Genomic DNA, 121,896 nt, shown 5'->3' on the forward strand with positions numbered 1-121,896 from the left:
GGTTAGCGTGCAGTGAGTAGGAAGACAAATGAAAGATTGGAGTTTATTGCAAAGGGGATGAAATATAAAGTCTGGATGATTTGCTCCAGATGTACAGAGCACTGGTCAGACCACATCTGGAGCACCGTGTGCTTTTCTGGTCTCCTTACATTAAAAAAAAATTGTATTAGAAGCAGATCAGAAAAAAAATCACTTGATGATTCCTTGTGTCTCTCCAGGTTGTACAATCAATTGAAACCTTGTCGACTCACAGAACACGTGTACGGCTTTTCTCCGCTGTGAATGGTGTGTTGTTTTCTCAGGCTCCTCAACTGGTTAAAGCTCTTTCCACAGTCAGTGCACTGGAACACTCTCCCTCGCGCATGTCCCTCGGTGCTTTTTTCCAGTCACACTGACGTTTGAAATATTCTCCCACAGCCAGACAAACAAACATTCCTCCTTCCACATTCAAAGGTCATGTCGGGTTACGGGTTTAGCGGCACTGTTAACGGCACCTGTCATTCTCGCCTGCCAGGTACTCCACAAGCCCGGTAGTGATGGCGGCCCTGAGGGTGTGGGGACAGCGGGCGGCAGCACAGGGGGCTGGAGGAGGCCTCGGTTTGGGCACCGATATGTGACAATCATCAGTTTGTTCTGGGGCGGCTGGATGGCAGGTTTCGGAGCTGGCAGCGGGCGGGGATCGAGCGGTTTGGGGATTTGTTCATCATCGGCGGCTTTTTTTGCTTGGAAGAGTTGGAGGTGGAATTTGAGCTGCCCAGTGGGAATGGGTTCCGGTATGTGCAGGTGAGGGACTTGTGCGTAGGCAAGTATCAACCTTTCCGCACCTGCCCTGAGGAGAGTTAATGCACCATTGCACGCTAGGCTTAGCCTTTCTCAGTTTAAGGTGGGCCACAGGGCACATATGACTGTGGCCCTAATGAGCAGGATTTTTGAGGGAGAGGATAGATGTGGGCGGTGCGTGGGAGGGCCCGCGAATCATGGCCATATATTTTGGGCTTGTTCGAAGCTTGGGGGATTCTGGCAGGGGTTTGTCCATTCCCTCGCCAAAGACCCGGATGGAAAATCACAACCACAAGATGGCCGCCGCCAGTTGCCCAGGTCTGTCAGGAGAGAGGTAGCCCCCCGCCCACTCCCTCACCAAGATGGCCACCCCCCTGTGTCCAGCTCCTTGAACAAAGCCGCGCCCTCCTCTGCTAAGATGGCGGTCGGCGAGATCAGTCACAGTGCGCAGGTGCAGTGTGGGAGGGTGTGCTCTGAGCATGCTCAGTCGGGGGTACTGTGAGCACAGATGAGGGAATGGACACCGCGGCCAGACTGGGTACTTTCTCCCCTGCTGGGGTAGGCCTGAGGCCCCGAATAGGCCGTGTTTCCCCCGGGGGGAGTTGGAAAGCTTTTGTGGAGGCGATTCCCAGGCTGGGTTCCGTTTGGAGAGTCTTTAAACCCAGAGTCTGCTCTCAAATCCCAAATTGGGTTTGAAACATTTTTTATTTATTCTTTTTCTCCTGAGAAATATACTCATTTGTTTAAAAAAAAACATTTTACATCATCTGTGAAAAGACCTATCGAGATAACAATCACCATTTGTGATGAGAATTTAATATTACTGACTGACAAATCAACATAATATTTTGGGGAAGGATCAGTCCTACAGTTTTTTTTCAACATAAAGTTAAGAGCACCCAATTATTTTTTTTTCCCAATGTAGGGGCAATTTAGCTTGGCCAATCGAAATGAAATGAAATGGAAATCACTTATTGTCACAAGGAGACTTCAAATGAAGTTACTGTGAAAAGCCCCTAGTCGCCACATTCCGGCGCCTGTTCGGGGAGGCTGGTACGGGAATTGAACCGTGCTGCTGGCTGCCTTGGTCTGTTTTAAAAGCCAGCTATTTAGCCCTGTGCTAAACCAGCTCCTTATCCATCCATCTAACCAATCCATCTAACCAGCACATCTATGGGTTGTGGGGGTGAGGCCCTCACAGACATGGGGAGAATGTGCAAACTCCACATGGATAGTGACCCAGGGCCGGGATTCGAATCCGGCTCCTCAGCGCTGTGAGGCAGCAGGACTAACCACGTCGCCATGTGCCGTCCTGGATCAGTCCTTAAATGATCATATTTTAATTTATTCCCGAATATCAGATTTCAGTTTTATTTCAAAATTTAATTGTGATGGGAGCAAATGGTAAAATGAGGTATGAGACACCAGCTCCACTGAGAATCATTTCTCACTTTCTAATAATCGCTTATTGTCACACGTAGGCTTCAGAACATAGAACTTACAGTGCAGAAGAAGGCCATTCGGTCCATCGAGTCTGCACCAAACCACTTAAGCCCTCACTTCCACCCTTTCCCCGTAACCCAATAACCCCTCCTCACCTTTTTTGGTCACTAAGGGCAATTTATCATGGCCAATCCACCTAACCTGCACGTCTTTGGACTGTGGGAGGAAACCGGAGCACCCGGAGGAAACCCACGCAAATGGGGACAACGTGCAGACTCCGCACACGCGGTGACCCAGTGGAGAATCAAACCTGGGACCCTGGCGCTGTGCTAATCACTTGTGCTACCGTGCTGCCCATAAATGAAGTTACTGTGAAAAGCTTCCAGTCGCCAAATTCCGGTGTCTGTTCGGGGAGGCCGGTAGCTGGCTTTGCTGTGCATTACAAGCCAGCTATTTAGCCCACTGTGCTAAACCAGCCCCTGTGACAGTCTCTGCTTTTGTGCCTCTGCAGGAAGTATTCACTCTGGTATTGTGGCACAAATAAATGATGCTTTTCGTGGCACTAGGCCCATAGTAACAGTCACCATGGATGAGATTCTCTGCGAAACGGCGGGGCGGGCTACCGAGGCATGAGGTGAACCACTCCGACATTAGGCCGCCCCAAAGGTGCGGAATCCTCCGCACTTTCAGGGGCTAGGCCAGCGCTGGAGTGCTTCGCGCCGCGCCGGCTGGCACGGAAGGGCTTGGCGCCACGCCAACCAGCGCCGAAGGGTCTCCGCTGGCCGGCGCCAGTTGGCGCATGCGCGGGAGCGCCAGCATGTGCTGGCGTTATCCTAGCGCATGCGCAGGGGGCTCTTCACTGCACCGGCCATGGCGGAGGTTGACAACGGCCTGTGTGGAGGGAAAGAGTGCCCCCATGGCACAGGCCCACCGTGGGGCACCCCCGGGGCCTCTGCAGGCCGCCCATGGAGCCAGGTCCCGCCGGTAAGGACCGTTGCGATTTACGCCGGAAGGACCCGCCGAAAACGGGTGGCCACTCAGCCCATCGCGGGCCGGAGAATCGCTGGGGGGGGGGGGAGAATTCGGCAGCCGGCAGGGGCGGGATACACACCGCCCCCCCCCCCCCCCCCGCCCGGGCGATTCTCAGACCCGACGGGGGGGTCGGAGAATCCTGCCCATGTTGTTTCAACAGAGAACGGAGCAAGTGTGTGGTCACTGTGGGAATGGCACAGAGAGTGAGTGTGACAGAGTGGATGGAGTGAAAATTATTGACCTTAATTTTACTCTCACTCTGCTCACTGGATGGGGAACTGAATTCAGGGTGGCATGGCGGTGCAATGGTTAGCACTGTTGCCTCACGGCGCTGAGGACTCGGGTTCGATCCCGGCCCCGGGTCACTGTCTGTGTGCAGTTTACACATTCTCCCTGTGTCTGCGTGGGTCCCACCCACACAATCCAAAGATGTGCCGGTTAGGTGGATTAGCCACGCTAAATTGCCCCTTAATTGGAAAAAAAATTATGGGGTACTGTAAATTTACAAAATTAAAAAAACAAGAACTGAATTCAGCCCGAGTGGTGGGATTTGGGGAGCTGGGACTGTCGATCTAAAATTGTGTGATGTTTCAGTCCAGGGCAGAGGGAGAGTGTGCGTGATGAGGATTTACTGGGTAAACAAGAGGAAAAGAATGTTCCTCAGAACTTGTCTGTTCTGAATTGGTTTTGTGAACTCCTTTTCCAGGGCATTAGAAGTGGAGGATGTACAGACAGGAAACTTAAACCAAACGTCGCATCAACGTTTTAACAGTGTCACTCGATTCATCATGCCCTTTGGGCCTACAGTGGAAGGAGGAATGTTTCCCTGTCCTGTCTGCGGATGAAGATTTCAGAATTGAGTGTGACTGGAAAAGCACCAAGACCCGCACACACATACCGCAGTGAGAGTATTTCAATCTACTGACTGTGGAAAGAGCTCCAGCCAGTTATTCTTTAGAAAAAGAAATTAACAGTATTCAGAGTGTGGATAATACACAAATGTGTTCTGTCTGTGAATGAAGCCTCAATTGATCATCTAAACAGGAGAAAGTTAAGGACACCGACACCATGGAGAAACCGTGGAACTGTAGGAAGGGATTCTATTATTCATCCCAGCTGGAAAGCCATCGACACAGTCACACAAGGGAAAGGCCATTCATCTGCTCCATGTGTGGGAAGGGATTCACTCAGTCATTCTGCCTGCAGTCACACCAGCGAGCTCACACTGAGGAGAGACCATTCTGCTGCACTGTGGGAAGGGATCTACTCAGTCATTCTGCCTGCAATCACACCAGCGAATTCACACTGGGGAAAGGCCATTCATCTGCTCCATGTGTGGGAAGGGATTCACTCAGTCATTCTGCCTGCAGTCACACCAGCGAATTCACACTGGGGAAAGGCCATTCATCTGCTCCATGTGTGGGAAGGGATTCACTCAGTCCTCCCACCTGCAGACACACCAATGAATCCACACTGGAGAGCGGCCATTCACATGGTCTGTTTGTGGAAAAGCGTTCACTCAGTCACAACGTTTCCTGTCACACCAGCAAGTTCATAAGTGACAGCAGGGGTTGGATGCTGATGATATTGCTGCTGTTCGTGAAGTCCAGGATTGAGAGTTTAACTAAACTATAATTACTTTGTTCCTTCTAATCAGCGAGAGCACGCCCTCCACCCCAGAAGCCTCGGATGAACTTGTATCTGAGATCACCATTGCAGACGTCAGAGCAGCGTTCTCGAAGGTCAACCCACGGAAAGCCACTGGCCCGGATGGGGTACCCGGATGAGCACACAGGTCTTGTGCGGATCAGCTGGCGGGGGTATTCGCAGACATCTTCAACCTCTCTTTACAACAATCTGAGGTCCCTATCTGCTTCAAGAAGACGACCATCATCCCTGTACCAAAAAAAAGTCAAGCAGCATGCCTTAATGACTATCGTCCAGTGGCTCTGACATCCATCATCATGAAGGGCTTCGAAAGGTTAGTCATGGCACGAATCAACTCCAGCTTCCCGAATTGCCTTGATCCTCTATAGTTCGCTTACCACTGCAACAGGTCCACAGCAGACGCCATCTCCCTGGCCCTGCACTCAACCCTGGAACACTGAGATAACAAAGACATCTATGGCAGACTCCTAGTTATAGACTACAGCTCAGCTTTCAACACCATCATTCCTACGAAACGCATCTCAAAACTCTGTGGCCTGGGCCCTGGCTCCTCCCTCTTACCACTGGAGATGCTGAAAACCCAAAATAAAAACAGGAAAATCTCAGTGGGTCTGGCAACATGTGTGGAGTGAGTAAACGGAATTAACATTTCAAGTCGAATGTGGCACTTCTTCCTGATCCCTGGAGAATAGCACAAGGGCTCGATATGTTAACTCTTCCTCTCTCCACAGACACTGCCAGACTTGCTGGGTGTTTCCAGCGTTTCTGTTTGTATTTCGGATTTGCAGCATCGGCAGTACTTTTTTAAAACTTCACTGTCAAGTTGTCCTCTCTGATTGGAGACCTAGTGGGCGCGATTCTCCCCAAATGCGGAGAGTCGTAAAGGCTGCCGTGAAACTGGCCGTGTTTCACGGCAGCCTCCGCGTTGTGGGGCGGCTGTGGGGGGGGGGGTCGGGAAAAATGTCGAGAAGGCCCTCCCGCTATTCTCCGACCCGTCGTGGACAGCGGAGAATCGCGCCCTCTGTGTCTTCTCACTGCTGAAGAGTTTTAATCACACTAAATGTCTGACGAAATGTGAACTCACACTGTAAAGAAACCATTCTTCTGCACCGAATGTTGAAAGGGATTCACTCATTGGTCCAAATTGCTGACCACCCCCCCCCCCCCCCCCCCCCCCCACCGCGGGTTCCCGTCTGACTGTACTGATTGGGTTCTGTTGTTATCCTGGCCACTGTCTGAACCTGAACCAAACTCTTCATCGCCTCAGTGTGGCTTTAACCCTCAGCTGATTTCCTGACCCACATTTGCTCCATTCCCCAAGGCTGCGTCCTACTCGCATCTCCCAACTCTTTTTCCCAGGGTAGAGGGGTCGATCACTAAGGGGCATAGGTTTAAGGTGCGAGGGGCAAGGTTCAGAGCAGATGTGCAAGACAAGTTTTTTACAAAGAGGGTAGTGGGTGCCTGGAACTCGCTGCTGGAGGAGGTGGTGGAAGCAGGGACGATAGTGACGTTTAAGGGGCGTCTTGACAAATACATGAATAGGATGGGAATAGAGGGATACGGACCCAGGAAGTGTAGAAGATTTTAGTTTGGATGGGTAGCATGGTCGGCACGGGCTTGGAGGGCCGTAGAGGGGGGGGAGGGGGGGGGGGGGGGGAGAGAATGTTAGAGAGTTAAAGTTTGTATCCACTTGAGAATAAGAGGTGACTTGATCGAAGGCTTCATGATCATGAAGGGTATTGACAGAATGAGGTGAGGATATTTCCTCTTGTCAGAGTATCTAGAAGTAGGGGGGTCACTGTTTAAAACTAACGGGATGCTGAAGACAAAAGAAGATTTTTTTTCACTCAGCGGGTTGTGAGACTCCAGAACTCTCAAAAGTCAGTGAAAGCAGAATTTCTGAATATATGAAATGAAATGAAAATGAAATGAAAATCGCTTGTCACGAGTAGGCTTCAGTGAAGTTACTGTGAAAAGCCCCTAGTCGCCACATTCCGGGCCCTGTCCGGGGAGGCTGGTACGGGAATCGAACCGTGCTGCTGGCCTGCTTGGTCTGTTTTAAAAGCCGGCGATTTAGCCGAGTCAGCTAAACCAGCCCCTGGTAATAAACCAGATATTAAAGGCAGAGCTAGATTCTTCATTAACAAGGGCAGTGCAGCAGCACAGTGGTTAGCACAATTGCTTCACAGCTCCAGGGTCCCAGGTTCGATTCCCGGCTTGGGTCACTGTCTGTGCGGGGTCTGCATGTTCTCCCCGTGTCTGCGTGGGTTTCCTCCGGGTGCTCCGGTTTCCTCCCACAGCCCAAAGATGTGCAGGTTAGGTGGATTTGCCATGATAAATTTCCCTTAGTGTCCAAAACGGAAACCCACGGGGAGACCGTACAGACTCCTCACAGACAGTGACCCAGCGGGGAATCGAACCTGGGACCCTGGCGCTGTGAAGCCACAGTGCTATACACTTGTGCTACCGTGCTGAGTTTGGAGGCGTTTTAGGGGTTGTTCTTCAGCACCGGGTCAGCGGTCCTGCATGTGGACTGAGAGCCGAGCCGAGCCCCTGGGGGCCATATTCTGCTTATCCGACGTGCGGGAGTTGTGGATGGGAGCGGGGACAGATGTTTCAGCCTTCGCCCCGTTGATCGCTCGCAGGCAGGTCCTGTTGGGGTGGAGGTCAGCTTCTCCACCCTGTGCCTCTGTACGGCTGGGGAAATCTAATGGAATTCTTGCATTTGGAAAAGGTGAAATTAGCTCTGAGGGGGTGAGTGAGGGGTTCCACAAGAGATGCGGCCTGTTTGTGTTGCATTTCGGGGAGCTGGTTGCTGGGGGGAGGGGTGGGGGAACATTGGTTGGGGGGGGGGGGGGGGGGGGGGGGGGGGGGCGTCTGAGGGGTTTTGTGTTGGTTGTATTTTGCAAATCTCATGTTTTCTATGTGTTTAATTATTAAAATATAAATAAAAATAAATGTTATAAAAGTGGATTGATGAACAGATGGATTTTATGAGAAAACAACTCTGGGTTTAGTTTCATGGTCACCAATACTGAAACTAGCTCTCAATTACAGATTGGATTCATTGATTTTAAATTCCACACTGGGATTTGAACCCATGTCCCCAGTGTTAGCCTGGGCGTCTGGATTACTCATCCAGCTATATTACTACAGGGCCTCTGACTCCCCAAATCCCAACCTGCAGTGAGTCCCATTTAACTATTACTCAACACTGATTCCTGGTCTGTCATTGCCTCAATAATAAAGTTCTCAAGATTTGTTTGAGCAAATCCCTCCCTGGTCCCGCCCTTTCCCATCTTGATGACCACCTCCAGCCTGACATCCCTCCAAGATCTTACCATTCCTCCAATTCTGAACTCTTGCTCACCCCCAATTTCCATCACCCCACCGGTGCTGGAGGTGTAGTCAGCTACTGGGTACGAAACGGCTGGATTCTCTCCCCAGCCATCTCCACCTCGCTAACTCTCTCTCCTCACCTTTCATCATTGATGTCAAGAAGGAACCCATTCAGCCCATCAAGTTTTTCACCCACCCTTTAAAAGAGCACCCTACCTAGACCCACATCCCCGCCCTATCTCCACAACCCTAACCTTTTGCACACGAAGGCGCAATTTAGCACGGCCAATCTACCTAATCTGCACATCTTTGAACTAAGAGGCTCCTTAAAAACCTGCCTCTTTGACAGTGTTTGGTTGCCTTCACTAATCTCTCGTATTGCGTCTTGGTGTTGAGGTTTGTTCGATAGCACACCTCTGGATGTTTGACTATATTAAAGGCATTAAATTAATACCAGTTGTTGTTGTTGCTGATCCAGTTAATCACATTCAGGACTGAACCATCTTCATTCTGATAGTTTATTTTTGCTGATGTTAATCTCCAAATAACTGGGTTGGAGGTTAAAATTCTAGATTTATATCAGAAATCAGTTTTGTTTCACACACACTGGTGTCCTGTTACCACTGCTGATATTCAGGTCCTGATGAATCGAGTGACTTTGTCAGATCTCAATGTGACGTTTGGTTCAACCTCCCCTTCTAATATCCCCCCTGTCAATGGAGTTTACAAAAGTTATCACTGTCAGTACAGGATAGAAATTCAGAACAGACAACTTTAGTTTTTAATGGAACATTCTTTCCGCTCTCCCCAATCTGATCTCTGAGTCACACAGATTCAGAATGTTAACTCTGTTCCTCACTCCACTTATGCTACCAGACCCAGAATCTTTCAGCATTTTATGTTTTCACTTTCTCTTTGCGGAGTCTGTACGTTCTCCCCGTGTCTGTGTGGGATTCCTCCCACAACTCTCGAAAGACGTGTTGTTAGGTGATTTGCACATTCTGAATTCTCCCTCTGTGTACCCGAACAGGCGCCGGAATGTGGCGACGAGGGGCTTTTCACAGTAACTTCATTGCAGTGTTAATGTAAGCCTACTTGTGACAATAAAGATTATTATTATTATTAAAAGACAGCGAATGTAGAAAAGGTGAGACGACGGTGAGGAGGGGAGGGGGGAAATTGGGTCAGGTTAGAGAAGGAGTCGTGCGAGGCGATGAGCCTGAGGGCTCTTGTGACTGCCTCGCTGCCGTTCACCCCGAGGAAGTACACGAGCGGTCCGGTGGTGGAGTCGTCCATAAGAATTTGGAACCAGCCGAGGAGGTACTTTAAACTGGGGCACATGCATTCCCTCGGGTACCAGAAGATACGCTTTTGGAGAAAATATTGCTCCCGGGTGAATGGTAGGATTGGGGATATATATGGATGGTTGGGAGAGCAGGGCATGACTTTGGTGAAAAGGATCAAACGGAAGTGGGAGGAGGAGTTGGGAGGGGGATAGGATGGGGGCTTTGGTGAGAAATAATGCACCTAGTGAACTCAACCTCCTCCTGTGCGAGGATGAGTCTTATACAATTTGGGCAGCACGGTAGCATAGTAGATAGCACAGTTGCTTTCCATCTCCAAGGTCCCAGGTTCGATTCCTGGCTTGGGCCACTGTGTGGAGTTTGCACGTTCTCCCCATGTCTGCGTGGGTTTCCTCCGGGTGCTCTGGGTTCCTCCCACAGTCCAAAGATGTGCAGGTTAGGTGGATTGGGACCTTGGCGTGTTTGTCCAGAGATCTCTGAAGGCAGAAGGGCAGGTTAATAGGGTGGTGAAAAAGGCATATGGGACACTCACCTTTATCAATCGAAGCATAGATTACAAAAGCAGGGCGGTCATGTTGTGGTTGTACAGAACTTTGGTGAGGCCACAGCAATTCTGTGTGCAATTCTGGTCGCCACATTATAGAAAGCATGTAATGGCACTGGAGGGGTGCAGAGGCGATTGCCCAGAATGTTGCCTGGAATGGAACTTTAAGTTATGAAGAGAGATTGGATAGGCTTGGGGTGTTTACACTGGAGCAGAGATTGAGGGGTGAAAGCATAAAAGTCAATTACTGGAGTCTGGAATCTGAAACCAAAAGAGAAAATGCTGGAAAATCTCAACAGGTCCGGCAGCATCTGTAAGGAGAGAAAACACTAACGTTTTGAGTCCAGATGACCCTTTGTCAAATGTAAAAAACGGAGGAAGTGGGAGATATTTATACTGGAGGGTGAGGGAATGAAAAATAAGTCATAGCCACAGAAGCCAAGAGAACAGAGTGCTAATTGCAGTACCCAGAGAGAACAAAAGCTATGAAAGGCCAAATGGCAGAGAAACTAAAACCAGGCGGTAAGTTTAGCTGGTTTAGCTCACTGAGCTAAATTGCTGGCTTTTAAAGCAGGCCAGCAGCACGGTTCGATTCCCGTACCAGCCTCCCCGGACAGGCGCCGGAAAGTGGCGACTGGGGGCTTTTCACAGTAACTTCATTGAAGCCTACTTGTGACAATAAGCGATTTTCATTTCATTTCATTTTCAAGTTGCGACAGATGTAGATGTGGTGGGAGAAAGGTAAAATGAGAAAGGGGGGGGGGGGAAGGAGGAAGCAATGGGGAGAAAAGGTAAGGAAAGGGGGATAAGATAGGGAGATAAGATAGGGGGAAAGAGTGGGGGAAAATATATATAAAGAAAGATAAGAAATAAATAAAAGATAAAAGACAGTTCAAATGAAATGGAATTAAAACAAAGAGATTGGGGTGGGGTCGAGCTAATCATTTGAAGTTGTTGAATTCGATGTTGAGACCAAAAGGCTGTAGCGTGCCTAACCGGAAGATGAGATGTTGTTCCTCCAGTTTGCGTTCAGCTTCACTGGAACATTGCAGCAGGCCAAGGACAGACATGTTGGCGTGGGAGCAGAGTCTTGCGTTAAAATGGCAAGCAACAGGAAGGTCAGGGTACTGAATGCACACAGACCGACTGAGGCGTGACCTGATTGAGATGTACAAGATTATGAGGGAATGGACAGGGAGGATAGGAAGCAGCTGGCCCCTTCGTTGAAGGATCAGTTACAAGGGAACACAAGCTCAAGGTGAGGGGCAGAGGCTTTATGGGGGAATTAAGGAAAATCTTTTTACCCAGAGGAAGGTGATGGACTGGAATGCACTGCCTGGGAGGATGGTAGAGGCGGAATTCCCCACATCCTTGAAAAAGTACCTGGATGGGTACTTGGCATATCATAACATTCAAGGCTAAGGACCAAGTGCTGGCAGATTGGATTAGGTAGACAGGTCAGGTGTTTTTCATGCTTGATGCAGACTCATGGGCCGAATGGCCTCTTCTACACTGTATTATTCTGTGATTCTGTGTGACTAGCTGTGCAGCATTTTACAGGATTGTCCTGTTTCTGAAAGCTGTCCCAGACTTCATGGTTCCACAACAGTGTTTGTCCAATAAATGGGATTGTCCCGGTTGCACGGAACCCCCTCCCACACTGGTTCTGGGTCCAAGGGGCTGGTTTCGCTCACTGGGCTAAATCCCTGGCTTTTAAAGCAGACCAAGCAGGCCAGCATTTGTTGCCCAACAACACTCCCTCCCCTTCTCAACACCCCCCTCCCTCCCCGTCTCAACACCCACCCCCTCCCAACACCCACCCCCTCTCAACACCCCCTCTCTCCTCAACACCCCCTCCCTCAAAGCCCCCCTCACTCAAACCCCCCTCAACACCCCCTCCCCCAACACCCACCTCCTCCCTCTCAACACCCACCCCCTCTCAACACCCCCACCCTCCCCCCTCAACACCCCCATCCCCCCTCCCCCAACACCCCCACCCTCCCCCCTCAACACCCCCACCCTCCCTCCCCCCTCAACACCCCCACCCTCCCTCCCCCCTCAACACCCCCTCCCTCAACACCCCCCTCCCCAACACCCCCTCTCCCCAAATCAACAACCCCCTCCCCAACACCTCTCCCCCCCCGGGCTCAACACCCCCTCCCCCCAACACCCCCCTTCCCCCCAACACCCCCCCTTCCCCCCTCAACACCCCCTCCCCCCTCAACACCCCCTCCCCCCTCAACACCCCCCTCCTCAACACCCTCCCTCCCCACTCAACACCCCCCTCCCCACTCCTCAACACCCTCCCTCCTCAACACCCCCCTCCCCACTCAACACGCCCTCCCCCCAACACCCCCTCCCCACTCAACACCCCCCTCCCCACTCAACACCCCCCTCCCCACTCAACACCCCCCCTCCCACTCAACACCCCCTCCCCAACACCCCCACTCCTCAACACCCCCCCTCCCCACTCAACACCCCCCTCCCCAACACCCCCCTCCCCACTCCTCAGCATCCCCCTCACCACTCCTCAGCACCCCCTCCCCACTCAACACCCCCCTCCCCACCACCCCCTCAACCCCCCCTCCCCACCACCCCCCCTCCCCACTCCTCAACACCCCCCTCCCCACTCAACACCCCCCCCTCCCCACTCCTCAACACCCCCCTCCCCACTCAACACCCCTCTCCCCACTCCTCAACACCCCTCCCCCACCACCCCCCCATCCCACTCAACACCTCCCCTCCCCACCACCCCCTCCCCCTCACCCACCACCCCCCCCCCCACTCAACCCCCCCCTCCCCACCCAACACCCCCCTCCCCACTCACAACCCCCCCTCCCCACCCTCAACACCCCCCTCCCCCTCCCAACACCCCCCTCCCCACTCCTCAACACCCCCCTCCACACTCAACACCCCCCCTCCCCACTCCTCAACACCCCCCACTCCTCAACACCCCCCTCCCCACTCAACACCCCCCTCCCAACACCCCCAACCCCCACTCCTCAACACCCCCCTCCCCAACACCCCCCTCCCCACTCCTCACACCCCCCTCCCCACTCCTCAACATCCCCCCTCCCCCACTCCTCACACCCCCCCTCCCCACTCACAACACCCCCTCCCCACCACCCCCTCCCTCCCCACCACCCCCTCCCTCCCCACTCCTCACACCCCCCCTATCCCCACTCCTCAACACCCCCTCCCACTCCTCAACACCCCCCTCCCCAACACCCCCCCTTCCCACTCCTCAACACCCCTCTCCCCACTCCTCAACACCCCTCTCCCCACTCCTCAACACCCCCCTCCCCACTCCTCAACACCCCCCCTCCCCACTCCTCAACACCCCCCTCCCCACTCCTCAACACCCCCCTCCCCACCCCCCCTCCCCATTCCTCAACACCCCCCCCACTCCTCAACACCCCCGCCTCCCCACTCCTCAACACCCCCCCCTCCCCACCCCCCCTCCCCAACAACCCCCCCACTCCTCAACACCCCCCCACTCCTCACACCCCCTCCCCACTCCTCAACACCCCCCTCCCCACTCCTCAACATCCCCCCCTCCCCACTCCTCAACACCCCCCCCTCCCCACTCCTCAACACCCCCCCTCCCCACCCCCCCTTCCCACTCCTCAACACCCCCCCCTCCCCACCCCCCCTCCCCACCCCCCTCCCCACTCCTCAACACCCCCCCCTCCCCACTCCTCAAGAACACCCCCCCCTCCCCAACACCCCCCCCTCCCCACACCCCCCCTCCCCAACACCCCCCCTCCCCAACACCCCCCCCTCCCCAACACCCCCCCACTCCTCAACACCCCCCCCTCCTCAACACCCCCCCCTCCTCACACCCCCCCCTCCTCAACACCCCCCCCTCCTCAACAACCCCCCTCCTCAACACCCCCCCCCTCCCCAACACCCCCTCCCTCCCCACTCAACACCCCCCCCCCTCCCTCCCCACTCCTCACACCCCCCCTCCAACACCCCCCCACATCCTCAACACACCCCCCCCCACTCCTCAACACCCCCCCCCCACTCCTCAACACCCCCCCCCCACTCCTCACACCCCCCCCCCACTCCTCAACACCCCCCCCCACTCCTCAACACCCCCCCCCCCACTCCTCAACACCCCCCCCCACTCCTCAACACCCCCCCCCCCCTCCCCACCCCCCTCCTCAACACCCCCCTCCCCCCTCCTCAACACCCCCCCCCCCCCATCGGACGTCGGACGACTGAGTTCCCCGAATGCGCATGCGTCCAGCCTGACTGCCATTTGGGGAAAGTGGACCGTCCGCCGCCATTTCAAAGACGGAATCATTATCCGAATTCGGCCCACACCAGGCGCTTTGATGAACCACCGCACCCGACATTAATTTGCGACTGGGGGATTTTCAGACAAATATCATTAATTTGTTAACGGAAGCCGACGTGTGACACGAATAAAAATTATTATTATTTGCTTGTTTACTCCAACTCTTGCGCATGCTCCAGGTCACGCAGCCTGGCTGATTGACAGCAGTTCCAGAGCAACAGGAGAAGGGGCGGGGCTGGAGGACTCTGCGCCAGTGGATGGTCCTCCAAGCAATCGGAGAGAATGAGGGGCGGGGCCGGCTGATTGACAGCAAGCCCGAAGCAGCAGGAGAAAGGGCGGGTCTGGAGGACTCTGCGCCAGCGGATGGTCCTCCAAGCAATTGGAGTGAATGAGGGGCGGGGCCGGCTGATTGACAGCAACCCCGGAGCAGCAGGAAGAGGGGGCGGGACTGGAAGACTGAGCGCTAGCGGCAGGTTCTCCAGCTAATCGGAGTGAATGAGGCTCCAGACTGAGGCTCTGTTCGCCAATCCCATCATGGCAGCTGGTGCAATGTAATTACCATTCTGCTATTTCCAAATCTGGAATTGAGAGCTCCTCTCAGTACTGGTGCCAGGAAATTATTGTCAATTATCATAAAAATCCACATAGTTGACTGTTGCCCTTTAGGGAAGGAAATCTGCCATCCTTGCATAGTCTGATTCAAACTGCCCTGAAATGGCCCAGCTTAGTTCGAATACAAATGGCCAATTATGAAGCCACTCAATCATTATGAATGGGCAACAAATGCTGGCCTTCCATTGATGCCCACATTGCCAGAAGTATTTTTTTGTCATAAGAATAGAAGCATAGAATTTACAGTGCAGAAGGAGGCAATTCGGCCCATCGAGTCTGCACCGGCCCTTTGAAAGAGCACCCCACCCAAGCACACATCTCCACCCCATCCCCACAACCCAGTAACCCCACCCAACACTCAGGGCAATTTTGAACACTGAGGGCAATTTAGCATGGCCAATCCACCTAACTTGCACATCTTTGGACTGTTGGAGGAAACCAGAGCACCCGGAGGAAACCCACACAGACACAGGGAGAACATGCAGACTCCGCACAGACAGTGACCCAAGCCGGGAATCGAACCTGGGACCCTAGAGCTGTGAAGCAATTGTACTAACCACCATGCTACCGTGCTGTCCACATGGGGAGGCCACTTATTCTTTGGAATGTGCGAGTCTAGGTGGGCACCAGGACAAACGGGATCACGAAGTACAAATACACTAATCCAGGGGTGGGCGAACTTTTCCATGCAAGGGCCACATTCAGAAATTCACAATTTTAAAGGGCCGCATAGTATATTAATTAATAGTCCCGGTTGTAACCAATTAGCGTGCGGTATATACCTCAGCGCTTCCCCCGGCGGCATCCTGCCTTCAGCCCTCTTTTTCTCAACTTTTCAAAAATGGCACTTCACCCGGTTATGATTCTGGGCGCCTCATATAGAACATAGAACATAGAACAGTACAGCACAGAACAGGCCCTTCGGCCCTCGATGTTGTGCTGAGCAATGATCACCCTACTCAAGCCAACGTATCCACCCTATACCAGTAACCCAACAGCCCCCCCCCCCCCCCCCCATTAACCTTATTTAAAAAAAAATAATTATAAAAATTTTTTTTTTTTTGATGACTTGATCTTGGTGGGCCGTAGTTTGCCCACCCCTGCACTAATCACTATAAACCGTGTTAACAGGTTAGCAAGGCTGTAACAATCAAACCAAGCATGAGGTTTTCTTTCTCAAAGGATAGAATTGAAAAGTAGGTAAGTTATGTTCAACCTGCATCAAGCCTGAGTTAGAGTACCGTGTTCAGTTCTGGTCACTATTATAAAAAGGATAGAGATGTTGGAGAGTGTCAGAGAAGATTAACAATGATCATACCATAAAATCAGCAGGTGTACATATTCGGAAATGATAGATTTAGATTTAGAACAGTACAGCACAGAACAGGCCCTTCGGCCCTCGATGGTGTGCCGAGCAATAGAGTGAATATTAAAATGGAAGGCAGAGGGCTGACCTAATAGAGGTTTTTAAAATGAGGTTTGGATGGTGAGGATACAGAGAGAACATTTCCAATTGTAGGGAAGAGCAAAATTGGAGATCATCAATAGAAAATAACCAACAAGAAATCCAATAGGGAATTCAGAAGCAAGTTCTTTACCCAGACAGTGGTCAGAACATAACAGACCCCTGTGGGCAGTACCCACTAATTACTGCCTGCCAATCGAAAATTCCAACTCTTTGCTTCCTGGCTGATAAGCAGCTTTCTATCCATGTGCACCATCTACAAGGTGCACTACAGGAAAGCGCAGCAGATACTTGGGAACCCCACCACCTCGAGGATCCTCTCCAAATCACTCACCACCCTGACTTGGAAATATATTGCTGTTTTTTTCAATGTCACTGAGGCAAAATCCTGGAAACTCAACTCCCCCCCCCCCCCCCCCCCCCCCGCTAACAGCCAGATGGGTGCATCTACACCTCTGCGATTGTGGTGCTTCAAGAAGACAGCTCACCATCACTTCTGAAGGACAACTAGGGCTGGGCAATAAATGCTGGCCTCACCAGCAGCGCTCCCATCCCATAAATGGATAAATAACATTTCAAACAGAAGAGAAAATGCTGGAAAATCTCAGCAGGTCTGGCAGCATCTGTAGGGAGAGAAAAGAGCTAACGTATCGAGTCCAATGACTCTTTGTCAAAGCTAACAGAGAGTGTGGGAAATATTTATACGGTGGAGTTGGAATGAACGATGAGTCACAGCCACAGAAACCCAGGGAAACCAGGTGCTAATGGCCACAGACACCAATTGGAAAGAGAGCTAATGGCAGGCCCCAGAGAGAACAAATGATGTGAAAGGCCAAACAGCAGAGAGACTAAAATCAGAGGGTGAACTGTGACAGATGGAGATGTGAGGAGGGGAAGGGGGAGGCAAAGAGGAGAAAGGGTAAGGAAAGGTGGATAAGATGGGAAGGGGGTTAATATATATTAAGAAAGACAGAAATGGTAAAAGACAGTTAAAATGAAATGGGATGAAAATAAATGGGTCAAGGTGGGGAACAGCTAATCATCTGAAGTAGTCGAATTTGATGTTGAAACCGGAAGGCTGTATCGTGCCTAACCGGAAGATGAGATATTGTTCCTCCAGTTTGAGTTGAGCTTCACTGGAACATTGCAGCAGGCCAAGGACAGACATGTGGGCATGGGAGCAGCATCTTGTGTTAAAATGGCAAGCAACGGGAAGGTCAGGGTCCTGAATGCGCACAGACCGAAGATGCTCAGCAAAGCGATCACCCAGTCTGTTTGGTCTCTCCGATATTGGGACCACAATGGTCTCGACATACATTTTAAAACTTTTCATGTTCTATTTTCCACTTCTTTTATTTCTTATAAATTTAGAGTACCCAATTACTTTGTTTTCCAATTAAGGGGCAATTTAGCGTGGCCAATCCACCTAACCTGCACACCTTTGGGTTGTTGGGGCGAAACCCACGCAGAAACGGGGAGAATGTGCAAACTCCACACGGACAGTGACCCAGGGCCGGGATTCGAACCCGGCTCCTCAGCGCTGTAGTGTAGCCATCGGGGATGGCCACTTACAACCAGGAACAGGGAAGGTCACAAGGCATAATGGGAAAAATGGACAATGCGAGATTCAGGCAGGCTCAGAACCTGAATGTATATTTGTGAGTGAGGAATCCAGACGGCATTGAAACCCTGAACCGATTAGCATTTGATGGCCCATCTCCGCCAGACAAAGGACTGATACTTGAGCGACCGATACAACCCCCGACATTTCAGCGCCACTCCCTGTACTCGGGAAGGGTAAACAACAGGGTAAATGACTGCTTAGGACACACACAGCCATCAAGGCACCCGTCCCTTTATTGGTTCGAATCAAACACGGTGATCAGGAATTGCCCAATTAGTGGGGTCCATATTGAAGGACCGCTCAATAGAGCGTGAAAATCCCAAAGGATAAAAAGAGAGACCACCATGCATTCGGCCTCTTTTGGACCTGGTGCTCTGGCAACGTCTACCTCCAATTGCAGCACCACCAGAAGCAAGTTCAACGCTCGCTACCAGACGGATGAGCCGAGCTGAACAGCAGTTACTTCTACAGACCCGATAGATATACCCTATCCCCGTAACCCAATAACCCCTCCTAACCTTTTTGGTTACGAAGGGCGATTTATCATGACCAATCCACCTAACCTGCACGGCTTTGGACTGTGGGAGGGAACCGGATCACCCGGAGGAAACCCACACAGACACGGGGAGAACGTGCAGACTCAGCACAGACAGTGACCCAGCGGGAATTCGAACCTGGGACCCTAACGCTGTGAAGCCACAGTGCTATCCACTGTGCTACCATGCTGCCCAAAGTACAGTACAGGTTGTCACAGTTGATAGGTATAGTTTAACTAGTAGTGTTTATGTTGCATGATAATTGTGTGTGTAAACAAAGTACCCTCGATCTTGAACTAACTAACTGGTGTTTGGCTCTTTGATCGATATCTGGTAGAACCTTGTGGTGGTGTCATTTGATACCTGGCGACTCGGAACAATATATTATTGATATCCAAAGAAAAAAGGGCAACCTTATTGATTGCCATATTTACCGTAGGTAAAAAAAAGGCAACAGTAGGCAGCAATGATAACCACTGGGCCACATGCGGCCCATATTTTCCATTTCTTAATCAATCCCTTGGTCCATTTTTGCTGAATATTAAACTGTTCCCAATCATCAGGTCTATGGCTTTTTTTTGCCAATTTGTATACTTCTTTGAATCTAATACGGTCTCCAATTTCTCTTGTAAGCCGTGATTCCTCAACATATTGGTCCAGAAAACCATCCCACAGACACTCCAGAAATTTCTCCTCTCTTGTTCTGTGACTAATTTGACTCACCCAATCTATATGTAAATCAGTTACCCATAATCACATATCCTTTACCAAATACATCTCTGACTTCCTGTCGAATGCTATTCCCACATTTACCACTACTGTTTGCTGGCCTTGTATGCCACTCTCATAAATATTCTTTTGCTGTTGGTGTTTCTTAACACGGCCCATACAGATTCCACATCGTCTGTGCGAATATCTTTCCTCAATATTGCACCATCTCTTCCTTTATCAACAATGCAACTCCACCATATTTTCCTTTCTGTCTGTCCTTCCTAAATATTGAATGGCCCACAATGTTTAGTTCCCATCCTTGGTCACCTTGAAGCCATGTCTCCGTATTCCCAAGTATATCTCTGATGTTTAACACTGAGTTCACCAACACAGTGAGAACTATCTCTTAACATTCAATGGCATCATTATCACTTAATCTCCCCACTACAGACATCTTGTGAGTTACCATCGACCAGAAACTGACCTGGACGAGCCGTATGAACTGTGACTGTAAGAGCAGGTTAGAGGCTATGATTCTGTGGTAAGTAACTCACCTCCTCATTCCCCTGGGGCCTGTTCCCCCGCCTGCAAGGCACAAGTGAGGAGTGGGATGAAATATTCCCCACTTGCCTGGATGAGTGCAGCTCCGACAACTCGAGAAGCTTAAGACTATCCAGGATAAAGCAACCCGTTTGATTGCTGCCCCTTTCACAAACATTCACGGTAGCATGGTGGTTAGCATAAATACTTCACAGCTCCAGGGTCCCAGGTTCGATTCCGGCTTGGGTCACTGTCTGTGCGGAGTCTGCACGTCCTCCCCGTGTGTGCGTGGGTTTCCTCCGGGTGCTCCGGTTTCCTCCCACAGTCCAAAGATGTGCAGGTTAGGTAGATTGGCCATGCTAAATTGCCCTCAGTGTCCAAAATTGCCCATTGTGTTGGGCGGGGTTATTGGGATAGGGTGGAGGTGTTGAACTTGGATAGGGTGCTCTTTCCAAGAGCCGGTGCAGACTCGATGGGCTGAATGGCCTCCTTCTGGACTGTAAATTCTATGATCTCCACCACCAACGCACAGTAGCAGCTGTGTGTACAGAGATACATCTACAAGATACACTGCAGTAACTCACCAAGGGTCCTTGGGTAGCAGCTTCCAAACCCTCTACCAACTAGGACAAGGTCAGCAGACACATAGGACTAGCTCCACCTGGACAGTCCCCTCCATGTCACTGACCATCATAATAGTAATCTTTATCTTCACAAGTGGGCTTACATTAACACTGCATTGAAGTTACTGTGAAAAGTCCCTCGTCGCCACATTCTGGACCTGTTGAGGTACACAGAGGGAGAATTCAGAATGTCCAAATGACCTAACAGCGCATCTTTCGGGACTTGTCGGAGGAAACCGGAGCACCCGGAGGAAACCCACGCTGACACGTGGGCAGACCGTGCAGACTCCGCACAGACAGTGTCCCAAGCTAAGAATCAAACCTGGGACCCTGGCGCTGTGAAGCAACAGTGTTAACCACTGTGCTACCGTGCCGTGACTTGGAAATATTAACGGCATTCCTTCACTGTTGTTGGGTCAAAATTGTGGAATACCCTCCCTAATAGCACAGTAGGTAGCACACCACATGGCCTGCAGCAGTTCAGGAAGGCAGCTCACCACCACCTTCTCAAGGGTAATTAGTAGAGATGGGCAACAAAGGCTGGCCTAGCTAGTGAAACACACATCGTGTAAAAATGAATTTTTAAAACATTACCTCTTTCAGCTCCACACACAGATTGCCATTTCAGTCCATAATTGGCCCTACTCTACCCTGGTTACCATCTTGCCCACAATAGACTTCAAAATAGGGCAGCACGGTAGCATTGTGGATAGCACAAACGCTTCACAGCTCCAGGGTCCCAGGTTCGATTCCGGCTTGGGTCACTGTCTGTGTGGAGTCTGCACGTCCTCCCCGTGTGTGCGTGGGTTTCCTCCGGGTGCTCCGGTTTCCTCCCACAGTCCAAAGATGTGCGGGTTAGGTGGATTGGCCATGATAAATTGCCCTTAGTGTTCAAAATTGCCCTTAGTGTTGGGTGGGGTTCCTGGATTATGGGGATAGGGTGGAGGTGTTGACCTTGGGTAGGGTGCTCTTTCCAAGAGCCGGTGCAGACTCGATGGGCCGAATGGCCTCCTTCTGCACTGTAAATTCTATGAAAAAAAAACACCTCAGGATTTTTGTTTATTTTGCCCACCAGTGTTTTTATATGTCCTCTCTTCGCTGTCCCTAATTTTATTTTTAGGTACTCCCTGCACTTCCTATACACCTCTCAGGCACCCACTGTTTTGAGCCCCCTATATCTGCCAAAAGCCACCCACACACACACACACACTTTTTCCTTCCCAAATACCTTCACATCCAGGGTTCTCTGGTCTTTTTGGTACCATCCTTTACCTTTAAGAAAGGAGTGAGGAGAGATAAAATAGTATAGAATCGCTACAGTGCAGAAGGAGGCCATTCGGCCCATTATGTCTGCACTGAACTTCCGGAAGAGCACCATACCCAGGCCTACTTCCCCACCCGATACCTGTAACCCCACTTAACACTTTGGACACTAAGGGGTAATTTAGCGTGGCCAATTCACCTAACATTGCATCTTTGGACTGCGGGAGGAAACCAGAGCACCCTGTGGAAACCCACAGACACAAGGAGAAACTCCAGAGTCACACAGGCAGGAATTGAACCCGGTTCCCTGGCACTCTGAAGCAGCAGTGCTAAATACCTTGGGATAAATGAGTATTTTTAGGTTGGCAAACTGCAACTAATGGGTTGGCACTTGGCTCAATGTTGGGGCCTCAATTATTTATAATCAATATCAATGACTGGGCTGAAGGGATTGATTGCATTGTAGCCAAATGTGTTGCTGATTCAAAGGTAGGTAGGAAAGGAAGTTGTGAGGAGAGGACAAGTTTGCAAGTGGATACAGATAGGAGAGGTGAGTGGGATAAATTTTGCAGGTGGAGTATAATGTGGTGAATGTGGGCGTTCCACGTTGGTAAGAGTTGGGATAACTGGATACAGGGGAGATGAGGAATATCGGATCAGGAATAGTCCATTTAGCCACATTGAACCTGTTCTTCATTCAATCAGAATATGATTAATCTAGGCAGCACGGTAGATAGATAGAGAAATACAGCACAGAACAGGCCCTTCGGCCCACGATGTTGCGCCGAACTTTTGTCCTAGGTTAATCATAGAATTTTGGACAATTTGTCATGGCCAATCCACCCAACCTGCACATCTTTGGACTGTGGGAGGAAACCGGAGTACCCGGAGGAAACCCACGCAGTCACGGGGAGGATGTGCAGACTCCACACAGACAGTGACCCAAGTCGAAATCGAACTTGGGACCCTGGAGCTGTGAAGCAATTGTGCTATCCACAATGCTACCGTGCTGCCCTTAAGAAGTTAACCTACACTCCCTTATTCTACCATAATCCAAGTACCTATCCAATAGCCGCTTGAAGGTCCATAAATTTTCTGACTCAACTACTACCACAGGTAGTGCATTCCATGCCCCCACTACTCTCTGGGTAAAGAACCTACCTCTGACATCCCCTCTATATCTTCCACCATTTATCTTAAATTTATGTCCCCTTGTAATGGTGTGTTCCACCCGGGGAAAAAGTCTCTGACTGTCTACTCTATCTATTCCCCTGATCATCTTATAAACCTCTATCAAGTCGCCCCTCATCCTTCTCCGTTCTAATGAGAAAAGGCCTAACACCCTCAATCTTTCCTCGTATGACCTACTCTCCATTCCAGGCAACATCCTGGTAAATCTCCTTTGCACCTTTTCCAAAGCTTCCACATCCTTCCTAAAATGAGGTGACCAGAACTGCACACAGTACTCCAAATGTGGCCTGACCAAGGTTTTGTACAGCTGCATCATCACCTCACGGCTCTTAAATTCAATCCCTCTGCTAATGAACGCTAGCACACCATAGGCCTTCTTCACAGCTCTATCCACTTGAGTGGCAACTTTCAAAGAACAATGAACATAGACCCCAAGATCTCTCTGCTCCTCCACATTGCCAAGAACCCTACCATTAACCCTGTATTCCGCATTCAGATTTGTCCTTCCAAAATGGACAACCTCACACTTGTCAGGGTTAAACTCCATCTGCCACTTCTCAGCCCAGCTCTGCATTCTATCTATGTCTCTTTGAAGCCGACAACAGCCCTCCTCACTATCCACAACTCCACCAATCTTCGTATCATCTGCAAATTTACTGACCCACCCTTCAACTCCCTCATCCAAGTCGTTAATGAAAATCACAAACAGCAGAGGACCCAGAACTGATCCCTGCGGTACGCCACTGATAACTGGGCTCCAGGCTGAATATTTGCCATCCACCACCACTCTCTGTCTTCTATCGGTTAGCCAGTTTGTTATCCAACTGGCCAAATTTCCCACTATCCCATGCCTCCTTACTTTCTGCATAAGCCTACCATGGGGAACCTTATCAAATGCCTTACTAAAATCCATGTACACTACATCCACTGCTTTACCTTCATCCACATGCTTGGTCACCTCCTCAAAGAATTCAATAAGACTTGTAAGGCAAGACCTACCCCTCACAAATCCGTGCTGACTATCCCTAATCAAGCAATGCCTTTCCAGATGCTCAGAAATCCTATCCCTCAGTACCCTTTCCATTACTTTGCCTACCACCGAAGTAAGACTAACTGGCCTGTAATTCCCAGGGTTATCCCTATTCCCTTTTTTGAACAGGGGCACGACATTCGCCACTCTCCAATCCTCTGGTACCACCCCTGTTGACAGCGAGGACGAAAAGATCATTGCCAACGGCTCTGCAATTTCATTTCTTGCTTCCCATAGAATCCTTGGATATATCCCGTCAGGCCCGGGGGACTTGTCTATCCTCAAGTTTTTCAAAACGCGCAACACATCTTCCTTCCTGACAAGTATCTCCTCAAGCTTATCAGTCTGCTTCACGCTGTCCTCTCCAACAATATGGCCCCTCTCATTTGTAAATACTGAAGAAAAATACTTGTTCAAGACCTCTCCTATCTCTTCAGACTCAATACACAATCTCCCGCTACTGTCCTTAATCGGACCTACTCTCACTCTAGTCATTCTCATATTTCTCACGTATGTGTAAAAGGCCTTGGGGTTTTCCTTGATCCTACCCGCCAAAGATTTTTCATGCCCTCTCTTAGCTCTCCTAATCCCTTTCTTCAGTTCCCTCCTGGCTATCTTGTATCCCTCCAGCGCCCTGTCTGAACCTTGTTTCTTCAGCCTTACATAAGTCTCCTTCTTCCTCTTAACAAGACATTCAACCTCTCTTGTCAACCATGGTTCCCTCACTCGACCATCTCTTCCCTGCCTGACAGGGACATACATATCAAAGACACGCAGTACCTGATCCTTGAACAAGTTCCACATTTCACTTGTGTCCTTCCCTGACAGCCTATGTTCCCAACTTCTGCACTTCAATTCTTGTCTGACAGCATTGTATTTACCCTTCCCCCAATTATAAACCTTGCCCTGTTGCTCGCACCTATCCCTCTCCATTACTAAAGTGAAAGTCACAGAATTGTGGTCACTACCTCCAAAATGCTCCCCCACTAACAAATCTATCACCTGCCCTGGTTCATTACCAAGTACTAAATCCAATATGGCCTCCCCTCTAGTCGGACAATCTACATACTGTGTTAGAAAAGCTTCCTGGACACACTGCACAAACACTACCCCATCCAAACTATTTGATCTAAAGAGTTTCCACTCAATGTTTGGGAAGTTGAAGTCGCCCATGACTACTACCCTGTGACTTCTGCACCTTTCCAGAATCTGTTTCCCAATCTGTTCCTCCACATCTCTGCTGCTATTGGGGGGCCTATAGAACACTCCCAACAAGGTGACTGCTCCTTTCCTATTTCTAACTTCAACCCATATTACCTCAGTAGGCAGATCCCCCTCGAACTGCCTTTCTGCAGCTGTTATACTATCTCTAATTAACAATGCCACCCCCCCACCTCTTTTACCATCCTCCCTAATCTTGTTGAAACATCTATAACCAGGGACCTCCAACAACCATTTCTGCCCCTCTTCTATCCAAGTTTCCGTGATGGCCACCACATCGTAGTCCCAAGTACCGATCCATGCATTAAGTTCACCCACCTTATTCCTGATGCTTCTTGCATTAAAGTATACACACTTCAACCCATCTCCTTGCCTGCAAGTACTCTCCTTTGTCATTGTTACCTTCCCCACTGCATCACTACGTGCTTTGGCGTCCTGACTATCGTCTACCTTAGTTACTGGACTACAGATCCGGTTCCCATTCCCCTGCCAAATTAGTTTAAACCCTCCCGAAGAGTACTAGAAAACCTCCCCCCCAGGATATTGGTGCCCCTCTGGTTCAGATGCAACCCGTCCTGCTTGTACAGGTCCCACCTTCCCCAGAATGCGCTCCAATTATCCAAATACCTGAAGCCCTCCCTCCTACACCATTCCTGCAGCCACGTGTTCAACTGCACTCTCTCCCTATTCCTAGCCTCGCTATCACGTGGCACCGGCAACAAACCAGAGATGACAACTCTGTCTGTCCTGGCCCTTAACTTCCAGCCTAACTCCCTAAACTTGTTTATTACCTCCACACCCTTTTTCCTACCTACATCGTTGGTACCAATGTGCACCACGACTTCTGGCTGCTCACCCTCCCCCTTCAGGATCCTGAAGACACGATCAGAGACATCCCTGGCCCTGGCACCCGGGAGGCAACATACCTTTCGGGAGTCTCGCTCGCGACCACAGAATCTCCTATCTATTCCCCTAACCATTGAATCTCCTATTACTATTGCTTTTGCTATTACTATTGCTTTTCTATGCTCCCCCCTTCCCTTCTGAGCCCCAGAGCCAGACTCAGTGCCAGAGACCTGGCCGCTGGGGCCTTCCCCCGGTAGGTCATCCCCCCCAACAGCATCCAAAACGGTATACTTGTTTTGAAGGGGAATGGCCACGAGGGATCCCTGCACTGTCTGCCTGTTAGTTTTCTTTCCCCTGACTGTAACCCAGCTACTCTTGTCCAGTACCTTTGGTGTGGCTACCTCCCTGTAACTCTTCTCTATGACCCCCTCTGCCTCCCGGATGATCCGAAGTTCATCCAGCTCCAGCTCCAGTACCTTAACACGGTCTCTGAGGAGCTGGAGTTGGGTGCACTTCCCGCAGGTATAGTCAGCGGGGACACCAGTGGTATCCCTCACCACCCACATCCTACAGGAGGAGCATGCAACTGCCCTAGCCTCCATCCCCTCTTACTTTACAGAATTAGCTGCCCTGTGGACCAACTGGACCTCCGCCCTCCGACTCTGCTTCCAGTCAGCTGTACTCTAAACTCCTGGCTCCCTTCACGCTCTTTGATAAATATAGGAAATTAAATGAAAGGAGTACCTTACTCCCTCCTCACCTAACTCCCTCAGTCACCAAACTCTCACTGTAGCACTCAAATGCCACAAGCTCAGCACTCAGTGCAAACAAAGTCTGCACTGTAACTAGCTCCTATTTATACTGTGACTCTAGCTTCTAAAAACTGGCCTAATGCAATTAACTAATTAACAAGCTCCAGCTGCAAGTAAGTCCAAGTAGAACCTTGTTTAAAGCTGATTCAAAATTCACCTTCTTATAGACCAAACAGCAACTTTTAAGTTAATTAACTAAATAAAAGAAATACTAGACTTTAAATAACCCTTATACTCCCTCAGTCACCAAACTCTCACTGTAGCACTCAAATGCCACAAGCTCAGCACTCAGTGCAAACGAAGTGGCGCAGTGGGTTAGCCCTGCAGCCTCACGGCGTCGAGGTCCCAGGTTCGATCCCGGCTCTGGGTCACTGTCCGTGTGGAGTTTGCAAATTCTCCCCCACAACCCAAAGAAGGTGGATTGGCCACGCTAAATTCCCCCTTAATTGGAAAAAATGAATTGGGCACACTAAATTTATTTAAAAAAAAGAATATGGTTAATCTGTCAATGTCCAGATATACATGCCACATCCCATAATACTAGTGTCTAACCATGATAGCTGTGGCCTTCTGATTCAGCAGGTTTTTGGTTGATATCTTACACCTGCAGTGTGAAATAGTTATCTACACCAGTTTCTCAAATACCCTGACTTGTAAACTGCCCAATATATCACAAATAATCCTGGAACGGTCAGCTGTCTCAAACAACTGACCAACAGGTGAAGTTAGCCGATTTCACGTTGCTACTGTGCAGTAACAACACAAGTGGTATTTTTCCACTAACAGGATGCTGCCTACAAGCCGAAAAGACCATCTCCCTGCAACACAATTGAGTAATGTGGGATATGAGTTTCAATGTCGTTGTATTCCTAGGTACGCAGGCTGTACATCCCAATGACTGCTGGACCGTATCAAACAGCATGTCTCTCCGGCAGCTCACAATAGTTAGTGTACTGACCCGACTCAGATCATGCCTGCAAAACTCAGAATTCAGCAGGCCATTCGGTATGATTCCGTGATTCAACAACACTTGGTGAAGTGCACTAAAAATTACACAACCAATTTAAGATGATCTCCCGCTTGCTAAAATCTACATATATTCAGAAACAGGGACTGCTCCTCTGCAGACAGAAGGAACATGTCCGGGCATTGTGCCATTCATCATTTAAACAAAGGTCTGAGGATGGCGGCACGGTGGCACAGTGGTTAGCACTGCTGCCTCATGTCACCGAGGACTCCGGTTTGGTACCGGCCCTGGATCACTGTCAGTGTGGAGTTGGCGCATTCTCCCAGCATCTATTTGCTCCTCGCCCACACAACCCAAACCTACGGTCAAATTTGACTTGTTGACCAATTAACCTCCTTTACCGATACAGTGTGAATTGTTCCCTTTGAAATTGGCATTCTTATATCTATCGTGATGAAAAGTTTCAACAGCATGTCTCCCTCTATCTCAGTAATACTGAACCAAGTGAGGACGTGCTGAATTGAGAGTTGTGCAATCAGATGTGAATTTGTTGGTGCTTCACCAGGCAGTATGAATCCCTTCCCACACACAGAGCAGGTGAAGGGCCTTTCACCTCTGTGAACTTGTGATGGCTTAGCAGACTGGAGGATTGTGTGAATCCCTTCCCACATACGGGGCAAATGAATGGCCTCTCACCAGTGTGACTGTGTCCCAGAGCAGCTCCAGTCCCCTGTCCCAGAGTCCCTGCCCCTGCCTGGGGCTGACTCGCTAGAATGGATTGTGACGCGCTGTCCCCTGGTGAGAGCGGCTGAGTCAACAGAGAGACTGGGAGTGGAGGCTGGAGCTGCTCTGGGACAGGAGGCTGGAGCTGCTCTGGGACACGGGGCTGGAGCTGCTCTGGGACAGGGGGCTGGAGCTGCTCTGGGACAGGGGGCTGGAGCTGCTCTGGGACATGAGGTGGAGCTGCTCTGGGACAGGGGGCTGGTGCTGCTCTGGGACAGGGGGCTGGTGCTGCTCTGGGACAGGGGACTGGAGCTGCTCTGGGACAGGAGGCTGGAGCTGCTCTGGGACAGGAGGCTGGAGCTGCTCTGGGACAGGGGGTGGAGACTGCGGCTGCTCTGGGACAGAGGGTGGAGACTGGGGCTGCTCTGGGACAGGGGGCTGGAGCTGCTCTGGGACAGAGGGTGGAGACTGGGGCTGCTCTGGGACAGGGAGCTGGAGCTGCTCTGGGACAGGGGGCTGGAGCTGCTCTGGGACAGGCTGGAGCTGCTCTGGGACAGGAGTATGGAGCTGCTCTGGGACAGGGGGCTGGAGCTGCTCTGGGACAGGGTGCTGGAGCTGCTCTGGGACAGGAGTATGGAGCTGCTCTGGGACAGGGGCTGGAGCTGCTCTGGGACAGGAGGCTGGAGCTGCTTTGGGACAGGGGGCTGGAGCTGCTCTGGGACAGGAGGCTGGAGCTGCTCTGGGACAGGAGTATGGAGCTGCTCTGGGACAGAGAGCTGGAGCTGCTCTGGGACAGGGGGCTGGAGCTGCTCTGGGACAGGGGGCTGGAGCTGCTCTGGGACAGGGGGCTGGAGCTGCTCTGGGACAGGGGGCTGGAGCTGCTCTGGGACAGGGGGCTGGAGCTGCTCTGGGACAGGGAGCTGGAGCTGCTCTGGGACAGGGGATGGAGCTGCTCTGGGACAGGGGGTAGAGGCTGGAGCTGCTCTGGGGCAGGGGGCTGGAGCTGCTCTGGGACAGGAGGCTGGAGCTGCTCTGGGACAGGGGGCTGGAGCTGCTCTGGGACAGAGAGCTGGAGCTGCTCTGGGACAGGGGGCTGGAGCTGCTCTGGGACAGAGAGCTGGAGTTGCTCTGGGACAGGGGGCTGGAGCAGCTCTGGGACAGGGGGCTGGAGCTGCTCTGGGACAGGGGGCTTGAGCTGCTCTGGGACAGGGAGCTGGAGCTGCTCTGGGACAGGTGGCTGGAGTTGCTCTGGGACAGGGGGCTGGAGCTGCTCTGGGACAGGAGGCTGGAGCTGCTCTGGGACAGGGGGTGGAGCTGCTCTGGGACAGGGGGCTGGTGCTGCTCTGGGACAGGGGGTGGTGCTGCTCTGGGACAGGGGGCTGGAGCTGCTCTGGGACAGGGAACTGGAGCTGCTCTGGGACAGGGGTCTGGAGCTGCTCTGGGACAGGGGGCTGGAGCTGCTCTGGGACAGGGGGTGGAGCTGCTCTAGGACAGGGGGCTGGAGCTGCTCTGGGACAGGGGGCTGGAGCTGCTCTGGGACAGGAGGCTGGAGCTGCTCTGGGACAGGGGGCTGGAGCTGCTCTGGGACAGGGGGCTGGAGCTGCTCTGGGACAGGGGTTGGGGATGGGAACTGCTCTGGGTTAGGGGGGCTGGACTGGAACTGGTTGGGACATGGGTGGAGACTAGAGTTGCACTGAGACCGGATACAGGGAGAGTGGAGATCACAGGTAACAAACATATATATACTCCATCAGGATGCCACCATCATGCATCCCTCACTCCCGCTGTCAGCATTTGACAGGAACTGTTCTCTCCAGGATTCTCTGGTCCACCCCTTTATCACCCCCAAAACCTCACCCTCTTCCCACAAACCCTTTCCACACAATCGCAGAAGGTGCAATACCTGCTCCTTTATCTCCTCACTCTCATGATCCAGGAGCTCAAACACTCTTTTCAGATGAGGCAGGGCTTCACGTGCACATCCTTCAGTCCGGTCTATTGTATGCGCTGCTCCGAATGTGGTCTACTCTACATTTGAGCGAGTAAATGCAGATTGGGTGACGGGTTTGAAGAGCACCTTCAGTCCGTCTGCAAGCAGGACACAGACCTTTCTGTCGCTTGCCATTTGAACACACCACCCTGCTCTCAAGTCCCCATATCTGTCCTTGGCCGACAGCAATGTTCCAGTGAAGGCCAATACTGGAGGAACAGCACCTCATCTTCCGATGAGGCACATTACAGCCTTCAGGACTTAACACTGAGTTCAGCAACTTCTGACTCTGAAAATGTTTCTCCGCTTCCACCCATTTTTAATTCAATCAATTTATTTTCATTTCTTCCATAGATCTGTTTTCCCCTCCCCACCATCCTTCCATCGCACAACCCACTAGGACCATCTGTTCCCTGTTCCAAGTTGACCTTTGACATATTGCTCACCGTTGTTCTGCGTTCAACACATTCCAATCTCTTAATGAGCCACTATCAATGCCATTCTTAGCCATCATCACCACCATTCACATTCCCGTCTTCTTTTGTCGATGACACCTTACAAGTTGGACTGATTAACATATTGGTTGTTTGTTTTGAATAGTAGCTCATTCAGGATTGTTCAGCAAGAGCTGGCCAACTGCAGAACCATATATAACAAAAGTAAAACAAGGCCCGTCACGTGGAGCTGGAGGATTGCTACAGGAGGTAACAATCTGGGTTCCTGGGGCATTAAGACAAGCCCTGGCGTATGAGGGATCTGTTCAAGATGTTGTACCTAAACAGAGCTGGGACTAGAATCTTCACAGTGGTGTTGCCTAGTGCTACAGGGGAATTGTTTTCAATTCATTCGTTCGGGTGGCACAGTGGTTAGTATTGCTGCCTCACAGCTCCAGGGTTCAATTCCCGCCTCGGGTCACTGTGTACAATGGGAACAAAGAAAAATTACAGCACAGGAACAGAAATGCGAGGTGATGCATTTTGGAAGACCCAATTCAAGAGCGAACTAGAGGGTAAATGATGCATTTTGGAAGATCCAATTCAAGAGCGAACTATATGGTAAATGAAAAAGCCCTGGGGAAAATTGATGTACAAAGAGATCTGGGCGTTCAGGTCCATTGTACCCTGAAGGTGGCTGCGCAGGTCGATAGAGCGGCCCTCCCAGCCTGTGCCGATCCAGATCCTCTATCTAAAACTGTCGCCTATTTACTAAGTATCTGTATCCCTCTGCTCCCTGCCCATTCATGTATCTGTCTAGATACATCTTAAATGACGCTATCGTGCCCGCCTCTACCACCTCCGCTTGCAATGCGTTCCAAGCACCCACCACCCTCTGCGTAAAGAACTTTCCACGCATATCTCCCTTAAAGTGTTCCCCTCTCACCTTGAACTCGTGACCCCTAGTAATTGAGTCTCCCACTCTGGGAAAAAGCTTCTTGCTATCCACCCTGTCTATACCTCTCATGATTTTGTAGACCTCAATGAGGTTCCCCCCTCAACCTCCGTCTTTCTAATGAAATAATCCTAATCTACTCAACCTCTCTTGAAAAAGAAATGAAAATTGCTTATTGTCACAAGTTGGCTTCAAATGAAGTTACTGTGAAAAGCCCCTAGTCGCCACATTCCGGCGCCTGTTCGGGGAGGCTGGTACGGGAATTGAACCGTGCTGCTGGCCTGCCCTGGTCTGCTTTCAAAGCCAGCGATTTAGCCGTGTGCTAAACCAGCCCCTAGCTCTAGCTAAACCAGCCCCTAGCTCTAGCTAAACCAGCCCCTAGCTCTAGCCAAACCAGCTCTTCATAGCTAGCACCCTCCATACCAGGCAACATCGTTGTGAAACTCCTCTGCACCTTCTCCAAAGCATCTACATCCTTTTGGTAATGTGGCGACCAGAACTGTATGCAGTATTCCAAATGTGGCCAAACCAAAGTCTTATACAACTGTAACATGACCTGGCAATTCTTGTACTCAATACCCCTTCCGATGAAGGAAAGCATGCTGTATGCCTTCTTGATCACTCTATCGACCTGCGCAGCCACCTTCAGGGTACAATGGACCTGAACAGCCACGGGCGGAATTCTCCGACCCAACGCCGGTGCGGAGAATAGCGGGACGCGCCGTTTTTTCCCTCAACGCCAGTCCGACACGCTCCCGCTATTCTCCCCAACGCGCAAATTTTCCCGACCGCCTTTCCCACGAATAAGCCCGTCAAATTACCCGAAACGGCCAAAACCGGCCTCCCGCTATTCTCCGGCCCGAATGGGCCGCAGTCCCGACGTCGGTACGCAAGTTGAGTATGCCGCCTGACACACCTGCTTTTCAAGGTGAGCGGAATGCCGGACTGTGAGCAAACTGGAGCTGGCATTCCGGAGAACGCAGCGAACAGTGGGGGGGGGGGGGGGGGGGGGGGAGGGAAGGGGGGTGTAGAATGAGAAGTGGGCGGGGGGAGGAGGAGGGGGGAGGGACGGCCCTCCGTGGCTCGACCATCCTCGCCGCTTCCTCCATTCTTCTGGCCACTCGCGCCTTTTTACGACGCGGAGCGGCGTCATTCGGGAGTCGCAGCCTTTTAGCGTCATTTGACGCGTGAAACCCGCGGACCCGCTCCTAGCCCATTTCCGGGGCGCGAATAGCTCGGGAGCGGGGCCGTATCGGGCCGAGGTGAAGCTCGGCCGATTTCATGATGGCCATCCCGTTTTTTATCGGGAGCGGAGAATACCGCCCCACATCTCTCTGAACATTAATTTTCCCCAGGGCTTTTTCATTTACCGTATAGTTCGCTCTTGAATTGGATCTTCCAAAATGCATCACCTCGTATTTGCCCGGATTGAACTCCATCTGCCATTTCTCCGCCCAACTCTCCAATCTATCTATATTCTGCTGTATTCTCTGACAGTGCCCTTCACTGCTACTCCACCAATCTTAGTGTCATCTGCAAACTTGCTAATCAGACCACCTATACCTTCCTCCAGATCACTTATGTATATCACAAACAACAATGGTCCCAGCACGGAGCCCTGTGGAACACCACTGGTTACAGTTCTCCATTTTGAGAAACTCCCTTCCAACACTACTCTCTGTCTCCAGTTGCCCAGCCAGTTCTTTATCCATCTAGCTAGTACACACTGGACCCCATGAGACTTCACTTTCTCCATCAGCCTACCATGGGGAACCTTATCAAATGCCTTACTGAAGTCCATGTATATGACATCTACAGCCCTTCCCTCATCAATCAATGTTGTCACTTCCTCAAAGAATTCTATTAAATTGGTAAGACATGACTTTCCCTGCACAAAACCATGTTGCCTATCACTGATAAGCCCATTTTCTTCCAAATTGGAATAGATCTTATCCTTCAGTATCTTCTCCAGCAGCTTCCCTACCACTGACGTCAGGCTCACCGGTCTATAATTACCTGGATTATCGTTGCTACCCTTCTTATACAAGGGGACAACATTAGCAATTCTCCCGTCCTCCGCTCCCTCACCCATGTTCAAGGATGCTGCAAAGATATCCGTTAAGGCCCCAGCTATTTTCTCTCTCACTTCCCTCAGTAATCCGGGATAGATCCCATCCGGACCTGGGGACTTGTCCATCTTAATGCCTTTTAGAATACCCAACACATCCTCCCTCCTTATGCCACCTTGACCTAGAGTAATCAAACATCTATCCCTAATCTCAACATCCATCATGTCCCTCTCCTAGGTGAATACCGATGCAAAGCACTCTTTAAGAATCTCACCCATTTTCTCTGACTCAAGGCATAACTTTCCTCCTTTGTCCTTGAGTGGGCCAACCCTTTCTCTATTTACCCTCTTACTCCTTATATATGAACAAAAGGCTTTGGGATTTTCCTTAACCCTGTTTGCTAAAGATATTTCATGGCCCCTTTTAGCCCTCTCGATTCCTCGTTTCAGATTGGTCCTACATTCCCGATATTTTTCCAAAGTTTCCTCTGTCCTCAGTCGCCTAGAACTTATCATAGATCATAGAATTTGCAGTGCAGAAGGAGGCCATTCGGTCCATCGAGTCTGCACCGGCTCTTGGAAAGAGCACCCTACCCAAAGTCAACACCTCCACCTGATCCCCATAACCCAGTAACCCCACCCAACACGAAGGGCAATTTTGGACACTAAGGGCAATTTATCATGACCAATCCACCTAACCTGCACATCTTTGGACTGTGGGAGGAAACCAGAGCACCCGGAGGAAACCCACGCACACACGGGGAGAACATGCAGACTCCGTACAGACAGTGAACCAAGCCGGGAATCGAACCTGGGACCCTAGAGCTGTGAAGCAATTGTACTAACCACCATGCTACCGTGCTGTCCACATGGGGAGGCCACTTATTCTTTGGAAGGTGCGAGTCTAGGTGGGCACCAGGACAAACGGGATCACGAAGTACAAATACACTAATCCAGGGGTGGGCAAACTTTTCCGTGCAAGGGCCACATTCAGAAATTCACAATTTTAAAGGGCCGCATAGTATATTAATTAATAGTCCCGGTTGTAACCAATTAGCGTGCGGCATATACCTCAGCGCTTCCCCCGGCGGCATCCTGCCTTCAGCCCTCTTTTTCTCTACTTTTCAAAAATGGCACTTCACCCGGTTATGATTCTGGGCGCCTCATATAGAACATAGAACAGTACAGCACAGAACAGGCCCTTCGACCCTCGATGTTGTGCTGAGCAATGATCACCCTACTCAAGTCAACGTATCCACCCTATACCAGTAACCCAACAGCCCCCCCCCATTAACCTTATTTAAAAAGAATTATAAAAAAATTTTTTTTTTTGATGACTTGATCTTGGTGGGCCGCATAGTTTGCCCACCCCTGCACTAATCACTATAAACCGTGTTAACAGGTTAGCAAGGCTGTAAAAATCAAACCAAGCATGAGGTTTTCTTTCTCAAAGGATAGAATTGAAAAGTAGGTAAGTTATGTTCAACCTGCATCAAGCCTGAGTTAGAGTACCGTGTCCAGTTCTGGTCACTATTATAAAAAGGATAGAGACGTTGGGTCACTTACTCTTTATATATGAACAAAAGGCTTTGGGATTTTCCTTAACCCTGTTTGCTAAAGATATTTCATGGCCCCTTTTAGCCCTCTTGATTCCTCGTTTCAGATTGGTCCTACATTCCCGATATTTTTCCAAAGTTTCCTCTGTCCTCAGTCGCCTAGAACTTATCATAGATCATAGAATTTGCAGTGCAGAAGGAGGCCATTCGGCCCATCGAGTCTGCACCGGCTCTTGGAAAGAGCACCCTACCCAAAGTCAACACCTCCACCTGATCCCCATAACCCAGTAACCCCACCCAACATGAAGGGCAATTTTGGACACTAAGGGCAATTTATCATGACCAATCCACCTAACCTGCACATCTTTGGACTGTGGGAGGAAACCGGAGCACCCGGAGGAAACCCACGCACACACGGGGAGGATGTGCAGACTCCGCACAGACAGTGACCCAAGCTGGAATCGAACCTGGGACCCTGGAGCTGTGAAGCAATTGTGAAGCAATTGTGCTATCCACAAGGCTACCGTGCTGCCCCCTTATGTATGCCTCCTTTTTCCACTTAGCTCGTCTCACAATTTCACGTGTCATCCCTGGTTCCCTAATCTTGCCATTTCTATCCCTCATTTTCACAGGGACATGTCTGTCCTGCACTCTAATCAACCTCTCTTTAAAAGCCTCCCACATATCAGCTGCTCCCAATCCACATTCCCTAGCTGCTGCCGAATTTTGGTATAGTTGGCCTTCCCCCAATTTAGCATTCTTCCTTTAGGACCACTCTCGTCTTTGTCCATGAGTATTCTAAAATTTATGGAATTGTGATCACTATTCCCAAAGTAATCCCCGACTGAAACTTCAACCACCTGGCCGGGCTCATTTCCCAACACCAGGCCCAGTATCGCCCCTTCCCGAGTTGGACTATTTACATACTGCTCTAGAAAACCCTCCTGGATGCTCCTCACAAATTCTGCTCCATCTAGACCTCTGACACTAAGTGTATCCCAGTCAAAGTTGGGAAAATTAAAATCTCCCATCACCACCACCCTGTTGCTCTGACATCTTTCCATAATCTGTTTATATATTTGTACATCTATCTCACACTGGTTGTTGGGAGGTCTATTGTACAGCCCCAACATTGTTACCGCACCCTTCCTATTTCTGAGCTCTGTCCATATCGCCTCACTGCTCGAGTCCTCCATAGTGCCCTCCTTCAGCATAGCTGTGATATCCTCGCTGACCAGTAATGCAACTCCTCCACCCCTTTTACCTCCCTCTCTATCCCACCTGAGGCATCAATATCCTGGGATATTTAGTTGCCAATCATGCCCTTCCCTCAACCAAGTCTCAGTAATAGCAATAACATCATATTCCCAGGTACTAATCCAAGCCCTAAGTTCATCTGCCTCACCTACTACACTTCTTGCATTAAAACAAATGCACCTCAGACCACCAGTCCCTTTGTGTTCATCATCTGCTCCCTGCCTACTCTTCCCCTTAGTCACGCTGACTTCATGATCTAGTTCCTTACAGGCTTTAGTTACTACCTCCTTACTGTCCACTAACCTCCTCATTTGGTTCCCATCCCCCTACCACATCAGTTGAAACCCTCCCCAACAGTGTTAGCAAAAGCACCCCCAAGGACATTGGTTCCAGTCCGGCCCAGGTGTAGACCGTCCAATTTGTAGTAGTCCCACCTCCCCCAGAACCGGTCGCAATGTCCCAAAAATCTGAACCTCTCCCTCCTGCACCATCTCTCAGGCCATGCATTAATCCTGCCTATTCTTTCATTTCTACTCTGACTGTCCCGTGGCACTGGTAGCAATCCTGAGATTACTACCTCGGAGGTCCGACTTTTTAAACTTGGCTCCTAACTCCCTAAATTCTGCTTGTAGGATCTCATCCTGTTCTTTACCTATATCACTGGTGCCTATATGCACCACGACAACTGGCTGTTCACCCTCCCCCTTCAGAATATTCTGCAGCCGATCTGAGACATCCCTGACCCGTGCACCTGGGAGGCAACATAACATTCGCGAGCCTCGTTTTCGACCACAGAACCACCTATCTACTCCCCTTACGATTGAATCCCCTATACTATAGCTCTTTCATTCTTTTTTGCCGCCCTTCTGTACAGCAGAGCCAGCCACGGTGCCATGAGCCTGGCTACTACTGCCTTCCCCTGGTGAGCCATCTCCCCCAACAGTATCCAAAACGGTATACCTGTTTTGGAGGGAGATGACCGCAGGGAACTCCTGCACTGCCTTCCTGCTTTTTCTCTGCCTTTTGGTCACCCATTCCCTTTCTCCCTCAGCAATCCTAATCTGTGGTGTGACCAATTCGCTAAACGGTTACACTTTCCCCGTGTCTGCGTGGGTTTCCTCCGGCTGCTCAGGTTTCCTCCCACGGTACAAAGATGTGCAGGTTAGGTGGATTGGCATGATCAATTGCCCCTTAGTGTCCAAAGTCTAGAGGTTAGGTGGGGTTACTAGGTTAAGGGTGGGGGCCTGAGCCTAGGTCGGGTACCCTTTCACAGGGTCGGTGCTGACTTGATGGGTCGAATGGCCTCCTTCTGCTCAGTAGTGATTCTATTTTAAAAGGTCTTGATGAAAATACTTGCTCCTTTCCCCATTTATTCAGTCCAACTGTAATACGGAGGAGCAGAAGTTGGTCATTTGGCCCATCTGGTCTGTTCTGCCTTTCAATGAGACCATCTTAAATGATAATCCTCAACTCTACTTTCCTACCTTATCCCCATAATCTTTGATCCCTTTACTGATTAAAAGTCTGACTATCTCAGCCTTGAACATACCTAAAGACCGAACCTCGACAGCCCTCCGTGGTAAAGAAAGTTTGGTTCCTCATAGTTATTGCATCAAAGCCTGATTTTTACAACACTCAAAAGATGGGAATGATACACAAGCACCCGTTGTTAAAGTCATCCTGAAAATGCTCCCTGCTGCACTTTCTGTGATAATATTTTGCTGAAGTTGGCAGATTCCCGCACAGGCCGTCAGGCATTTTGCAATTAGATTAATTCATCCCGTTTACCTTTGTCCTTTTCTTTGCTTCTGGTTCGATGAAGGTTCTCGTTTTTTGGGTTCTCAGCTGCATGTCAGCACCTATTTACCTGCCCTATCTCTGTCTGCAATGTCACATTCATAAAGCTACTTTCACGCAATGAGGACAACGCCAAGGTGTTTGGTGCAGGAGGACAGGGTTAATTTGAGCTCATAGTAAATGAGCTGCTAGGTAGCAGTGATCATAACATAGTTTAAAATTCACATTTTTTAATTCGAGATGAGTGCGTCCAAGACTAGTGTTTACCTTTCAATGAAGACAATTAGAAGAGTATGAAGAAAGTACTGGTGAAACTGAAATGGAAAATTAGATTAAGGGGTAGGTCAATAAAAATGCAGTGGCAGATATTTAAGGAGCTATTTTATTACCCCCAAAAAAGATACATTCCAGTGAGAAATGAAAGACTCGAGAAGAATATGATATCAGAGGCTAACCCTAAGAAAGTTAAACATAGCATCAAATTGGAAAAACAAGTATATACTTCTGCAAAGATTAGTCATAAGGGCGGAATTTAAAAAGCATCAATAATGGTTGGAAAAGGAACTTGAAATTAGAGTGGCGAAAATTATAGCGAGATGAAAGAGCAGATGGTAAGATTTCTCAAGTATTCAAAAAGGAATCGAGGAACTAAAATGAGTGTTTGCCCTCCAGAGAGTTTTGTCTGGGGAATTAATAATGGACAATAGGGCAAGTGTTGAATAGATATTGTGCCTGTAAAAAGCACAGCCAACATCCCAGAAATACTTGGAAATCAAGAGTTGAGAGTGAAGAGGACATTTACCATCACCAGGGAAGGATACTGAAAGAAACTGGAACAAAAAAGCTGACAAGCTCCCAGAAGTCCTGATGGACTTCCCCCAAGAGTCTTAAAAGTTTTTTGAAAGGTCCCAATATTGGGGTGGCACGGTGGTTAGCACTGCTGCCTCATGTCGCCGAGGACCCACGTTCGATTCCGGCCTTGCGTCACTGTTCCCCCCGTGTGTGCGTGGGTCTCACCCTCACAACCCAAAGATGTGCAGGGTTACTGGCCACGCTAAATTATTCCTTAATTGGATTTTCTTTTTAAAAACATTGCTATAGGCAGGTAAATAGCAAATGTAACTCCTGTATTCAAGATGGAAGGTAGACAGAAAGTAGGAAAATAAAGGCCAGTTAGCTTAACACATATCATAAGGAAAATGCTCGAATCTATGGGCACGATCAACCGGGCGTGTTGTGTTACCTTCCGAGCACGGTGCGGTTGGTGATTGCCAGAACAGGCCTCTCACGGGCTTTCTGGCAACCTTCACGCCTCACGGGATTGACCCAAGTCCCGCGAGGCGCCAAGAGTCAGGATCGCGCCCACCAGGTGTGTGACCAAACAGGGTGTGCTGAAGCCGGTTTTAAATCAACTTCGGCGAACCCTCCCGGGTTCCACCGGCTTCACCAACTTGGCCGCAGCCGGGCGACGTTCAGCACTTGTCCACACAAATATAGAGCACTGCCTGAATGCCAGGGTGGCACTGCCAAGGGTCCAGGCCCGAGGGACGCCATGCGCATGAAAGGGGGGGGAAGGAGTGGAGGGGATTCAATGGTGGGGCGTGCAAGGCAGGTAAGTAGGGGGCCTCTGGGATGTTGGGGTGACGGATGGGGGTTCCTGGAAGGGGCCTTTAAGTGGGTGTGGGGGGCCTGAAGAGGAGTCCCTCCAGGTGCCCCAGAGCTGAGTGTCCTCACCTTGGGGGGGTGACTGACCATGGGTGGGGACCCACAAGCTCACTTAGAGCTCGGCGCACCCTTTCAAAATGCCAGTCCAATCTCAGAGTTCAGCTCACCAGTGCTAAAAGGAATTCTAAGTGCGGGCTAAACTGTTGAGAAACTCCCCAGAGACCAAACAAGTGACTTAAGTGTCACTGAAAAACGGTGGGGAACTCGCCAGCAAACTCCCTGATAAACTCGCCACAACGAACTTTGAATTCTTTTGGGAGAATAGCACTCTTATGTTTGAGGAGGATGTAGGAGGCCACAAAAATCTTAATGTAATCAGGCAAGAGTCAACATGGTTTTGTAAAAGGAAAATCATGTTTGACCAATTGAAAAAAGTTTTTTGAGAAAGTAACAAGCAATGTTAATAAAATGATGTCACAAATATAGGTAGGAGAGTATGGTTGTGAAGAGGACATAAGGAGTCTGCAAAGAGATATAGATAGGTTAAGTGAGTGGGCAAAAATCTGGCAGATGGAGTATAATGTGCGGAAATGTGAACTTGTTCAATTTGTCCGGAAGAACAACAAAAGTGTATTATTTAAATCGAGAATAATGTGCACAGTTTTGGTCACTTTATTTAAGGATATCATTACATTCAAAGATGTTCATGGAAGTTCAGTCTATTGTTTACTTGTATGAAGGGGGTTGTCGTCGGAAGAAACATTGGACAGGTTGGGCTTGCACCCAGAGGGATGGTTCGGGAAACAGTGGCAAAGCTAGTAAACAGGATGAGAAGAACAATGAGAATTTACCTATGTCGTATTCATATAGGGTGTAATTTGCTATTTCAATAAGAGCTGAGTTGATATAGTGCTGGACAGAAATCTCACTCTCGGGATTCACACATGGACATCTGGGGAAAATGTGCATGGATCAAGGAGGCGAGGAGGGCTTTGGAAGAGATGGTTAGAGATGAGACAGGAGTTTGCAATTGCATTGAAGTCAGGGGTTGGATGTATCGAGGCGGGAGTGACGATGGTACGTTTAAAGAAAAGAGGAGCAGTATCTGAAGTGAGAAAACTGTTAATATCAGTGAAAATGGGGAAGTTCAGTGATCAGAAGTTTAGGGAGAGAAGGATTGGTGATGCAGCGGTTAGCACTGCTGCCTCATAGTTCCAGCGACCCGGGTTCAATTCTGGTCTCGGGTGACTGTCTACTTTCTGAGAATTTGTACTTTCACCCCGCGTCTGTGTGCCATTTCCTCCGGGTGCTCCCGTCTCCTCCTACAGTCCAAAGATGTGGTTCGGTGGATGGCTATGCTAAATTGCCCCTTTAGTGTCCAGAATTGTGCAGGTTAGGTGGGGTTACGGGGTCGGCCAGCAGTGTGCCGAGGTAGGGTGCTCTTTCGGAGAGTGTGTGGAGACTCGTTGGGCTGAATGGCTTACGTCTGCACTGTAGCAATTCAATGATTCTAAGATTTTTTGGGAAGAATTGGATTTGAGGGACAAGATAAGCTCTGAGAAGGCAGGAGGGGAGGAAGGAGAGAAATTAAAGGAAAAAAAACCAGATTCAGGGCAACAGCTTTAGAGAAAGTTTGGTCCAGGCAGCGAGTGGAACGGAGGGAAGCAGCAGAGGCAGCTGATCGAATTGTCTTAGTGCAAGAAGGTCCTGGAGTCCTTCTACTTGTTGTCGGAGATGGGAATGGAGGAGAACAGGGGAGAGGAAGAACCACTTCAAAATGAACGAAGACACTACCAGCATTTGTGTGTTTCACACAAATGTTATCCTGAATTAAAACCTATAACAGGGCTGTTGTTTATTATCAGTAAAAACAGACTGAAGTAAACATGCTTCAGTCCTGGATGGGATTCACAGAAAATAACAATCTCTGTAGTTAACTTGCTGGTGATTCAGCAATGTGACGAACGAGTGAATCTCTCCTCAAACTCAGAACAGGGGAATGGCCTCTTGCTGCGTGAATTCGCTGGTGACTGAGCAGGTGGGCTGACCGAGTGAATCTCTTCCCACACTCGGAGCAGGTGAACGGCCTCTCCCCAGTGTGAACGCGCTGGTGATTCAGCAGTGTGGACGACTGAGTGAATCCCTTCCCACACTCTGTGCAGGTGAATGGCCTCTCCCCAGTGTGAATTCGCTGGTGAACGGAGAGTTGAGATGATCCCCTGAACCCCAACCCACAGGTAAAGCACCTGAACGGTCTCTCATCCGTGTGAATACGTTGATGGGACATCAGTTCCCCGGAACTTTTGTAGCCCTTCCCACAGTCTGGACAATTAAAAGGTCTCTCCCCTGTGTGAACTCTCTCGTGTCTCAACACGTGGGATAACTGAGTGAATCCCTGCCCACACATATAGCAGGTGAACGGCTTCTCCCCGGTGTGAATTCGCTGGTGCACAGTGAGTTGAAATGATCCCCTGAACCCAGTCCCACAGTGAGGGCACCTGAATGGTCTCTCATTAGTGTGCACACGCTGATGGCACATCAGGTCTCCAGAACTTCGATAGCACTTTCCACAGTCGGGGCATTTGTAAGGTCTCTCTCCAGTGTGAACCCGCTGGTGCGTCAGCAGGTTGGATGACTGTGTGAATCCCTTCCCACACTCGGAGCAGATAAATGGTCTCTCCCCAGTGTGAACCCGCCGATGTGTAATCAGCTGGGATGACCGGGTAAATCCCTTCCCACAAACAGAGCAAGTGAATGGCCTCTCCCCGGTGTGAGTGCGTTGATGAGTTTCCAGCTCGCACGGGTAATTGAATCTCTCCTCGCAGTCTCCACATTTCCATGGTTTTTCTGCAGTGTGAGAGGTGCCTTTCCCTTCCATGTTCACCCTGCGATGCTGTTTGGGTCACAATGCATCGGCGATTCCATCAGATCCTGATGTGACGTTAGGTTGGAATTTCCCGACTGCAAATCCGCCCTTTTCTAATGCTCTGTGAAATTGATTTAAAACAGAAGAAAGGGGGTGAGAGAGAACCCACAGAAACACAAAAGACAAGATTGTGAAATTGAGCAGAATGAATCTGGTCATTTGTGGGCCGGCCACTAGGAAAAAGGGTGCCCCAGAAAGATGCTGGATTGGCGGAAAATGTGAACTAGTTCAATAATGTCCTTCAGGGAGGCCAATCTGTCAACCGGTGTGGGGCTTACACAAGACTCTGGTCTCTCTGGGAGACAGAGAAATGAGAGCCCGAGGATTATGCAAAGAGATTTTTTATTTTACAACTCAGCAAGAATCTCCGAAACCACTAACCTCTGCCTCAGAGACCTGGGTAACAGCTACATTTGAACACCATCAAATTCCTCTCTAACTCACACACCGCCCTAAGCTGGCTGACATTCAGTGCTGGATTAACAGAAACTTCCTCCAGTTTTATATTGGGCAGACCAAAGTCATTGTCTTCATTCCCTGCTCTACGTTCTCCAGGCACTGACTCCATCCCTCTCCATGTCAACTGCCTGAGACTGAACCAGACTGTTCACAACCATGTGGACATATTTCACCCCAGGATGATCTTCCAATCACAAATCCGTATCAACTCCAAGACCATGTATCTCCTTGGTTACCTCTAGACTTAAGCATCCTAATGCATTCCCGTTCAGCCTACCATATGCAACATTCCTGTAATCTGTTGTCCCTATGCAGATTCACACACGTTTTGTTTATCCATCGCTGACCTACAAAGGCTATCATTTAAGGAGCAACTACATTTTAATATTCTCAACCTTTATTTTCTTCCTGGATGTGATTATCTTCATCTCTGTAATATTCTCCAGCCACACAATCCTCCGAAAGATGTGTTTGTCGAATTCCGGCCTTTTTTTTTTAAATTTTGAGTAGCGAAATCATTTTTTCTAATTAAGGAGCAATTTAGCATGGCCAATCCATCTACCCTGCACATCTTTGGGTTGTGGGGGCGAAATCCACGCAAACACGGGGAGAATGTGCAAACTCCACACGGACAGTGACCCAGAGCCGGGATCGAACCTATGATCTGCCCTAATTCCGGCCTCTTGAACGTACCTGATATTAATCACTTCACCACTGGTGGTCGTTCTTTCGTTGCCAAGGCTACAAGCTCTGGAATTTCTTCTTTCAACTTCTCCATCTCTCTCTCACTTTTCTCCTTTAAGATCCCACTTAAAACCTCCCTCTTCGACCAAACCTTTGTTCACCAATATCTCCCTGTGTGGTTCGATGTCAAACGTTGCTTTGTCACATTTCTCTGAAATGTCTCGGGACATGAATACAAATTCACACTGTTGACTTGGGCATTACATGACTTTTCTTTCATCATGGCTGGGTAACAATCCTGTATCTCCTTACCTAACAGCATTGTGGGAGCACCATCACCACACGGCCATCAAACATCTTCTCCACAGGAAACTGAGGATTGTCTATATCTGCTGGTAACTGTGGAGAAAGAAACGTTAACATTTTACCAGGTGCAAAATGAATTGCAGGGAATTAAAATGGTGCAAAACATAATGGTCGATAGAAGCTAAGAAGCACTGGAGGCGAAAGAGAAAATGCTGGAAAATCTCAACAGGTCTGGCAGCATCTGGAGGGAGAGAAAAGAGCTAACGTTTCGAGTCCGATGACACTTTGTCAAAGTTTTGTTTCAGATTCCAGCATCCGCAGTAATTTGCTTTTATAGAAGCACCAGAGGAATGGACTGTAGTGCTGGAAAAATAATTGCTCATGGTGAAAGATACTGTGCCGAGGTGAAGCTGGTAAGCCAGCAGCACAGGTCGGGGATGGGGAGCAGTGGAAACCTCACTGAGACACAGTCAGCAGAAGTAACTGCAACAGCTAAAATACATCCACAAGAAGAGACAGAGGATATTAGCAAAGGGGTGATCAGGGAGGGTAGTGTGAAACTGAGCAACGGACGCACATGGATTTAGATCCACAGTGAACGAGTCGCACCAGCCCCAGAACCATGTAACGTCACACAGACATGAGAACACAGCACTGGAAGCTCGAAAGTGTAGGTAAATGATCAAAAATGCTGATCTTTGAAACAATTTTGGTTAACATTAAAATCTCCCACTGGAGGCTGCAGCTGGAGATACCAGAAGCACTGGAGTCAGAGAAAAATCCCCCAGTTGAGGAAATACCTGGGGAGACGGGGGTGATGTCAGTGTGTGATGATGTCAGACACACAACATCTGGGTCTGTGAAAAGCAGTCATCACCGTACATTATGGAGGATGTTCATGTCCTGGAGAGGTTACAGAGGAGATTTACCAGAATAGTTCCAGGGATGAGGGATGATAGGTATGTTAGGTTGGAGGCACTCTGGTTCTTCCCCTTGAAGCAAAGGAGGCCAAGGGGAGATTTGATAGACATGTACACGTTTTTGAGAGACACAGATAAGAAAAATCTTCACATTTACTTTGCACAACAGACACATTTAAAAAAAAATTTAGAGTACCCAATTAATTTTGTTTTCCAATTAAGGGACAATTTAGCATGGCCAATCCATCTACCCTGCACATCTTTGGGTTGTGGGGGTGAAACCCACGCAGACACGGGGTGAATGTGAAAACTCCAAAAGGACAGTGACCCAGAGCCGGGATTCGAACCCGGGTCCTCAGCGCCGGAGGCACAATGCTAACGTGACACGTGCCATTCTACGGACACAGATTTAACATTTTATGGAAAGATATGGTGGGGTAGAATGTGAGGAAGAACCACAAAATTCTTACAGTGCAGAAGGAGGTCATTTGGCCCATCAAGCCTGCGCCGATTCTCTGAAAGAGCCCCCCTAGTCCGCTCCCCCACCCTACCCCCTAGAACATAGAACATAGAACAGTACAGCACAGAACAGGCCCTTCGGCCCTCGATGTTGTGCCGAGCAATGATCACCCTACTCAAACCCACGTATCCACCCTATACCCGTAACCCAACAACCCCCCCTTAACCTTACTTTTTAGGACACTACGGGCAATTTAGCATGGCCAATCCACCTAACCCGCACATCTTTCGACTGTGGGAGGAAACCGGAGCACCCGGAGGAAACCCACGCACACACGGGGAGGACATGCAGACTCCGCACAGACAGTGACCCAGCCGGGAATCGAACCTGGGACCCTGGAGCTGTGAAGCATTTATGCTAACCACCATGCTACCGTGCTGCCCAAACACCATAACTCCACTTAGCTTGCACATCGTTGGACACTAGGGGTAATTTTATCATGGCCAATCCATCTAACCTGCACATCTGTGGAGTGTTGGAGGACACCGGAGCACCCGGTGGAAACCCACGCAGACACAGGGCAAACGTGTAAACTCCACACAGTCACCCAAGGCTGCAATCAATCTGGGGTCCCTGGCGCTGTGAAGAAGCAATGCTAACCGTGCCACCTTTTTTTGTCATACAGTACAGAACATTTTGACACAGTAAGTGAAAACAACCTGAATCTCATTGTTTGCACTCAAAGAGGCTGATAACATCCAGGTCCTGATGAATCAAGTGACGCTGTCAGTTCCTGATGTGATGTTTGGTTTTGAGTTTCCTGTTGGCAAATTCTCCCCTTCTGATATCTTGCAAGAGGAATTTCCAAATGTCATCACTGTCAATTTAGGGTAACATTTGAGAAGAGCCAAAGATGTCTGTCGCTTTGGATTTGTTAATGTAAATCCTTCTCGTTCTGACTCCCTGTGAAAGGAGTTTCCAAAATCTGACACTGTCAATCCAGGATAAACAATGTTCTCTCCTCCTGACTGAGCCGCGCATGCGCCCTGATACACAACGCTCTTTCCACACGGGTGCGCATGCGCCCGCTGTCTTTTGTCCCTCCAAAGATGGCTGCCGTTCCTCGGTCCTCTCAGCGGCCGGAGCCCCCAGTGGTCACCGTGCTCGTGCAAACGGCACCAGCAGCTTCTAATCCTGGGGTCTAAAATTCACACAACCTGTTTACCAAGCCTCCTCACCCGCCGTCCTTGATCCATCGCTTCCTCCGCTCCGCCATTCCCTTTACCCATGATGGATCCGCGAAAACAGCGTCCGTCCACCAACATTACTCACTCCGCGCATGCTCGAAACACTGCTCGATATTGCGCCTGCGCACTGTGGTGTTCACCGGGGACATTCGTTAACGCAGAGGACGCTGGGTAAAATACCCGCCATTGACTATGTAAACTAGTAGATCCTGGTTTGTTTCGTTGTTATGGAGTAGATACAGGGGCTAGAGGTTTCAATAATAAAGTTAAGGAACAAATTAGACTGAAATCCAACTGTATGGATCTTCTATTCAATTGGGTTGGCACAGTGTATAGCACTGCTGTCTCACAGCTCCAGTGATCCAGGTTCAAATCTATCCTTGCATGACTATATGGAGTTTGCATGCTCTGCCCATATTTGTATGTGTTTCCTGAGGGTGCTCCAATTTCATAATTTGAATAACTGCGAGGTTAGTCACTTTGGAAGCAGAAACAGGAAGGCAGATTACTTACTACCTGAATGGTAATAAATTGGGTGAGGGAGTGTGCAGCGGAACCTGGGTGTCTTTGTGCACCATTCGCTGAAGGGAAACATGCAGATGTAGCAGGCGGTAAAGAAGGTTAATGGTATGTTGGCCTTCATTGCGAGAGGTTTTGAGTATAGAAGCAGGGATGTGTTGCTGCAATTGTACAGGGCCTTGGTGAGGCCACACTTGGAGTATTGTGTGCAGTTTTGGTCTCCTCTGAAGAAGGATGTTCTTGCTCTCGAGGGAGTGCAGTGAAGGTTTACCAGACTGATTCCAGGGATGGCGGACTATCACATGAGGAGAGATTGACTAGGTTGGAATTGTTCTGGCTGGAGTTCAGAAGAATGAGGGGGAATCTCATAGAGACTTATAAAATTCTGACAGGACTAGACAGGGTAAATTTACCAATGATGGGTTTGTCCAGAACCAGGGGCCACAGCCTGAGGATTCAGGGTAAACCATTTCGGACAGAGATAAGGAGACATTTCTTCACGCAAAGAGTGGTGAGCCTGTGAAATTCATTACCATAGGAAGTAGCTGATGCTAAAACATTGAATATATTCAAGAGGCGGCTGGATATGGCACTTGGGGAGAATGGGATCAAAGGCTATGGGGAGAAAGGATTAGGTTATTGAGTTGGATGATCAGCCATGATCGTGATGAATGGTGGAGCAGGCTCAAAGGGCCAAAAGGCCTCCTCCTGGTCCTATCTTCTATGTATCTATGTATATAACACAATCTAAAGATGTGCAAGTTAGGTGGATTGGACATGCTAAATTTCCCCTTAGTGTCTAAAATGTTAGGTGGGGTTACGGGGATAGGGTGGAGGTGTGGGCTTAAGTTCGGTGCTCTTTCCAAGGGCCAGTTCAGACTTGATGGACGAATGGCTTCCTTCTGCACTGTAAATTCTATGAACACAGCCAGACAGGTAGAAAGAATGGTCAAAAAGCCTAATGAAATGTTAACATTTATTTCGAGATAACCAGAAAATGAGGGAGTAGAATTCATTCTTCAGTGAGCAGCGTGGTGGTGCAGTGGTTAGCCCCGCTGCCTCATGGCACCGAGGACCCCCACAACCCAAAGATGTGCAGGGTAGGTGGATTGGCCACGCTAAATTGTCCCCTAATTGGAAAGAAAATAGATGTTTTAAAAAGTCAAGCATTAGATATACAAAGTCCTTATTAGAGCACACCTTATGAAAGATATAGTAACCTTGGAGGGAGCATAGTATCGGTTTACTATAATGATACTTGGCCTCCAAGGATTAATTTATAAGGAAAGAGTAGACAAACCAGCATTCTATTCTCTGCAATTTAGAAGTTTGGAGGTAATTTGATAAAGGTTTTTAAGATGTTCACCAGAGCAGATAAACTAGTTTAGGAGAAACTATTGGTTGGGGTGTCCCAGACGAGAAGGCAGAGTCTAAAAATCAGAGCATGACCTTTCAGGGTAAACTTAGGAAACAATTCCAAACACAGAATTGTAACATTGTGAACAGTTCCGCAAACAGAAATTGATGCCAGATCAACTGTAAATTTTAAATATGAGACTGGTCGTTTATTTTGAGCCAAAGGATGTGGGACAAAGATATATATATGGCACAATTTTCAGATAAATCAGAATCCTATTGTCAGACAGAACAAGCTGGAGGGACTAACTGGCCGACTCCTGTTGCTATATGACCAAAAGAGCACCATTTGCTGCCATATTTACACTGCAGTCTTATTCAATATGATCATGGCTGATCTCTGCCGGCCTCAACTCCTTTTCTGTGCCATTTCCATATAGCTCTCTATACCTCGATCTATCAAATATTTATTCACTTAAACTTTAAATAGTTCCAACGATCCCGCCTCCACCACCTTCCGGGGCAGAGAATTCCAGAGATTCACCACCTTCTGTGTGAAGAAATTTCTTTGCACCTCAGATTTAAATGACCAGCTCCTTATCCTGTAGCTATGTCTCCTTGTTCGAGACTCTAGTGAAAATATCTCATCATCTACCCTGTCAAGCCCCCTCAGTATTTTATATGTTTGAATAGAATTTACAGTGGAGAAGGAGGCCATTCGGCCCATCCAGTCTGCACTGGCCCTTGGAAAGAGCACCCTACTTAAATTCACACCTCCACCCTATCCCCGTAATCTAGTGACCCCACCCAATCTTTTTTGGACACTCAGGGCAATTTATCATGGCCAATCCACCTAACCTGCACATCTTTGGGCTCTGAGAGGAAACCGGAGCACCCGCAGGAAACCCACACAGACACGGACTCTGCTCAGTCAGTGAACCAAGCCGGGAATTGGATCTGGGACCCAGGAGCGGTGAAGCAACTGTGCTAACCGCTTTGCTACAATGCTGCCCACTTAGATCACTCCTTTCTCTTCTAAAGTCCAATGAAAACAGACCCAGACTCTTCAGTCTCTCTTGATATGACAGCCCTCTCATCTCAGGAATTAGCCAGGTGGATCTCTTTTGGACTGCCTCGAATGTTACGATATCCTTTTTTAGGTCAGCAGACCAAAACTGTGCGCATTTTCTGAAGTGAGTCTCACAAACTCTCTGTACAATTACAACAAAACTTTGCTACTTTTAAACTCCCATCCCTTTGCAATAAAGGCCAAAATGCCACTTGCCTTCTTAACTACGTTTTGCACCTGCCTGCTAGCTTTGTGTGATTCATGCACTAAAACACCTAGATCTCTCTGCACTCCACTCACCTGCAGTCTCTCTCCATTTAGATAATAATCTACCTTTTGATTCCTCCTACCAAAGTGCACAACCTCACACTTCTCCACAATAAACTCCATTTTCCAGGTTTCCGCACAGTCATCCAATCTATCTAATCCCATTGCAGAATCACAATATCCTCATCACAACATGTCCTTCCACCTATTTTCATATCATCAGGAAATTTGGAAACTTTACATTCTATTCCCTACTCCAGATCATTAATGTAAACAGTGAACAATTGTGGGCCAAATACTGATGCTTACGGTACTCCAATAGTCTGTATCTAAAAAGGACCCATTTATTTCAACTCTCTGTTTTCTATGTGACAGCCAGTTTCAATCCATGCTAAAACATTTTCATGGGTTTTTACTCTGTGCACCAGCTTCTTTGGCAGCATCTTGTCAAATGTCTTTTGGAAATCCAAATACACTACATCTACAGGTTCCCCTCTTTCCACCCTTCCTGTTCCATGCTCAAATAAAATCAAGCAAATTTGTCAAACATGATTTACTTTTTAGAAAACCATGTTGACTAGGTTTGATTATATTCAGCTTTTCTCTTACATTTTATATGTTGAAAAAAAACCTGTTGCTATCTTCTATTATATTACTAGCTAGCTTTAACTCATATATCATCTTCTCCCCCCCCCCCCCCCATTGCTTTTTTAGTTGTCCTCTGTTTGCTTTTGAAGGCTTCTCAATCCTCTGGTTTCCCACTAATCCTCGCCACTTTGTATGCCTTTTCTTTTGCTTTTATGCTGTCCTTGAATTCCCTTGTCAGCCATGGATGCCTTGTCCTTCCCTTTGCTTGTTTCCTCCTCTTTGCGATGAATTTCTGTTGTGCCTCTCGAATAACCCCCCCCAAAATCCTGCCATTGCTGTTCCACTGTCGTCCCTGCTCGGCTCACCTTCCAATCAACTCTGGCCAGCTCCTCCCTCATGTCTTTGTAGTTACCTTTCCTCCAGCTTCTCCCACTCAAACTGCAGGGTTCATATTATGGTCACTGCCTCTGAAGGGTCCTTCCATCTTCAGCAACCCTGATCAGGTCTGCTTCATTACACATCACCAAATCCAGAATTTCTTGTTCCCTCGTAGGCTCTGTCACAAGCTGCTCCAAAAAACCATCTAATTTTCTTGTTATCCGCTACCAAACTGATTTTCCAAGTCCACCTGTATATTGAAGTCCCCATGTTTATTATAATATTGCCTTTCTTAGAAGCCTTTTCTATCACTGATCAATTTCTACCCCACATCCTGACTACTGCTACGGGGCCTGTACCTAACTCCCGTCATGGTCTTTTTTCCTTTGCGATCCCTCAACTCTACCCTCAGAGATTCTACGTCTTCGATCCTACATCGCTTCTTGCTATCGATTTAATTTTATTTCTTACTAGCAATGCAACCCCGCCTCCTTTGCCCATCTGCCTGTCCATTTGATAGGACACATATCCTTGGATATTTAGATCCCAGCCTGATCCCCTTGCAGCCAGGTCTCTGTGATGCCCACAACATCGTACTGGCCAATTTCAATGTGCGCAACAAGCTCATTTACCTTGTTTTGTATACTGCGCGTATTTAGGTACAACACCCTCATTCCTGCATTGACCGCCCCCTGTTCTCATAGCTGTTCCCTTTTTTGCTATTCTTCCTGCCACCTTCTATACTCTCTGTTCTATTACGTGTTCTGGAAACGTTACTAACCTCTCCTGAGCCCTCAGCCCCTTTGATTAATTTAAAGTCCTCATCATTAACTTGCACTTCGACCTTCTCCTTTAACTTTAATTTTCTAAATCTCCATGGAACCGAACCCTCCCCCCACCACTTTAATTTAAAGTCCTATCTATAGCCCTAGAATGCGATTCGCCAGGATTCTGGTGCTGTATGATTCAGATGAACAGCTCCCCTCTTCTCCAATTCTGGTGCCAATGTCCCTTGAATACAAACCCATTTCTCCCATTTCATCTTTGAGCCCCAAACTTACCTCCTTAAGGGATGGTGCAGGAGGGAGGGTTTCAGATTCCTGGACAATTGGGGCTCATTCTGGGGTAGGTGGGACCTCTACAAACGGGATGGTCTACACCTGGACCAGAGGAGTACTAATATCCTCGGGGGGAGGTTTGCTAATGCTCTTCGGGAGGGTTTAAACTAGTTCAGCAGGGGATTGGGAACCTGAATTGTAGCTCCAGTGCACAAGAAGTTGTGAGTAGTGAGGTCATGAGTAAGGTTTCAAAGTTGCAGGAGTGTACCGGCAGGAAGGAAGGTGGTCTAAAGTGCATCTACTTCAATGCCAGGAGCATCCGGAATAAGATGGGTGAGCTTGCGGCATGGGTTAGTACCTGGGACTTTGATGTTGTGGCCATTTCGGAGACATGGATAGAGCAGGGCGAGGAATGGTTGTTGCAGGTGCCGGGGTTTAGATATTTCAGTAAGTTCAGGGAAGGTGGTAAGAGAGGGGGAGGGGTGGCATTGTTAGTCAAGGACAGTATTACGGTGGCTGAGAGGACATTTGATGAGGACTCGAATACTGAGGTAGTATGGGCTGAGTTAAGAAACAGGAAAGGAGAGGTCACCCTGTTAGGGCTTTTCTATAGGCCTCCGAAAAGTTCCAGAGATGTAGAGGAAAGGATTGCAAAGATGATTCTGGATAGGAGCGAAAATAACAGACTAGTTGTTATGGGGGACTTTAACTTTCCAAATATTGACTGGAAACACTATAGTTCGAGTACATTAGATGGATCCGTTTTTGTCCAATGTGTGCAGGAGGGTTTCCTGATGCAGTACGTAGATAGGCCAACAAGAGGCGAGGCCATATTGGATTTGGTACTGGGTAATGAACCAGGACAGGTGTTAGATTTGGAGGTAGGTGAGCATTTTGGTGATAGTGACCACAATTCGATTACGTTTACTTTAGCGATGGAAAGGGATAGGTATAAACCGCAGGGAAAGAGTTATTGCTGGGGAAAAGGCAATTATGATGCGATGATGCACGACTTAGGATGCATCGCCTGGAGAGGAAAACTGCAGGGGATGGACACAATGGAAATGTGGAGCATGTTCAAGGAACAGCTGCTGCGTGTCCTTGATAAGTATGTACCTGTTAGGCAGGGAGGAAGTGGTCGAGTGAGGGTACTATGGGTTATTAAAGCAGTTGAATCACTTGTCAAGAGGAAGAAGGAGGCTTATGTGAAGATGAGACGTGATGGTTCAGTTGGGTCGCTTGAGAGTTACAAGTTAGCTAGGAAGGCTCTAAAGAGAGAGCTAAGAAGAGCCAAGCAAGGACATGAGAAGTCTTTGGCAGGTAGGATCAAGGATAACCCTAAAGCTTTCTATAGGTATGTCAGGAATAAAATAATGACTAAGGTAAGAGTAGGGCCAGTCAACGACAGTAGTGGGAAGTTGTGCGTAGAGTCCGAGGAGATAGGAGAGGTGCTAAATGAGTATTTTTCGTCAGTATTCACACAGGAAAAAGACAAAGTTGTCGAGGAGAATACTGAGATACAGGCTACTAGACTAGAAGGGCTTGAGGTTCATAAGGAGGAGGTGTTAGCGATTCTGGAAAGTGTGAAAATAGATAAGTCCCCTGGGCCGGATGGGATTTATCCTAGGATTCTCTGGGAAGCTAGGGAGGAGATTGCTGAGCCTTTGGCTTTGATCTTTAAGTCATCTTTGTCTGCAGGAATAGTGCCAGAGGACTGGAGGATAGCAAATGTTGTCCCCTTGTACAAGAAGGGGAGTAAAGATAACCCCGGTATCTATAGGCCAGTGAGCCTTACTTCTGTTGTGGGAAAAGTCTTGGAAAGGTTTAAAAGAGATAGGATGTATAATCATCTGGAAAGGAATCATTTGATTAGAGATAGTCAACATGGTTTTGTGAAGGGTAGGTCGTGCCTCACAGACCTCATTGAGTTCTTCGAGAAGGTGACCAAACAGGTGGATGAGGGTAAAGCAGTTGATGTGGTGTATATGGATTTCAGTAAAGCGTTTGATAAGGTTCCCCACGGTAGGCTATTGCAGAAAATACAGAGGCATGGGATTCAGGGTGATTTAGCAGTTTGGATCAGAAATTGGCTAGCTGATAGAAGACAAAGAGTGGTGGTTGATGGGAAATGCTCTGACTGGTGTCCAGTTACTAGTGGTGTGCCACAAGGATCTGTTTTGGGGCCGTTGCTGTTTGTCATTTTTATAAATGACCTGGAGGAGGGCGTAGCAGGATGGGTGAGTAAATTTGCAGATGACACTAAAGTCGGTGGAGTTGTGGACATTGCAGAAGGATGTTACAAGTTACAGAGGGACATAGATAAGCTGCAGAGCTGGGCTGACAGGTGGCAAATGGAGTTTAATGCAGAAAAGTGTGAGGTGATTCATTTTGGAAGGAATAACAGAAAGGCAGAGTACTGGGCTAATGGTAAGATTCTTGGTAGTGTGGACGAGCAGAGAGATCTCGGTGTCCATGTCCATAGATCCCTGAAAGTTTCCACCCAGGTTGAGAGGGTTGCCTGGTATGGAGGGAAGATCATATGAGGAAAGGCTGAAGGACATGAGGCTGTTTTCGTTAGAGAGAAGAAGGTTATGTGGTGACTTAATTGAGGCATACAAGATGATCAGAGGATTAGATAGGGTGGACAGTGAGAGCTTTTTCCTCGGATGGTGATGTCCAGCACGAGGGGACATAGCTTTAAATTGAGGGGAGATAGATATAGGACAGATGTCAGAGGTAGGTTCTTTACTCAGAGAGTAGTAAGGGCATGGAATGCCCTGCCTGCAACAGTAGTGGACTTGCCAACACTAAACGCATTCAAATGGTCATTGGATAGGCATATGGACGATAAGGGAATAGTGTAGATGGGCTTTAGAGGGGTTTCACAGGACGGCGCAACATCGTGGGCCGAAGGGCCTGTACTGCGCTGTAATGTTCTATGTTAATCTTATTGACCCTATGCCAATTAGCTTGTGGCTCAGGTAGTAATCCAGAGTTTATCACCTTTTTGCTTCTGCTTTTGAATTTAGCTCCTAGCTGTTCACCTGAATTCTCCCTCAGTGTATGTGAGCTGGCGCCGGAATGTGGTGACTCGGAGATTTTCTCAGTAACTTTGTTGCAGTGTTAATGTAAGCCTACTTGTGACACTAATCAAAAAAGATGAAAAAGAGATATTCCCTTAGCAGAACCTCTGTTCCTGTTCTACCTATGTTTTAAAAAAAAAAAATTTTATTCAAATTTTTCAACAACAAATTTTCTCCCAACAATAAAGTAAACCAGGTGTAGAAATAAACAGAAAGATGGACCCCCCCCCCCCCCCCCCACCAATACAAAGCAATAAATTAATAATACCAAAAAGAAGAAAATAGCAAACACACCGTCGCAGAAACAAACCCCTTTGACAGACCCCTAACCACCCCCCCGACCGGGTTGCTGCTGAGATTGACCACCCTCTAACCCTCCGCCAGAAAATCGAGAAAGGGCTGCCACCGCCGGAAGAACCCTTGTGCCGACCCCCTCAGGGCAAACTTAACCTTCTCCAGCCTGATGAACCCAGCCATGTCATTGATCCAGGTCTCCGGGCTCGGGGGCTTCGCGTCCCTCCACTGTAAGAGAATCCTACGCCGGGCTACTTGAGATGCAAAGGCCAGGGTACCGGCCTCTCTCGCCTCCTGCACTACCGGCTCCGATGCTACCCCAAAGATCGCGAGCCCCCAGCCCGGCTCCACCCTGGAACCGACCACCTTGGACAAAGTCACCGCCACCCCCTTCCAGAAACACTCCAAAGCCGGACACGCCCAGAACATGTGGGTGGTTCGCCAGGCCTCCCAAACACCTCCCACACCTGTCCTCTCCCCCAAAGAACCGGCTCATCCTGGCCCCTGTCATGTGCGCCCTATGCAGCACCTTCAGCTGAATTAAGCTCAGCCGTGCATAAGACGAGGACGAGTTCACCCTCCCCAGGGCGTCCGCCCACGTCCACTCTATCTCCTCTCCCAGCTCCTCCTCCCACTTCGCTTTCAGCTCTTCCACCGAGGCCTCCTCCTCCTCCTGCATCACCTGATAAATTGCCAAGATCCTACCCTCCCCGACCCACGTCCCCGAGAGCACCCTATCCTGCACCACCCCAGGCGGCAATAGCAGGAACTCTGCCACCTGTCGCTTGACAAACGCCCTAATCTGCAAATACCTGAAAGTATTCCCGGGAGGAGGCCACACTTCCCCTCCAGCTCCTCTAAAGTCGCAAACTTCCCGTCGAGGAAAAGGTCCCCCATCCGCCTGATGCCTGCCCTATGCCAACTCATAAACCCACCATCTATCCTCCCTGGTGCAAACCGGTGGTTGCCCCGTATTGGGGCCCACACTGAGGCATTCACTTCCCCCCTATGCTGCCTCCACTGCCCCCAAAGATTGAGGGAAGCCACCACTACTGGACTCGTAGAATACCTTGCCGGGGGGAGTGGGAGCGGGGCCATCACCAATGCCTCCAAGGACGCCACCGCCAACCTTTTCCATGTGTAGCCACCTGGGTTGGCCACTTCCCAACTTAAAATGGAGATTCGCTAAGAACGCAGGGAAAAATGGACAGGTACAGGGAAGCAAGCAGAATGCCAAGCTTCCTGTATATTAGACTCGCAGAAAAGCAGACGGCACTGAAACTGACGACCATCTGCATAATGGTGAACGATCCCCGGGAACAATAGCAATAATTAAGATAATCGAAGCCAAGCCAGACTCCTCGGCACCAGCAGGAGCCAACACAAAGGGAGGCCAACGGACACTTAGGAACCGCCCAGTGATCAGGAAACAGCTCCAGTATTGGAGAAATCGATCCAAGTGATCAGAACTCAGTCCAATCACTTGGAACCAGGTACGGGGTCCGCCCAAAAGGGCGCGAAGCCCCTGGGGACTATAAAGTAGAGTCCCCAAGTTCAATTCGGTCTTCTTGGCAGGGTCTCCCAGCAGCTCGAAACAACCCTTGACAGAGACCTGCCTAGCAGGTGCACCAACAAGTAAGTGTCCAGTCAACGCACACTACGAGATAGACGCTCCCAACCATTACCAGCTGGAAGCCTGCAGACTCAGGATCGAACGAAAGGCCAATTGTTCCCCTGACCTAGTGGGTCCCTTTTCCAAAGCTAAGTATTGGCCTGTTAGTGTTAGTGATAGCCTAGTGAATAGTATTTTATGCATGAGTAGCGATTGACTGTATATAATAAATGTGTTTTGATTTGAACCTTACTGACTGGTGTATTGAGTTATTGATCAGCACTTGAACTTGAACCTCGTGGTGGTATCATAAAGATACCTGGCGACCCTAGAGCAAGGTTATAAAACAGAGCCAATTATGTGTAAAGCACACTTAGCAAAACAAGCAACACATGCGGCACCCGCCCCCTCCATCACCCACCTACGAATCATTGCCACGTTCGCAGCCCAGTAATACCCACACAAGTTGGGCAACGCCAAGCCGCCTACCTCTCTGCCTCGCTCCAGGAATACCCTCCTCACTCTCGGCGTTATCTGCGCCAACACGAACCCCAGAATACTCTTGTTAACCCTCTTAGAAAAGGCCTTTGGAATCAATATGGGGAGGCACTGGAAAAGATACAAAAACCTCGGGAGCACCGTCATCTTAACTGACTGGACCCTACCTGCCAAAGAAAGTGGCAACGCATCTCACCTCCTGAACTCCTCCTCCATCTGTTCCACCAGCCTCAAAAAGTTTAGCCTGTACGGGGCCCCTCAGCTCCTAGCTATCTGGACCCCAAGGTATCTAAAGTTCCTCTCCGCCCTCTTCAACGGGAGCTCCTCTATCTCCCTCTCCTGCTCCCCCAGGTGCAACACAAACAGCTCACTCTTCCCCACATTGAGCTTATAGCCCGAAAAATCCCCAAACTCCCCAAGTATCTTCAACACCTCTGGCATCCCCCCCCCCCCCCCCCCCCCCCCCCCCCCCCCGGCCGGATCCGCGATGTACAACAGCAAATCATCTGCGTACAGCGACAACCCCCCCCCCCCCCCGCCTCCTGCCCCGCACAATCCCCCTCCAGATCTTCGAATCCCTCAGCGCATGGCCAAGGGCTCAATCGCTAACGCAAAGAGCAGGGGAGACAACGGGCACCCCTGCTCGTCCCCCAGGACAGCCGAAAGTCCTCCGACCTCCTCCCATTCGTCACCACACTTGCTACCAGGCAGCTATACAGCAGCCTCACTCAGCTAATGAATCCCTCACCAAACACAAACCTCCTCAGCACTTCCCACAGGTAGCTCCACTCCATCCTGTCAAAAGCTTTCTCCGCATCCATCGATGCTACTATTTCCGCCTCCCCATCCGCCGACGCCATCATCATAACATTAAGAAGCCGCCGCACGTTGAGATTCAGCTGCCTCCCCTTCACAAACCCCGTTTGGTCCTCATGGATAACCATCGGGACCACATCTTCCACCCTCCTGGACAGTATCTTAGCCAACAACTTTGCGTCCACGTTGAGGAGCGAAATCGGCCTGTGAAACCCACACTGGAGGGCGTCCTTATCCTGCTTCAGGATCAGGGAGATTATTGCTCTTGACATAGTTGGGGGCAGAGGCCCCCCCCCCCCTCCCCCTCCCCCCCCCCCCCCCCCCCCTCCCGGACCTCATTCAGCGTCCTCACCAGCAGCGGGCCCAGCAGATCTGAAAACTTCTTATAGAACTCCACCGGGAACCCGTCAGGTCCCGGTGCTTTCCCTGTCTGCATGCTCCCCAGCGCCTCCATCAGCTCCTCCAACTCGATTGGGGCCCCCAGACTCTCCACCTGCTCATCCTCTACTCTTGGGAACTCCAGCTTATCCAGAAAGCAGTCCATGCCGCCCACCTCCCTAGGGGGCACCGCCCTGTACAGCCCCTCGTAAAAGGATCTGAACACCCCATTAATGTCCCTGCCACTCCGCACCAAGTTCCCTCCTGCATCTGTGACTCCCCCTATCTCTCTCGCTGCCTCCCGCTTCCGGAGCTGGGGGCCAGCATCCGACTTGCCTTCTCCCCGTACTCATGTACCACCCCCTGTGCCCTCCTCCACTGCGCCTCCGCCTTCCGGGTGGTCAGTATATCGAACTCCACTTGGAGACTGCGACGCTTCCTCAAAAGCCCCTCTTCCGGGACCTCCGCATACCTCCTGTCCACCCTTACCATTTCTCCCACCAACCTCTCCCTCTCAACCCTCTCCCTGTGCACCCGAATGGATATAAACTCCCCTCTAACCACCGCCTTCAGCGCTTCCCAAACCACCCCAACTTGCACCTTCCCGTTATCATTAGCTTCCAAATACCCCTCTCTGCACCTACGGACCCGCCCACATACTTCCTCCTCTGACAAAAGCCCCACATCTAACCTCCATAGCGGGCGCTGATCCTTCCCCTCCCCAAGCTCCAGGTCCACCGAATGCGGAGGAGCATGGTCAGATATGACTATCGCCGAATACTCCGCCCCCACCACTCTCAGGATTAGCGCCCTGCTGAGAACAAAAAAGTCAATCCGGGAATAAGCCTTGTGGACATGGGAGAAAAAGGAGAACTCCCTACCTCCCGGCCTCATAAACCTCTAAGGGTCCACCCCCCCCATCTGATCCATGAACCCCCTCAGCACCAAGGCCGCCGCCGGCCTCTTGCCTGTCCTAGACTTCGAACGATCCAGAGCCGGATCCAACACAGTATTAAGGTGCCCTCCCAGGATCAAACCCACCGTCTCCAGGTCCGGGATCCAGCTCAACATTTGCCGCATGAAGCCCGCATTATCCCAGTTGGGGGCGTACACATTAACCAGAACCACCCGCTCCCCTTGAAGCCGACCACTCACCATTACGTATCTACCTCCACTGTCCGTCACCACACTCGACGCCACAATCGACAAGCTCTTGCCAACTAAAATCACCACCCCACGATTCTTCACATCAAGCCCCGAGTGAAACACCTGCCCAACCCAGCGTCTTCTCAGCCTCACCTGATCCGCCACCTTAAGGTACGTCTCCTGGAGCATAGCCACGTCCGCTCCCAGCCCCCTCAGGTGCGCCATGACCCAGGACCGCTTCACCGGTCCATTCAGCCCCCTCACGTTCCACGTGACCAGCCGCATCTGGGGGGGTCTTCCCCCTCCCTCTGCGCCGGTCAGCCATAGCTCTCCCTCGGCTCACCACGTGTCCGCAGAACCCCCCAGGTCTGTTCCCCATGGTGGCAGACCCCCTCCCCCCCCCCCAACCTCCCCCTTCACCAGCAGTTCCCCTACGGCCCCTGCAGCAGCAACCCGGTACCCCCCCCATTTCCCCCCCCCCCCACAAGCCCCCCCAAGCTAGGCCCCCCCCCCGCCAGCTGCGTAACCCCTTCCATTGTACTTCCGTAAGTCAGCCGGCTCCTGCTGACCCTGGCTGTTCCCGCCATCCCAACGACCCCCTCCCCCCGATGCAACACAACCACCATTCCCCCCTCCCAGTGCCGGCCCCGCCCCCTACTCCTCCAGCGCGGGAAGGAAACCCGCGCTTCCATCCCAAACCCCGCCCCCCCCCGACCCAACACACGAGAAAAAGACGGGCACATGACCCAGCGGGACCGCGAACAGCTCCCCAGCCCTCCACCAGTGAAAAAAACGAAAAAGCACCCAAATAAATAAATAACAGCCCCAAAAAGCGAAAAAGCAGAACAGAAAAAAGACAACATCAAACACAACCAATAAAATCGAAAGGATACCAAGGAGGACCGAGCCTCCGGACTATGTACATCACTCCCCAGCCCCCCAGTCCTCAGTTCGAGTCCAACCTCTCTGCCTGGACAAAGGCCCAGGCCTCCTCCGGAGAATCAATGTAGAGCTGGTGATCCTTGTAAGTGACCCAGAGGCAGGCCGGCTGTAGCAGGCCAAACTTCACCCCCTTCCTGTGAAGCACACCCTACGCCCGATTGAAACCAGCCCTTCTCTTTGCCACCTCCGCGTTCCAGTCCTGATAGATCCTGATCTCTGCGTTCTCCCACTTGCTCCTCCTTTCCTTCTTCGCCCATCTCAGCACACACTCACGGTCAACGAAGCGGTGAAAACGGACCAGTACCGCCCTAGGCGGCTCGTTCGGCCTGGGCTTCCTCAACAGCACTCGATGGGCACCCTCCAGCTCCAAGGGTCCTTGGAACGACCCTGCGCCCATTAACGAGTTCAGCATCACAGCCACGTAGGCCCCCAAATCCAAACCTTCCAGCCCCTCTGGGAGGCCCAGAATTCGCAGGTTCTTCCGACGGGAGCGGTTCTCCATCTCCTCCATCCTTGCCAGCCATTTCTTGTGAAGCGCCTCGTGCGACTCCACCTTCACTGCCAGGCCCAGGAGTTCGTCCTCGGTCTCTGAGGCCTTCTGCCGTAGCTCTCGGATCTCCGCACCCTGAGCCGTCTGAGTCGCCATGGGCTTGTCCAGCGAGGCCTTAAACGGTTCCAGGATCTCAGCCTTCAGCTCTCTCAAGCAGCGCTGGAGCAGCTCCTGCGCCCACTGCTGCCACGCTGCCGGTTCCCTGCCCGCCGCCATCTTGTTTTTCCTGCCTCACACCTTTCTCTGCTCCAAAGCCGATTATTTGACCGCTCCGCTCCTGGTCCAGCCCACCCACCGGCAGATAAGCGCAGTGGATGTGTTCCCACCCGGGGAAAAGTCCAACCAGCACCGCTGCGGGCCCTTAAAAGAGCCCAAAAGACCAAAAATAGCGGAGCTACCGAACGTGCGGCTTAGCTCCGCATCACCGCAACCGTACCTATGTTGTTGGTACCCACATAGACCACAGCAACTGGACCTTTGCTTGCCTACTCCAAGTTCCTCTGTAGCCCAGATGAGATATCCTGACCCGAGCACCGGGCAGGCAACACAACCTTCAGGATTCTCGATCCTGGTCACAGGGAACAGTGTCAGTGTCCCTTACTATTCTATGCCCAATTACAACATTTCTTTCTTCTCGCCCTCACTTGAATGGCTGCCTGTACCACGGTGCCGTGGTCAATTTGCTCATCCACCCTGCAGCCCCTGTCCCTGTCTACACTGGGAACAAGGTTTAACAGGGACAAGGCCCGAGGCTCCTGCAACCCTACCTCCCTGATCCCTCTTACCAACCTCACTCACAGCCATGCCCTCCTGCATCTGACCACTGGCCGAACAAAAGTTAGTTATTCCAAGGATACGCAGGTTGGGTGGATTGGCCGTACTAAAATTGCCCCTTCGTATCCAGAGATGTGCAGGTTGGGTGGATTGGCTGTATTAGAATTGCCCCTTCGTATCCAGAGATGTGCAGGCTGGGTGGATTGGCCATGACAAACTTGCGCCTCAGTGTCCAAAAGATGTGCAGGTTAGGTGGGGTTATGGAGATGGGGCAGGGGAGTGGGCCGAGGTGGGGTGCTCTTTCAGAGGCTTAGTGCAGATTCGATGGGCCAAATGGCCTCCTTCTGCACTGCAGGGATTCCATGATTCGACTTTCAATGCCAGATGTTTATTGAATTTAAATTTCATCATGTGCCCTGGTGAACCCGGGTCCCTAGAACATGACTCTGGGTCTCTGGATTACTAGTCCAGCGACCCCCTCCCCCATGCCACTGCCTTGTATTAACCCTTTCAGGTTTTCACTGTTGCACCAATTCCGATATCCAGTCAATAATTTACAATTTGTTTAAAGGTAAGACTTTTCAAACTTTCAGAAAACCTTTCTCTAGTATCCTCACCAATCAGCTCCTTCTTAGCTTTGTCTGGTGTTCCTGAACAGGATCCTGATCTATTTCCCAGTTTCTCCTTTGTTCGCTTTAATTCCAAACCCTCTGGAAATCTTTCCTCATTTCTCTAGCTTCTTGACTAGTTGCTCTTTAGATCTTTGACGTTGGCTGTTTTGAATGATTGCTCCACTGTGATTTTCTGGCATTAAAAGAGCTGGTTCTCTCTAATGTTACCTGGCAGAGGGACATCTGGTGGCAGCGTGGAGGAGAAGGTCGCTCACTGGTTCCTGCCAGGATACTTGTCGTTTTGGTCCTTTTTGCCCAGATCCCGAGGAATTGTGCTGAACATCTAAACGTTCAGTGTGCCTCTCGAGGAAAGAGCCTCAAACAAGGCAGGTGGAAAGAAGGTTGCAAGTGGAAATCCTTCGGATTTGGGGAGTCCGCGTGACTCACCAGAAGGGAAGATGGTGGATGCGACTCCAGCGGCTGCGTAAGCTCCTATTGCAGCGGACATACCGACTGGAGTACTGTCCTCAGAATGTGATAAGCAGTTCGGGAAGCATTTTGAGAAACAAGGGCGGGTGATGACGGAAACCTTCAAAAGGTCGATTGAGGCGTTTGGTCCGATTGCAGAGAAGGTGGAGAAAATCTTGGAGGCTGTGAAGGAGCATGGAGGGGTGTTGAAAGGGGGTGGAAGAAACTTTGTTGAGGCACAGCGATCAAATCGCCTCTCTGAGGCTGAGACCTCCCTGGTGCAGAGGAGATCATGAGGCCGAAAGTTGATAACTTCAAAAAAAAAGAGACAAAACCTCAGAATCATGGGATTGCCAGATGGGATGGAGGGCCTAATTTCCCACTGAGTATTTTCCCCAGATGTTCGGGAAGCTGGCGTGGGGGATGAACAGAGTTGGACAGGGCCCATAAAACTCTGGCAGAAGCTCTGGGTGAACGAGCCATCACGGGAATTGCTTGTAAGATTCACAACTTCCGAGAGAAGAAGTGGGCCAAAGAGAATCGAGACTTGAGATGGGAAGGGGCACCTTACGGATATATCGAGCAGTTAGAGCAGAACTGGCAAAGAGATGGGTGGCCTTTAATAAGGCAAAGGCAGTGTTTTACCAGAGTGGAATGGGATTCGGGATGGTGTACCCAACGAGGCTGCGGGGTGCCTATGGGCCGGAAAAACAGTTTCTTGATATGGCGGAGGAGGGGGAGGCCTTTGTTAAAGAACACGGTCATGGACTCAGTTAAAGGAGTTCTAGAGGGACTGTTATTAATAATAATAATAACCTTTACTGTCACAAGTTGGCTGACATGAACACTGTAATGAAGTTACTGTGAAAAGTCCTTGTCGCCACATTCCGGCGCCTGTTCGGGTACACAGAGGGAGAACTCAGAATATCCAAGTTACCCAACAGAACGTCTTTCGGGGCTTGTGGGAGGAAACCGGAGCACCCGGAGGAAACCCACGCAGACACACGGAGAAGATGCAGACTCCACACAGACAGTGACCCAAGCCGGGAGTCGAACCTAGGACCCTGGTGCTGTGAAGCAACAGTGCTAACCACTGTGCTACCGTACCGTGTGTTATGGTTGTTGATGTTTGTTTGGGATTTCTTACATACTGTATATATTTGTTGTAATTTGGTGTTTGCATGCATTCCTTTTTTTTGGGGGGGGGGGGGGCGCCAATGTGGGTGGAGGCTGTGGTGAAGGTAATAGCAATGGAAATACATGGTCCCTGGTGGGAAATTTAGTGTTGGAGGGCTGTTGGATTTTGTTTTTCACTAATGTAACGGGGACAGGCTCGGGAGCTTGTTTATTTCTTTATTCCTTATCATTTACCCTGCGTGGAGGCTACCTCACCAGCAGCAAGGTTTTAGCTCGAGAACAGGACTGCGGCCTCTAGGACCTGGTTGGACATGGTTCAATGAGCCTCACGTGTTTGTTTGGTGGGGGATGGGGTTGGTGAGGGGGGGGGCTTTGTTCTCTGGGCGGATATCAGCAGATTCCTGGAGGGACGGGGTTGGGGTGGGGAGAAGGTTATTCCCCTGACGCCGACTGTTTTTTTTCTTTGGCTCACCTTTTGGGTGGGGTTGGCAGCCATCTTGGGTGTGCCGCGGACCTCGGTATCTGGTATGGGTGCGGGATTATTCTTCATGGTGTGAATGCGTGACTCCAGGTTGGTTGGGGGGGGGGGGGGGGGGGGGGTTGGTGAGCGGCCCCTGATCAGGTTGGTCACATAGAACGTGTGGAGGTTGGGGGGGTCCAATGACTAGGTCGAGAGTTTTATCTCACCTGAAGACTTTAAGGGCAGACGTGCAGGAGACTCATTTGTGGGCGAGCGACCAGACCGGATGACGGAAAGGGTGGGCGAGCTCGATATTTCATTTGGGTTTCGACAGTAGGGCCTGGGGGACGCAAATTATAATGAACAAGCGGATTTGGTTCTGAGCAGATAAAGTAATGGCAGGTATACGATTGTTACTGGGGCATTGGTGGGCATGTTGGTGGTATGGGTGAATGTATATGTTCCGAATTGGGATGATGTGGCATTTGGAAGGAAGCTGTTGGCCTCCATCCCGGATTTGGACACACATCAGCTGATCTTGGGGGGGGGGGACTTGAACTGTGCGCTGGAGCTGAAGTTAGACCGTACTAGGCTGAAGTCGTTGGCTCCTTCGGGGATAGCTCAGGCGCTGTTAGCATTTATGGAAGAGTTGTGGGGGGGGGGGGGGGGGGGGGGGGGGGGGGGGGGGGGGAAGTGGACCAGTGGTGGTTCACGGGGATAAGGAATTCTCGTTCTTTTCCGGAGTTCACAAGGTGTACTCCAGCAAAGACTTCCTTTTGATGGGTAGGGATGAGGGAAGGAGAATATTTGGCTATAGTCAATTCGGACCGTGCTCCGCACTTCGTGGACTTGGTTTTCGAGGTGGGACATGGAGCTACTGGCGAATACGAGTGTGAGTTCATTTCTAAGGCTATTGATGGGTGTGTGGGGTTCAATGGGAAAGGGTCTGTCGCTCCTTCCACGCTGTGGGAGGAGTTTATATCATACAAGGTGTACATGGATAGGGAGGTAAGAGAAGAGCACCAAAGGCTAGTTGATGATATTCTGGAGGTGAACCGCAAGTATTCGAGTGACCCTACTCTGGAGCTCCTGGCAAATAGGAAGAAACCACAGATACAATTTGATCTTCTGTCTACGGGTGAGACAACAGCTGTGACATTCGAGGGGGGTTTATTTATGAATATGGAGAGAAGTTCAGTCACTTCCTGGCTCATCAGTTCAGGTAGCCTCCCGGGAGATCATTCAGATTAGGGACATGAGCGGCTAGTTGGTGTCTGCCCTGGATGGAGTTAACAATGAGTTTGCTGCATTTTATAAAAACCTTCCCGCTTGTTGAAAAACTATTGCTAGCTTCACCCTGGCGCTGCAAAGCTGATCAGCACATTTAGTGACAGTTATGACCTCCTGCCTGTAGATGGAGCCAGACACACACATGGAGCCAGATATATATATCCTAACGTCCCGTGGCTGTTAGCTGTAGTTCTCTCCCCGCTGGTGGCAGGCCTGGATCCAGAGGTTCCAAGAAGGCATTTGATAGGGCGGAGTGCAAGTACCTGTTAGAGTTTTGTTTTGGACCGAAGTTTGTTTCATGTGTTATGGGCCAGAGTTTGGAGAACCCCAAAGTGTAACATGGAGTTCACCTGACCCACAACTTTTACTAGATTGTGGTGTGCGGAGCACATGGCCCCTCTACAGGTGTGGTAGAGCAGAAATGGAAAAGTATTTTTAAAAACAAAACAATGTTTATTCTATGAGCTCAAGTTAACCTTTTTAAAATACACAGTGAACATCTTAGCAATCATCAATTCAAATACAACCCCCAAAGAATACAACACTCAGTGATGCTTAATAACTTCCCAAACAGCATCCAGAAGACAAAAGAAACACCTTTTAACAGAAGCACATTAGGTTTACATTCACTACTGAGAACATTTATAATTCTGAGTTCACCAAATGATCAAGGGATAGTCTTTTGATGGCAGAGAGAACAGCAGTACACCTGCTCTGTCTGGCTTCAGCTCCAACACTGAAAATGAAACTAAAACACACCCTGCAGCAAACAGCCTAAAACGAAAGTAAAAAGCTGACAGACAGCCCAGCTCCACCCACACTCTGACATCACTGATGAACACCCATTTCTTAAAGGTACATTTCTTAAGTACCCATTTGTTAAAGGTACACTACACGCCACATGGCTGTGTTAACCGTATAAGGGACCTTCGGCTAGTGTGCATACTAATACTCTGAGTTCAGAGTACTTTCAATTGGGTAGGGGAACGAGACTCGAGTGTCCGATGTCTCCTGTTCTATTTGTATTAGTGATTGAGCCCCTGGCTATGGCTTTGAGGACTGAGAAAGTGGAAGGGGATAATTGGGAGGGGGGGGGGGGGGGGGGGGGGGGAGGTGAGTGGAGCATAGGGTATCCTTATATGCCGATGCCACTGCTTTATGTGATGGACCCAGTCCCCATCATGGGTGATATAATGGAACTACTGAAGAGCTTGGGCTCGGGATACAGGTTGAATTTGGGAAAGAGTGAGTAATTTTCGGTGGGCCCACGAGGAAGGGAGCTGACACGGGAATGGGGCTTCCCTTTTGCCTTGCTAGATCAAAGTTCAGGTATCTGGGGGTTCAAGTGGCTCGGGACTGGACCCAGCTCAATAAATTGAACTGCACTAGTCTGCTGATTAAGGTCAAGTCTGAGCTGTAAAGGTGGGATAACCTTCCCCTATCCTTGGTGAGCAGGCTCCAGTGTATCAAAATAAATATTCTTCCACGGTTTTTGCTTATTTTTCAGTGTCTTCCCCATTTTCCTCCCTAAATCTTGGAGGGTAAATAAATTGATAGCAGCTTTTCACTTTTGCTCCTAATTCCTCTTTATCTGGAGGGGTAACATTCTGAGAATTCCTAGGATGGTTTTACAGAGAGGCAGACAATAGATGGGGCCTGGCTTTGCCTAATTTGTTTCTTAATCATTGGGTGGTCAAAGTGGCTGTTTAGCACACTAGGGCTAAATCACTGGCTTTGAAAGCAGACCAAGGCATGCCAGCAGCATGGTTCGATTCCCGTAACAGCCTCCCCGAACAGGCGCCGGAATGTGGCGACTAGGGGCTTTCCACAATAACTTCATTGAAGCCTACTCGTGACAATAAGCGATTTTAATTTCAAGTGGAAAAGATGCCGGGTTGGTGGAATGGCCCAGGGCGCTTGGTTGCAGGTTGAGGCGAGGTCATGTATGGGATCTGGGTTGGGTGCACTGGTGACGGCTTCGCACCCGTTTTTGCCTACAATATAGTCCAGTGGTCATATCCACCTTAAGGAAATGGGGGAAGTTGAGGCAACATTTTATTCTCAGGTCTCTGTTGTCAGCTGGATGTACCTTTAAGAAATTGGTGTTTATCAAATAGCTGCAGTGATGTCATTGTGTGGATGGAGCTGGGCTCTGCCCTGTTTTTTACTTTCGTTTTGTGCTGAAAGCTGTTTTGGCTCTGTGTTTAGTTTTTCTTTCAGTTGGAGAGCTGCATTCAAACAAGAAGCTGTTTATCTCTCTCTCTCTTAAAGAATGTTTCCAGATCACTTGATGATTTCACAGTAATACCTGTTTCTGTAGAGAATTTAAACCTGCTGTCTTTGTTAAAAGGGTTTAACTTATGGATGTTGCGAGGAAAGGTATTTAGGGTTACTTACAGCGTATTGTATAGGTGGGGTTACGTGTGTTGGTAGTTGATGAAATGTTTACTGTGTGTTTATAAAATGTTTTTTTTTTTTTTTTTTAAATAAATTTAGAGTACCCAATTATTTTTTCCAATTAAGGGACAATTTAGCGTGGCCAATCCACCTATCCTGCACATCTTTTGGGTTGTGGGGGTGAAACCCACGCAGACACGGGGAGAATGTGCAAACTCCTCACGGATAGTGACCCAGGGCCGGGATTTGAACCCGGGTCCTCAGCGCCGTAGGCAGCAATGCTAACCACTGTGCCACCGTGCTGCCCTATAAAATGTTAACTGGGTTCTCACCCCTGGGTTCAGGGGCCTCACGGTAGCATGGTGGTTAGCATCAATGCTTCACAGCTCCAGGGTCCCAGGTTTGATTCCCGGCTGGGTCACTGTCTGTGTGGAGTCTGCACGTCCTCCCCGTGTGTGCGTGGGTTTCCTCCGGGTGCTCCGGTTTCCTCCCACAGTCCAAAGATGTGCGGGTTAGGTGGATTGGCCATGCTAAATTGCCCGTATTGTAAGGTTAATGGGGGGATTGTTGGGTTACGTGGGTTTAAGTAGGGTGATCATTGTTCGGCACAACATCGAGGGCCGAAGGGCCTGTTCTGTGCTGTACTGTTCTATGTTCTATGTTCGTAGAATAAACATTGTTTTGTATTAAAAATACTTAAGGTCTCTGTTGCATCACACCTGGAGAGTGGACCCTTGTGCTCCCCATAACCAAAATCTATTACAAATCGTGGGTCAGGTGAACTCCATTATATACTTTGGTGTTCTCTAAACCCTGGCCCATAACAGTGTCGAAGTTGCCCCTATTTGTACCGACCATCTGTTTGAGCCGGCAAAGCCAGTCACTTTGTTTGGGGAATGAGAAAGGAAAGGGCTGGAGAGATTAAGCGACTGGTTTCTGGAAGGACAATTTGCCAGCTTAATTGATGGTGAAATATAGGCTCATGGGGTCAAATTTGTTTAGATATCTCCAGGTTCAGAATTTTAGACGCAAAACCTTCCTGACATTCCCCGAGGCGCGGCTTATGTCTCTTATGGAAAGCATAGTTTCGCTGGCGGGGTGGGAGGAGCGTAGCACATCTGGCATCATGGCATCTATGGGCGGATAATGTCAGAGGAAGTGGGCCTGGTGGATGTAGTGAAAGCGAGGTGGGAGTGAGAGCCGGGGCCCATAGTAGATGACGAGATGTGGACTGAGGTCCTTCGCAGGGTGAACTCCATGTCCTTGTGTGCGAAACAGAGCTTGATCATAATAATCGCTTATTGTCACAAGTCGGCTTCAATGAAGTTACTGTGAAAAGCCCCTAGTCGCCACATTCCGGCGCCTGTTCGGGGAGGCTGGTACAGGAATTGAACCCGCGCTGCTGGCCTTGTTCTATTGTTTAGCCCACTGTGCTAAACCAGCCCCGGCTCAATCCAGCCCAAAGTAATGTTTCGGGCACATCTGACCAATGAGAAGATGAGCATTTTTTCACTGGAGGTGGACAATATGTGTAAACTGTGTTCCGGAGGCCCGGCCAATCTCACACACGCGTGTTCTGGTCCTGTCCCAAACTTTTGGGTCTCTGTCATCCGCACCATGTTGGCAATTCTAAATGTTGAATCGGAGCCGTGTCCTCCACGCAATCAAGGAGGGGAAGGCCCCACACAGCCCCTCTGCGTGGTTAGGGGACCTAATGGAGTTTATGTACCTGCAGACGGTCAAATACACCGTGAGGGTATCGGTCAAGGGATTCTACACGAGCTGGTGGCCTTTCATTGCCTATTTTAAGGAACTAATGACTGTGGGTTGCTAGGGGGAGGGAGCTTGGGAAGGGCAGGAGGTATGGTTCACGTGGGTTTGGATTGATTTAGTTTTTTTCCTGAAATGTTGTATTTTAATTTATAGAAAATTCTCCAAAAGCTTCACCGAGCAGAGCTGATAGTGAATTGTTTACTGCTTCCACTGTCAGTCTCCAACTGTCTCTAGCTGACAGCGAAAGCTCGAGAACAAAGAAAGCTGCAGCTCCCCTCACAGAGCCCCTCTAGTTGCTAAGCAACGGTCTTTCTTCACACCAGTGAACACAACAGGATTTCAACTGGAACTGAACCTAACCCCCACACAGGCAAACACTTTTGTTCAGCATGAAATGGAAGTGCCTTCCAGGCACAGAAACATTGAATTAAACCTAACTAAAACTAGACCTAATTTCTAATGTTAACCCACACACGTATAAATCCCTCAATACTACCTTTGGTTTTCTAACACCCCCCCATCTCCACAAGTAAAGGATTTGTTTAGTCTGTCACGTAATTTCCCTTCTTCACTAATCCATCAGATGTGGGCATTGCCAGCTGGGCCAGAATTTATTGCCCATCTCTAATTGTCCTTGAGAAGGTGGGGCTGAGATTTCCTCTTGAGCCGGCAGCCCATGTAATGCAGGCACGCCCACATTGCTATTGAGGAGGGGTTTCCAGGATTTTGACCCTGGATATTGTCCAGGTCTTACTGCATTTGGACATGGCCTGAGATAGATCTTTTTTTTTATAAATTTAGATTACCCAATTATTTTTTCTATTAAGGGGCAATTTAGCGTGGCCAATCCACCTACTCTGCACATTTTTGGGTTGTGGGGGCGAAACCCACGCAGACACAGGGAGAATGTGCAAACTCCACACGGACAGTGACCCAGGGCCGGGATTCGAACCTGGGACCTCAGCGCCGTGAGGCGGTTGTGCTAACCACTAGGCCACCGTGCTGCCCTTCCTGAGATAGATCTGGGCAGTCACAAATAGCGCTGAATATTGTGCAATTGTCAGCCAACATCCCCACACCTTGCCTGAGGATGGAAGCAGCATCATTGATGAAGCAGATGTTGGGCCTAGATCCTGTGTTGTAGCTTCACTAAGTTATCGAATAGAATTTACAGTGCAGAAGGAGGCCATTGGGCCCATCGAGTCTGGACCAGCCCCTGGAAAGGGCACCCCACCCTATCCCCGTAACCCCACCTAATCCTTTTGGACACTTAGGACAATTTTATCATGGCCAATCCACATAACCTGCGCATCTTTGGACTGAGGGGGGAAATGGGAGTACCCGGAGGAGACCCCCGCAGACACGGGAAGAACGCGCAGACTCCGACCCAAGCCAGGAATCGAACCTGGGAACCTGGATCTGTGAAGCAACCACTGTGCTACCATGCTGACATCTAATTTTAAGGTGTGCCTGCTGCTGCTCCTAGCATGCCCTCCTGCAATCTTCAGTGGACCAGGGTTGGTTCCCTGGCTTGGTGGTAATGGTAGAGTGGGGGATGTGTCGGGCCATGAGGTTACAGATTGTGGCTGAGTACAATTCTGTTGTTGCCACAGATTCACGACCTTCACATGAGAAGTCATTTCTCCTCCTCTCTATTTTAAATCTTATATCCCTTATCCTAAAATTGTGACCTCTCATTCCAGATTGCCCCACAAGAGGAAGCAGTCGCTCTACGTCTACTATTCAATACCTTTTACTCATCCTATATACCTCAATTAGATCTCTCACTCTTCTAAATTTCGGAGAATATAGGCCTAATCTGCTCAATCTTTCTTTCGAAGACAAACCCTTCATCTCTGGAATTAACGTAGTAAAGCGCCTCTGAACTGCCTCGCATGGAATTGCACCCTCCTCAAATAAGGGGACCAAAACAGTGCACAGTATTCCAGGTGCGGGCTCATTAGTGCCTTGTACAGTTACAGCAACGCTATCCCTTTAGCTAAAAATGTCAAAATTCTATTTGTCTTCCTTATTGCCTGCTATACCTGCAGACTGGTGTTCTATGATTCATCTCGATCCCACTGCACCAAAGTCTTATGAAGTGTTTCTCCATTTCGACAATAAGTTGCTTTTCCATTTTTCCGACCGAAATGGATAACCTCACACTTATCCACGTTAAACTCCACATGCCACATTTTGGCCCCACTCATCTAACCTATCTGTATCCATTTGTAAATGTCTTCTTTCCTCATTGCAGCTATTTTAGTGTCATCTGAAAATGTGGCTCTGGTACCTTCTATCCCTGCACCCAAGTCATTAATATATATTGTAAGCAGTTGAAGCATCGAGGACCAAACCCTATGGCACCCTACTAGTTACATCTTGCCAACCATAAAAAGACCCATTTATCCTGACTTTGCCTCTGTCAGTTAGCAAGTCTTCTGTCCAAGCTAATAAATTGCCCCTAATCCCATGTGGGGCAGCACGGTAGCACAAGTGGATAGCACTGTGGCTTCACAGCGCCAGGGTCCCAGGTTTGATTCCCCACTGGGCCTGTGAGGAGTCTGCACGTTTTCCCTGTGTCTGCGTGGGTTTCCTCCGGGTGCTCCGGTTTCCTCCAACAGTCCAAAGACGTACAGGTTAGGTAGATTGGCCATGATAAATTGCCTTCTCAGCATCCAATTAAATAATTACCTCTGGCTCAGACGTGATGGAGTAAAATTAAATAATCGCTGAATATTGGTCGACTGCTGCCTGCCCTTAACAAACCTTGTCTGTTCTTCCAACATAACTTCTGGAAGGCAGGACGCCAAGCGCATTGCCAAAACCTTTGCAACAACTTTGCATCCGCGTTCAATAATGAAATAGGGCAATGTGACCCACACTCTGTTGCATCCGGATCTTTCTTTAAAATCAATGAAAACAATGCCAGCAACCTCCCAGACATGGAGTTGTTGAACATCTCTAACAAGAATGGGACCAGCTGACCCGCAAATGTCTTAGAAAATTTGATCGGGAATCCATCCGGGCCTGTCGCCTTACCCGGCTGCATCAAGTCCATGCATTTCATGACCTCCTTCGAGGTCAGCGGGGACTCCAATTCCTCCCTTTTCTCTCCCACCGGAATAGACAAACCATCCAAAAACTCTAACATAGGCAAACCATCCTCAGCGGACTCTGACTCAAAAGATAGAAAACCTCGAAAGCCTCAATGACCTTACCTGGGATGGAGAGAACCTGCCACTTGAGTCCTTTACCTGCACTGCTTCCAAAGGGGCCGCCTGTTGTTTCAGCAGATGCGCTACCAGACGATTGGTCTCCTCCGCATGTTCATAAAAAGCCCCCGTCGTGCGTTGCAGCTGGCGCATTGCCCTGTCCATCAAAAGCAGCCCAAATTCTAACTGCAATTTATCTTTCCCCAGCTTAATTAAATACCTTTCCGCATAGATAAATATGAGGTAATAAATTTCAGAGGTTAAAAGCGGGAGATCACTTACTCCTCAGAAGGTGCAAGTCTAGGTGTGATAGATGAATAAAGAGATCTCAGATTGGAAAAAATACCATGAGTTAAAGTTACACTGCAGGTTGGCCAGGCCATAACAAGGCAAGCTTTAATTCTGCAGGGAACAAGAAGAAAAATAGGGAAGCTATTGCAAAGCTCTTCTGCGCCCTTGTTATATCAGACTTAGATTGCACCGTTCTGGATTTAGAGATATTAGCCATGGTGCAGGGAAGTCTTCCAAGATCGCAAATGTGATTGCACACATCTTCATTAATGATTTACAGAGTGAGCCTCTTTTCTCCTGTGGAAAGCAAGATTGAGGAATGACCTAATGGAGGCCTTTAAAACTGTGGCAGACGTTGCTTGAGTGGAAATGGAGGACTTCGCTCTCTTTGTGTCGAAGGACCTGACTCGGGGCCATCAATCTAAAGAAATTCAGCTGGAAACTCAGGAGACACCTTTGTCGAAAGAGTGGGGAAAAAGTAGAATCCGCTTCCATTGGGAGTGGCTGATATGACTTATTTAAGGTGCAGCTAAAGGGATAAGGAAATAGGGGATTTCTTTGTTAAATGAAGGGGGCTTTGACGAGGCTGAGGTGGAGCATAAACACCAGCATAGACCTGATGGGCTTTGTTTCTGTGCCTTATCCTGTGTAGGTGTGAAGGTGATGCTGTGTTTGAAGGTGTTAAAAGCTGAGGAGCGACCGAGAAGCGTGAAGACAGATAACGCATTGTGGTCAATCACACACAAAGTACTTTGTGAATTTAATCAGAGCCATTTTGGTGCTGCGTCAGACACGGTGAACAGTTTGAAAAGATTTGACCATGGAGCTTCAGGAGAGCTGGACAAAGGTAAAAGCGGCAACAATGCTTTCATGAACTTTGGAGAGGAAGGCAATGTTAGAGGTGGAACAGTATTCTGCTGTGACAGAAAAATGTAGCTTTCTGGATGTTAAAATGGCGGCTTTGAAAGAGGACTTGAGAACCGGGTGTGATAGAACAATTTACACTATTAGTTTATTGACGATCCAGAAAGACAAAACAGATTGCGAGCTGTTTTGTGAAAATATATGGAATAGAACAGAAGGATGTGGAAGCATTGGAAAGTGTGCAAAGGAGACTTACCAGGATGCTGCCTGGATTGGAGGGTAGGTCTTATGAGGAAAGGTTGAGGGAGCTAGGGCTTTTCTCTTTGGAGTGGAGGAGGATGAGAGGCGACTTAATAGAGGTTTATAAAATGATGAGGGGGATAGATAGAGTGGACGTTCAGAGACTATTTCCTCGGGTGGATGTAACTGTTTCAAGGGGGCATAACTTTAAGATTCAGGGAGATATAGGAGGGATGTCCGAGGTAGGTTCTTTACTCAGAGAATGGTTAGGGTGTGGAATGGACTTTCTGCTGTGATAGTGGAGTCAGACACTTTAGGAACTTTCAAGCGGTTATTGGATAGGCGCATGAAGCACACCAGAATGACAGGGAGTGGGATGGCTTGATCTTGGTTTCGGACAATGCTCGGTACAGCATCGAGGGCCGAAGGGCCTGTTCTGTGCTGTCCATGTTCTATGTTCTAGAAGGTCGACATCAAAGACAAGATGGTCTCACATAGAACAGAGCAGAGCGGTTGAGGGAGAAAAGGGAATCTCACTGATTGTCAGCCAGGGTAGATTCATAGAATTCCTACAGTGCAGAAGGAGGCCATTTGGCCCATCAAGTCTGCACTGACCCTCCGTCAGAGAACCCGACCCAGGCCCAATTCCCTGCCCCATCCCCGTAACCCCACCTAACATTTGGACACTAAGGGACAATTTTATCATGGCCGATGCACTCTAACCTGCCCATCATTGGACTGTGGGAGGAAACCAGAGCACCTGGAAGAAACCCACACACACACGGTGAGAACGTGCAAACTCCACACACTCACCCAAGGTCGGAATTGAATACAGGTATCTGGCACTATGAGGCAGCAGCACTAATCAATGCGCCACCTAGATGGAGCAATGGAAAATCCTGGTTTGGTGGACAAGATTTACGGAGATGTTTGATGGTGTAGAAAGGAAGCTGGCGACAGTCAATGACTTCCAATGATTCTAGAAGGGTGGTGAGTGGACACAGAGGACAGTGACATCCACAAGCATTTGCTGTGGCCCGTATGGTTCTTGTGAAGGATAATTCAGCTAGTTCTACACCAACTGTGCTCAAATATGCATTTGAGCGAGTGGATATCAAGTCCTGCCAGAGAGGGTCATGAGACAATAATGGTCAAATGATGTACAAAGTAATGTCTATATTTTGGAAACTTTACTTTCCAATGGAAGTGGTCAAAAGTGTTCAGATGATGGATCATGTACATATAATTAAAGCAATGGTGTTATTCTATTCAGATCAATAATGTATCTATCAAGAGGATTTACTGCAATAAGAAAAATGCTGTTCTAAAATACAACAGATTAAATGAATAATGCTCGTATAGTTAAATGGATAATGTTTTTGTATTAAACCCAGTAATGTCCTGCCGTGAAGTCAATAATGTTCATGTATGAGACTAATTCATAGAATTTAGTGCAGAAGGAGGCCATTCGGCCCATCGAGTCTGCACTGGCTCTTGGAAAGAGCACCCTACCCAAGGTCAACACCTCCCCCTCTCCCAATAACCCAGTAACCACACCCAACACTGAGGGCAATTTTGGACACTAAGGGCAATTTATCATTGCCAATCCACCTAACCTGCACATCTTTGGACTGTGGGAGGAAACCGGAGCACCCGGAGGAAACCCACGCACACACGGGGAGGATGTGCAGACTCCGCACAGACAGTGACCCAAGCTGGAATCGAACCTGTGATCCTGGAGCCGTGAAGCCATTGTGCTAACCACAATGCTACCGTGCTGCCCTGATCATGAACAAATGCTGAACAAATTAAACCAATATCGTCGCTATTATGAAAAGGTTTCCTTTACTCCACAACAGGCTGGTATTGGGTGTCACAGATGACTGTGGGTGTCTCTCTCCTGCATGTGCTGAAACCACAACCCAGAAGTGTCGCACTGGGACAGCTTTGGAAGAGAGAGGGGACAAATCGCACTGTTTTTGCCTAACCAATGGGTTTGTCTTTCTGCCGTGTCAGTTACCTTGACTGCCTGTGTGAGTCTGTCTCCTGTTGATGGTGAAATGTCACCCGGAAGTGCCTCATTAGTGCAACATCACAAGAGAGAGAGAGAAAGTGGGAGCACTGTTTATTCCTAACCAGTAGTCTCTGTTCAGTGAGCATGTTTGAAGCGCTCGGATTCCCTTTAGGTCCTCGACCACGGAATTATGTTCTGGCAATTATTGTGACTCAGCCAGAGTGGACAGTGAAAGAAAGGGGAGACTCCAACAATTACAAATAAATAATTTATTCAAGAAAATTTGTCCCTCCGCAACTCAGACAATAACACGCAGACGCAGGTTATAAAAAATACTATGGGAAGCAAGAAACTAAACGGCAGATCAAAAATCCTTACTTTTACACAGGTTTACTGAAGCACATACGATCCACTCACCCACTCCAACCTCAACAATCTAACCTAATTGGGAGTTTCTGTGGGCTGAGGGAATATACTCACCGTTCCCCAGGGAGAATAGTTAAACTGCCACAAATGTCTCTATGGCTCAAGCTGACTGGTCCGCTTGGCTGCTGGGCCTTGATCCTGCTGGTCTGTACAGTCCGGTGTTCGTGACCTTCTGTCTTGTCGCTCGTAGCAAGAGGAGAGAGAAGAAGGAAGAGAGGGACACTGCCCTGCATCCCGTAAAGGAAGAGAAAGCAGTCATTGCCCTGTGTCCCACATTCTTAAGGGGAGAAACCTGAATAGAGCTGACTGCCCCCCCCCCCCCCCTCCCCCCAGTTCTAGGACAAAAGCCTGCTAATTGCTGGCAGGATTTGATCAGTTTCTCCACAAAGGTTCAGTAATGTCTCCGGAGACTGCTGATTGCTTGCAAATGGCTCAAGTGGGTGGTGGGGACAACTTTAATAATTTTTCCATTCGTATAGTGCGGTTTTGTCTGGTGAAACTCATTTGCATACCATTGTTTCTCCTGTCGTTATTTCGGGCCATGCAGATCCTGTCGGGTAATTGTCCTGTTGGGCCTGTCATGACTCATGGCCGTTCTTTGTTCCTCCCCGAGATGGGTCTGGGGGGGGGGGGGGGGGGGAGGTGTATATTCCGCTGTCTGCCTGCGTGCAGACATTTTTGGTTTGAGCTGTTTTCTGTACAGCATTTGTCCTTTTAAAATGGAGCAGTATCCTTTTCCATTCCTGTCCAGTTTTGTCCAGTGTTTTTGTTCAGCTGATGAGTTGCAATAACTAAAACTGGGAACAGGTCAATAATACTGTCATCCATGCTTTTGTAAAGGAATGATGTGGAGATGCCGGCGTTGGACTGGGGTGAGCACAGTAAGAAGTCTTACAACACCAGGTTAAAGTCCAACAGGTTTGTTTCAAATCACTAGCTTTCGGAGCGCAGCTCATTCCTCAGGTGACAGAATGGCATAATCAAAACGAATAATATTAGGGCGCTAATATTCATACAATATCCAAATAGCTTTGATTTCATTCAATATTGGTTTTCTAATGAGGAGACCAGCAGTGCTCAAATAGCGAACTTCACTAAATTTCCACCCTCAGGCCACATCTGGACTTCTGCAGCAGGTGAAGCTGTTCCTTTCCGGTGGAAGTAAATAAATTTTCTCCCAACCTGGGGTGATGGAAAATAAACAGAAAGAGTGTGAATGAGAGGGAGTTAATACTTCATCAACAGTTTGACAACATAAACATTCAGGACAGCACGGTAGCACAGTGGTCAGCACAATTGCTTCACAGCTCCAGGGTCCCAGGTTCGATTCCCGGCTGATCACTGTCTGTGCGGAGTTTGCACGATCTCCCCGTGACTGCGTGGGTTTCCTCCGGGTGCTCCGGTTTCATCCCACAGTCCAAAGATGTGCGGGTTGGGTGGATTGGCCATGCTAAATTGCCCTTAATGTCCTAAAAGGTTAAGTGGGGGTTACGGGGAAAGGGCAGATATGTGGGCTTGAGTAGGATGATCTTTGTAAGAGCCGGTGCAGACTTGATGGGCCAAATGGCCTCCTTCTGCACTGTAAATTCTATGATTCAACGTCAGAATTGTGTTGTGTGTCTGAAAGAGTGACAGGGTCGGGCGGCTATCAGGTGACATTGATAGCATTACTAGGAGAGGAAGGGCCAGTTTCTCTGGGGCGCACTCCACAGAGAACCATTATTGAACAAAACATCCCAGGGGAAGAGGTTAAATGGGACTTTAGACTAATAAGACAGGAGAATAGGTATAGTCGAAATCAGCTAATCTGAAAGATAAAGAAAATAGGAGGTGAAAGTAAAGATCAGACTCAGGTAAGGAGTGAAGAAAACATAAGCTGTGGAGGAACAAATACAGTTAGAATTATAGAATTTAATTGGTGCTGTTTCAAGGAGCTTTCAAGTGATTAACTCTTTATGCGGCAAATTAATGCTCACACTGAATACACGTTAAACTGCTGGATTACATTTGCCTGGCCAGAGGCCAATGATAAATTGGCCGCTCTGTGACTGTGCCTTCTCTTGAGTTCCTCAGTTACCACAAGACCCTTTCCCCTAATTTTGCTTCCAAAATTGTGAGAACCGTTCCCCACTGCGCCTGTAACCACCGTAGCCTTTTAGTCGCCCATTGATTCTGCTGTTTTTCAGCTTAAGATGCAGCCTGGTCCGTGGCCTGCTTTAAACTCTTGTGGCCTCAACAATGTTTGTCCATTGCTGTGGATTTTATGGTGAAGAGCGACTTGAAAATTTTTTTTTTTTTACATTTTCAAAACAAAAGCTAAAATATTGTTGACCGTTTATCTGTGCACCACCACTCTCAGTCACAAAGTCAGCATCTCAAATGTTTATCTTCAGGAGAAACAAGCTACAAAGAGTAGTTGGAATGCGGAATGTGCTACCACAAGGAACAGACGATATGAAAAAGTCAGTTGTGTTCATGAGGGTAATCAGAGTGGTTGCTGCCAATGGGGTTTGATGGAAATTCATTTGGAACATACTCACTTGATCTAACCTTTTGGACCAAATGGCCTATTTTTGTACAGTCTGTTCTTGTAATACATGGAATCACATGTACAAATTAACCAACACAGCACACCACACACAAAACACACGCACATGCACATGCACAACACACACCAAACACACAAGCACATGCTCACTCTCACCAGATCAGCTTCAGATTTACGCAGTTCTGTATGAGACGGCTGAGAGCAGGGACAGATTGGTCTGTGAAGGAGTTTGACCACAGGGACAAAACTGTCAGTGACTGGCTTTCACTGAGGGCAGAGGCGAGATCCGTGGTACATGAATCTGTAAGGTCATTTTTATCGAGTCTGAGGAGAGAAGGTAAGAAACTAAGAGTAATAACATGAATCAGAATCAGTTTTTAATTTATCATTTTACAATAGTTATCCTGTTGAACAACTTTAGAAATAAAAGCATCAGAAATACAGTTCGGTACAGCCTGGTACATACCGCAGTTCCTGTATTTGACAATTTGGGTGCCTCAGAGCAGCAGACAGAAGTATTACACCCGAGTCTCTCAGCTTATTATCGTTCAGGTTCAGCTCCGTGAGTGACAGGCTTGTACTGAGAGCTGAAGCGAGGTCTTTGGCACAAGAGTCTGTGAGCTCGTTATTATTTAGACTGGAGGAATGGGAGGAAGAAAAAAAAGATCAGGAAAGGAAAACAGGATTATAAATGCAAGTAATTATAATCTTCAACATAGAGAGAAGGTAGCCTGGTCGCCAATGTTGTGATACAGATTTTCAAATTTGCTGATGACGCCACCATAGTGGGTCGGATTTCAAACAATGACGAGACAGAGTACAGGAATGAGATCGAGAATCTGGTGAACTGGTGCGACGACAATAATCTCTCCCTCCACTCAACAAAATGAAGGAGATTGTCATCGGCTTCAGGAAGCGGAGTGGAGAACATGCCCCTGTCTACATCAATGGGAACGAAGTAGAAAGGGTCAAGAGCTTCAGGTTTTTTGGTGTCCAAATCACCAACAACCTGTCCTGGTCCCCCCATGCCGACACTATAGTTAAGAAAGCCCACCAATGACTACTTTCTCAGAAGACTAAGGAAATTTGGCATGTCAGCTACGATTCTCACCAAATTCTACAGATGCACCATAGAAAGCATTCTTTCTGGTTGTATCACAGCTTGGTATGGAGCCTGCTCTGCCCAAAACCGCAGGAAACTACAAAAGGTCATGAATGTAGCTCAATCCATCACGCAAACCAGCCTCCCATCCATTGACTCGGTCTATAATTCCCGCTGCCTCAGAAAGGCAGCTATAATTAAGGACCCCACGCACCCCGGACAAACTCTCTTCCACCTTCTTCAGTCAGGAAAAAGATACCAAAGTTTGAGGTCACGTACCAACCGACTAAAGAACAGCTTCTTCCCTACTGCCATCAGACTTTTGAATGGACCTACCTCGTATTAAGTTGATCTTTTCTCCACACTTTGCTATAACTGTAACATTATATCCTGCAGTCTCTCCTTCCTTCCCTATGTACGGTATGCATTGTTTGTACAGCATGCAAGAAACAATACTTTTCACTGCATACTAATACATGTGACAATAATAAATCAAATCAAATCCAGAGTTTATTCATGCTGAAATTTCAGTCGGACAGTCATTGATTATAAATGTCGTCACGGGTGGCATGGTGATGCAGTGGTTAGCACGGCTGCCTCACGGCGCCAAGGACCTGGGGTAGATCCCGGCCCCACGACACTGTCCATGTGGAGTTTGCCCAATCTCCCGCGTCTGTATGGGTTTCACCCCCGCAACCCTAAGATCTGCAGGGTAGGTGGATTGGCCACGCTAAATTGCCCCATCATTCGAAACATTCTTTAAAAATAATTTTTTTAAACTCACACACATTCTGATACTCACGAGAGTTTCTGTATTTCACAGCCCGAGTTCTGCAGTGTCTCAGATAATAATTTCACTCCTGGATGTCTCAGTTTATTATAACCCAGGTACAGACCCTTCAGGGACCGGTTTGTACTGAGAGCAGTGTCGAGACTCTCAGTACATGAATCTGAGAGATCATTGTCAGCCAACCTGGGGGTGAGAGTAAATGTGTGTGTGAGGGACGGGTAGAGAATGGAGGTAGGAGCAAAAAATAATATGTCATTGTCATCACAGTGAGTATTCGTTAAAGTAATACTGATACTAATACTAATGTTGAAAATCCAGTGATAAACATGATTTTGCACAGTCTGGTACTTACCCCAATGCCTTTATTTTACATTTAGGGTCCACCAAAACCACAGACAGTAACTCAACTCCAGAATCTCCAAGATCATTTCCCTCCAACCTTCGAGTAAAAGAGTTAGAAATGAACTGAAATAGGTCTCAGACAGATTGGTTATTTCCCTCTCACAGGTATTACAGGAACACGGAAAATTGGACAATTGACAACTGAATTTACTGCCATGTAAGTGAAACTGTGCTTTATCTGGTTTGAGGGATGGCATGGTGGTTCGCACTGCTGCCTCATTGCACCAGGACCCAGGTTGAATTCTGGCCTTGGGTAACTGTCTGGAGTTTGTACGTTCTCCCCAGTCTGCGTGGGTTTCCTCCGGGTGGTCTGATTTCCTCTTACAGTCCAAAAATGTTCAGGTTAGGTGGATTGACTGTGAGAAAATTGCCCCTCAGTGTCCAGGAATGGACAGGTTCGGTGGGGTTATGAGGATAGGGTGGAGTAGTCGGCCTAGGTAGGGTACTCTTTAAGAGGGTCGGTGTAGCCAAATGGCCTCCTTCTGTACTGGAGAAATTCAATGATTCTATATTGAAGGATAGTCAGTTTAATGACAGGCTTATTAAATAGGGTGCTGACTGTGTGAAGTCATCAAGCATTGAGAGGGTCATATTCCCTGATTATCAGAATTATCCTCCTTGTCTCATTTCTATGTAGGTGAAGCAAATAATTAGCATAGCTTTGGGGTGGTATCATTTGTGGCAAAGGGAATTAAATACAAAAGTAAGGAGGTGCTTAAGTTTTCCAGGGCATTTGTGAGACCACATCTGGAGTATTATGTACAGTATAGGTCTCCTTATTTAAAGATTGAAGTAAATACATTAAAACCAGATTAATACCAGACATGGGCATGTTGTTTTATAAGGAAAGGCTGGACAGTTAGAGGCAACTTTATTGAAATGTATAAGATCCTGAGGGAACTTGACAGGGTGGATGTGGAGAGGGTGTTTCCTCCTGTTGGGGTGGGGGGAATCCGGAACTCGGTGTCATTGATTGGACCACTTATTGAGAGTTGAGGAAAATCTTTTTCTCTCAGAGGGGAGTCAGAATTTTCTTCCTCCAAAGTGGTTGAGGCAAAGTCCTTGAGCATCTTTTAGGCAGTGCTAGATCGATTCTTGACAAGCAAGGTGGTGAAAGGTTATCAGGGTATGCAGGAATGTGAATGCGAAATCCGATCGGCCATGATTTTATCGCATTGCAGAGTAGGCTCGAGGGACCGAGTGGTCGACTCCAGTTCCTAACCCGTATGTTGGCATTTTGCTTTTTCACCATTGAATTTGACGGAATGGACATAGTCTTCCTCTAACCATCTGTACAGTAGTGATTTCTGTATTTCTCTATTTATACAAATCTATATAATATTTTGAAACCACACAGCCATTGCTGTAAAATCCATCCTAGAGTTTAGAGGACTATTAATGCTTTTCATGTATCTGACAAATTTTGAATGTCCAGGTATATTTATTTATTTAATAATGGAGGGAATTTAATTGCTTTATTTCCAATTAAATTCACTCTCTATATCAGTTCCGTTGAATGATGTATTTTGAGCAGACGTTTTGTGAGCTCTCTGCCTGTGGCAGACACGCAATGATTTAGTGTAAAATTAACAGTGATATTTCTGTAAATTGCCTGCGATGCACTCAGACGACTTGGTCACTCCTTACTGTGATGATTATTGGGAATAATTCTAAACAATTACAGTTAAGGAAAAAAGAAACACAGTTTTCCAAAAGCAGGGGAGTTTTCCTACAGGAGCACTAAATGGGCGGGATCAGTTCTCAGCTTGTCACAAATTGAAGTAAAAGTCAGCTATGATGCTTGGCAGGCAGCATATTTAGCTTATTTACTCAGTCTGCGTCTGGGCAATATTATACATGTGCTCGATTTTAGTTTATTTAGCTCAGTTGGTTGGTTGTCTGGTTCATGATGCAAAGTGCGGCTAGAAATGTGGGTTCATTCCCGTACTGGCTGAGGTTATTCTCGGCCTTGCCTGAAGTGTGATGATCCTCAGGTAAAAACATCACCAGTCAGCCCTCAAAAGGGGGAAGCAACCTATGGTCATCTGGGACTATGGTGACTTTACCATTAGCTACAATATTCCTGTGTTTCTTTGTACTTTTTAAATGTCTTTTATTCAATGAGCTGTTTTTTTGTTGTTGCAGATCACCACTTTGTAAGCAATCCCCATCAGTTGTCAATATTTGATCTCTGTCAACCTCTGTTGGGGTAAACCGCTTATTTTCATTTTCTTCCTTGGAATGATGCCCTGGTGCTGTGGAGGTGAATTTGTGCATTGTGAATTTGGCATTGTCCAATTTGGCGCTTTCTTTCGGGATTGCTCATTCTTTGATTTAAAGAACGCAGTAAACAACGATTTAACAACCTTGTTAACACAATAAACAAATAATGAGTTACCTCAACACGTGGCATTTGTGCAGTGAAGGTTTGAGCCGCTGCAGCCCTTCATGCTGGATGGAGCAGTTCCGCAGATCAAGTTGTTTTATTGTGTGGCAAAGTTCGATGGCATGTGAGAGGACTGCACAGTCTATCGGGCTCAGGGACAGCGCTTTCTGAGAGTCAGAATCTCCAAATTGTAGTCTCTCCATTGAGCCCAACGTGGCCTGAGCCAGTGCTTTATTCTGAGACTCAAACAGGTAGTGGAATGTGTTCAGGAGGTTCCTTTTACCAGTTACTGTCTCTGTATTTCCAATCTGTCCTTCAACCTTCTCCTTCACCCAGTCAATCACTCGGCAGGTTGTTTGATGAAGAAACGGACCCAGCAACTTCTCCAGGGGCCGAGCTGCCTGTGCGGAGGCGAGACCAGCAACAAAACGGAGAAATATCTCAAATCGACCACCTTTGTCGCTGTGGGCTTCATTGAGGAGTTTCCCAATGTCCCCGGGATCTGGAGTCAGGAATTGTGCGATTGCAGCTACAAACTCCTGGATGGTGAGGTGTGGGAATGTGTAAACCACACTCTGGATGGAATCATTACTCTCCGATATTTCCAACATGAACCCAGACAGGAACGGGGAAGGTTGCAGATTGCATTTGATCAAATCTCCAGTTCTAAACACAATCTTCTTCTCGGAGACTCCTGTGAAGGCCATCTCACCAAGCTTCAGAAACACATCACGGGGGCTTTCAATCTCTCGGCCATGGTTTTTCAGAATGTCGTAGACATAGTAGGAAAATAGTTGGGTGATGGTCTTGGGAACTTGCTGCTGTTTCCTGTCACTTCGTGTAAAGAAGGGACCCAGTGACAGACCGAGAATCCAGCAGTAGGAAGGGTTGTAGCACATAGTGTACAGGATCTCGTTCTCCTCCACATGTTTGAAAACAGCTGCTGCCACCGTCTGATCATCAAAAAACTTGTTGAAATATTCCTTCCGTTCATCACCAACAAATCCCAGGATTTCAGCCCAAACACTGATCCCAGCCTTTTCCAATAATTGTAATTCAGTGGGGCGGGTAGTCAACAGCACTGAACATCCTGGGAGAAGTTTTTTCTGTATTAAACTGCCCACAATATCAGAAATCTCACAGCGGCACTCTGGGTCCATGCATATTGACTGAGGTACTGTGTCTGTTTGATCATCAGGAAATGTGATACTGTCCTTGAATTCATCCAAACCATCAAATATAAAGAGCAAACTGGCTGGATTTTTCCAGAGTTCTTCCACAACTTTCTCCAAATAAGGATAGAGCATGAGAATCAGCTCCTTCAAGGTTGCTGTACAATTCATGGCGTTCAAATCCCGGAATTTAAAACTGAAAACAAATTGAAAGATGGGGTATATTTTCCCAGTGGCCCAGTCGTAAACTATTTTTTGTATTAGTGTTGTTTTGCCAATTCCCGGGACTCCACTGACAACTGTTGAACATCCTGAATTAAGTTGCACAACATCTCCGTGTGCTGCAGGGACCAAGCTGACGTCTTGGGAAAAGCAACTTCTGAACAATTGGTCAGTGCGGATTTTTTCCAGTTCCCTTCGGAGATGCAACTCTCTCCATTCTTCATGGTCTCTGCCACGTGCCAGCAATTCATGTTCTACCAGCTTCCGATGACGGACAGGAGAAATGATTGTCAACTCAGCGTATCGGGCATCCAACTGGGAAATCTTAACCTTCTCCTTTATTAGAATAGTATTCAGTTTGAGCGTTCCAGTTTGCCGGCAGAGCATTTCCTTGTGTTGTTTCTGAGCATCTTCAATGAAAACATAGTTGTGACACTATTTTGTTGCATGATAAACCACAATATTTAATTTATACTTTGAATATGAATTACTTCTGTATCTGGAAAACCAATCGATAATTTTGGGTTTGACCACAATATTAATGTGCCAGCTCACTGGGAGTGAACATCCCAAATTTAACAAACGTTAAATGGAGCAACGGAATTGGGAATGACGTCTTGTTTCTCAAGCTGATTTAGATTATAGAAGGCTGAGGACTGTCAGTATGAGAGTGAAGTGGAGAAACGTTACAGCATCAGGCTTGTGGACTGAACGAGGTGCTCAGCAAAGGGGTCACCGAATCCACATTTGGTCTGCCGGGGTACAGGAGACCAGATTGCAAGCAGCAAATACAGTCGACTAGCTTGAAAGATGTACACATAAATCAATGCTTAATCTGGAAGGAGTGTTTGGGGCCTCGGATGGTGAGGAGACAGAGGAGATAAAAGGATATCCTGGGCGCGATTCTCTGAGCCCCGCGCCGGGCTGGAGAATCGCCGCAACCGTGTCCCAAGGCCCCAACGCCGGTGCGTGATTCTCCGAGGTGCAGGGAATAGGCGGCATTTGCGCCGGCGCGTTTGGCGCGGCCCCGGCCACGAGCCACTGGAATCGGTGGTGCCGCCGATTCTCCGGCCCGGATGGGCAGAGCGGCCACTCCGACACGACAGAGTCCCGCCGGCACCGTTCACCCCTGATCGCTACCGGCTGGAACTCTGTGGGAATGCTCGGGGGAGGGGGGCTCATTCACGGGGGGGGGGGGGGGTGGGGGGGGGGGGGGACGGACGTCTCCGATGGGGTCCGGCCCGCGATCGGGGCACATCGATTGGCGGGTCATCTCCCCGGCCTACTTCCTGGCGGGCCAGCCCCTGAACCGCCCATGTTGGGTCGGGGCTGACGCATGTCAGGAGTTCCCTGCGCATGCGCAGGATGGCGCGGCCCAACTGCGCATGCGCAGTATTAGCTGCCCCAACTGCGCATGCGCGGGTTGGTGCGGCGCCCATTTGGGGGCCCGAATAGGTCGTGCCTGGGCCCTGTTCGCGCCGTCGTGAAATGCGGCGGTGTTCACGACGGCGCGAACACTTGCCCTCAATATCGGAGAATCGTGCCCCTATGTTTGTACTGCAAGGTGCTGTGAGAAGAGGACGCTGAGGGAGGTCGAGGAGTGGACCTGTCAGACACATCGAACTTTTGAGGATGAACATCATTTACAAACATTGTTCCATCCGATCACTTTGCACTTTGAACTTTTCTGTGGAAATTGGGCATGAGCCTGGAGCAAGCAGGATATTGCTTTCAGACCATTCTACAACACGCCAAGTATTCAGTTTTATGTCAGTGGGATTTAACATCAGGTGGGGCATACAAGACAGCTTTAACCATTTGATTAGTGCCTTAGGCCATTTATGAGCTTCCCCTTCGAGAAATGAAAATGCAAACGGTCAGCATCAAACAATTAATCAACAAGCATTAAACAAGTTGTTGGTAGTTTCAGTTTTATGGCCTACCCTTCAGGTAGTTGGGTATGTCTGATACCTCATCTGTGATGGTTCTATAATGTGCCAAGTTCGGACCTGTTTAAAATAAATAGTTTCCATGAACTCGAATATGCATATGTGCAAACAATTTTAGTAAAATATGTGATTTTAGATTTGAAGTTAAAATCAGTGTGTGATTACAAGTTACCTTGTTGCTCGATTTCTTCCAATATTTTGCTCAATTTTGGTACGCCTCGACGCATTTTCACAAAGGATTTCCACATCACCCTTCGGGCCTCAGCACCTTTCTCCATCACCAAATTGAAAAGAAGTTTGGAGCTTTCAGCCTTGTCTCCGCTGTCCGCAAGCTCACTGACTTTCTGAAAATACCAACAATCAACACATGATAGCGTGAAAGGCCGAAATCTAACTGCGTGGAAGACCGAAATATGGAGGGGAAGGATTTTCCTTCTGCTTGCAATTATCTGGTTGTGGTTCAGAGCTGAATATTTTATAAATGTGTTGCTTCAATGATTGAAATGAATCAAATGGCCAGGGAAAGAAGAAATGGCACTGTTTCGTGTGACATTTTGCCAAAGCCTAAAAATCCTGTTTATATTACAGGATATCAACTCCATCAATGCATTCCTATCTGTCGCTGCATTTACACACATACTCTCCCTGTTTCACCTCACAAATGTCTGCCACTCTCGGCAGAATGCTATTCTTTCAAAAACATTCAGTACGCTAATAGCTATATGCTAATTTTCTGATATACCTCTGTTGTGTAGTCGTGGCCGAGTGGTTAAGGCAATGGACTAGAAATCCATTGGGGTCTGCCCATGCAGGTTCGAATCCTGCTGCCTACAAATATTCTTTATCTGGGGCTGTTTAGCACAGCGCTAAATTGCTGGCTTTGAAAGCTGATCAAACAGGCCAGCAGCACGGTTCGATTCCTGTACCAGCCTCCCCGAACAGGCGCTGGAATGTGGCGACTAAGGGCTTTTCACAGTAACTTCATTGAAGCCTACTCGTGACAATATGCGATTTTCATTTTTCATTTTCGAATGGATTTGCTTTGCTTTCATTCATTATACATTGATTCTTGCAGGATGTGGAAATGCCATTGAAGTCGGTGGGTTTACTTTTTGAAAGTTGCAATTTATGGACTCCCTAAATATCTACCTATTCCTTTTTGAAAATAAATTTAGTGTGCCCAATTATATATTTTTAAGGGGCAATTTAGCGTGGCCAATCCACCTACCCTGCACATCTTTGGGTTGTGGGGGCGAAACCCACGCAGACACGGGGAGAATGTGCAAACTCCACACGGACAGTGACCCAGGGCCGGGATTCGAACCCGGGTTCTCAGTGCCGCAGTCCCAGTGCTATCCACTGCGCCACATGCCACATTCCTAACTTGCTCTATTCAACATGACAGATTTGCGTCCAGTTATGTCCTCCCTGCAGCAGACCTTCCTGCGCTCCTTGATTATCAATGTGCCACTTACCGACATGACCATGAGCAGGAGAGTGTGTTCCATCCATTTGGACCAGTGGGAAATCTGATGCGTATCTAAGAATATTGGTGGGAATTCTCTGGCCGTTGGGATTCTCTGCTCCCGCCTGCAACGCAGCCCTGCCCACGGCTTTCCCGGTGGCCTGGCTTCAATAGGAAATCCCATTGCCGAGTGGTGGGAGTGGAAAATCCTGCCAGCAGTGAACAGCGCGCTGCCACGAAACACCCGGCTGGGGGTCCGGAGATCCCACCCAGTATTAAAGGATATGCATTTGTAAACACTGTACAACATGCACATTGCATATTAAGGGAGTGATTCGCCGACCCCCACCGTGAGTCGCGCCCCCTCCGGCTGCCGAATTCTCCGGCGCTGGGGATTTGGCGGGGGCAGGAATCGCATCGTGCCAGTCGGCGGCTGCTGACAGCGGCCCCCGGTGATTCTCCGACCCGCGATGGGCTGGGTGGCCGCCCGTTTTCGGCCGGTCCCGCCAGCGTAAATTACAACGGGTACTTACCGGCGGGACCTGGCTCCACGGGCGGCCTCCGGGGTCCTCGGGAGGGTGGGGGGAATCTAGCCCACCGATCCGCGGGCAGGCCTGTGTCGTGGGGGAACTCAATCCTCCCGCGTTGGCTGCTGTAACAGTCCGCGATGGGCGACACGGAGATGAACCCGACCTGCGCATGCGCTGGGGTGACGCCAGCACATGTTGGTGCTCCCGCGCATGCGCCAACTCGCGCCGGCCGGCGTAGACACTTCGGCGCCGGTTGGCGTGGCGCCAAGCCCCTTCTGTGCCAGCCGGCATGGCGGAAACCACTCCAGCGCCAGCTTAGCCCCTGAAGGTGCGGAGGATTCTGCACCTTCGGGGTGGCCCGACGCTGGAGTGGTTCACGCCACTCCTTCGCGCCGGAGTTGCCCGCCCTGCCGGAGAATCCCGCCCGATATCCTTGCATTATGTTCTTATGCGTGGATCACCCTTTGCATGTACTTTGAATGAGGGCAATCACTGATCTTGTTTAAAGTTTGCAGTTAGTGATTGTATTTGTGGCTCAAGGTGTACAAAACCAGACACTTCATGCTTCTTTACAGTTAGAATCAAGCCCTCTGCCTTGGCATGTTATTTGTATGTTTGGAGGGTCACTTATCCAGCACATTTAAAAATACTTTACAACCAATGAAAAGCGTTTGAAGTGGAGAGCGGGATCGAATGGACAAGTTTCTCAGGGTGGAATTTCATGGAAAGTTTTCCAAGTTGATTTGTGGGAAAATGTTTCAGGGAGTTTCCCGCCGGCTCTGCCGGTGATTTACCCACCGTTGTCAAACAACACTTAGTCACTTCTTTGGGCCCTGGCGAGTTTGTCACCACTTTAGCCCACACTTCGAATTTTATTCAGCATTGGCGAACTGAGCTCAGAGATCAGACCGACATTTTGAAAGGGTTTCTCAATCCCCAGGGCCCCACCCGTCACCTACCCCAACCACCCAGAGCCCCTTCTTACCTGCCCCGCACACCTTCCACCTGTCAACACTCCCTCCAGCCTCCTTTCATGGTCTTGGCCCCCCCCCCCGCTTGGACCCTGTACCTTGGTAGTGCTTCCCTGGCACCCAGGTGTCCTTTCACTGCCAGCCTGGAAGTGCTCCTGCCAGCTTACAGTGCCTCCCAGGCACCTTGGGAGTGCTAGGATGGCAATGCCAAGGTGCAGTGGGAGGGCCAGGGGACCACCCTGCACTATCACTATCCCTGGTCACCTCAGGGCCTCTGGTGGCCTGGGAGATGCTCCGTGTGCCGTTCCACCTGGTTTGTGTGGACCAGTACTGAATGGGGCATGCTACATAAGTTCATAATATAGAAGAGCAAAATTAGACCATTTGGCCCATCGAGCCTCCTCCGCCATTCAATCATGGCTGATTCCATCCTGACCTTCCTACCCTATTCTTCTCTAGCCCTCCTCTGTGGGTGGCGGCCTCTATCCCCCCTCATCTGTTCCCCCCTCCTTTCCCCCAGTGCCCCTCCTCCTCAGCTAGCTCTGTCCCATCCCCCGCGACTGGCTGCTGGGTACAAACATGCCCGTGAATAAGTTTGTGAATTTGCTCCACGTGGAACCTCTCTCCGGATTCATAGAACAGTACAGCACAGAACAGGCCCTTCGGCCCTCGATGTTGTGCCGAGCAATGATCACCCTACTTAAACCCACGTAACCCATATCCCAACAATCCCCCCATTAACCTTACACTACGGGCAATTTAGAATGGCCAATCCACCTAACCCGCACATCTTTGGACTGTGGGAGGAAACCGGAGCACCCGGAGGAAACCCACGCACACACAGGGAGGACGTGCAGACTCCACACAGACAGTGACCCAGCCGGGAATCGAACCTGGGACCCTGGGGCTGTGAAGCATTGATGCTAACCACCATGCTACCGTGAGGCCGATCAGTGGCAGGGAGGAAAGTGGAATAATTCACGGGTCTTTTCGCGATAGGTTGGTGAGGGAAAAGTTTCATAAAAACTGAACAGGTGAGGGTAGGTGGGAATTAAAGTTAGGCGACGAAGAGTACGAAGTTCCCAGAAAATGTGGAGGAGGCAGACTGGTTTCTGATAGCAGTGAAATTAACAAACATGGCTTTAGTGTAAAGAATTTGAGGAGAGCTGAGAAGCATTTTTTCACCCAGAATGTGATCAACATTAGTAATTCACTGCCTAAAACAGGGAGACACTTCATCACATTACAGGAGGAAAATGGATCTGCATTTGGAGTGCTGTGATGCACAGGGTTAGAGATCCAAGAGCTCCAAGGTGGAAATAAGCTGACTACTTGTTTTTCTGCTGACAAGGACACCATGGCTCAATGGTACAGCAATAATTATTTATCTGTTTTTACACTTCCAGTGGAAGCCTCAGTTATCGAAAATCATAGCTGGATTCTCCGCCGGTGGGGTGCTCCATTTTGCCGACAGCCCGGGGGGGGGGTTTCCCGACAACGTGTGGCTGCCCCACAATGGGCAACCCCATTGACCAGCCAGCGAAGTGGAGCATCCCGCTGGCGTGCTGAACCTGAAATCTGGAGTGGCGGGACGGAGAATCCAGCCCTTCTTGCAGCATGGTAAGAGAATCTTTGATTCATTGTGTCTGTACCAGCCATCAAGCAGCTATCTGTTCTCATCCCATTTTCCAGCACTTGCCCCGTAGCCTCATATACTATGACACTTCATGTACTCATCTAAATGCTTCTTCAACATTGTGAGGGTTCCCGACTTCACAAACCCTTTCAGGCAGTGAGTTCCAGATTCAAACCACCGTCTTGGTGAAACAGTTTCCCCTGACTTCCCCCTCTAACCCGCCTGACCCTAACTTTATGGCCCGGTTATTGACCCCTCCGCGAAGGGGAAAAATTCCTTCCCATCCACCCTATCTATGCCCCGCATTATTTTATACACCTCAATCAGATCTCCCCTCAGCTTTCTCGGGTCAAAGAAAAAAAACCCCAGCCTCTCTCGATAGATGAAACGCTTCAGCTTAGGCAACATTCTGGTGTATCTCCTCTGCACCCTCCCTAGTGCAATCACTTCCTTCCTATAGTGTGGTGACCAGAACTGTACATAGCTGTGGCCTAACCAGCATGTTATACAGCTCCATCATAACCTCCCTGCTCTTATTGTCTATGCCGCGTCTGATAAAGGCAACTTTCCCCGATACCTTCTTAACCACTTATCTATCTGTCCAGCAGTCTTCGGGGATCTGTCGACATGCACACCAAGGTCCCTCTCATCCTCTATACCCCAAGAGTCCTACTACTCATAGTATATTCCCTTGCTTTGTTAGTCCACCAAAAATGTATTACCTTAGTATTCACGGTTAAATTCCATTTGCCACCCATCTAACTGTTATGGGCCAGGGTTTGGAGAACCCCAAAGTGTATCATGGAGTTCACCTGACCCACAACGTTTAATAGATTGTGGTATGGGGAGCACACGGCCCTTCTACAGGTGTGGTAGAGCAGAAATGGAAAAGTATTTTTAAAAACAAAACAATGTTTATTCTATGAACTCGAGTCAACCTTTTTAAAACATAGAGTGAACATCTTAGCAACCATTAATTCAAATACAACCCCCAAAGATTACAGCACTAAGTAATCCTTAATAACTTCCCAAACAACATCCAGACGACAAAAGAAACACCTTTCAACGGAAGCACATTAGGTTTACATTCACTACTGAGAACATTTATAATTCTGAATTCACCAAATGATCAAGAGATAGTCTTTTCATGGCAGAGAGATCAGCAGTACACCTGCTCTGTCTGGCTTCAGCTCCCAAACCGAAAACAAAACTAAAACACACCCTGCAGCAAACCGCCTAAAACGAAAGTAAAAAGCTGACAGACAGCCCTGCTCCACCCCCATTCTGACATCACTGCAGTAATATGAGCAGCCAAACATTTCTTAAAGCGACATGCTCATGACGTAACAGCCTGCCAATGTCATCCTGTACTCTAAGCTAGACTCTTCACTATTTACCACACCAACAATTTTTGTGTTATCTGCTAACTTACTAATCATAACTCCTTTATTCACATCCAGTCCAGATCATTAATGTACACGACAAACAGCAAGGGACCCAGCACCAATCCCTGCAGAGCACCACTGAGCACGGGCTTCCAGTCACAAAAACAACCTGCGACTATCTCTCTCTGCCTCCTGACACAAAGCCAATTTTGGATCCAATTTGCCAAATTGCCCTGGGTCCCATGGGCCTTTGCTTTCTTGACCAATTTCCCATGTGAGACCTTATCTGAAGGGCATTTAGACTACCGCAACTACACTACTCTCATCAATGCACATAGTCACCTCCTCGGAAAATTCAATAAGTTTGAATCACAGGGACTGGAATTCTCTGTCTATCGGGATTTCCTGTTCCTGCCCGAAGTGCACCCCCTCGGTTTCCTGGTGTGGGGTGGCTTCAATGGGAAATCCCATTGACATGCGGTGGCAGTAGAGAGGTGCCCCGCCAAGAAACATGCGGTTGGGAGACCGGAGAATCCAGCCCAAGATCTCCCTTTGACAAAGCCCTGCTGATTATTTGTTGACAGTTATAATCTGTCCATTCGAAACATCCACAAATATGTCCCCAGTCGAACGCAACCAATTCTCCCAAATAAACCAAAATGCATTATTACATACAAGTTTTCTGATGTTGCAATAAATCAAAAATAACTGCGGATTTCTCCACTTGCCTGATGTTCTTGCCCAGTAAAATGTTCCTCGTACGTTAACACCAAGCTGACGCCCATTCCTGCTTCTTCAATTGCCTGTTCTAATCTATCCTGGAAGAATACTGTCACCTTGTACAGGTCGCAATCGGTGAAGTTCTCAAGGCACTGGGAGACAGGATCTGTGAACATAAAAGTGTGTAAATCTTTATATTGCATCATGGAAAGTCAATTCATTCTGCTGATATTTTAGTTCGATCAACCCATTGCATTCTTTTGACGTGAATGGAAACAATGGGATGGATTCTCAGGTTCCCCAGCCGCACATTTCTTGGCAGAGTGCCGTTCGCTGGGCGGTGGGATTCTCTCAATGGGATTCCTCATTGAAGCCACCCCATGCTGCCGGCAAATCCACACGCGGGGGTACAATACTGGCTGGAAAGGTGAATTGCAACAGCCGGAGAATCCGGCCAATATTTAAACTCGTGTTTCATGGGCTCTCAATGCGATTATGAGAACTTTAAGCTTTCGCTCAAAGTTGCAGTCACCCAATATGCGAACACGTATCAGAGAAGTTGGTCAGAACGTTAATTGTCAACAGATTTGGCTGTTGCTCATTGTAAACCGCAATATCAGTCGAAAACAGACTGAAGAATCATCACTGAACCTTTCTCGTCACTAAATGAACATTAAGATTGTCTGTGATCTCCTGTCGATCAATAACACATTGAAATGAGGTACGGTGGCTCTTTTACAAGCTGTTGGGACATACAATTCATGCCAGACACGGCACGGTTAAGTTCATTATTTTTTAATAAATTTAGATTACCCAATTATTTTTTCCAATTAAGGGGCAATTTAGCGTGGCCAATCCACCTACTCTGCACATTTTTGGGTTGTGGGGGCGAAACCCACGCAGACACGGGGAGAATGTGCAAACTCCACACAGACAGTGACCCAGAGCCGGGATCGTACCTGGGACCTCAGCGCCGTGAGGCGGTTGTGCTAACCACTAGGCCACCGTGCTGCCCGGTTGAATTCATTTAATGTGTTGATGAGACAGCTTTATTACAGAAAGAAAAATGGGGGCAACATTACTTCTGATTCATCCAATCTGGTTTTAAAGTTCTATGAATCCACGTAAAATGATCCAAAATATCTATAAAAGATCTTTATGTTCCTCAGCGAGTTAAATGTTTGGGACAATAAGCCAGGCAGACCGGTGACTAATTAGATTGATGTCAATACATTTGGATGCCACATTGGTGATTGGAGCTATTTGAGGGCAGGATAGGTATGAGTCAGCAATAAGTGAATGGTTGCTTTGCTTCTCTTATCTTACCCTCCGAACATAGGAAAGGGAAGTACCACGGGAGGAAATGCGAATGCTAATAATCAGTACTGCCAGTCAAATACTTAACATCCAAAATATAACAGTGCAGCAAATTCCAAACAAATAACACAGTAGGTGCAAACTTTAGAGTTTCTCTGCATGATGATAGACGTCCAAGGCGGAAATAACTGACAGCATCGGTGTTCATTATAGAGCTGCTAGTACTGATAGAATCAGTACTGATTACAGAGCTGGTACTGCAGTTTCTGCTGAATATAGAGCTGGTATTATTTATTGAATTATAGAGTCATTTGCAACACTTAACTGGTGGCATCTGTGCTGTTAATAGAATTGATCTGACTGGAATTATCTGAACTGATTAAGGAGCTGATATAACTCCCAGTTATGATGTTAAAGTGAGTATCTTACAGCATGGAGTCAGTTGTTCTGGCACACAAGGTCTACAAGTCCATGCCAGTTGTCAGCAAAGCAACCTCATCAGTCCCATTGCCCTGTTTTATCCCTGCAGCTCTGTCAACTTCTTTCCCTCAAGCGTCAATCCAATTTGCTTTCGAAATCATTTCCTCTTCCCTCCTAGACAGCGGATTACAGATTATATAAATTATTCCTTACATACTCCTCCCCTCTCACCCCCGCACATGCCACAACCCCGCCCCCTCCCACCTCCCCAACCCCACAAATCTCTTGTCAAAAACATTGGGCGCGATTTTCCGCCCCCCACGACGGGTCGGAGAATAGCGGGAGGGCCTTCCCGACACTTTTCCCGACCTCCCGCTATTCTCCCCCCCCCCCACCACGGCCGCCCCACGACACGAATCGCTGCTCGCTGTTTTTTTACGGCGAACAGCGATTCTCCCCAGGCCGATGGGCCGAGTTCTCAGGCCTTTACGGCCGTTTTCACGAACGCAAACACACCTACTCTCACCGTTCGTGAAAACGGCCGCAAAGTTCCGTTCCCGACAACCATGGCACCAATTGGCACGGCTGTGGCATGGACCCGCGATCGGTGGACACCGATCGTGGGCAGCGGGTCCGAAACCCGCGCACTCTTTGTTCCTCCGCCGCCCCGCAGGATCAGTCTGCGGGGCGGCTGAGGGGCACGATGGCCCGCGCATGTGCGGGTTTGACGCATATGCGTGATGACGTCATCCGTGCATGCGCGGGTTGGAGCCGTCCAATCCGCGCATGCGCGGCTGATGTCATCGTGCACGTCAGCCGCCGTGACCTTTGGCGCACGGGCTTAGCGACGGACGCTAAGCCTGCGATGCCGAGGTTCACGGGGCCCCGCTGCTAGCCCCGACCGGGGAGCAGAATCGGGTCCTGGGAGGGGGCGCGGAGGCTGCCGTGAAACACGGCCAGTTTCACGGCAGCCTTTACGACTCTCCGTATTTGCGGAGAATCGCGCCCATTAACTCTGAGTCACCTGATTTCTGTACCATCAGCTGATGGGAACGGCTTTTCGTTATCTGCCTCATCCAAAGCTGCAATAATCTTGTTAGCCTCTATCAAATCTTCCCTCAATCTTCTTTGCTGGAATGAGAACAACTCCAGCTTCAATAACCTAAAATCTATCATCGTTGGAAGTACCCTCTGCACCCTGTCTAGAACACAAACATCATTTCAAAAGTGCGGGGACCAGATTTGGGTACTATAATCTACTTGTGTCTCAATCAAAGTTCTAGACAGGTTCAGCATGACGTCCTTGTTTTTATACTCGGTGCATCATACCTATAAGGCCCAAGGTCTCACATGTTTGGTCACTTCCCAGTCAATATGTCTTGAATATCGATGCAAGTGAGCTCCAAGGTTTTTCTCTGGGCGGGAAGGCGACACAGTCATTAGCGCCTTGGGTGACTGTGTGGAGTTTTCACTTCCTCCCTTTGTGTGGAGTTTTTTCCTGGTAGTCCGGTTTCCTCCCACAGTCCAAAGATGTGCTGGTTACGTGGATTGGCCCTCAGTATCTAGGTTAGGTGGGGTTACAAGGATAGGGCGGGGGGAGTAGATAGGGTGCTCTTTCTGAGGGTTGATGCAGGCGAGGTGGGATGAATGGCCTTGATCTGCACTGAGTAATTCTATGGTTTCAGTCGATAGTGCATCTCCCCATCCCTCCTGCTGGAATCCATCACCAGACTTCTCGGTAATAAATTCAATCTGACGTTTGTCCGCCCGCCTGGGGAGGTGCTGGCATAGTGGTGTTGACGTTGGACGAGTAATCCAGAGATCCAGGGTAATGATCTGTGGACCTGGGTTTGAATCCCACCAAGCCAGATGGTGGAATTCAAATTCAGTAAAACATCTGGAATTAAAAGCCGAATGATGACCGTGAAACCATTGTGGGTTGTTTAGAAAACCCATCTGGTTTTCATCTCACCAATCAACCTGCTGCTGATCCATCTGCCCATGACAGTATCGGTAGGAGTGACCACCACACAGTCCTTGGTGGAGACAAAGTCCCGACTTCACATTGAGGATACCCTCCATCGTGTTGTGTGGGCCGGCCACTGTGCTAAATGGGATGGATTCAGATCAATTCTAGCAACTCAAGACTGGGCATCCATGAGGTGCTGTGGGCCAACGGTAGCAGCAGAATTGTTTTCAAACACAATCTGCAAACCTCATGGCCTGGCCCCACTTTTCCACCGCCACCAAGCGAGGTGATCAACCCAGGTTCAATGAAGAGCGCAGGCAAGCATGCCATGAGCCACATCAGGCAAACCGGAAAATGAGGTGTCGACCTTTGCAGTTCACACCCTCCCCTGCAACCATTCTGCACTTTCTCTGTGGTGTGTGGTGATATGCATCACTGTAAATACACAAGGGGTTCACGCAAATACACTACAACTAAGTAACCACTAGAGGGAGCACCAGAGACATCATGACAAGCAGACATACAGCTAATGAACACATAGAATAGGACACGACCAATGGGCAGTCAAACTACCACAAGGGGGCAGCCCATATAAAAGGACAGGGCACACATGCTCTGTCTCTTTCCACGGGCGACACAGGGGCAGATTGGAAGCATCACACCCCACCGCATGGCTTAGAGCAGACTGGTTAGTTAGACTGAGTTACTATAGCAAGATCACTGGGAGAATTGTTAACTGTTCAATAAATGTGTTAAACCTATCTCCAAGTCTGAACCTTCCTTTGTCAGAGGATACATCAAGGAAGCAGCTTATGCTACATGAAGAAGCGTAACACAACATGGTGTATTTACCCCTGCTCTAAAGAAGCAGCACAGTATGCGGGATTCATAATGACTGTAATAACTTGCACAGAACACACGGGGCTTAGTTGATTGCTTTCCCTGCCTAGCTGAGGAGGATGAGCCACACCACGTGCATATAAGGTCGACCAGATAGGAACCGACTGACATAGAGAAGGCCCGAGAAGTCTAACTGGGCCCCTTTGTAAATAGTACCCATTATAAATAAACGTCTTCTTTAGGTTACTAGACTGATTCCCTTCGCCTTTATTCATGTGATGATTACAGAAATTCCTGTCTGTCCCCTGACTTCGGACTTTACTTTTACAGCTGGGAGAATATTCTGCTGTCCTGTCCTGTCTGTTCCTTTCACATGAACGCTTTGCACCCCTTCAATGTGTCACCCACAACTTTCTACACATCCTGGATACTTCTGCATTTCCTGCCTCATCTCACTTTTCCGGATGGTGACCGATCCACGATATTGCCCGTATTTATTTTCAAGGAACTGAGAGTAGGTGATGACGACAGAGCTGATATTGCTGACAGTGTCTATGCAGACAACAATCTCAGCGTTTCATTTAGGACAGATCTACCAGCAGTATTCACCCTGTCATCGCTTCCTACGTGACCTAGGCAGCACGGTAGTCTTGTGGATAGCACAATCGCTTCACAGCTCCAGGGTCCCAGGTTCAATTCCGGCTTGGGTCACTGTCTGTGCGGAGTCTGCACATCCTCCCCGTGTGTGCGTGGGTTTCCTCTGGGTGCTCCGGTTTCCTCCCACAGTCCATGTGCAGGTTAGGTGGATTGGCCATGATAAATTGCCCTTAGTATCCAAAATTGCCCTTAGTGTTGGGTGGGGTTACTGGGTAATGGGGATAGGGTGGAGGTGTTGACCTTGGATAGGGGGTAGGGTGCTCTTTCCAAGAGCCGGTGCAGACTCGATGGGCTGAATGGCCTCCTCTGCACTGTAAATTCTATGTAATCTATGCGCTTGTCTTTGAAATATGAACCTGATACTCTGAGCCACAGTTTCTCGAGGGTCCACGTACCTGTCACCATTTCAGCTTCCTCCGTTTGAGTTTGATTTGGATCTTCCGCCATGGTGATTTCTGTTGTTGTGGTTTTCTGGGAATAGATGAAAGAGACATTGGATCCTTGTGCAAATTGGTTAGTCAGGCAAGTGGACTTCAAGAAATGATTTTAGTTGAGAGCAACATTGCGTTGCACCATTACAAATATATTTCTTTGTGCCTTATGTTACAGAATAGGCTCTAGGTAGTGAATATTAGACACAACACACTGACAACATTAGCATTTATATTCAGCATGATGTAACAGATCTACATTTTACTTCAAAGATTCCTGTTGGAAAGGTGATATTGGACATGATCAGATTCAGAAAATGTGGAGAATCGTATTTGGCAACCATTGTGTGATTGTCCTAATGTTGGTTTCTGTTGAAATTGACGGAACTGAACATTTGGAGTAAAATATAATGGCCAACAGATGTGCTACTGATTATTAGAGAACAGTTGATCAAGGCGATGATGTTTGAGGAGTCTTAACACTAACCTGTGCGAGACCACATATGCGATATCTAGTAATCACTCTACAACACGTCCAATATTCATGTCCCATTCATCTTAAGAATTTAAGGATATGGTCAGAACTATGCCATTCAGCATGTCTATTCTGCTCCGCAATTCAATAATATGCTGTCTGATCTTTTAAATCACCCCACCTTCCTGCAGCACCGCAATATCCCATTATTCTCTTAATATTTGAAACATGTAGATTTTTCTCTTGAACTTAGTCAAAAAACATTCATAACTCTATACCTCTATGGGGTAGAGAATTCCAAAGATGTGCAATTGTGAAGAAATCTTCCCTCATTTTAGTCCACAATATCTGATGCCTTATTTTGACACTGACACCTAATCTCCTGCCTGGTTAAACATCCACCCAGCATCTATCTTGTCAAATGCTCTCCAAACTGGACATACTTCGATGAGATCATCTGCCATTCTTCTTAACTCTAGGGATTATAGATTAAGTGGACTCCACTCTCCTCACTGAGCTGCCCTCTTATCCTAACATACAACTATCAAAACTTGATTGCATCCCCTCTAGGGTCTGTCCACAATGTGCAAGGCATAAGTCAGGAGTGTGATGGAGTCTGTATGAGTGCGGCTCCAACAACATTCATGAAGCTTGATAACATCCAGCTTGATTGGCACCCCATCCACAAGCATTCAATCCTTCCACCACTGATGCACATCACAGCAGTATGTACCATCGACAAGAGGAACTCATGGAAGCTGTCGACAGCGGGCTGGATTCTCCGATTTTGAGGCTACGTCACCACGCCGGCGTGGGAACGGTGGCATTTTAAGACAGAGAAAAAAACGGTGCAAAACGGCCACCGATCCTCTGTTTGGCTGGGGGCTTGCATGAAAGCAGCATTGAGCACCTGGCTCTAGCTCCCGATATGACCCGGAGAATTGTCGGGTCCGAGGCTGCGCAGGCGCACGGTGGTGGCCTGCAGCAGCCGCACCGTGCAACATGGCTTTGGGCCGCTCGCGGACCCGGCCCGCGAAATAGGGTCCACCCTTCGGCTGGCTCACGCACCCCGGACCACCTGCCAACAGTGCCCTCAGCCCCTGGCAAAGTCCCACTGCCCGCGGATTGGCCCTGTGACGGCGCTGGACTGAGTCCGCAGCTGCCACGCAGAATTCCCGACGGATGAGACGACACGCGTCCGACGCCATCGGGAACTCGGCCGGTCGGGAGCGGAGCATCGATGGGGGGGGGGTGGGGGGGGGGCACCTGAGGCAGTCGCTACGACCTGTGGCGTACTCTCCGAGTATGTTGCTTTGGGCGTAGCATCGCGTCATGAACGGTGATTCTCCGACCGATCGCCGAACGCGATTTTAGCGTCGGCGACCGGAGAATCCCGCCCAGCATCTTTCAAACTCATGACCGTTCCAGGACAAGAATAGCAGATACCTGGGAACCTGGGAATAGCAGATACCTGGGAACACCACCTCCTGGAGGTTCCCCTCCAAGTCACTCACCCACTTGATTAGGAATCATAGAATTACAGAATCTTCGAATTTACAATGCAGAAGGAGGCCATTCGGCCCATCGAGTCTGCACTGGCACTTGGAAAGAGCACCCCACCTAAGCCCATACCGCCACCCTTTCCCCTCACCACCATCCTATCCCCATAACCCCACCTAACCATTTTTTGGACACGAAGGGCACTTTAGCACAGCCAACCCTGCACATCTTTGGACTGTGGGAGGAAAGCGGACTTGGAAATATATTGCCGTTCCTTCACTGTCTCTGGTTTGACCCCCCCCCCCCTTCATTGCAGCACTCTACATGCATTTACACCTCAGGGACTGCAGTAGTTCAGGAAGGAAGCTCACCAATACCTTCTCATGGACAATTAGGGATGGGCCTGGCCAGTCAAGCCATTATTCAATGAAAAAAAAATCCACACAGTGACCACGAGGTGCATTTTTCATGAAGGAAGGGATCTCTTTCACCCCCCCCCCCCCCCCGCCCCATCCCCCACTGTGTTACAGGAGACAGTCACGAACCAACAGACGTCTTTTTAAAAGAAGTACACAAACGAAAGCAGACAGAGAGCAGCCGAACCAAGCAAACTCAGGGACCTCTGCATCTCAGTCATAGATAGTCCTGCTCTCGAGAGCTGCTGGCCAATCAGTATCAACAATGCCAAGGTCTCAGGTGGGGAGAAAGAGGATGCCGCACTACGTTTGCCAGCTGACCATGCCAGACGCATACAACAGCAACGTGTTCGCCTCTATCCACTTTGGCTGATACCCCCTCAAAGAGACTGGTTGTCGGATAGGATTTGCCCTTCAGGAAATGTTGCTGACTCTGCTTGATCAGATCGTTACTATCCAAAGGCACTGCTATTCTCTCCTCAATAATCAATTCTAATATTGTTCAACACTGAAGTTAGATTAACTGGCTTGCAGTTTCCTGCATTTTATACCCTCTTTTTGAACAAGGATCCCACATTGGCACTTTTCTAATCCTCTGGCACAGTTCCAGAATGCAATGACTTTTAGATAATTACTACCAATGCATCCACAATCTCTGTGGCTACCTCCTTTAAGATCCTAGGATGCAAACCATTAGGTCCAGGGGACTTGTCAGCCTCTCACCCTATTAATTTGCCTGAAGCTAATTCTCTAATGATGGTAACTATCTTTAAATCCTCCCCTGTATTTAATATTTCTGGGATGCTTGTAGTATCCTCCACTGTAATGGTCAATGCAAAATATCTACTTATCTCCTGTGTCATTTCTTTGTTCCCCATAATGACCTCTAATTGCCTTAGTTCTGTCTACCTTTCAACCTGCTGTTTTCGAACTCTTACTCTTCCATTCTGAGCTTTTAAGTGAACATGGCTTAATCTTTCAAAACAGGGCCCATTCATTGAATTGTAATTAACCCAGTTTTAATTATGTTTTTCTCCAGTTCTCTGCAATTAATACTTTAATTCACAAAGCTACTCAATGTATTAAAAAACATAGACGTTGTGAATTAATTATTGCTGCCAATATGGACCGGGATTCTCTGAACTCCAGGCCAAGTGTTGACGCTGGCGTCAAGGGGCCTCCTGGCTCAGTAATTCAGCGGTCTTCAGGGGGCCAGCACGGTGCCGGAGTGCTGCACGCTGCACGGCCGGCACGGGTCCACCCCTGTGCTTGACGGCCATCTCAGCGCTGGCGCAGTGTGCGTGGTTGCTGACTCCGCACTGGCGCCGAGCAACACGACGGACACCTGCAGCGGGCCTGAGGAGAAGGAGGTAGGCCCCCTCCAGATCGCGTGCGCCCGCCGATCGGAAGCCCCCGATCGCGGGCCTGGACCCCGTGGAGGTCACCCCCCCCCCCCCCCCGCCGGAGTCATCTCCCCCCCCCCATCCCCGTGGCCGTGGGTCCGAACTCCCACCGGGTGGTATCAGGTTGGAACCACGCCGGGTGACTTGGCGGGAGTTCGGCTGGTCACTCACGGAGAATCGCCGCGGGGGCCTCTTTCAGTGCCCCCCGACCGGCGCCAAACGCGCAGGTGCGATTACCGCTGATTCTCAGGTAGCCGAAGAATCGCGTTCCGCCGTCGGAGTGGCATGGTGGGAATTTCCCCTGTCCCCGGCGATTCTCCGACCTGCCGCGGGCTCGGAGAATCCCTCCCAAGGTCTTCGATTACAGAAGAAAGGAGGTCTTGACGAATCTGCCAAACACATTGATTTGCCCTCAACATGAGTATCATGTACCGTTCCTGCCCACCACACTTGGGAAAAACTGTTCCCATTGTGGAAGGGTTGAGAACCAGCAGAGGACACCGACTTCAGGTGTTCGGTCAAAGACATAATGGTGATATGAGGAAAAGGGCTTTAAAACAGCGAGTGATCCGGCTCTGACTGCGCTGCCTAAGAATCTGGTGGAGGCATATTGTTGACTTAAAGAGAAGTAGATAATTAATTAAGAAAAAAATACAGTGAATACAAACATACAAATTCAGAGCAGGAACAGACCATTCGGCCCCTCGAGCATGCTCCGCCTTTCAATGAGATCACGGCTGATCTGATTGTAACCGTAACCATATGTTCCTGCTGACCCCCGAAACACCTTTCACCCTCCCCCCCCCCTCCCCTCCTTGTTAATGAAGAATCTATCTGGCTGTGCCTTAAAAAATTCAAAGACTCTGCCTCCATTACATTTTGAGGAAGAGAGTTGCAGATACTCACAGCCTACTGAGAGAAAACATTTCCCCTGATTTCTGTCTATACGAGTGATCCCACATTTTTAAACAGTGACCTCTAGTTCTAAATTCTAAATTCCCTGACAGGAGGAAACATCCCCCCCCCCCGCCCCCACTTCCACCCTGTTAGGACACCTCAGGATCTTAAAACGTTTTAAATCAAGAATCCACCAAACACTAGTGGATACAAAGCTTAACTTCTCCAAACTTTCCTCAAAAAACAACCCGCCCAATCATGGAATTCACGAGTGAGAGTGGACAGGGGAGTGGCACTAGGTTCATTACTTTAGCAGAGAGCAGACCCAGTGTTAGACGTTTATCTGCTATTGTATAAAGAGTCGAAAGTTCTGCCCCTTTTCACCAACACCTTTATTTCACTTCAACAGACTCTGCACAAAACTATCACAACACATCACCTGACACAGAGGCCACCTGAAGCCCCTTTACATATCAGTGTCAATTATTGGATATTTAGCATAAATGAGACAACTAATTGGACTGTCTCTGAACCCATTATTTAACACCCAGATACCATTGGACAAATGCCCTCCTCGTGTGCTGCTGTGACAATATGTATGCTGCCAGTAATTTGGAAGATGTGTATTAATGTTGAAAGTTACACCCATTTTGTCTTTTTGCCTGTTCAGACATGAAGTCACGCAAATTTGAAAACCGAATTTGGAAAAGGCATGTTTTAACTGTGAGGTGTGTCCCCCATTCTGTTTCTGGATCAAGTTCAGTATGGCCTGGGATAAGTAAGCTTATGGCACAGAAAGAGTCCACTTGGTAAACCGTGTCTGTGCTGGCTGCAAAGCGAGCCACCCAGCCTCATCCCACTCCCCCAGCATTTTATCAGTAATCCTGCAGTTTACAGCCCTCGAGATGAATATCCAGACACATTTTAAATGAGTTGAGGGTTTCTGTTTCGATTACCCGTTCAGACAGTACGCTCCAGACCCTGTGCAGCCTCTGGGTGAAAAAGGTTTTTCCTAATTTCCCGTCTACTTTATGGAGCAATCACTGAAAAATCTGTGCCCCGCCCCAGAAACAGGCCATTACCACCCAGCTGCAGCATAACTTGCCAATTTTTATATTCACTGCCCCAGCCGATAAAGGCAAGCATGCCATATGACTACCATCCACTCAATCTAGGCCCCTCATATAAAAACATTGAAAATAGGAGCAGGTTGAGGCCATTCCGCCCTTCCACCATTCATTGTGATCGTGGTTGATTATAGAATCATAGAATTTACAGTGCAGAAGGAGGCCATTCAGCCCATCAAGTCTGCACTGGCCCTTGGAAAAAGCACTCTACCCAGGCCCACACCATCACTCTATCCCCGTAACCCCATTCAACCTTCTTGGACACCAAGGGCAATTCAACACGGCCATTTTTGGCACATACCTGCACATCTTTGGACTGTGCGAGGAAACCGGAGCATCCGGAGGAAACCCACCCACACACGGGGAGAATGTGCAGACTCCGGAGAGTGACCCAAGCCGGGAATCAAACCTGGGACCCTGGAGCTGTGAATCAAACCTGGGACCCTGGAGCTGTGAATCAAACCTGGGACCCTGGAGCTGTGAAGCAACTGTGCTAACCACCGTGCTACCGTGTTATCCAACTCACTAGCTTGAACCTACCTTCGCCCGTATCTTTTGAGCCCCTTCGTCCCAAGTGACACATTGAACTGCTTATTGAAAACATACAGGGCAGGATTCTACTTTGGCCAATGGCGGTATTGGAAAATGCGGAGAATGGCGCACGGAAACCATGGTCGGCGCCGGGCGCCTGACAGAATGCCATGCTCCGGTGCCTTCACAGCGGCGTCAGTGCGCTCTGTTCCGCACGTACAGTAAACACAGTTAACAGATCATTAGCGGGCCTGACCCGGGGTTGAATTCTCCGACGTCGGGATGCTCCATTTTGCCGGCAGCCCGGGGGTTTCCCGACGGCGTGGGGCTGCCCCACAATGGGAAACCCCATTGACCAGCCGTTGAAACGGAGAATCCCGATGGCGTGCCCAATCTGGTGCGATGGGATGGAGAAATTGGCCCCCGGTCTTCTCTGGGGCCTCCGCGATTCTCTGCCTCCGCCAGGAGGAATTACCAACGTCGAGTTTCACTTGTGGTTTCAACAGTCGGGGTACAGGCACCGTGACTGCTGAGGGAGAGAGAGAGGGGTACAGGCACCGTGACTGCTGAGGGAGAGAGAGAGGGGGACAGGCACCGTGACTGCTGAGGGAGAGAGAGAGGGGTACAGGCACCGTGACGCTGAGGGAGAGAGAGAGGGGTACAGGCATCGTGACTGCTGAGGGATAGAGAGAGGGGTACAGGCACCGTGACTGCTGAGGGATAGAGAGAGGGGTACAGGCACCGTGACTGCTGAGGGATAGAGAGAGGGGTACAGGCACCGTGACTGCTGAGGGAGAGAGAGAGGGGTACAGGCACCGTGACTGCTGAGGGAGAGAGAGGGGTACAGGCACCGTGACTGCTGAGGGAGAGAGAGAGGGGTACAGGCACCGTGACGCTGAGGGAGAGAGAGAGGGGTACAGGCACCGTGACGCTGAGGGAGAGAGAGAGGGGTACAGGCACCGTGACTGCTGAGGGAGAGAGAGAGGGGTACAGGCACCGTGACGCTGAGGGAGAGAGAGGGGGGGACAGGCACCGTGACGCTGAGGGAGAGAGAGAGGGGTACAGGCACCGTGACTGCTGAGGGATAGAGAGAGGGGTACAGGCACCGTGACGCTGAGGGAGAGAGAGAGGGGTACAGGCATCGTGACTGCTGAGGGAGAGAGAGAGGGGTACAGGCACCGTGACGCTGAGGGATAGAGAGAGGGGTACAGGCACCGTGACTGCTGAGGGAGAGAGAGAGGGGTACAGGCACCGTGACGCTGAGGGATAGAGAGAGGGGTACAGGCACCGTGACTGCTGAGGGAGAGAGAGAGGGGTACAGGCACCGTGACTGCTGAGGGAGAGAGAGAGGGGTACAGGCACCGTGACGCTGAGGGAGAGAGAGAGGGGTACAGGCACCGTGACTGCTGAGGGAGAGAGAGGGGTACAGGCACCGTGACTGCTGAGGGAGAGAGAGAGGGGTACAGGCACCGTGACGCTGAGGGAGAGAGAGAGGGGTACAGGCACCGTGACGCTGAGGGAGAGAGAGAGGGGTACAGGCACCGTGACTGCTGAGGGAGAGAGAGGGGTACAGGCACCGTGACTGCTGAGGGAGAGAGAGAGGGGTACAGGCACCGTGACTGCTGAGGGAGAGAGAGAGGGGTACAGGCACCGTGACGCTGAGGGAGAGAGAGAGGGGTACAGGCATCGTGACTGCTGAGGGAGAGAGAGAGGGATACAAAAGGTGCCCATCATTGCTATCGCTTGCTGAATGTTGTGCCGCCGACCGAGGGCCTTCTGCCAGGGCCGGGGCGAGTCGCGGGGGCCGGCCAGGGGATGGGCCATGGGGCCTGGGTGGATGGCACGGAACACCATTGCCTCAGCCTGCAAGGCAGCCATGCGGCTACGCACGCCACTGACTGCCCACTGTGAACTTAGTGCCACGGGTTGTATGGGCGTCCCCCCCCCCCCTCCCCCCCCCCCCATCCCCACCCCAAGGTACCTTCTGGTCCAGCCGACTCTTCAGCTGGATGAGGGGTGCTCCAGCGCAAACGGAGCCATCTTATTTGCTGGGATGACTGTGTGGGGAGTGGAGTGCTAATAGGTGGCTGCAGCTTGTCAGCTTCTCGAGTGCCAATCCTGACCCCGGCAAATCTAATACCGCTTTTCATTATAATCGCTCACATTCCACGTGGCGCTGGTGCCAGCCTATTAACGGGTCCGGAACTGCTTCGGGACCAGTGCCAATCTTGCTGCCGTAGGAGTCCACGGATTCAGTTCCAGCGTCAACACTTAGTCTATGAAGCGGAGAATCCTGCAATGTTTTAGCCTCAACCTCTTTCTATGGTCGCATATTCCACCGACTGATCACTCTGGGTGAAGACATTTCTTCTCATCTCTGTCCGAAATGGTCGATCCCATATCCTCAGATCGTGAAGCCTGTTTCTGGACAGCCCCACGAGAGGGAACCTCCTTCCTGTATCTACCCTGTCTAGTCCAGTTCGAATTTTATAGGTCTCTATGAGACCCCCTCATTCTTCTGAATTCCAGCGAATACAATCCGAACTGACTCCATCTCTCCTTGTACGTCCATCCTGTCATCCCAGGAGTCAGTCTGGCAAACCTTCTCTGCACTCCCTCTGTAGCAAGAACATCCTTCCTCAGATAAGGGCAGCAAAACTGCACACAATATTCCTGATGTGACCTCACCAAGGCCCAGTATAATTGCAGCAGGACAGCCCTGCTCCTGTACTTGCATTCTCACGCCATGGAGGCCTGCATCCAACTTCCCTTCTTTCCTGCCTGCTTACCTTCAGCGATCGGTGTACGAGGACACCCACGTTCTCGAACATTTTCCGCTCCTAATTTCTGGCCACTTAGATAATAGTTTACCTTCCCATTTTTGCTACCAAAGTGGGCTTATCCAAATTATATTGCATATGCCATTCATTTGTCCACTTTACTCAACTTGGCGATATCACACTGGAGGATCTGTGCATCCTCCTCACAGCTCACCTTCCCACCCAGCTTTGGGTCATCTGCAAATTTGGATTTGTTCCCTCATCTAAATCATTAATATATATTTTGAAGAGCTGGGTCCCAGCACCAATCCCTGTGGTACACCACTAGTCACTGCCTGCCGTGTGGAAAAAAAACCATTTATTCGAATAGAAATGATGCCCCATTCTGCAAACAGCCGTTCCTGCTGGGAGGATCAGCTTGCTAACAGGAAACCACTCTGGGCGGGATTCCCCATCCCAGCCCACCCAGCGACTGGAAATTCCCGCCTGGGCTCAAATGGACCTTTAAATGGTCCGCATCCCGCCCATGGTGATCATGCGGTGGGCAGGGCAGAATAATCCAGCCCTCGAGGTGAGGCCTTGCCAACATCTGACATCAAAAAATGGCAAATTCCGTTGAATAGCGAGGCCTTTCTTGACGCTTTAGCCACTGGGAAACACCCCACTAAAAACAAAATCAGAATTTGACATTTGTTGACTGAATCGCACCCAATGTTTCCCAATCCATCATAAGCAACTCGTGTCCCTAATCCCCAAGGGGTCTCCCACAACTAGGTGGCCAATCATTCCTTTCTCATTACCCAGTACCCAGACCAGGATGAACTGTTCTCTCGTCGCTGTTTCTTCAACATATTAATCCTGAATACCATCCCGTAAATTCTCCAGGATTTCCTCCTCTGTGATATTGTGACTCATTTGATTTTCCCAATCTATATGGAGATTATTCATCCATCATTACAGATGTGACATTATCGCACGCATCTCTAATTCCTGACTAATTCCATTCCCAACATCACCACTGCCATTTGAGTGTCGATTTACAACCGTAACTGAGGTTTTTTTTCCCTCTTGGTGTTTCTCAACTCGACCCATACAGATTCCACATTGTTGGAGCTTCCGGGCGAGATCAAACAGGACGGTTTCTGAGTTTCGTTTGTAGCGGGTTTTGCTGGGAATTTCCCGTCAGATCTGTTGATGAGTTCCCGCCGCTATCTAACCACACTTAGTCACTTTTTTGGGCTCTGGGGAGTTTCTGACAAGTCGAGCCCATCATTTATTTCATCACTGGGGGGCTGTACTCACTGACCAGACCGGCTCCTCAGAGATCCAGACGCCATTTTGAAAGGGGGCCCCGACCTCTAAGTGAGCTTGTGCGTCCCCCCAGGCCCCCCACCCAAGGGCAATGTGATCCCCCAGACATACAGGTATTAACTCACAACCCGCCAAGTGAGGACACCCCGCTACATGGTCCCTGGGTGCCCGCCTCTTCAGCCACCCTCCACACCCATAGCCCCCCATTCCAGGAGCCCCACCCTTCACCCTCCTAAACCTCTCAGAGATACCTACCTCCTAGCCCTGCACCCCCCCCCTCCCCACCCCACACTTCATATCCCTACACCCTCCTTTCATGGGCTTGGTCTCCCCTTGGACCATTGCCAGTGCCATCCTGGCATCCAGGCAGTGTTCCTGCCAACTTGGCAGTGCCACCCTGGCCCCTTGGCCTTGCTAGGATGGCAATGCCAACGTTCCCACATTGCAGGGGAAGGGCTAGGGGCCACTCTGCCATATCCCTGATCACCCTGGGTTCTCCAATGGCCTGGGAGACCCGGGGGTGCCACATTTGTGTGGACCAGTACTGAACAGTGCCTCCCCGTTGAGCGTATCAAGGCCGGCAGATCAGGCCCAATATCATTCCTCTCTCCTGCAGGGATTCCTTTCTAATAGCAATGCAACTTTCTCCTCTTGTCCGTCGTTCCTAAATACTGAATACTCCTCAATGTTCTCTTCCCAACCCTGGTCACCCTGCAACTATGTCCCGGAATTCCGACTATATCATATCCGTTTATCTATTTGCACTATTAATTCATCCACTCCATTGTGAATGTTCCATGCGTTAAGGCACAAAGCTTGAAGGCTTGTCCTTTTGAACATTACTTTATTCATTGTTGTTCTGTTTGACTCCGGCCCTTTATTTCTTTACCACTTTTCTTCTTCCGTTTTCTGTCTTTTGTTTTTGTCCTTGGTTCCCCTCCTCTGACTCCTTCCATAGGTCCCCATCCCCCTGCCATTTTAGTTTAAATCCTCCCCAACCATCAGTCCCAGTCCTGCCCAGATCTAACCCGTCCAGTTCGTACAGGTCCCTCCTCCCCAGAACCGGTGCTAATACAGCTCCGCCTCACACCATCTCTTCAGCCACACTGTTCATCTGATATATCCTGCTATTCTACTCTGGCTGCACGTGGCAGGCAGCTGGAGATCACTATCTTTGAGGTCCGACTCCTCAAGTTTCTTCCCAACTCCTATTCTTCCTTCAGGAACTCACTTTTTTTTAACCTATATCATTTGTACCACTGTGTACCACGACCACTGGCTGTTCACTCTCCCCCTCCAGAATGTCCTGTAACTGCTCCGACACTCCTTGACTCTAGCACTAAGTAGGAAACATTACGTCCTGGAGACTTGTTTGTTGGTGCAGAAGTACCTATCTATTGCCCTTACAATTGAATCCCCGATAACAATTGCACTCCCATACGTTTTATTCCTCCCCTCTGCAACACAATTTTGTTCATCTCAATTAAATCTCTTCTTTCCTCTGTTCCTCAACGTATCCAACCAAGGCCAGCAGGGTGACACAGAACACAAAGAAGACAAAGACCAATACAGTACAGGAACAGTTCATTCGGCCCACCAAGCTTCCGTGATTATGTCTCAACTAAAACCTTCCACACTTCCGCGGTCCGTATCCTTCTATTCCCATCCAATTCATGATGTGGAGATGCCGGCGTTGGACTGGGGTGAGCTCCAACACATCCTTGACCCAGCAGCAGGGAGGCAACATTACGTCCTGGAGATTTATTTGTGGTGACAGAAGTACCTATCTATTCCCCTTACAATTGAATCCCCGATAACAATTACTTCTTATTCCTCCCCTCTGCAGCACAATTTTGGACATCCCAATCAAATCTCTTCTCTCCTCTGTTCCTAATCCTATCCAATCAAGGGCGGCACGGTGACACAGAAGACAACGAACGGTACAGTACAGGGAAAGGCCCTTCGGCCCTCCAAGCCTCCACCGATCATGATGCCTGTCTAACCTAAAACCTTCTGCACTTCTGGGGTCTATTCCCCATTCATTTTGTCAAGATTCCTCTTGAATGTCGCTATCGTATCTCCTTGAACCGCCTTTCCCAGCAGCGCGTTCCAGGCACTCACCACCCACTGTGTAAAAAAAACCTGCCTCACACATCTCCTCTAAACTTTGCCCCTCATACCTTTAGCCTATGTCCCCTACTAATTGATTTTTCCACCCTGGAGAAAAACCATCTGACTATCCACTCTGTCCATGCCATTCATACTTTACAAATCCTCTATCAGGTCGCCCTTCAATCTCCATTGGTCCAGTGAAAACAATCTGTGTTTATCCAACCTGTCCTCAAAGCTAATACCCTCCAGACCACTTAACATCCTGGTAAACCTCTTCTGCACCCTCTCCAAAGCTTCCACATCCTTCTGGTGGTATTGCGATCAAAATTGAACATAATATTCCAAGTATGGCCTAACTAAGGTTCTGTACAGCTGCAGCATAACTTGCCACTTTTTATACGGGGCAGCACGGTAGCAGAGTGATTAGCACAGTTGCTTCACAGCTCCAGGTTCGATTCCCGGCTGGATCACTGTCTGTGCGGAGTCTGCATGTTCTTCTCATGTCTGCGTGGGTTTCCTCCGGGTGCTCCGGTTTCCTCCCACAATCCAAAGATGTGCGGGTTAGGTGGATTGGCCATGCTAAATTGCCCTTCGGTGTCCAAAAAGGGTAAATGGGGGTTACGGGGATAGGGTAGATACATGGGCTTGAGTAGGGTGCTCTTTGTAAGGGCCGGTGCAGATTTGATGGGCCGAATGGTCTCCTTCTGCACTGTAAATTCTATGATTCGATACTCAATGCACTGATCGATGAAGCAAGCATGCCATATGACTACCTTATCCACCTATGTTGTCACTTTCAGTCATCTGTGGACCTGTACGGCCAGATCTCTCTGCCTGTCAATACCCCTTAGTCTTCCGCCATTTACTGTGTAGTTCCCACCTGTATTTGATCTTCAAAAATGCATTATCACATGAACCAACGCTGAAAGGCCCTAACCTGCCCACCTAATCCCACTTGCCAGCACTTGGCCTTGGATATTAAGGTGTGCCAAGTACTCATCCAGGTACCTTTTAAAGGATGTGAGGCAACCCGCCTCTACCACCACCCCCCCCAACCCCCAGGCAGTGTGTTCCACATTGTCGCCACTCTCTCAGTAAAGAATCTTTTCCTCAAATCCCCCCAAACCTCCCACCCCTCACTTTGAACTTGTGTCCCCTCATAACTTACCCTTCAACTAAGGGGAATAGCTGCTCCATATCCACCCTGTCCATGCCCCTCATAATCTTGTACACCTCAATCAGGTCACCCCTCAGTCTTCTCTGCTCCTGGGAAAACAACCCAAGCCTATCCAACCTCTCTTTATAACTTTAATGTTCCATCCCAGGCACCATTCTGGGCAATCGCCTCTGCACACCCTCCAGTCCAATCACATCCTTCCCATAATATGGTGACCAGAATTGCACACAGTGCTCCAGCTGTGGCCTCACCAAAGGTCTACACATCTCCAACGTGACCTCCCTGCTTTTGTAATCTACGCCCTGATTGAGAAAGGTGAGTGTCCCATATGCCTTTTTCATCACCCTATTAACCTGCCCTTCTGCCTTCAAAGATCTCTGGACAAACATATCAAGGTCCCTTTGTTCTTCGGAACTTCCCAGTGTTAGACCTTTCATTATATACATCCTTGTTAAATTACTCCTTCCAAAGTGTATCACTTCGCACTTTTCAGGGTTAAATTCCACCTGCCACTTATTCGCCTATTTGACCATCCCATCTATATCTTCCTGTAACCCAAGCCACTCAACCTCACTGTTAACCAGCCAGCCAACATTTGTTATCCGCAAACTTCCTGATCCTAGCCCCCACATTGTCATCTATGCCATTTATATAAATGACAAACAATAGGGGGTCCAGCACAGATCTAAGTTCATCTGCTTCACCTGTTATACTTCTTGCAGTGAAACAAATGTGCTTCAGCCCACCAGTCCTGCTGTGTTCACCAACTTCTCCCTGTCTGCTCTTCTTCTTAGTCTTACTGGCCTTATTTTCTAGTTCCCCCTCAGTTATTTCACCTGCTGACCCACTGCTCTGGTTCCCACCACCCAGCAGACACGATGGGCTGAATGGCCTCCTGTCCCGTAGGGATTCTATGGTTTCCTGATAGCTGCATTGTGCAATCCTGGCCGCATCCTGGTAAATCTCCTTTATTCCCGCTCCCAGTGTAATTACTTCCTAATCCCTCGTTAAACCGTACACTCAGTGTGAAGTGATGGTTCCGCTTCGAATTCACAATATTAACATTCACAAGGTGCCAGATAGCTCAGTCCGTGAAACTCCACCCAGGGTTACAGGGAACCATGTCCTCTCCCTCTTTACTGAATTGTAAATTCCAACTGGCACAGTTGAACAAGGTTGGGGTAAATTCCAGAGTTTACATTCTTCTCTTTTGCCCCCTAACAGCTATTTAACTGTTTCATCTTCACACAGAGAAGGGGTTTGGCCTCCGAGGATCAATTGGACCACCCGGCCTCAGGGAACTACAACCCCCACGCCAAAAGGAACATTAAAACAAATAAAATATTGAATTGGGACTTAGGACCTTACCTTGATCCTGCAAAGGATTCTCTGCCTCTTTATTTCCGGGGAGACTGTTGCATCGTTGTTATTTCATCAGAACCAATGGGCTACAAGTTCCTTGTTCGACTTCAGCAAATTGCACCTTGAAAGTGTGACTTGCTCCCTGCTTTGTGAGATTCACAGCCCAGCCTCCAGAGTGAAAACTGCGGTTGGCCCGAGGATGATTTCAGCTCCAACATTCCTCACATGCTCCAGCACAGAGTGGCCTTGCTGTTGAAATCAAACCAAACCGGTTTGACAATTCGCACCTGCATGTGGGTGGGGGGAAAAAAAAATTTGGTTTCTGAATGTAATATTTCACTTTCTACCAACAAGTTCAGTAACTTGCACATAGTTTACATGTCAGTAAAGTTTAGATTTCTGTAGTTGAGGATATTAAGAGAGAAATGGGCAGCATGGTAGCATGGTGGTTAGCATCAATGCTTGACAGCTCCAGGGTCCCAGGTTCGATTCCCGGCTGGGACACTGTCTGTGCGGAGTCTGCATGTCCTCCCCGTGTGTGCGTGGGTTTCCTCCGGGTGCTCCGGTTTCCTCCCACAGTCCAAAGATATGCGGGTTAGGTGGATTGGCCAGGCTAAATTGCCCTTAGTGTCCTAAAAAAAATAATGTTAATGGGGGTTGTTGGGTTACTGGTATAGGGTGGATACGTGGGCTTGAGTAGGGTGATCATTGCTCGGCACAACATTGAGGGCCGAAGGGCCTGTTCTGTGCTGTACTGTTCTAAAAAAAAAATATATAGAATATAGGTGTGGGAGAAGGCCATTCGGCACATTAACTCCATCATTCATTCTGATAAAAAACATTATTATTGTTACTATGATCATAGCTGGTCATCCAACTCAATACCCTGTTCCCACCTTCCCGCCATATCCTTTGATCCCTTTCAGCCCGTGTGATATCCATCTCCTTCTTGAAAACATACAGGGCGCGATTCTCCCAGACCCATGCCAGGCCGGAGAATTGCCGCAACCGCGCCACGCCGAGGTGCGGAGGATCGGCGCCATTTGTGCCGTCGCATTTGGCGCGGCCCCGGTTGCGGGACGTTTCTTGCGGCCGGGCCACCGATTCTCCGGCCCGGATGGGCTGAGCGGCTGCGCGGAAAAGGCAGAGTCCCGCCAGTGCCGTTCACCCCTGGTCGGTGCCGGCGGGAACTCTGCGCAAAGGGCCAGGGGGGGGGGGGGGGGGGGGGGAGGTGGCCTGTGGGGGGCGGCTTGTGGGGGGGAGGGGGGTTGCATCCCTGGGGGGCCTCCGATGGGGTCCGGCCCGCGATCGGGGCCGGCCTCTCCCCTCCCCCCCCGCCCCTCATCGGGGCCTAGTTTGTTGCGCGGCCGGACCCTGAACCCCCATGCCATGTTGCGCCAGGGCCGACGCGCTGAAGAAGTCACTCGCATGGGTTGGCGCGACCCACACTGATGGATCTCTGCATCCTCCTCACAGCTCACCATCCCGCCCAGCTTTGTGTCTTCTGCAAATTTGGAGAAAGTACACTTCGTTCCCTTGTCTAAATCATTACAGAGTAGTGAGAATTATCAATAGCTAGGGTCCTACAATTGATCCTGACGATACCCCACTCGTCACTGCCTGCAATTCGGAAAAAGATCCGTTCATTCCTACTCTTTGTTTCTTGTCTGCCATCCAGTTTTATATCCATCTCAGTGCACTGCCCCCAATCCCATGCGCTTTAATTTCACACACAAATCTTTTATGTAGAACTTTTTCAAAAAACTTCTGAAAGACAAAGGGCGCGATTCTCCGCTGCCCACGACTGGTCGGAGAATAGTGGGAGGGCGTCCCCGACATTTTTCCCGCCCTCCCGCTATTCTCCCCCCCCCACGGCCGCCCCATGACATGAATCGCTGCTCACCGTTTTTTACTCCGAACAGCGATTCTCCCCAGGCCGATGGGCCGAGTTCCCAGGCCTTTACGGCCGCAAACACACCTGCTTGCTGCCGTCGTAAAAACGGCCGCAACATGCCTGTTCTGGGCATCCTTGGCCCCGATTGGTCCGCGGGGCGGCCGAGGGAGATGACGGCCCTGCGCATGTGCGGGTTGGAGCCGTCCAATCTGCGCATGCACGGCTGACGTCATCGTGCGCGTCAGCCGGCGTGACGCTTGGACGGTCGCTAAGGCCGCGATGCCGTGCTTCATGGGGAACCCCCCCAGGCGGGGCAGAATTGGGTCCCGGGAGGGGGCGCGGAGGCTGCCGTGAAACACGGCCAGTTTCACGGCAGCCTTTACGACTCGCTGCATTTGCGGAGAATCGCGCCCAAAGTAAACCACATCCATGGACCCCCCTCATCAACTCTTATGAGTTACATCCTCGAAGAATTTCAGTTGATTTGCCAGGCATGATTCCCCTTTTATAAATTAATGCTGACTCTGTCCGATTCTGCCACTGCTTTTCAAGTGCCCTGCAATAAAACATTTACACTGCGCTCTAAAATTTCACGGACCTTTGAGGTCCAACTTCGCAACTTTCTTCCCAACTTCAATTCTGCTTTTAGGACCTCATCCCTTTTTTTTTACCTATGTAATTTGCATCAATGTGTACCACAACCACCAGCTGTTAACCGTCCCCCTCCAGAATGTCCTGTAACCGCTCTGAGACATCCTTACCCTAGCACCAGGGAGGCAACATTACATCCTGGAGACTTGTTTGTGGCTAGAGAAATGCCTATTGATTCCCCTTAAAATTGAATCCCCGATAACATTTGCACTCCCATATGTTTTACTCCTCCCCTCTGCAGCACAATTTTGTTCATCACAATCAAATCTCCCCTCACCCTCCTCTGTTCCTAATCCTATCCAATCAAGGGCAGCACGGTGACACAGAATACAAGTACAGTACAGGAACAGGTCCCTTGGCCCTCAAAACCTCCATCGATCATGATGCCTGTCTAACCTAAAATCTCTTGCAGGGACAGCAGGGTAGCATGGTGGTTAGCATAAATGCTTCACAGCTCCAGGGTCCCAGATTCGATTCCCGGCTGGGTCACTGTCTGTGTGGAGTCTGCACGTCCTCCCCCTGTGTGCGTGGGTTTCCTCCGGGTGCTCCGGTTTCCTCCCACAGTCCAAAGATGTGCGGGTTAGGTGGATTGGCCATGCTAAATTGCCCGTAGTGTCCTAATTAAAGTAAGGTTAAGGGGGGGGGGTTGTTGGGTTACGGGTATAGGGTGGATACGTGGGTTTGAGTAGGGTGATCATGGCTCGGCACAACATTGAGGGCCGAAGGGCCTGTTCTGTGCTGTACTGTTCTATGTTCTAGGATCCGTATCTCTCTATTCCCATCCTATTCATGTATTTTTCAAGATGCCTCTTAAATGTTACGCTGTATGCCTTCTTGACTGCTTTATCTACCTACGTTGTCACTTTCGGTCATGTGTTGACCTGTACGCCCAGATCTCTCTGCCTGTCAATACTCGCGTTGAAACAAATGCACTTCAGACCACCATTCTCGCTGTGTTCACCAACCTCTCCCTGCCTCTATTCTTCTTAGTCTTACTGGTCTTATTCTCTAGTTCCCGCTCAGTTATTTCACCTGCTGACCTCCTGCTCTGGTTCCCATCGCCCTGTTGTTAGCACTGCTGCCTCACAGCGCCAGAGACCCCGGCTCAATTCCACCCTTGGGTGACTGTGTGGAGTTTGTACTTTCCCCCTGGGTCTGCGTGGGTTTCCTCCGGGTGCTCCGGTTTCCTCCCACAGCCCAAAGATGTGCAGGTTAGGTGGATTGGCCATGATAACAAACACATTGCCCCTTTGTGTGCAGCGATATGCAGGTTAGGTAGGGCTATGGGGATAGGGTGGGGGCAGTCGGGTCAGGTACGCTTTCATAGGGTTGGTGCAGACACAATAGGCTGAATGGCCTCCTGTCCCATAGGGATTCTATGTTTTCCGGATAGCTGCGTTGTCCAATCCTGGCCGCATCCTGGTAAATCTCCTTTATTCCCGCTCCCAGTGTAATTACTTCCAAATCACTCGTTAAACTCTACACTCGGTGTGAAGTGATGGTTCCGCCTCTAATCAACAAAATAAACATTCGTAAGGTACCAGGGAGGTCAGTCTGTGAAAATCCACCCAGAGTTACAGGGAACCATGTCCTCTCCCTCTTTACTGAATTGCAAATTCAAATGTGGGGAGGAAGCACAATGGAATCAGGCTGGGGCAAATTCCAGAGTTTGTGTTCCTGTCTTTTGCCCCCAAACAGATGTGTAACTGTTTCATCATCACACAGAGGAAGGGTTTGTTCTCCCGAGGGTAAATGGGACCACCCAGCCTCAGGGAACTACAACCCTCACTCCAAAAGGAACATTGAAACAAATAAAATATTGAATTGGGACTTAGGACCTTACCTTGATCCTGCAAAGGATTCTCTGCCTCCCTATTTCCGTGTCGACTGTTGCATCGTTGTTATTTCATCAGAACCAATGGGTTACAAGTGCTTCGTTCGGCAAATTGCTTCTTGAAAACGTGACTTGCTCCTTGCTTTGTGAGATTCACAGCCCAGCCTCCAGAGAGAAAACTGCGGTTGGCACCTTCTATACTCTCTGTTTCAGCTCCAACATTCCTCACATGCTCCAGCACAGAGTGGACTTGCTGTTGAAATCAAACCAAACCGGTTTGACAATTCGCAACTGTGTGTGTGTGTGTGTGTGGGGGGTGGGGGAAGAAAGCCCTGTTCATGAATGTAATATTTCACCTTCTACCAATAAGTAAAATGGCAAAAGAGGTTCGAAATAAATTGCCACACTTCCGTCTGTAATTTCTTTTGTACAATTGTCCCAATGACAATGGGAGGGTTCAGTTGTATGGCGAATTGGAAAATCAAAGTTAAAGGAGAGAGTAGAAGTGCAGGTTAATGATGAGGACTTTCAACCAGTTAAAGGAGTCGGGAGGCTCAGGAGAGCTTTGTAAAGTTTCCAGACCACGTAATAGAACAGAGAGTATAGAAGGTGACAGGAATCTAACCTCAGGCAGAGCAAAAGAGGTGATGAGTATGAGAAAGGAGGTGGTCAATTCAGGATTGAGGGTGTTGTACCTAAATGCATGCAGTGTATGGAATAAGGTAAATGAGCTTGTTGCACACGTTGAAATTGGTCAATACGATGTTGTGGGCATCACAGAGACCTTGCTGCAAGGGGATCAGAGCTGGGATCTAAGTATCCACGGATAAGTGTCCTATCGAAAGGACAGGCAGATAGGCAAAGGGTTGTATTGTGAGTAAGGAATGAAGTTAAATCGATAGCAAGAATCGATATCGGAACAGAAGGCATAGAATCTGAGTAGAGTTGAGGAGTCGCAAAGGTAAAAAGACCCTGGTAACTACAAAGACAAGAGGGAGGATCTGGACAGACTTGATTGGAGGGGGAGCCTAGCAGGGAAGACAGTGGAACAGCAATGGCCGGAGTTTTTGGGGGTTATTCGGGAGACACAACAGGCATACATCCCAAGGAGGAGGAAACAAGCTAAGGGGAGGACGAGGCATCCATGGCTGACAAGGGAAGTCAAGGACAGCATAAAAGCAAAAGAAAAAGCATACAAAATGACGAGAATTAGTGGGAAGCCAGAGGATTTGGACGCCTTTAAAAGCGAGCAGAGGAAAACTAAAAAAGCAATAAGGGGAAGAAGATGAAATATGAGTGTAAGCTAGGTAATAATATAAAGAAAATAGGAAGAGTTTTAGTCAATATATAAAAGGTAACAGAAAAGTAAAAAATAGACATTGGACCACTGTAAAATGAGGCTGAAGAAGTAATAAAAAGAAACAAAGAAATGGCAGACGAACTGAATAGTTACTTTGCATCAATCTTCATGGTGAAAGACACCAGTGGTATGCCAGAGCTCCAGGAGAATCAAGGGGCAGAGGTGAGTGCAGTGGCCATCACTGAGGAGAAGGTTCTGGGAAACTGATAGGTCTGAAACTGGATAAATCACCTGGACCGGATGGACTATACCCCAGGAGATAGCTGAGAAGATTGTGGAGGCATTGGTGATGATCTTTCAGGATTCACTGGAGGCAGGAAGGGTCCCAGAGGACTGGAA

General features: G+C 49.1%; 2 protein-coding genes and 1 non-coding gene across 5 annotated transcripts; 1 reads left to right on the forward strand and 2 right to left on the reverse strand.

Moving 5' to 3' along the window:
• Positions 1-38,998: 38,998 nt before the first annotated feature.
• On the reverse strand, positions 38,999-47,429 carry LOC119967859 (zinc finger protein 239-like). Of its 3 annotated transcripts, none has more exons than XM_038800905.1 (3): positions 47,293-47,429; positions 44,681-44,767; positions 38,999-43,286 (listed from the first exon to the last, which is right to left on the reverse strand). In XM_038800905.1, exon 3 carries the CDS (start codon positions 43,175-43,177, stop codon positions 42,233-42,235), a length of 945 nt encoding a protein of 314 aa, XP_038656833.1. In that variant the 5' UTR covers positions 43,178-43,286; positions 44,681-44,767; positions 47,293-47,429; the 3' UTR covers positions 38,999-42,232. The 3 variants fall into 3 exon arrangements, with proteins under 3 accessions (XP_038656833.1, XP_038656831.1, XP_038656834.1); XM_038800903.1 differs by having other exon boundaries at positions 46,774-47,427; XM_038800906.1 differs by lacking the exons at positions 44,681-44,767; positions 47,293-47,429 and adding an exon at positions 44,378-44,671.
• Positions 47,430-77,643: 30,214 nt separating this feature from the next.
• On the reverse strand, positions 77,644-120,487 carry LOC119967858 (NACHT, LRR and PYD domains-containing protein 3-like). The gene is made up of 12 exons (XM_038800902.1): positions 120,207-120,487; positions 115,825-116,105; positions 100,692-100,767; positions 95,102-95,259; positions 88,559-88,730; positions 88,381-88,446; positions 85,056-86,847; positions 82,608-82,694; positions 82,268-82,438; positions 80,830-81,000; positions 80,520-80,687; positions 77,644-78,997 (listed from the first exon to the last, which is right to left on the reverse strand). The coding sequence occupies exons 3-12, from the start codon at positions 100,741-100,743 to the stop codon at positions 78,910-78,912; spliced, it is 2,925 nt and encodes a 974-aa protein (XP_038656830.1). The 5' UTR covers positions 100,744-100,767; positions 115,825-116,105; positions 120,207-120,487; the 3' UTR covers positions 77,644-78,909.
• trnas-aga lies at positions 89,138-89,219 on the forward strand. The gene has a single exon. It is a non-coding gene; the product is annotated as a tRNA-Ser (tRNA).
• Positions 120,488-121,896: the final 1,409 nt, after the last annotated feature.

Source organism: Scyliorhinus canicula, chromosome 6, assembly GCF_902713615.1.
Source record: "Scyliorhinus canicula chromosome 6, sScyCan1.1, whole genome shotgun sequence".
Taxonomy (NCBI): Eukaryota; Metazoa; Chordata; class Chondrichthyes; order Carcharhiniformes; family Scyliorhinidae; genus Scyliorhinus; species Scyliorhinus canicula.

What these genes read in the sequence shown, in the direction of transcription:
- LOC119967859 (XM_038800905.1), bottom strand. Translation starts at nt 43,177, where the DNA reads ATGGAAGGGAAAGGCACCTCTCACACTGCAGAAAAACCATGGAAATGT.
- LOC119967858 (XM_038800902.1), bottom strand. Translation starts at nt 100,743, where the DNA reads ATGGCGGAAGATCCAAATCAAACTCAAACGGAGGAAGCTGAAATGGTG. An exon ending in GGAAGAAATCGAGCAACAAG is followed by an intron (nt 88,447 to 88,558) that starts GTAACTTGTAAT and finishes TATTTTAAACAG; the next exon opens with GTCCGAACTTGGCACATTAT. An exon ending in CATACCCAACTACCTGAAGG is followed by an intron (nt 86,848 to 88,380) that starts GTAGGCCATAAA and finishes TTTTCATTGAAG; the next exon opens with ATGCTCAGAAACAACACAAG.